Source organism: Coturnix japonica, chromosome 11, assembly GCF_001577835.2.
Source record: "Coturnix japonica isolate 7356 chromosome 11, Coturnix japonica 2.1, whole genome shotgun sequence".
Taxonomy (NCBI): domain Eukaryota; kingdom Metazoa; phylum Chordata; class Aves; order Galliformes; family Phasianidae; genus Coturnix; species Coturnix japonica.
In genome coordinates, this window is record NC_029526.1 from 15,044,293 (window position 1) to 15,188,471 (window position 144,179).

A 144,179-nucleotide genomic window follows, 5' to 3' on the forward strand; every position below is an offset into this window, starting at 1 on the left:
TTCTATTCTTGACCTCACAGTGTAGTTGTCATCTCTTTCATCAACCATTAGGACTTGATTTAGTAACAGTTCTGTTTTGTTTTTCTCTCTTTCATTGGTGAATTGCTGAAGTCATGTTTGCAAAATATTTGGGTTATGTGTTGCAAAGCGTGAAATGCATCTCAGGGTGAAGCTCAAACTGGCTGCAGTTTGTTGCTTTGGAGGCTTTGGGAATGTTGTCCTTTGAGTGACATCTACAAATAGAAAGAAAGTTATCTGAGGTCACATCACCAGAGGTGACCCTGAGCATTACCTTATGCTAAGAGGTAGCTTCTTCCTTTTGTTTGTCTTTCGAGGTTCACCTTGGGACTAATTCTGGTAGCATTGCAATTAGACCGTCTCCAAGTAGAGATGCTTTGCAGGGCCAAACAGCAGAGCAGTCTTCAGTGCTGGTGATGCTGGTGTGTGACTGTGACAGGCAGGAAACTTTCCAGAGGCTTGCTTGAAAGTGTTTGGCATCCAGCCTAGGCAAGCAGGCACAAAGCATCATTCTCTTGAATGTTGCTGCTTGTCCATCTACCAGAGGCTGTTAGAAATAAGACCATTGTTGTGAATGTATCTCCTATCTTAGAATCATAGAATTATTAACGCTGGGACAATAATAACCAAATCATTTCACTTATATTACATTCCTCTAACAGTGCAACCAACATCCTGTTTGCCTTCTGTGCTTCAGCTGCGTGTGGAGCTGAAAGCTTTAGGAATATTTTCTGCAGTCTCCCAGATCTCTGCTATAACTTGCTTGCTACAACGTCAGTTTTTACAGCAGCTCCCATCTGGGTATGGGGGATAGGTTGCTTCAGGGAATGTTGCCCAGCACGGTTATATGTCATGTAATCAATCCTTGGTTATTTGCATCCTCTTTAAGTAAGAGGAGCTGTTGGCGTGCTGGGAGTTCAGTATGTCCCCTGAGGTTTGCCTGGCATCACAGAAGCACAGGTGTTGCAAGAGTTTTGCTCCTGCAAAGAACAAGGCACAGCAGGGGGCAAAATCAGCACTTTTTTGGGGGGTGAAATTTGCAGCGGAGCAGAGGAAGTTTTGCAGGCTGAGACTTCAGGGGAATGTAGACTATTCCCTTGGTGGCATAGTTTGCTGCTGTTCAGTTAATAAGGGTGCAAATGTGACCCTGATGCCACCATGCTTCTCAAGTGCAATAGCAGGACACTGCATAAAGACCCACTGCTCTTCAGGTAGGGAACTTGCCTCTTCCAGCCATTCCCACTGTATGCTGTAATGCTGGCTCTTAGTGTTTGCTGCAGCACAGCTACTAGTGTGTTTAGTTTTGCTTTATTTTTATTAATTATATATAACTCTTTCCAGATTGGATTGCACAATGACAGCTGAAACAGCTGAAAGCCTCGAAACGTCTGTGTGTGTTAGCAAGACACCCAAGAGCAGGTTTTTACTTCTGGCATTTCAGCTCCAAGTTCTGAGTGAGTAGCGACGTCTCCTCCTTTTTATAATCTACATTTAATTTTCTTTTAAGAAAGAATCTCTAAGTCCTACAGAGGATCAAAACCACTTTTTAATTGCAATCTGACCACAGAGTATCTCTCAGGCGTCATACTACTTGATGTGCTCAGTTTACACGTTCCCACAACGCACAATCCAGCCTTCTTGCAATGGCAGAAACCTCAAAATGTAACTCGTAGCTCATTCAGGTCAATTGCTACTGCTCCCATGAGACGGGTATCCGAATTATTATGGGCTCACAACAAAAACGTCACTGAAAGCAAACAGTGTCCTCATGAGAAAACAGACTGCGCTCTACTTGTGGTTGGTTTGCCTTTGTATCTGTGCCAAGATTAAATTCTTGTAGCCTTTCTCCAGGGCGGATGACTGAATGTGTTAATATCTATATTTACTGCTTCATTCAGGGTGTTTGATGTAAAGGAAGGAAATAATCCTAACAGTGCTTCAGTTGCATACACTCTTTAAGCCTGACAATGTGCTCGGCGCTATCAACTGGAGAAACTCCAGAAAAGGAATCCAGAAATGCCATTTGCTCCTGGATCCTTGCCCAGGTCTGTGACATCTTCTCCCCATCAGGTACAGCTGGGTTGTGTTGGGCAGATATCTGGTATCTGTTCTGCCTTAAAGAAAGTGTGTGCTGGAGCACTGCCTGACCTCACCCATCCTTGGGGTTAGCTATATTTCCTCATATTCAACCTCAGTTTTATTCATTGAAAAGGCAGTTTCTTTGTGTGCCCCTCACGGGGATGTGGAGAGCTCCTGATTCCTGTTTTCTTGATAACAGCATTTGTGTTCTTACCTGCAAATACACATTTCCTATCTCCTGATGCAGCTTTTCTAGCTGTGGAATTCTCCTCTCTTGATAAAACAGAGGTTTTACCCCAAACCTTTTCCTTGCAGTGTTGACTCTGTACTTCTCAATGTGTCCTTTGTTAGAGCAATAGCACTGGTTTTACTTTATTCAAGCCAGGGCTATTGTCTACTCCATGCTTCACATAGCAAATGAACCTCTTTGCTTTTATTACAGGAGAGACATATGAAAATCCTTTGCAGAACAGGAAGCAATGACAAGATGTGAGTTTGTTGGGTTATTAGCCCAGGGGCACGAAGTTTTCATTGTATGATATTATTAAGGTGGTAGCATCCAAAGGTCACTGAAAGTGTCAGACCAGAGATGCACGTTAGACTGATGTCTTGCAGTTCAAGTGCTGGATCATTCCATTCATTGAAATTCGTTTGTTAGATTATTAGCCTGATTTATGTTGGCCTGGGCTACAGGCATTTGGTGGTGAGTGTGTTCTTGTTATGTAAGATTTATTGTGCAATTTGCTTTGGTAATTTGAGATCCCACTGCATGTCTGGGAACTGTGATGCAAAGAGATATGTTGCAGAGGTGGAAATGTAGGGGCTTCAGCTTATTTTTTCTGGGTCAGAAGAACTCTCCTTAGTTCTTAGCAAGAACTGCTGAAATGTGAGCTCTCATCAAGGTATTGTGCAATTGACACAGGATCAGGGCTCACAGCAAACTGTGGTTCAGCCACAGCAGTCCAGCCATGTGAAGATGTTTGTTGATCATTTCACAGGTCAAGCTCTAAGGGAAGTGGATTAATTGTCTGGTCCTCAGAGGCAGTATTTGATTTATCTTCTATAATGCATCCTAGTTGGTTTTCTATTTCCTCCTAACAGGGGAATATACTCCCAGAAACACCTGACATGAGTGAAATCTACTCAGTTTGGAACTAGGAATTTCTTGAATAAACCACAAAACCAATGGACTCTCCATTTCTATTTCCATTTCCTAATTGCATTTTATTATATAAATGTGATTAAGTTTGATAACAATGGAACCCAATGTACCGAACATTCAGGGAAAAGAAACAAGATTGGAGAGAAAACAACCTTCAACCTTTAAGAGAATGTGGACTTTTTTCTCTTTTAAATAAAACCATCTGTATTTATATTTTGGAAATTTGTCTGGGCCAAATGTTGACAAACTGTACTATTTCCTAATCTGTATCCTGGATGGTGACCCCTCCATGTAGCCAAGCATGTCCGTACCCTTCATATGCAAAATATGGCCCAAAAAGCCAAAGAAAGAAGTTCTCAGGAGTATTTTTAAAAAGAAAAAGAAATTAAAAAATGAAGGGATGTATGCAGCCCTGGAAGAAATCTGTTCCATATCCTTCTTGAAACCTGGGAGTCCCAGCTACCAGATTAGCCTCAGTGCACTGTAGAGTAATAAACAATTCTCATCCATTTGAAAAATTTCTGCCTTTTTTTCCCTTTATTTTAAGTCAAAACTGGAGACTGAAGCCTGGAATGTGCTTGGGTCCTAGGCTTGTCTCATTTCCACATCCTGATTCAGCTTTAACTGTATTTATGCACATTTGAATTCATATTAATTAATGTTAAGGAAAGTAAGGATGAAGAAAAAGTAGAAAAGATAACGTGGGCTCTAATTCTGTTTAGAGTTTTTAAGTTCAAGCCCAGCCTATAACCCAAATTATCTCTGGGCTGTTACAACTGAAGGAACTGGGGTGCCCACACAGAGGGTTTCAGTTAGCAGAGCAGCAATAGTTTGTCCCCAAATCAACTACCCGTCTGAGGAGTTTATTTCTGTGGGATATTGTGAAGGCTGAGCTATCTTTTGAAGCATAGACCCATTAAACATGTTGGTTGGGACCTTTGACTTCAGACATTTCTAAAGATGTGGGTTTCTTAAGGCTGAAAATAGCATGGGAATTAATCACTACCTCCCATGCACTTATGACTCCTGAACATCACCAGTCCTTTGATCTGACCCAATCCATATGTTCCTGTGTTCTTGTTGTCTTCTCACCTCTATTTTAACCTGAGTTAGCTCATTGGGGTTGACCAAACTGAAGTAAAAACATTTTTTCTTTTCAAAATAGCTGTAACGTCAGGCACCTTCGTTCAAACAAAATTCTGTTCAAGTGACTCCAGCAAAACTTTGAAAGGACGTAAGATCCGGTTTTATTTTTAAGTTATTGCCTCTACGATGATTCAGATTGACTTGGTTAAAAAAAAGTCCTTTCCTCCTCATGCAATAAATCAGTGTTCTGGCTTTTGTCCCAATGAAGAGACTTTTTTTTCTGTTGCCAGTGTTATCTCCAGTTCTTCGTCATCGTTATAGGAAATGATTGTCTTCAGGGCAGCCTTTGCCTAATCAATCCTTCTGACAGCTTTCAAAGGGCTGAGAAACAAGACCTTTGGGCTGCAATCCATCTCCTCTCCTTCTCTTCTCTGACTAAATCCCATATATTGGCACAGACTGACAGGGAAGTGATGGAGTCACCATCACTGGAGTTGTTCAAGAACCGCAGAGATGTGGCACTGAGAGATGTGGTTTGTGGGCATGGTGGGATGGGTTGGGGTTGGGCTTGGTGACTTTTTCCAACCTAAATGATTCTGTGTTATAGGATTACAGGCTCCTCTTCTTCCTCCTCCTCCCACCCCCCTCCCCGTTAAATGTTGTTTATCTGAAGGCTTTAGAAGGAATCCAGAGGAATTTCAGTTTCAGAGGTCAGCGCAATAAATTAAGTAAAGAAAGCGAGTGGCTTTGGTAGGTTGACAGCACGAGTATACGGACATGACATAACATTGTGGAACCAGCTCCTCAGAGACTGTAAATTATCGTGGCTCCTTCAGAATCAATATGGCCAAGCCGATAGATATAAGAGCTGGGGAACTCATACAGAAAAATGTTAGAGCCACTAGAGTCCAATGTTCGTGGTAATTGTGGTGATGGTTCAATTGAATTGCAGACTTTATGTATTACTATCAAGACAACAATCCTGACTCTTCAATAAACTTGGAAGGAGAAACTCCTGAAATACTATGAACAGAGAAAACATTTTTTGTTTGAGTTTTCTTTGAAATCTGAATGCTTTGAGTCCAATATTAAATGCTTCACTCGAAGTTTTTTGTCTCATTCTGCTTCTCTAGGAAGAGCAGCCAATGAAAAGTCAATGGGAACGAAACCAGCAGGATCTGGTTGTACCATGTCCTTAAGAAACAGCAACAAGAGATGGCAGCTCAGTGAGTATGGTCTCAAAGAGGCTGTGAAATCCCCATCTTTGGAGATTTTCAAAACTTGGCCAGATGAGGCCTCAGCAACCTGTTAGAGTTTAGAAGTTAGCACTCTTTTTCTGTGGGGATTTGGTCTGACCAGAACCCTTTCCTAACTGAAATAGCTGTATTTCTTGTATCTGGTGCTTGGAGGTGTTTGCTGGCAACTCTGCTTCATAGCTCCACAGTCCAAGTTCCACACCAATGCAGAAAGTCTGTTTTCTCATGGGGCTCCATTGCTTTTTGAAGCATTCCACATGCATTTATCTCCCTGCTCTCCCTGCAGGAAGGCAGGCTGGCTGGAAGCATGCTGTGGGGATTGAGGGGCTGAAGAAGTGGAATGTAAACTCCAGAATATTGTCTGAGCTGATTCAATGTGCCATCAGGTGTGAGGATTGGATAGAGATTTGTGGAGCTTGATGCTGAGCCCAGACAGAGCTTGAGTTCACTTAAAAGTATGTCCGGCTAGACACAGCCATTGTGTCGAATCCTGGAACATGAATATCCTGTGCACTTTCAATAAGAGTCATAAAAGTATTTGGTTTTACAGGTCACTTCATTTGTTTCTGGACCCTGCCTATGATAAATAGCTTTGCCTACTGCACTTGGCTCTTGCAAAGCTGTTTGCTCATGCATGTAGGTATTCACATCTACCTGAGATGGTTTTTGCCTCTTGACCCAAGTGGTCCAATCCCCAGACTGCAAAGACACGCTTTGTGAGCTTGGCACAAATGGTATTTATTTGAGTTTGCCCTCCAGGCTGCCTCTTGCTCATTAGATGAGGCCTGTGGTGGAGAGCATATATCTTAGCAATGGTATCAAGAGGATTATTTATTTGGAGACAAGTTGAGACTTAGAGTGTCACTTCTGACTGTTATAAATGGAGCTGTTTTCACTTCCCACCATTATTTACGCTGTGATAATATTGCATCAGTAAAATATACCACCCTGGCAGTGTCAGCTCATGATCCCACCTGTCTAGGGCTGTGGCCAAAGCTCCTCCATCATGCATGCTCTGTGACCTGACCTGTCACTGCTCTGTTATGACACTTCTTTACTCTTGACATTGCAGCAAAGTAGCCACTGCCTTCAACCAACACCATGAGCTTCAAAACTCCCAGTAGTAGGATTAAACTTGAGATACCATCTGAGTTTATGAAACCTGTGTTATAATCTGCTAAATGGTCACCCCTGAACTGGAGTTTATTTTTTTGGGAGCCAATAGCACAGAGGATGTTTCTGTTAGTCTCCATTATTCATGCAGCAATGACGACTTTTGGGCAACAACCTAAAATGGAGCTAGTGAGCAGACAGCCTGGGGTCACTCCAAGAGCAGTGATTGCAAAAATACACATATTGCTATAGCTGTGCCAATGCAGACTGGTCCATCAATGCCAACCTGCCTTCTCTAGAGATCAGTGCCATCAACTCAGCAGCTGAGACACAGCACATATCCCCTTCTTGGCAATCTGGCTGAAGGGGTCTTGTGGTCTCCTGACCACCGCAGATCTTCTCCCATCAGGAAAGCAGATAGGCAGCAAAATACAGCAGTTTTAAAGGCATGGTGAATCCAGAATAATCCTACCTCAGGCTTGGCAAGACATAGCATTGCAGCACATTCCTTCATCATTGTAACAGGGCTGGGGCTTTATGGCCAGACGATGCTGGCAAGGCAACAGAAAGTTAGCTTGTGTTTTTTGGTGAGGGAATAAAGATTAATGCTACTGACTGTAAACTCAAGGTGAGGAATTTTAGGAGCGCAAAAATGTCCTGACTCTGGATTATTGTGCCAGAAATTAAGATCTTCTGCACAGATTACAGTGTTGTCTTTCCAGTATAGTCAGGGCCTAAAAAGTACCTCTCATCTGAAAAGAATAATGTCTATGAGGTAGCATATCCGATCAGACTTGGATGGTTTTGCTTTAGGTACAGGTGTCTTGACTCTGTTACTGCATCTGCAGGGTGGAAGGATTCCAAGGCTGAACGGCTCATCATTCCCCAGTAACTCATACCAGATGCTAAAGAAATGAAAAGAAATGAAAGTCCGTGTTCCCTGGGACAATGGTATCAAGGTATTTCCTAGGCTTTTGTTTCATTGCTTGAAAGCTTACACGTGTCTCGGGCTTTTAATGAGTTTTTACTTTGGTCTGAGGGGGGACAGGTGGACGTTTTGCACTGTAGCTGGCTGTTATTAATTAAAATGAGGACTGACAACATTAAAACCAGAAGGGGTGAGTCCAGTGAGAAGGATGAGGGTTTGAAAAGAGGTTGTTAATGTCGAGTTCTCTGTTGGCAGCATGTCAACAGCAGCCTGTCAGTCATGGTTATGCTTGTGCAGGCTGTGGTTGTCATCTACAATAAGACAGAGCTCTTGGTTCTGCATTGCAGCTCCTTTACACCAGCCCCAGCAGGGCTTCACATCAGCTCTTCAAACCAGCCAAAACCATCTGGGAGAATCTTGGGTTGAATTTGCCACAGACTGAGACAATATGACTACCCATAGACATAATTATTGTGTTTCTGAACCAATATATTCCTGAATGCACTATCATACCTAGAATATGTGGAAAGAATGTATTGATGGTGAGTTAAGAACCTAAAAATGTGCTATTGAATTCTCTATTGAGATTCAGTTACCATAAACAGTAATTAAATAGTTATTGGTCTATCCACTGGCATGAAGAACATTGCATACTGTTATGTTTTCCACAGGCAAAGAGCCAGGCTCAGGCCAGAGTCAGTCTTGGTGCCTTTTATTTCATGCAAAGGGAATCACAAACATGAAGCTTTCCTTCAAATCCCTGCAATGAGAAATCCCATGGCATCTCCCATCCGAAACAAGGATGCCTTCTGCCTTTTGGTGTCCTTCAGCAAGGAACAGTATAGGCTACACAGTAGGGACAGCCAAGCGACAGCTCCTCTGGCCCTTGGGATATGCCATTACAAGGAGTTCTTGTTCCCGAGAATGGCCCCATCTTCTGGCACATGTCCCAGCTCATTGAAATGGTGGGTGGATGCCCAACTCTGCTTCAAGGAAACAACAGAGCCCACGGCCACATCCCAGCAAAGCAGTAACTTCTGTTTACTTAAACTTTTCTCTCCCTGCTTTTCCCCTGCAAGCATCCTCCCATCCCATCCAACTCAGGCTTGAAGTGACCTCAAGCACTTTGGGGTGAGAAAGGAGGAAAAAGGTAATCTGGCTATGCAACCCCTTTCTGAGATACTGAATTCATTAGTCTCTATTATGAATGTTCTGAGACAGTCATTTCCAGCTTCAAGGTTAACAACAGCTGTGCCAGCACTGAGATTCTTATCGGATGGTGTCTCTCCCTTGGGGAAGTATCATCTTCCCCTTTTCCATGTTTTTCTTTTTTAAGCAAAGATCCTTTGCAAAAGAAAAAAAAAAAAAGATAATAATCAAAGCAGCAAGAATCAGGGTTTCCAGAAACAGGGTCTACACTAACAGGCTGGAGGTTCTTCAGAGCCTAGAGCTGAGTGTGTTCAGGGACCTGGGGGGGGAGACTGAGGCATTGGGAGGAATGTGCAGGGTTGACAGCAGAGCAAAAGGCATGAGCCCAAATTCACTGCTTTAGCTGTTGGTTCCTGCAGCTCCTCTAGTGCTTCTGGTGAATATGTTGACAAGGTTTACATGTAAAGGTGCTACAGAGAGAGGATTTGTATAAATAGATAGAGAGGTTTGCTTAAAATCAGCTGTCAGGCTCTGGAGGCTAATAGTTTCCATCCCAAACAACTGTCAGAGCGTTCAGCTCTTATAAATCTCAGCTCTGTGTTCACCGCTTCAGTAGAGATCTATGAAGAAAAAAAAACCAGCAGAGAATAAGCAGAAGACGCAGCCAAGACATCAGTGATAAAGTGGAGCAGAAAAGGCAGCTGAAGTCTTGGACTGCAGCACAGGACATTGTGTGCTGGAGTCAGGAGTGGCTCAGAGAGATCAATATTTCTTGTCCTGCCACATGCCGAAGCACTGTGTCACCAGTGGGGAGAAAATCCATCACGTAGATATGTGGTGAGTGATACTGTGTGATATGTGGATAACAGTGGATAATGTCGTGAGTCTATGAAGGAAGATATATAGACCATATACTATTGCTTAAAATAATAAGCTATTTGGTGGATGGTTTTTCCCACCCCTGAATCTGCATTTTTTTGTGTGCTCCTGTGCTTTGCCTGCCAGTTCCCCTCTGTGTTTCACTCTCACTTTCTTCTAATATATCCTGAGCTGTAAAGAAGAACAAAACTTGCTATTCTCCTGACTGATAGTGACAGTTTCTTGATAGTTTATAGATAGGCTTGGCTGGGAGTAACATTTTGTACCAAGCAAGGGATTTGTCTCACATCTACCCAGACTTTTCCAGTGCCATGGATAGAAGAAGCACAGGCAAACTGCCTTGTGTATAGATGAAGACCAGAAAGTCTTTGCCTCTGTATTCAGATGGAGGTGCCTGAAGAAGGGATGGAAGGATGAAGGCATCTGGTCCCCTTCTTCTTGTCCAGGAGAGACCATGGGTACCAGCTGTGAGTTTTGGGGTAACACAGCCACATATTACAACTTAGAACCACAGAATTATTAAGGTTAGAAAGGACCTTTAAGATCATGATCCAACCATTCACCTCCCAATATTGCCCACTAATCACGTCCCTGCAGTGTCACATCTCGAACGCCTCCAGGAACAGTAACATCACCACCTCCCTGGCCAGCCTGTGCCAGTACCCAGCCACTCTTTTGGATAAGTTTTTCCTAATATCCAATCTGAACCTCCCCTTACTCAGGAGCTGAAGAGAACTTACTGCCTAGCTATAAATTCTGAATTTTTCCTCTATTTATTGGACTACTCACTGGTCTTCTGCTCTGCCCCGTGGCAACACTGTCCGGTTTATTCTGGAGCTACTTCAGCAGAATTAATTTCCTATGTCACATGTTCATAACAGGTCAGGCTTTGGCAGCTTTTTGGTTGTCTTACTCAAATATGGATATTTACTTTTGGCCACAGAATTAGCTTGCTCAGAGTTTTTATGATGTCTGTTGGAGGCTTCTGTATTGCACTTCTGCTTGCAAATCTGCTTTTGACACGATGATTTGATGACAAAAAGGGTTTCTGTTTGCTTGGAAGATGCGATCATACAATGGTAATGGGACCGTAAAATGATTGCTGGGATAACATTGGGCCACAAACTACAAATTAGCTGGCAAAATGTACAGAAGTACTCATACTCAAGCAAAATCAAACTTTGCTTGCAGTCTTTTGGGAGAAGGAGCAAACAGAGAGTAACCCCAAAGCAAAGAAATACATGGTGAGACAGTCCCAGGCAGTAAGAGTGAAGCAAGGTGTCCAAGCTTTGGGACCTTGAACACATCAGCTGTCTCTAATACTGGACACTGAGCCTTAGCAAAACCCTGGAATTGTTTTTAAGACTGTGTTTAGTGTCCAGCCAAGGAACTCCATGCTGATTTTTTTTTCCACTATAGCTGGCAGAAATGCAACAGATTATAACTGCGTATGAAAGGTTGCACAACTGTCTCCCTGAGCGCCAAGCAACAGTGAAAAGCAAAGAGCATCCCAGATACATTACAACTAAGGTTTAGATGAAACTGTTCCATACCTATGTATACCTGCCATGAGTGTCTCCATGTACTGGATGCAAGGACAGAGATTCATTTTTACACATTTACAAAAATGACTGTGAACATTTCAGGAAGACTAGCTGATATCAGCAGAAAAAATAAGTTTTTGATTATTTTAGATATCAGTCATAGGTAATGTTCCGTCTATGGGTAAGTGAATCATTACTGTAAAGCTTGCTGTAACCTTTTCTTGAGTAATCATTGCAGACTAACAGAGCTGTACATGAGTGATGGGCAATTTGTTGACTGCTTTATGGTGCAGAGAAATTTGGATGAGATAGAGCTCTGATCTCATGTAATTTGAAATTGCTAAGGTTGGGAAAGACCTCTAAGATTATCTAGTCCAACCATCAACCCGCCACCTCCATGGCCAGTAGACCACATCCCTTCTCAGTGTCCTTTCCCTGTTCTCACCATCTCATTTGTTCACAGAAATACCGTGACTGTCTTTAAGGAGAGGAAAAAAAGAGAAGCTAACACCAACAGGATAATTACAGTGGAAGTACAGAGGTCAGATAAATCTTATAAGGTAATAAGTAAAACTGAGAGATATGTGTAAGTACATATAAGTATATATATATATAAGTAAAACGGAGTGAATTAAATCTTAGCAGTAGAGAAAGAATTCTCTTTAAAATTAATGAGTTTTTAGATCAGTGATGTGTTGTCCTGTATCTCAGTTTCTATGGCAGGTTTCTGTTGTCTTTCAGATTACTTATTTTTCACTGCTGTTCCCATAAACACTAAATTTATAGAAAATATGTTCTTTTTTTTTTAATGTTAGACTCATCTCAAGTGAAGGGAAAGAGGAGAAAGGATTTTTCTTCAAATGCTTGCAGAAATATACAGCTGAACAGCATTTGGTTTGAAGTTCACATATGCAACACTCTCTAAGTTACCTATCATAAATCTGAAGCTGATGTTATAGTTTTGATTGCACATTTCTACAATGCATTTTATGACTCATTTCCAGGCAGATTTATAGCCCTTACAGAATACTAGATGAGTTAGTCCACATACTTCATGTCAGCAAGTTCTGTTTTCTTCTCTGAAATTTCTGCTGGTTAAAATTAAGCCATATTGCATTCAAAGTACATTTACCCTTATAATGTTTGAACTGTTCTTGGTCATCTTTGAGAATTTGATGAAAATGGTTGAAGGTTATGACCCTGCAGATGATAAGCAGTAAATGAAAGCTGATATCTCCATGACTTTCAACACCAAAAACAGGTCTTTCTTTTGTATACACATTAAATTGACCACCCGAGTTTTGAAATGATTTAAGGGCAAGGTGAAGCCTATGTAGCCTACAAGTGTCCTTTCCAAAACAATCCCAGAAAGAGAAACAGAGAGAGGAGAGAACAATGCGGCTCTTTGCGGGCTAACAGATGTGAAACCATCTACACATGACAGAGTAGCCAACAATAACCTAGCACAAATCATGAGCAGTTGGAAAGAAAAATATCTTTACAGTAGGCTTTGAATAAATGCTGTGGCTTGGAAACAAGTACAGTTTTTGCCCAGATATTCTGGCTGATGCTTTGCCTTTGCTGGGTCCTGTAGGAAGGTCCCATCACCATCATTGCATCATGTCTTACCACCCAAATGTCTGACATGTATCAAAGCCAGGCAGAGTAAGAAAAACACCTTGTTATTTGTATTTACTTGTGAATAAACATAAACGTGTTTATACTCATGTCCAAAACCCTTAAAATCTTCTGAGGACTGACTAAATCTTTTATAACCCAGTTACCCTTTGGATTATTCATGAACACGGGACATGCAGGCACAGGAGGCAGCTGCCCAGGATATCACATCACTGCTTGCTGCAACTACAAAGCCAGCATGTGTTTTACATGCACTGTTGTACCTGACTCACACAGGATGTGGCTTTTTGGAAGGCTTTCCTTGAACTCATAGTGTGGAAATCCAGTCTACTAATCCCTACAGAGGAATAAGCATTTCCCATGTGGTGTTGTAAGGATGGTAGCTGCATCCACAGCATGGTGAAATGAGTGGCTGAACCAGAGTAAGGAAATGATGATGCCTTGGTCTTCTGAGCAGGCCATCCACTGGGGGTGTGTTGCTGCCTAGTGGTGGAATAATCCATTTCCCATTCTCCATGCAAGGGGAGAGACAGGCATAGTGCTGAGACCTGCTGGGATAACATACCTGGAAGATTCATCAGACATTAAGAAAATGGTGTGGAGAAGTTTATGTTAGTTTATCCTGGAGTTGTCCTTGCTTACTAAACCTGAAGCGTGCTTGGAGGTAGCAGCAGCAGAAGGACATTGCAGATGGGTTGGCAAGTGCATCAAATGCCAGCAGCAGCTGTGGTCCCACAAATCTATTCACTAATCCACCTTGCTGCAGAGCCCAGGAGAAGCTGGTTTTCAGAGAGCTGCTTCAGAAGCAGAGATTTACGTTGTGTTTGACAAGAAGAAAGTCCATTTCAGCAGCTCCTGTTTGCATCTGGCTCTTTGCACAGAGGCTGTGCGTTTGCTTGCTTTCCAGTCCCACATGCTTTGCTTTGGCTATGGGGATCATTTGCCCAGGGACATAGGGAATAGCCCCCGTTCAAGGACAGAACATCTTGTTAAAATTCCTTCTATAAAAACGACAGTGACTTTTTTAAAGGCTGTTGCCTGCCAGTTCACGAAGCAGAGCTAAGAACAAATTCCTCATGTGCAGCATATTTCTTTTTACGACCTGAAAGGCAGCACACAGTGCAGTGTACAGATTTTCTTTTGGCAGCACGGATTTATTTCACTCCCAGCCCCTATCTCTAGAAACAGACGATCTTATGTTGTCCTTTTTTTTTTGTTTGTTTATTTTTTCTTAAATCTTGGTCTTTGCAAAGTGTTTATTTTAGAGCAGCCAAGGTGCTTTGGTGAAGTGTTGTCAGAGACTTTTAGGCCTTTATGCCTCCATGCTGCAAGGAACGAAGCATTGATCATCCCATTTCTGCTTGTTCTCTTGTGACACGTTGTGTTTTTGCATCATACACATCATTGACCTCATAGCTAACTTTTCCTGGTGTTTTCCCTCCATTTTCCATCGCTGTTGTTTCCTATCAATGTCTTTACACCTCCATTCTCTTTTGCAGCATCCTGCCCCTTCTCTTTTTTTGTAAGGCTGAGTATGGGATTTGTCAAAAACTTTCCCTTGAAAGGTCGTCAAAACCATTGAAAGTGCTTTTGACACAGCTTGAAAACAAAAGGTTCTTTGTTTTCTGTTCTGTGTTTTTCAACAAAGATCCAATCTTTTCCCCAGCAGTAAGTGGTGTTTTCAGTTCACTTCCCTAAATACTTGCAGGCTCTCTTTTTCCTACGAATCTCTCTAAGTAACATATCTAGTAATCCTATTTCTCATGTTCGCACCTGGAAGTGTTGCATATCTTATCTGTCTTGCCCACTTTCTTGTATTTTTTATATATATATATATTTACCTAATCTAGCTTAAGCTGTAAATTCTTCAGGGTGAAGAAGAGGGCTACATTTTGGCAGCCTTTGTTTGATAATATTGACTTAACATGCCTTAGATTGCCAAGAATGAAAGCAGCAGGTGGTACTTTCTGCTCAGTGCAAGTTCACATTGAGAGAAACTGTGGCTTTCTGCATTTTAAAGGAGATAATGGCTTCAAGACAGAAGAACGTGGTGTTCTCCAAGCCCCTGTTCTGCAGCTATCCATCCTGGTCGAATCCTTCCCTTCCATTCCTATGTAATAAATAATGGTCATCTCCCCACTCAGGTGCCTGAACCTACTTGAGACTCTCATAGTTTGAGCCTGATATAAGAAGTCATTCCAGAGCATCTAAGTGAGCTGAAAATGCAAATACAGTGTTGGGTTGGTAGCATCCTGTGCTGGTTTAGTTTTTCTCAATGACTGACCAGGTAGACAAGGATATCTTCATAAGAGATTTGTCTGTTTTTCAGTCAGTTTCAGTGAGGCTATCACCAATTGCTATCTGTGACAGGAGAAGTGCAAGAATAGGAGTTATGTTTGCAGCCTCTGAGATATGTGGAAGAAAACAAGCCTGGAACAACAGAAATGGGCTGGTATTTATAAGTTCATGCCATGGCTACGTCCTTGCAGAGATGGAATCTGTTGTGTTGATATGAATTCTATGAGTTTCTATCAAAATCCTGGGCTAACATGATCCAAGATGCCATGAGTTTGTGAAGTGTTTAGTTCTTATTCTTGAATCTATTCCAGTCACTGCGCTTGCAGAATAATCGTTTCTCAAGTTAACAGGCATGGGTTGATAGTTGGACTAGATGATCTTGGTAACCTTTCCAACCTTAATGATTCTATGATTCTAAATTTGAATGCAACTCCTTTCAGTGGTATTCTAGGAACAGTGGCAAAAAAACACACCTAAAAAATGAGATCTAAAGATGATCATGCCTATTATTATGTGATGAAAGTCCTATTTCTGTCTTAAAACGTCACTAATTTTTCAAGACTGATTTTCCACTCAAAGTGAGAAATATTTGATTATTTCCAACTGGAGAAATATATAAAATAACAAAGAATTGTTGAACTTGATAGAGCCTCATGGCCGGTGGTCTGGCAGCTGCTCAGACAATACAGTCGAACACTCAGACAAAAGCATCTTGGAGGGTTTTAAAAGCCTTTCTTAGAAATGGATATATGTGTGATTCGGTTCACCTCTTTTCCCCAGCCATGACAAATAAATGTTAGCAGTGTCAGGAGGAAGAGTCCTGGTGAAGGATGGGAAAGAAAATACCAACAGCCCTGCCCTTGGAAGAGTGGGAATGTTTTGAGAGAGGCATTAAAAGAAAACCCCATGTGTTTCCTGCCCCTTGGCCAATTTTTTTTTTCCCATCATTGAGGAAGATGAACCTTTTTCCTCTTGGGGAAACAGTATGACCCTATAAAGGAGCAGTTCCAGACCAGATTCTGTAGTTTTTTCTCTGTATATGGGAATTTTGTCCAGGGTCAGGGTGATTAATGACAGATATAATTAATTTAATGTTATTCAAATCAGTTGATGAAAACTGAAAGTAATGACTGTATGAGTAACTGCGGAAGGAAAGATGTGCACTGTGGTGTCTGTTGTAAAGTCTAATTTTCTGGAAACAATGAATAATATGACTTTTTCAAGGGAAGATTTGATGAACATCCAGGCTGAAGAAAGTGGTTTCCTACACTAATCTGTGCTTAGAATCAACAGACTGCAGCTCTCCATTATGGACTCTGGATTGGAAGGACTCAATTTGTTACCACTTATACCATTTGTAGAACTGTGGTTGCTGCAAAAGAATCTAGGTAAGATGACACCAAAGGTTCCTTGCTGCCAGCTCGCATTTCTAAATGCAACTAAAGGTGCATTTGTATTTAATAGATCTAACCTTGCTTCAACAGGTTATCTAGCTGGGAGTGCTGAAGTTTTATACAGGAAGACAAAATACCAAGAGAAAAGTGGGTCAGATCTGTCCTGCTAACATCAGATGTCCATGGGGGAAGCAGAGGGGACCGAAGTGATGGGCTATGGGATGATGCACGTGAATGACTGGAGCTGCTTTAGAAAGTGCAAGTACTAGCAAAGCCAGAGCTTTTTGCCATTACTGAAGTCAATTCAAGCTTCTTCATGTTTTCCTCAGTCCTATTTTTCAGTGTGGTCTATCAAGGACTGCGGCTTAATTTTCCAGTGATTTGTCAGGATAAAAAGATGCCATTTCCACACAGCCTGTTGTTCCCAGTGTAAATATGTTTTTAGGCACGGAGAAAAATAATTTTACAGAGCAGAGAAGCTGCAAACCCTTCTGGCAGTATCTATGGCAGCAGAAGTGCTCTGTTTCCATCACTTCTATTTATGGAAAACCAAAGACGATTTATCTCCTTGATTCCCATAAGACTTGCTATAGCTTAGTCAGGAACCATGAATTATTGCTTAGTAGGAGTTATATCAGGGAAACTGCAGAGGCTGGGGAGAGGCTGTGCCTCAGCACACAGCTATACTGTCTATCCTGGTTCTCCATAGGGACCCTGGAGATACCTTCTCCTCTTCCTTCTGAGATGTTAGATCAACTAATAGTGGAAATGAGAATTTCCTCTAGAACTCAGGTTCAGATTGGATATTAGGAAAACTTTCTTCTAAGATAAAGTGGTGATATGGTGGCACAGGCTGCCCAGCAAGGTGGAGGAGTCACAGTTCCTCGAGGTGTCAGAGGAAGAGACTTGGCACTGAGCAATGTGGTCAGTAGGCATGGTAGGATGGGTTGTGCTGGGTTCAGCAGTCCCAAAGGTCTTCTCCAACATTAATGTTTCTACAGTCCTATGAACTCCTTTTAATACAACTGATCTTAGGTTTTGTATTGCTGATGGTTGGCTCCTATAGAGTGGCATCTCCATATAGGAGAGCGGAGAACAAGCAGAAACTTACACAGCTGCTTGGGTCTCCTTTGGTCCTGGCAGGGGCAGATGTGACTTTTTTCCCATAGACATTCTGTCACTGCAGAGGTTTTTTTTCTTTTTTTTTTTTTTTTTTTCTTGAGAAATTCCAGACCAAAAATATATTAAAAAGGGGAACATCTGAATTCTCCTGGCTGGACCAAGAGAAATTCCTTGTGGTTTCAATGGTTAGACTTCAGCTATGTGCTGGAACAAGGCCCAGTTTGAGGAGAGATGGAGGGATGCACAAATGGCACCGAGACCTTCGGGAGCCTCTCATAAAGGCTGTCTGGGTCTCCTTCAAAATATGCATGCCTCAGCTCAAGGATATACCACGCACAGCCATGCTGGCCCTTGTGCTATGCATCCTCTGACGGATGCTGCTTGCTATCATGAGATTTACCCATTGATGATGACACTTTGGCAACCACTGAGTTTCTGTTTTATTTTTGTTTACTGTGTAATAAATGCACATCTATTTATTTCTGCTGTTAGAACCTTGCATTGGTTTACAGCAAGTTTCTGAGGTTCTTTGGAAAAATAGAGGGCAAAGTGCAATTAATTCTGGCTTTGTTTAAAAGAATAACCCACAACCCAAAAGACAGATTATTTATTTATTTCCTTGTGTTCTTAGAAGATGCTAACGGACACGTGGTCTTCTCTGCAGTATCATCCCAGGAAGAGCACAGGAACTCAAGAAACAGGGAATGAGGTATATGAAATTCTTGCTTTAAAGAAGCAAAACAAAACAATATTTTAAAGATTTAGGGAAAAAGGTGAATGTAGAATAAATTCTCCGGCTTTTCAAGAAAGACATCGTGTTTTAAAAGTTAAGTATTAGAGGAAAGTGGCTTTTCTTGCAGAGTTCTAGAAGTGGGGAATAGAAAGAAGCTCCTGATCTATTTCTTATGGAAGATTTCACCCTACTCAGTGTCTCAACAGATGTTTGAAATTATATTACTTTGAAAATCTGGTATTTTACTAGTTCCGAGGTTTTCTGTCAAGAGGGATCGTCCCATCACTCTGGAGTTTCCCTATGTAAGCACCGAGTTTGCAAGGAAGAGTGTCTGGGACTTTTCCTGTTGCTATGAATACCAGTCCCAAGTGTAAGCTTCGTTGATGTCTTAAATAAATCATACTGACCACAATGTCAGATTAATCTTGTTTTATCTGATTTCTAAACCCAGTAGTTTGGAGAATTAATACAGCTTTGGGAAAATCAAAAATCTCTGTGATAATTCTTTTGTTATACATAAACTCACTCAACAAAGAGTGAAGTCATTTGGATCGATTCATTCTTTTCCAGGCACTTTTGGATCCAGAGGAAACCCACCAAGAAGAAAGGTGTGTCCATAGCAGGCTAGCTGGTATTTGACTGGTTGGGTATTGAGTCATGTGTAATTGCTTATGTAAATGCACAGATGTTGACTATTAGCTAGGCAAATTATATGGGCAAATAAAGTATCTACTGCATCCCTCAGGATCTTGCCATTTTAGAGGTGTTTGTAACTACGAGTAGAAAAAGTAGACTCTATCTTTGGCATCTGTCACAACGACAGGTAGAAATTATCTCCTTAATAAACCTAATGATGTAACGATGGTAGCTACTTATGCCATTATAATGTCAGAGCTGCTTAATTTTTCTCAAGGGTCAGGGACACTGTCTGCTAGCTCTCCCTGACCTGGTATTACTCAGATTTATCAGATTACACACGTGTGTTACAGGAGAATAATTTAGGTGCTGAGGTTTGACATTATGTCTCTTGCAGTTGGTTTCTGCACTCATCTTGGTGACTCTCATAATTACTGTATGTCAGCGCTGGCCTTGTGCCCTTATAAAGTGAGGAGCAATCAGTGCCAGATTAATCAACTCTTACTGTAATGAAAACCAAAGACTGTTGGTTGTTGGTTTGGTAGGGAAAATACTGGAAGAGAATTGTTTCTGCCAGCGTTGCTTCCAGAAAGAAAAAGCAGACAGAGAGATATGTGTGTTTGGGTTTGAAATCCCTGCGTTGAGGCAGAAAACCAAGACTTGCATGCTGTGATAAAATCTCATGCAAATCAAAAATGTGCACAAATCCATCTTAGCAGGAAACTCAGCCAGTTTTGGTCTAAGTAGCTGCATAGAGGTTTTTGCTGTTTCTCTGAGCAGTGGTAGCAGTCTGCTTTGGTGCCTGAACCCCAGAGACACAAGGAATACTGGCAATAAAAATGCTTCCTCCAATAACACCTTCAGGCCTGGCATTGCTTAATGGGCTGTGAGATCACATGAAGGCAGCTGTTTCTGACCATTACAGAGGACACATTACTCCTTTTAGTCAGTTTTAGTACACGGAAACCACAAAATAAGAAAAAAAGTAAATCGGAGCTAAAATACAACATTTCCACCTCCACATGCAGGAAACAATAACAGTTTAGTAGTACTGGCATGAAAGGGACTCATGATCTCAGCTTTATCGTATTGGGAATGTAATAAACACTCATATTAGAAGAGCTGTAGATCATTTCATTCTTCCTGCACACCCACTGTGGTCCTCCCATTCCCCTTCTCTTGCCATTCCATAGAGGAGATTGAATAACACAGAGGATGGACTGTGTTGCATGGCCAGAAGATTGCTGAGACCTCAGACTCATTTTATCCACACTACAGTAAGAAGAAGCAGTCTTTGTTCCAAAAATCTCCTAAGCCCAAAGAAAAATACCTTCTAAGTGGTTGTTCCTGGAAGATGCCTCCAACAGTAACTCCAGCCCTGCTCACACAGTAGACACCCCAGGCAGAGGACAGCATGCAAGGCATGAAACTGCTGTGCTCAGCATCAACCAGAGAAGAACAGCCCTTAGAAAAGTGGTCGGGCACTCACACAGGCTGCCCAGGGAGGTGGTAAAATCACCATCCCTGGAGGTGTTCAGGAACAGTGGAGATGTGGCACCAAGGGACATGGTTTAGTGGGCAGTATTAGAGGTAGGTGGATGATTGGACCAGATGATTTTTGGAGGTCTTTTCCAACCTTAATGATTCTATTATTCTATAGAGCTCAGATATGAGCCTTGAATTTCATTAGTAAAAGTAAATCTTCAGTCTAAGCTACTTTACTAGGATAATACACTGGACCTTTCAGAAGGGACCTCATCTACTGGGAATGCTCTCTCCTTTCCAATCTCCTACTTCTTTTTTCAGAGTCCTGGAAGGAACTCCTGAATAAGCCTGCTCTCATGTTTTCATTCCTGAAATACAGAAGGCTTTGAGACATGTCGTCTTCTTCCTTCACTCCTCAAAGGACTGCGGTAGAGAACATGAATTATGGTGTAACCCGTGGCTGGCAACAGCATGTCAGAAGTGGGCACCTCCCTGGGGACAGGAGAGAAATCACAGCCTCACTTCTTCCTGCCCACTGCAGCCAAAGGTACTGTGTGTGGTAAGTCGTTGTTGGGTTGTGGTTCAGCTAGGAGGGCCTGGTAGCTGAAATCCAGAATTCAGGATAAGCAAAGCAAGAAATTCCTTCTCCTTATTGTTGTTATTTAATTTTTTTTAAGGATGGAAGTACATGATTGAGTGTCTTGTTTAGCTTTATTGGTAACTTGTTTCCTAGGTGTGCTATGGTGGATGTTCTAGAATAGGTAGAATTGAGTTTTTGCTTCTCGTAAACAAGAGGGACAAAGATTTTGTTCTTCCATTGATATATCCCCTGTGGTTCTGCCATTCTCTGCTGGTTGAATCTAAGTGCTACTTTCTTCTGTATGCTTCTGATTGACAGTAATTCTTACTGGTAGTCACAGTGGATCCCCTCCACAGCATCTCCCTGCCTATCCCAGCTCTAGTCTTGTTAGGAAACCCAGATGCTGTGTAGCAGTCTGATGACAGGCTTTACAACAGGGTACTTATATCAAGTAGAAACTCGTCAGGAATATTGCTTGAAGGATATCTTGACAAATATCACTGAGTGGCAAGGTGCAGATGCTAATAATTTTCAGATGAACCTGGTGAACCAGGAATGGGTTTTGGCTTGATGACTTATCCACCCTTCTACCACTTCCTACATTTCTTTCTCTCCTGGACCGTATCTGATGGCAGACACATCAGAAAGGGATAAAACCAGCACGTCACTTATCTTTGATGTGGGATTATTTTATATCTATCCATCTGAAAATTATTGCAGCGAGGCACTACAAACATAACATTGCTTGGCTATTATTAAATATTTTTTTTTCTTGGATTATTGCCCATAATACAGCAACTAAAAGTAAAAATAGAACGCATTTAGCTTGCACTTTCTCTTCACGCTGACTCTCCCTTTTGTTCTATTTCAAGTTCAGAGGCTTCCTCTAGAGAGTGTGAATAAATGTATGTAATGAAAACTTGCACGGTGGTCTAGGTTTAAGACTAGGTCTGTACTTTAATCAGTTGCCACGTAATCATTGTGTTGAAACTACAGCTATAGTCCCAAATTTAAGGACAGTTGAGTGGGAGAAGTCATCTTCAAGGGCAGACAAGTCTGTAGTTTCCAGAGAGACTCTGATATTCTTGTTCATCATGTGGAGATTGTACATGAACAGGCTCAGTGAGGTCAGTGAGGGAGTTTATCTTTCTTTGCACCAAAGAAGGACCCAACTGAGTCCTTATGGGTCAGATACTTTGTATGAAGCATTTATTGGAACTCACATTTCTGAGTTTACAGCAGTGGGTGCTCTTATCATAATGGCACAAATATGTATGCCCTGGCTGGTGGGAGGAGCAGACAGCTTCAGTTAAAATGGTGCTGGACGTGGGCTTTCTGCCCTTATAGAGAGCACCCTGATTATTCAGGTACTGGGAAAATATGCATATAAGATTATAAAATATGCCAAGGTTAAGGATGTATGAGTGCCACAAATAGACTGCCAAGCTAAAGTCCACTCTTGTCCAAATCTCTTGCATTGGCACTGTATTTCAGCAGACCATTGCAGCAGGGGCAGCAGAAGAGAGAACAACAAATGGAAAGCAGGCAAGACATCCCCATTGATTGTGTGCATGAGTATTACAGCTAAAAGGAGTACGTCATCCATGTGTTCCTTTTCAGAGAAGAGCAGGACATCAGGAAGTCTCTTAATCCTTGCTAGGTTGCAAAATGATGGAAACTTGAAAGACTGCCAAGGAGAACTAGGATCCAAAGCATTAGCATTCTATTTTCTTGGGAAGAAAACTACCTATTCTGTGAAGAAGATAAAAAGCCCTGTAGCTGAGTGAAATATCTGTGTCGGAAAGATACTTGAGATGGGTTCTTAAAATACTCCATCACTTTATGGTGATGGTTTCTGAGTTCTTTCAAGTGGTTTTTTTGGAGCTCCATTAGATAGTATGAGACAATTCACGCAGCTCTTAGAAACCATCAAGGGCCGTCACAGACAGAAGCAGGAGGGCACAACGTGGGAGGAGTTTTTCTACCCACTCTGCAGATCTTAATTTGTAAAAAAAAAAAAAAAAGAAGAAAAAAAATATTAAAAAAATACATTCATAATCAATCTGGCAAATTATAGGAAGAGATCACAACAACTTGTACTTACAAGAACGTACTTCGAAGAACAAGTTGTACTTTTATGCCGAGTTGTTTTACTTTCACTGCAAAATATTTTGAAATTGAGCTTTCCTGCAGGGTTATTTATCCAGCCCGTGTGGTTTAGGAGCACTGCAGAGGGTTTCAGGTGCTACCTCTCTGCCTCATCAGGGCTTGGGACAATGAATCCCATAAACAGACAATTTAGGCACCTGGGACTGAAGCCATGAAAGGAAGTAGTTGCCTGGTAGTAGCTTAGCTCAGCATGTGATGGTTCAAAGTACAGATCCTTAATGCTCCTTTGTTTGGCTGTTACTGATTCAGAAAGCCCCTAATAATCCATTGACATCTTCATTTCCTTAGCGATGTCCCCTTCTGGAACTTGGCATGACAAGTTTGGCATGACTACACTGCCCAGCCCAAGTGGAGAAAAGAGCTGTCACTTACAATCCGGCCCACAGCATAAGATATTGACATAATTATTGGCACAGGGGTGAGAGACATGTCTCATGCCTCTTGTGCCCCCTCACAACACAGCTCAGTGAATGCACAGTGAGGGCTGGCTCTTGCGATTCAGGTGAGGAGTCTCCATTAGACCTTTTATACAGACATGGAGATTGCTATGGGAAGAATGGGAGGCAGCAGCTGGAGCACCTAATTCCCCCCTGAGGGCATTGGCTTGAAGGCATACTTTTTCTGTCGGCATTCTTCTGTAGGCATTTTCCCTTGGCCAGCATCCCTCTGCCTCCCATGCCAGCTGTTCAGGATCCCAGTCCACAGGTGTCTTGCTGTCTCCACAGACTGGAAAATGAGCCTTGGCAACAGCAACCTGCTTCACACCGTAGGATGTTCTGGCTACTTGGCTCATCAGGGGATTTAGTGCTGTTTGATTTGCCTGAAGTTATGTATGAAAGGAGTGAATTCACTCACAGGGAGTGAATTAGACTTATCTCTCTGCTCTGCCAGAGCCACTGCATCTCCCCAGCTGAGTGTCTCTGGTCTTTAGCAGAGAAGCTCAGCTCACCATTAACTATCAGTGAGTCTTCTAGCCATTTCAGAAATACCCAAATAGGTAAATCACTGTTCTTCTCTGCCCTTCTTTATCCTAATGGCTTTTAAGTGTTGTAATTACCTTTCTCTTGCTGATAAACTGAGAAGGAACAGCCTTCCTATAGCACAACAGGCTTCACAAGGCAAAATCTGCCACATCAAGGAGAAGGGTTTGCATCATCTGAGAACAGCAGTCCCCAGTGACTCCGTGACTAATTTGCCCCGTGCTGTTAATTATCTCTTATCTCAACAGGGCAATTGGGATTCACAGTTCTCCAATGTGTTTTCCTAACAGCTCATGCTAAGGAAGAAAAGGTTCAGAACAGAAGTATGCAGAGCAAAGAACACGGTGGGAACAGAAGAGTCACAGGTAGATTCATTTCTATGTTAACTTCACTGGGCTGGATGCCCATGACCTCTTTTTTCTTGAGTGTCCACATTTATTTCCAAGCTCAGTTCAATCAATTTACTGCTCCTTGTGTTGAGCACTTTATCCCCTTGATGTCAGCGCCTTGCTGTTAACTCTACAACATGTGCTTTGAAAGTGGGTTCAAGCGATCTGTATTGGTGAAATGAGACACTTGTATTGCCATTTTTGTTTCACTGGTTTGTGATTTATTGACTTCACTACTGACGGATAAGTTATGGGAATTCTCTAAACCACTGACCAATGGCTTGTAGGAGGCCGTATCAGGGGAAGGCTTTGCATATATATCCTTCTCTACATATACACATTAATCAGGGCAGAAGGATGAGCAAACCTCTACTCTTATGTAGAAGGCAGTCCCATGAGCAGCAAACCAGCATCTGTCAGTCACTTCAAATGCAGCTCATCATACTTTAACTTTTCCCTTTGTTCTCTGCCTTTTATCCTTCTTATGGCTTAACAGGCCACACAAAACAGAGGCTCTTCCTGGCTTTTCAGAGCAGGCACTTAGCGGCATCTTGTGCAGTAGCTCAATCTTAGACGAAAGAAATGTTCCCCCAGCCTCTGGGGAAGAAAAAAAGCAGTAACAAATTGCAGAAGGTTTATTTAAACATGGCTGTTTATTTTTATTGGAGATTGAGTTACCTTCCCTTATAGGAGTAATGTTTTGGAATCCTCAGTTCGCCTACAATAAATCTCAGTTTCCAAAGAAAAGGAATGAAGCTCTTTGTCATTTTGCTTTGCTTTCCTCCTTTGGTGAGTGAAGGAAATTCACCATGAAGAATCATTTATAACAAAATTGCTTTTGAAATCATTGGCAAGTCCTTGGCATGTCGGCAATATGAATTACTGCCCTATCCCTGGGCAGCCAGAGGACAAAGACATGGCTCTCTTGTTTCTTGTTGTAGACTGGCAAAACCTCTACTATCAGGCAGCACAGAGAATAAAGAAAGCAAGAAGAAAGACTCACAGCTGGATCTCAGAGAGGGTGGTGGGGATGGAGGGAGGGACTCAAGGTCCTGTCATGACTTCAAGCCATGTTTTGTCCCAGCAATTGCCAACAACCACATGGACAATGTTTTGTTGCTGGTATTGTGGCTTCTTGCAAATCATGGGCTTCATTTCTCAGTGTGGGCAAAGAACAATGTGAAGTTGCACCCAAGGCTCCTTAATTCTCTGAGAAGGGATGGTATTTAGGCTAAAGCACAGTAAAGGGACCTCAGGGAAGAGCAAACTGATGGTGAACACCAAGACTTCAAAGATGTTCTCAAGTGGCTCTGATTCTTCTGGTCCTGAGTAGTTTTTCATTGAGATTTGCTGCTGTGGGCTAAATTGCTTGAAAGTGTTTGGCTGATAGGACAGCTGGAACTGGTCATCTCCAGCATCTCTGTTGTGATGAATTAATTTATCTATTTATTTATTTATTTTGCAATCACTTCTTGTTTTTGCCCATAAAGCTCTGAAAAGGTTTTTACAATGGAGAACTATTTTTGCATCATCACAAAAATATACAGCTAGAAAAACTGAGTTCATATAGGTTAAGTCAGGATCACGTAGCACACCAGCATGTTGACAAAGGAGTGTAAAATAATGGGGTAGATACTTGGCTGCAAAGTCCAGGGAACTTCTATCCTTTTTGGTCTAATTTCATAGGGAAATTAATCATATGATATCCATCTGCCTGTATCTGATCATTTCCTTAAGTTTAAAGAGGGAATAGTGCTGGGATACGCAATACAGCAACAAATAAAAACCAGCATGGTGGCAGAAGTTAAAATGTTGTTTTAGGAAAAATGAAACCCCAGCATTCAACAACATTAATGTAGAAATTCCAGACTGGGCTGACACTCTTTGATGGACTTGATCTAAAAAATTATGAGTGTAAAGCCATTGAGACATTGTACCTTGAGTGGTATTCATGCATGAGAATGTTGTGTATTCCTCCTTCTCTGCAGTATATACCTGAATCTGGAATGTAGCCATACTGCAGATCTGATTGAATAGTCTAGAAAGTCTGAAAGTGTGGTTATTTTAGACTTTGAAAGACAGGAAATGGGACATTTTCCCCCCTTTCAGTTTCCATCTCTGCTTAGTGTGGGGTTAGGATTTACAAGAATGTAGAGGATGTATGGTTCAGCAAAAATCATTTCCCCAGATTAGACGATGCTCATTCCTTGGTCTCCTTTAAAATTATTATAAGAAATGTAATACATAAAGATCATGAAACACAGAATGTCCAATTAGAGTTTTATCCAAATAATCCAAGTTTTGGGGATCTTGTCATGCTAAGTGGGTTCTCTGGCCCTGACTACTTTTATTATGGATGGAGCCACTGTGGAACCGCATTAGAAAAGGATATTGTTACAACACTTTCAATATCAACAATGCTGCTTGGAAAGGAGTAATGCATTCCAGATGGCAAGTAATAATATCTGTCCTTTTCAGAAGTGATTTTTGTTTAGATGATTTATTCTGATAAAATTTGGGATAATTTAGATTTCCATCAAATTGTTATTAAACATGGAGATAAGGTTATTTGCAGAGCACAAGATAAGTTTATTCTTAAAGGTTACTTTAATTTAATTTGTTTGGATATGCTTTCATCTTGGTCTTACTTCTTTCACCTCAGATATTGTGGCTAATATTGCTTTGTGAAAGCAGACATTGAAACTGCTTGGTTACATCCTGGGCTTTTGCACACCAATGGTGAGTAATGGGAACTGTTCGTGTCTGTAACTGGGCATAATAACTGATACTGATATTGCAGGTGAGATTATGAGTTTCCCCACTGAAATTTGCCTCAATTTGTTATATGTAGTGCAGCAACTTCTCTTACCGGAATGGTGTGTCCATTGGACACCAAGTCAGACATGAACTATTCAAATCAAAATGGTATTTCAAATCCACCATATGGCTGAAAACCTCTGAGGATCACTCTGAGGGAAGTCCAGATGCTGTTAGTTGAAGTTAAAATCATTGTAAACATACAGAGACATGATTTTCACAGGATCTGAATCACCATTCTCCTTTTCCCTGGTTCTCTTGTACCACTGAAGGTCTGTGTAACACTGATGAGGGCAAACCTTTAATCTCTTGATATTTCTCTGTTCCAAACAATTCTGAACGTGAAGAACAGCACGCAATAAATACAAAGCTAAGATCATCCCTGGATAGGGCAGGTAAAATACTGCCTGAGCAGTCTTGCACAGGGTATTTTTTTCAATTCAGCTCCATCTTTCTGGTTTGGCAGGGATTTTGATACTTAGTTTTTTGTCTATCACGTGCCATTGCCCCAAGGATGGCAAAGTGAATGAAGACTGTCATGATGCGCCTTGGTTTTTACGGTCTGTTCTTTAGACTTACTGTTTCTGGGCTCTTTTCCAGTTTCTCCTTTGGCCATTGCTTAGTCCCTTTCAATCAGGTATTCATGGGCCTCCAGAGACGCTGGAAAACACAAGGCACATGGACAGCAGTGGGATTTGGGCTGTCTGAGTCTGGCTGCCCTTTCTGCTGAGCCTTGTCCATGGTGAACTCCCTTGGTGGGACTCAGTGCACATGCCTGCTCTCTGCAACTCCCTCTCTGTTATACCCAGCATCATCCACCCACATCTCTAGCCACTGGCCTTTCTGTCTGAAGATTTGGTTTTGCTTTGTGTATTTCTACAGCAGGCATTAGTTAAGCTGCCCACTGAAAGCCTTTTGAAGACATTCCCCAGAGCTGGTGGCTGCTGAGCATCATGAAGAAAGAGCTTGAGGAGGTTTTGTTAGTCCTGGCTGACCAGAATCCTGTTTCATATTTGAAATAGATCTGCAGCCGGTTGGTTAACAAAATATTATGCTCAGGATAACTACCTGAGCCACCTCGCCAAGCCAAAGATTCATAGTAGGGTTCCAAAAAAGCCAATATTAAATCCAGAGATGTCAACATTAGTGAAGTAGGGCTAAATCATCTCCATCTGGCTTTTGCTCTTGCCTGAGGCAGAGAAATAAGTAGCTCCCTTAAAAAGAAGAAAAGATGAAGGCTGTATTAACAAGGACCATAACAAGGCTTGCAGCTCAGGTCACATTCTTTTTCCAGTCCTATCCAGTTCAATCAGTGATCATCTCTCAGATCCTGTTGCTTACCTACTGGCTTCTCAACTGAAACCCAATTTCCTTGACAATGAGAAGAGCCACTGCCACCATGCAGCACCAGATATGTGAGCCGACCTTGTTTCAAGGGGTGGCCTGGTGTAGGCAACATGCTGAGTTTCCTTGTGCTTTGTCTTGTTCTTGATTAAATTAGCTGTTTTTAACTCTTAGTCGCAAGTTAAGCACAAACAGAAGTTGCTACAAAGTGATTAGAATCATAGAATCATCTAGGTTGGAAAAGACCTTCAAGATCAACAAGTCCAACCATCAACATGACCTAATGAGTCTTATCATTAAGCCATGGCCCTTAGTGCCCTTCAGGGATGGGAATTTCTCCACTTCCCTTGGCAGTCTCCCAGTACTTAAAAGCCCTTTCTTTGAAGAATCATTTCCTAATGTCCAATACAAACCTTCCCTGGTGCAAATTCATACTCATTCCTATCCTCACTGATGAACATCACTGTGTATAATTCTTGAAATGGATGGGGAAAATGATAGATAAATACTGGCCATTGCTCTATGCTAAATGCATTTAAAAATAGCAAAATATGAAAAAAGTTAAAATCACCTTTAACCTGGATATTCAAAAACCTGCCTTGTGTCTTTCTGGTCAGTTCTTACGACAAACCTACTCTTCAAAGAAACAGGGGTTTCAGATATGTATTGTGCTGTATTTATGGCTGTGACATACCTTGATTTCACTGATAATTTGAATTACCCTCCATAGGTACTCTGGAAAACCCTACTTTCTTATTGAATCTATGTATATAAGTAAGTACATTACAAATATGTGCATTTTATTGATATTTCATTTATGATTAGAGTCTTTTATTTTATTTTATTTTACTTATTTAATGATTGGGCACTGAAAAAGGTCTTGGCGCATAGTATTGGGCAAAGTGGAGATGGGTTTAATGTGGCATGGAAAACATAAATTCAGTTGGCCAGGATCATGGAGAGGGGGAATTATCCCTATGGGAGGATAGCAGGTGGATTAGTTACTGGGCTGCATCTGCAATAAGCAATTAAAGGAAAACATCTGTTTCACATCATCTATTTCTTCTCTTCCAGGACACTCCTCTGGTTTGTCTCTGACATCGCAACCTGGAGACAAGTCATTTCTCTAACGAGGCCATGCAAACATCATGTGTTCCTCCGTGGAAAGAAGTGGAGAAGGCCAGGAGCAACAGTACAAAGTAAGTAACATCCGGAAACATCTCTCGACTCTCTTGTTTTATTTTCTATTAGATTCTCCCTTGTTCCAACTCAAGATAGATCTGTTTCCAGTGACTCGAGAGTAGAAGTGCAGAAAATAGATCCTGGAGCCAGCTCTGCTGAGTGACTCATAGTATCTCTGCTGCCATCTTGAGTAAGAGGAAAGTCTGAGCACCGGGTCAACATTTTCCCGTCAGAGCTGCTCAGAGTGGATTTGTTAAATTAGCCAGAGCAAAGTGGTATCTGATGTGCAATGCATTGTGAAGCCTCTGTTTGAGCCAGGAGAGGTTTCCATGTTCTGTAGTGCTTCAGGGTATCTGTGGCTGATGATGAGTAAAAGCAAAGAACAAATGAAACGTAAATGCTGCACTTTGCATCATATATCATTGCAAGCATGATTTCTTTGTGCTCTTGATGCATTTAACTGGACTGAGTTCTGTTCAATATTATAATACACTTGAAATAACCCTGCTTAAATGGATTGATTCTGTAGTGCTGGTGAAGATTTACATAAGCATTTGAAGTACAATGAAATTGTTGTCTGATAGGAAGCGTTCAAGCAACGTGAGAACTCTGTTTCCCCAGTCTCTCTTTTAGACAGATTAAAATGCAAATATTTCCAGTGCAATAAGAGTTCATTTAAATGGACTATTGCCTAGGGAAATATGCCTTTTGGTTGTGATTCAGTCAACTCTCCTAGAAAAGAATAGAATAGAATCTAATTAGTGTTGCTTATTATCCTGAGAAGAAAATCTGGCCAGCCTCACTAGTACTTGGACATAGTGCAACTAGGTGGTGTAAATTGCCTTCTTCTGTTGGAATGGTTTTTCACAGGAGCAAACTTGTGGTACAAAGGCCTAACCAGAAGCAAGCAGAGATGCTCGAGATTTCCTGGAGAAGGTCACCAAGGTTGGAAAAGATCTCAAAGGTACAACCCAGCCCAACCTCAACTCACCCCCACAATGTCCATTGACCCTCATTGCCACATCTCCACATTTCTTGAACACCTCCAAGGACAGTGACCCCACCACCTCCCTGGGCATCCTGTGCCAATGCCTGACCACCCCTTCTGAGAAGAAATTTTACCTAATACCCAACATGGAACAGAGTAGATATAGCAGGATGACATATTTTATAAAATCATGAAAACAGTAGTGATATATTCTTTTATCTTTACCTTTTATGTGCGTCAATGAATTTTTGGCCAAACTGGATGGATTTCAGTCCATGATGATGTTGTTTCACTCTGTCTCAACTTGTGGACAGCTTCTTGGCTGGTGACACAGTGCTAAATTTTTTTCCATGCTTGCCATGGTCTTTCTGCTTTTGCATAAACGAATCAGTGCTGCCGATCAACTCCCCAGTGCCTCTTTAAGTTAAAATGATTACATGCATGATTATACTTTCTCCCACGCTGTGAGATACGAATTCAGGAGTATGTCATAATGCAGTGGTGTGATTCGGTGGGGAACACACTATCTGCAGCTGAGCAGATCTGCCCTCTGCTTTCATCCTTGACAACTTGCTTCACTTTCACTTTTCCCTCCTACTTTCTTTCTGCTTTCTTTGCTGCAAGGAGGGACTGTTTCTTACCACATTTCTGAACAGCACCTGGTCTAGAAGAATCTAGCCCCTAAGTGCTGCTGGAATATCAATAAGAACCTTTTCTCTGTGCTAATATTCCATCTATATTTTTTATGCAGAATTTTGGCCTGGAGCAAAGTGTAATTGCTAGGGAGGCCACATTGACCTATTTCAGCAAGGGACAGAGAATAACAAACCCATATTGTGCACTAAACATAACTGAAATGAGGAATGAAACTTGGGTTTGAAGGCTCCTTTAGGATTTAAGATAGTTCCCCACCACCACTGCAGATACCTCAAAAATAAATGACAGGTCAGCTTCTTCCACATAGTAGAGGAAAAATAATTGTAGTATCAGGAATCTGAGCGCATTATTTGGCATTGCACTTTAGCTGTGTCCATTTAGATCATCCCATTAACACAAATCCTACCTCTTCTTCCCCTTACACATAGGCTCCTAAAAGGAATTATTATTGGAGCTGATGAAAAGCTTCCATTTACTATTACTTCTTTTTCCTCCATTATTTTTTCCTTCTCTCTTTCAAAAAATAATTTAAGGAAGCAGAATCAATGCATGTTAGGCAATAAATAAAAGGACAGATGTGGCCAACTCATTACTGGGTTTGTCTCACCAGCACCTGCAGGGGAGCTACAGGATTATCTCATTGCAGGGCAAGGGAGGACAGAGGGCTTCCTTTTACCTCCTGCTCTGAGCCATGACATAAGCTAGGAAGCAAAGCAGGGGTGGAAGAGTTGACTTTACATCCCACATGTGTACTTGCATACACTCACATACAGAATAATAGAACCATAGACTTGTAGGAGTTGGAATTGTAGAATCAAAGAATGGCTTGGCTTGGAAGGGACCTCAAAGATTATTTATTTCCAACTGCTGTTGTGGTCTGGGCTGCCAAGCACTGGAAGGGGAACTCCAGAGATCACTGAGTCCAACCCCACCACTTAATGCAGGTTTCCTACAGTAACCTGAGCACAAAAGCATCTATGTTATAAGTAGATGTATATATGCATGCTTACATACATATTTTTAATGTGCAAAAATATATGTCCCTATATATAATCTAGTGTCCTACTACTAGTATTGCAATATCCCAATACTTCAATGTTATATATGTGCTCTCTTTTCTCTTTCAAAAAATATTGTAAATGCCACTGCTGTTTTGTTGTTGTTTGTTTGTTTGATTTTAATTTGGAATGCATTTCTGCTTTATAGAGGAGAACCCAGTGGCACCGAATCCAGGAGTCTGATGGAAGTTTCACCCTGGGATTACTGATGCACAAACACAGTTACCAACAGCTAAAGGATAACTGCTCTGACTGTCAAGGTGAGCAAGCACTGGGCTTTCTAGGGACTGTTTGTTAGAGTGAACGAATGCACAAGCAAATCTAGCAGTGGGAAAGTAGAAAGCAGACAAATGGCTTTCTTTTTGTGTGTCCTGCTATTCACAGATTAGCAGCACAGATGCAGGATTGATAGAATCATTTTTTGAATCATTACTGGTGCTCAGAAATTGAAATTTGGTGTGAAACAGAATCATAATTTTTCCTTCCAGTCTTGCTCTTATGAGGAGGTAAATGGTCACGAAATAACTCAGTCTGAGAATAACTTCAGCATCTGGAAGCTTGCAGATGGCTGCTTTTGAGTCAGCAAACTGGCTGGAAGGTGCTGTGGGATGTTCTGTGTTTGGTTTGACCTAAATCATTGCGGTCACAGTCGTCATAACAAAAAGAAATCCCTTCCCCAGCACAACCATGAAGAATGGAGATGAGATTCCTACTTTGCAGGCTTCCAAAACTGGCTAGAGCCAGTTGGATTGTGGCTATAGCCACACCAGATCCAATTTATATTGATAGGAATGCTCACTTTAGCTCACTTTTTACTGCACTGTGAAATCATGGCCAACAAATTCTCTTTGGTGAGTGTGAGCTCAGATCTCCAAATTAGGAAGAATTTTGATTGTTAGAGGTAGAAGACAGAGAGACTCAGTTTGGGTTCATGAGGTCATTTTGATGAAGTGTAGGCTTCTATGCAACTTTCCTCGTGATAAGCATGTTCTTTTAGATTCGATTTAGGCTAGATTCAACAATTTCTGAATCCATGCAACATTTAGTTTGCTCTTGGATTCAGAGCATTTGTTAAAAACTTTGCTATGAGTGTATTTTGGCGCTGCATTTTAATGGTTAACTCCATTTTCTAAATAATTCATTTGATTTCACATATCCTTCATAACATGAAATTGGCCTAATTAAGGACACATGGCAAAATATAACCTATATGACGGATGTAAGGAGAACATAATTTTCTGTGTGAGTGGTAAAGCCCACAGCCACAAATACCTCTCCAGTTTGGTAGCCTCAAAAATGCATCCACAAATATTATTCATCTCAGTGGTCTGCAAAGATTTATCAGGGGTTATAGCTTCCTGAAAACATCTGCAAAACCAGGAGTCTTGTATATGAACGTATTTGTCACTCAGTAAACACTTCCTTTTACTATGCCCACCAGTCTAAGAGAGCAGCAATTATGAGTAAGGCAGTCCAGAAGAGAATGAAGTATTCAAAAATATTATATTATGGGGAAAATATAGCTTAATGTTTATAATAATTTCCCAAGCTTCAAGTCATAAAAAGCGTCTTTCCAACACGTCAATATGTTTACTTAACACTTTTTTTTTTTTCTTGTGGAAGAATCTTTTAGTAAGAAAATCTGTCTGAATTTGTCCCAAATACTTTTAAAATAGCTTCTCACTTTGGTTGAGGAAGGCAGAACATAAGAACCTATAGAGAAATGCTGTAATCCTGAAATGTCAAAAGTTGAGCAAGATGCATGAGTGCTAACTCCTTGCTTTTGAGGAGCTGTGGCTTCTTGATTTATGGCTGTTGTTGGATCAATACTTTATATCAGATTTCTTCACAGTCGCTCCAGTAATTTTTTAATGATATTCCTACTAGAATATCTTTCTTAGAATCTTGAGGATGGAGTATTTATGGACTTGGTTTGGATGGGAAATACGGTGTGTAGGTGTATGGTTGGACTAGGTGATCTTGGAGGTCGTTTCTAACCTTGATTATTCTAAATAGAAATTTGCTCAAACAGAAATAGAAATTTACTTCAAAGATTCTATTAGTTGGACTAGATGACCCTTAAATGTCCCTTCCAACTCAAATGATTCTGTAATTCTATGAAATAAGGAAAAGTCCTCATGGGTGGTAGGTTTGTTGGTTCAATAGAGTAGACTCCCGATATAGTAGCACTCCCATATTCCCCCTTACTCCCCGCAAAAACGTAATGTTGCTCTTAGATGGGTGAGGTAGTAAAAATGTAAAGGGAAGGGGGAAACAAGAATCACAAACAGTAAAAATGATGTTGCTGAGTGTTTTCTTATGAAAGAGCATGGAAAGGAGTAATTTGGAGGAATTCCATGTTTGTTCTGAACTATTAATTTGTCTGCAAAATGACAAAGCTAGAAAATCTAGAGGCCACGAACAGAAACCAAAACCACTCTGCTGAAATGCTGCATGATTTCTCAGGTAGGTGACTTTTAGCTCCTGTATTTACTGGAACACAGATGATGATTCACATGAACACAGCCACAGGTCAGCTCGTGTTCTTGACTCTTCTCTTGAACTCAGCAAAATTCTATTGATTATTGTCCGATGTAATGAAAATGCAATATGTAGATGGAATCAGCAACTTACAGCCACAAAAAGTGCATCTAGGGGGAGATTTGAATCCTTGTGGTGGTAGAGTTGGCTCTAGATTTAATCATATAAGTCTTAAGATACAGAAGAAAACCATCAAAATAGCTAAACACCTTCAAAAACAGAGGTAGATATCTATAAGATGCAGGAAAAATACCTAAGAACTTCAAGACTAATTCTTGGAAATATGAAAAGTTTAATTTTAATAACATTAATTTGTTGGATTACATTGAAAATTACTTTACATGACAGGAAAGGTCTCATAGAATAATAAAGGCATCCCCTAAAATAGAAAGAGCAACAGTAACATAAAACACTCATCGTGCTTTCAGTGTGAAGTGAGAATTTGCACTCCTAATCTCCCACATTGGGTCTGGGGCCTGAATAGCGTTTCTGTTTTCCCTTCAGCTGACCTAATGACAGATCTGAAGAAGTGTCAACACTGCAACTGAAAAAGCTCGAAGCAGCAGGAATGTCGTTCGCAGGGGAGATGGGAGTCATAGCAAATACACTTTTCAGGGCTGGTTACTCCTGACTAATGGCATGCCGTTTTCAGCAAGTAAAGCCAAAACCTTGTCCACAGGCAGCAGCACGCTCCAGATGAGTCCCATGCCTACTCTGAGCAGCAGCAGATTAGGTAATGTTGCTTCCCTATGGCTGGCTCCTCTCTCCTGCCGTCAACCCTGATTCAGGCTTGTGTATTTGCTTTAGGTAGAGGCCAACATCACCCACGGCCAAGAAATCTAGCCTAGTTCATGATGGCTATATGCACTGTATGGCTGTGGTGAGGTATTGGAACAGGCTGCCCAGGGAGGTGGTGGGATCACCATCCCTGCAGGTCTTTAAGGAAAAGACAGACATAGCACTGAATGACATGGATAGTGAGCAGGGTGACAATGGTTTGATGGTCGGACTAGATGGTCTTTGTGACCTTTTCCAGCCTTAATGATTCTGTGTTCTCTATTGTCAGGAGCGAATTCATCTTTTGTGACTTTATCTTCTGAAAGAAATAGCGGAAGAACAGAAATTCAATCTGCTGCATGGAGGTATCAAATGTTTTCTGTGATGTGTTCGCCAGAAAGAGACAGGTTTGCAAAGGTAGGTACAGTCCAAGATACTCTGTGTAGACTGTGAAATCTGATTTTACTCAAGTGTCCATAACAGGAGATATATTTCCAAGATACGAATGGCCTGTGGCTACGTGAAGACATCTGCAAATCCAGACTTTATTCCCAGTGGGAGTTTCTCAACAGATCTGAAGGTCAGATTGTTTCATTTAGATATCTAAATGAGTACTTAGCACTTCTGAAGTTCTGGAGTTGGCCAAAAGAACCATAGCCAAGAATGAAAGTGATATGAACTTGGAAAGAAAAAACTACCAAGTTAACCTTTGTTTGCTGAAAGAATATGAAACATCTCAGATTTATTTCCCAAATCCAGCTCAGGTTTCATCTGTGTTGGACAGTTAGTACGTCATAGAAGTAACTGGGAATTCCATGAATCCACTGACTTGTCTGGCAGCGGAGTGTTTGTGATGTATGCTGTCAAAAAAAAGATCCTAAAGGAATTGTTTTAGCGTAGTGATCAAAGTTTGCTTACCTTTCAGTTTTACCCCACAATTGATGCCTTCCATGTCACTGTTCCTTCTTCGCAGAAGGCATCCTCCTACACGATGTGTGATATTATCCTATGTCCATCACAGCATTGTTCATCACATCTAGGTCCATCATGGGGACTTTAATAGGGCTGGTTGGTGAATGCCATCCTTCCTGTAGATGCTATCAAGTAGTTTTGAAGAAAAGTATATGCCCTAACTCAGGCTTTGTTCACTACCACAGGATGTGACTCATTGGCTGACCATTGGCCCTACACTAGAAATGTGGTCTGTCTCTAAACAACCCCAAATTTATTGGGTTTGAACATCAAAGGATCTCTGTCATGTCCATGGGTTTCTGGCAGGGGATGAAATGAATGTTAATACAAAATGGCCACCAAGCCAAGCCCAAAATTTATTGAGGGTTCTGGCAAACTTTTTCTGGGTGAATGTGTAGGTTTCTTGGCTGATTACCATTAACTTCAAAGCAAACGGTATTAACTGGGGGCTACAGCATTCAGAGATTGTCTTAAGAACTGAGTGACCTGCCCATTGGGCTGTGTGGAGCCCATCATCCCCAAATGAGGATTGAAAATTTGCACTGTGAAGGAGGGAAACCTTGGGGAGACTCCTCTGCACATCCTCCTCCAAATGTGTTGAAAGAATAAGAAAACAGCAACTTCATCCCAATAACTGTCAACTTTAAACCTCGTGAGCATCCTCTATGGTCTGTTCATCCCTGCAACCTTCAGTTTAGGCTGTGGTGACACTGACAGTCCCAGGGTTTCTGCTGTCCAGATTTTTAAACACACAGTGATTAAGTTACCTTGATGATTTTTGGAAAAGCAGCCCCTCACTATACAGTCAAAAACTCAGTGCCATGAAACTGTTCATCATAATAAGAAATACTTATTATATAAGTGCAAGGATACAAGTCAAGAGAAATTCTACTATATCTTGTGTTAACTCTACCACAAGTAAGATGTGCTGTCATATACCATAAGAAAGGAGGGAACTGATCTAGCAGACATCTGGTCTGGATGAATTTGTCATGTGTGAACTTGTAATCATATGCTAATGATATGATTTCACACTGTTTACAATCCCAGCAGCATGCTGTTTCTAATTATACTTTAGTCAGAGAAAAGGCCTTACTGGCTTCAGTCTTTCAGTTGTTGTTTGTGCCCAGCCACCCTGTCTCCAGATATGTAACATTACACCTACCATCACTTCTGGTACTGAAGAACCACCCAAGTGTTGGTGAATTCATACTCACAAACCCTTGAAAGGGAAGGAGAGAATATAATTATTGACACTTTTCAAGTGGAGAAATTGGTGATAGGGGTTTTCAACGTGTTTCTAAGAACAAAGGCAGAAAACTCTCAAACTTTTAAGCCAAAAGCCTACACACATCTCCCAATGCTTACATTGCCAAAGAAATGCTGCTTCTGACAGAGTGTTCTTGTTAGTTTGTATTCTTACCTCATTAGCCAAGGATTTCTTATTATTATTTTCTGTACTTCATCTTGTAAGCTCTCCCAAAAGCATCTGATTTTATGCCTAGGAATAAGTGTGTTGTCTCGTGGCGACCATGTGTTTGCTAGAGCTTGCCCTCTGTCCTTGCTGCCGTGCATATCATACAATTAAACTCAGTCCTGGCCTTGTATTGATAGCAGCTGTACCTCAGAAAGTGAAGCAAGAAAATGAGGAGAGGAAAAAAGAAGAAACTGCTCACCCCTCAGCAAACTTTCAGTATTCTTCAGGGCTGGTGGTGTGGTTTGGAACAGGGTGCTGACATCTGTTCATAGTGGATAGAAAAGTGGCATTGAATCACTCCAACACCACCCTCCATAACAAAGTCAGTCCTGATTACCAGCATGGCTGTGACATTGAGAGTCTGGTTCCAAACTGTGAATTTTGATCTATAACCTTTTCTCTTTCCCAGTGCCCTTTTCTTGCTCCCAGAACAGAAAGTGCTTAAACACATCCTCAACTGCCAAGCTTTCTTTGGAAAAGAGCCGTAACTCTGTATCTTCGTACTAAGAAACTGAGAACATTGAGGCATTTCTAATCCTACCAACTGTTGATATCAAGGTAGGAACCCCAACATCATCTCTCTGCGTCTTGGATGCCCGAAAGCGTGGTGAATGCATATACAACTATTTCAGTGGTGAGTAACCCATTCAAAGCCCACCAGACCTGCAGGAATCTGAGTCTCCTTTCTTGGCTGTAACAGTAGCAGAGTGCTGAGAATCAGGCAGGACTGTGCCCATAGCTCAGTTCGAAAAGATGTGCCAAATTAGTAGGCATAATCAAGAATGACATGTGTATGTTTGGTGGCCCTGCTTGGCAGGGGGGTTGGAGCTGCATGATCCTTGAGGTCCCTTCCAACCCGGGTCATTCTGTGATTCTATGATTCTGTGATTGAATAAGAGGCAAGAACGACTAATCAGATGCTAACTTAGCTGATGCTGGCATTACTGAAAGCCTGGGGACATAGTCCAAGGATAAAAACATAACGTCTTATCTAACCAAGGAGTCATTTGTGCACCACTGGTTACAACATGTACTTAAAAAAGGAAAGAAGGAAAAAAAATATATCTATGGCACATGAAATTATTTTATGCCCCAGAAATGATAAGAAAGGAAAGGTAAGTGTTCCTGCACCCAATCTTTATAGGGGAAAAGCCCATCTAGAGTTAACCCATTGCAAAGTCTACTGTAGGTCCCCAGGATGTGGACAAACCTTGACTGCCCACATGTAAAATGAAGACTGTGTAGATAAAATCAAATTGTGTGTATCTAATACATTTTAAAACTCAGTTTTGGCATATTTCTTGCTATTTGGAGTTTGCTAGGATACACGGGGCCGCCCTGAGCTGTGGTTCAGTGAGAGTTCAGGCCGTCTGGCAACCTCGTTTTCTGGCAACGCACTTCCCTGTTTCTCAAGACTTCTTTTCTCTAAATTCAACAGGATGTTGAACTGTATCTCACAGAACAGCTCATGGAAGGGAAGGGCTCTCTGACACACAACAACGTCACCAGAGAGGGAACTGTAAGGTCCAGGAAGGCATCTGGAGGATGAAACCAGAAGTAAACCAACCACTTCAAGGTACAGTTCTGGGGGAAATTCATGGCCATGTTTTATTTTCAGTCCTTTGTGCTACATCTCACAGTGAAATAAACTTTTATGCATGATTTGTTAAGTTAAAAACCCAACAGCACAATCCCTGGGGAAAAGCTGGACTTGTACTTCCATAACGCGGGCCTTTCCCAAGGATAGGAAAACATAAGTCAACGTGAAATGAAGCACCACACATCTGTGAGGGAGTCTGCCTGGTTCTTTCCATCCTTTTCCATTTCCATCATTTGCCATCACATGAAATCTTCTGCCCCAGCAACTTGCAACTGCAGCTCAGTGGGAGTTCTGAGAAATTGGGCTGCCCGGAGCCAGGAGGATGGAGAAACAGGACTGGTGGGAGAAATTACCTCTCCTCTGTGGGGCAGGGTGAAAGCATTCATCTGGCTGTAATGATCCCTCATTTTCCCCTTCCAGTCGTACCTTGGGATGTGGTCCATGTTCTCTTGGCAATGCCTCAAGCTCTGAACACCGATCTATTTTAATGGTCATCAGCCAGTGGTGGCACTGACTCATGGATTCAGCAGCTTCAAGTGACATCACTTCATCTTTTCCCAAGGGCCGGTAGCCAAGCAAGGTGACATTGCAGTGGCACAGGAAAAGCAGTGCATATGTGAACGCCTCTCTGCAGCCCTTTTCAAAATGTTTGCTCAGGAACAGCCATAAACTGGGCTGTATTGACCCAAAGATGCAATCCAAGTCGTTTGAGTCTAGGCCTTATCTATGTCATATTATCAGGACTGAGAGCGCAGATGCACCCCGGGAAGGGAGGGGACTGTGAGCAAGAAGGAAAGGTTTCGTCCCTTCTCTGCTGGCATGGGGAGGGGACTGTGGGCAGAGCTGGGTAATGATTTGTCACGGCAAGGGCTGGGGTGTCTCTCTTTTGCAGAGAGAAAACTTGGCCGTGATTGACAGTGGGGCTGTTTTTGCCGCTTCCCTTGCAGTTGACAAGTAATAATGAAGCTGTGTCAGTCCATCATGGACATGGATATGCCAGATTACGTCGACTCCTTGGACTCCTCATATACCATGCTAGAATTTGAAAACCTTCGGGTTCTTCCAAACAACACGGGTGAGATTTCTGTTCGCTTCCTCTGTAATAACCGCTACCGCCTTTGTTAAAAAGCTGAAAGCCTAGGGCAGGCAGGTAGGAGGTGTGGGGCAAAGGGTGAAGAGGCAATATTTAAGCAGCTGACCTTCCAACTTCGGTTGCATCGGCATTTATATTTGGTCTGAAATGGGACGGCTTCACTTTCTAGTCCTTTTGGGGTTACTCCTGTCCTTGGTGTGTGAAGCATCATGTCCTGAAGAGCCCACAAGATATTGCAAATGCCAGTGGAGCTCTTGATGGCATACCGTGCATTTGTCTCCCTAGGTGACTAATACAAAAAGTTATTATAAATATTTCTTCCTTAAAATTTATGTTTCACTCATATATGGCTTGGGTTCATATTTAACTATTGGGAAAAAAAGATACCATCTGCATGGCTATTCACACAATACACTGTGTGTCTGATATAACTCGTTCATAGGTACATAGATGTAAAAGCAGTATTCAAAGGATCACTTGACTTGTTTTTTAGCTTGGTATCAAGATTGGCTAAAAGCTTTTAGGGCACATGAAGAATATGATTGGGATTCATGAAGTTTTATATAGAAGAACTTTCACTTTGTTCACAGAATTAGAGCATATTGTGTGATATTTGGGATTTGAACAGTCAAAGGCAGTCTAAATTAAAGAAAACACTATTCTATGACATTAATTCTTCACTGCCTGAAAAGCAGAGGACATTTAAGTCATGCAGCATAAAATCAAACATGTAACTGAGATTCTAATGTTAGCGATGCCTTTGGAGATTTTTGGCCATATTTCATTTAACTTGTTAAGAAGCTTAGTGAAATGGAGATGGGATTTTTATGGTCTCACATTTTCTTATTAGTTGACTCCTCATAAAAAAATAATTAACATTTCTAAAGGGCTATCATCTACAACATTAAATGTTTGGAATTATTATAGTGAGACATGGAATATGACAGGAGAAAAATGAAGTTAAAAGGCCTGAAGAATTTTGAATTGACAATTAACATCAGGAAGAGTTATTTCTGTCCCCAAATAGGATCATTCTTCTTAGCATTTTTTCTCTCTCCCCTTTATTTTTTGCCAGATAGAGATCTTATTTCTTTCTTTTGTGGAAAGGTTTTGAGACACTGCCCTACTTCAAAAATGACATTTAACGCAGATATTTCACTTTATCTGAACAGCAAGATACTTTTTACTTTTATGAGTGGTATAAATTTCCTCAAAATTTAATATATTTTTGCAAGTTAACTACCAAAACCTGCTAGGGGATCTTTATGTTTTTTCATTCAGTAGAACTGACAGGCTGAGTCTTTCTGAAGTTTATCTAGATCAGTGTTGGGTTATTTGTTTAGCTGTTAATGAGTAACTGGTTCTCTCAGGAACTAGCTGTTTTGAAATTAGCTTGTTTGTCTTGGGTAAGTGTCCTCTTCTACAGTTTGTGAAAATAACTTGAAAAAAGTCCATGCTTGGAAATATACTGCTAACCAACCAAGTCATCTCCAGTAGATAACTCAAAACTAAAGTTCGTAGAGATTCAGAAACATTTTAGAATTGTTAGAATCAAGAAATAATCTCCTTTTGTATAGTTTAAAAAATGTAATGGGTTTGTTTTAAACCAAATCTACCTCACTGAGTGAAATTATTCTGTATTTCATTTACTAAACTGAACTGCAATTTTATTGTGCATATAAACTTGAACAGGATAGGGTGCCACACGAACCTTAATGGTATCAGAACCACTGCTTACATTCTGAGTGATGTGAAAGTGAAAAATAGATTGTTTTCAAATAAGGCAATTTGTTCTTAAAAACAACTCTTTTCTTCTTTGGAATGTTATTTCATCAAAAATTGGTGTTGATTGATGATGTGGAGTGATTTGTCGGCTAAGCTTTCTGATTCAGGAAGTTACAGTTCTGAGATGTGCCTAGATACAGTTTGGTTTTTCCAGCCCTAGGCATGTCATAATTTGCCGAACAGTAGTTCAAAATGAAGTGTAGAATCCATGATGGGAATAGAGGGGAAGTTTAAAAAACTATCTGTTTTAAATAGAAAGAAAAGCAAAAGGAAGTCAATAAATATAAAATAGGTGTTGTAACTGCAGAAATTTTCCCATTTGGTACAAACTTGTTTCCTTTACCTTGGCTGTTACTGCAAGCCATATTATCACTTTTTTTTTATGTGCTGCTAATACCCATTTCCTTATGCTCTTGTCAGAGTTGTCATCTTGCATAAAACGTGAAGCAATATTAAAATATTGCACTAATTCTTTAGTCAAATGTTGGTGAACATTTTCTCCCACTGCAGTGCTCATTTTCCTTTCTCAGCACTCAAACACCACTCTGAACCTTGTTGGTAAAACCCTGTTCTGGACCCCACTTCTCCCTGACCCAGCTCAAAGCATAAAAAAACCAACTAAGAACATTTGCCCATTAGGAAATGCAAATGATGTGTATCAGAACCACGAACCAAGACTGGCTTGGATTTCTGGGTGCATAGAAGGGAAGCACAGCTTCCCACAACCCATAGCTCACAAAAGACATGCAGCTGAAACTTCAGAGACAATCTTAATGAGGAGTCTGGCCACAACCACAGTTCTTCAGCTCAGCTCAGGACACAACCAGTGGCAAGATGAGTTATGGCCTTTGCTTGGAGAACATCCTCATCCACACCTTGCCAGTAGAAATTTCAGAGGTACTGTGTTAGCATGGGCTAGGAGTCGTTCTGTTGTATCACAGCAATTAAAATCTATATATGATTCATGTCAGAGCATCTCTCCTCTGGGTGGTGAGGATAATCACGAGCTTGGTTCAGATGACCAGCTACATTTGTTCATCTCAGTGCTGAATGCCAGGCAGCAACACCTCTGGAGAGGTACAATATATTCCATGGTGTGTTGAGCAGCTCCTTGGCTTGTGTCAATTAGAGCTTAAGGATACAACCTACAGTTTTCAGCTGATTTCACAGGAAAGCAGCAGTGATAGCATGGCTCCTGGCTTTCCTCAACCTTTCTTAGTAGTGATTAGTTATGGAAAAAGCCAGACATTCCCCAAATACTGAGTAGGTTTGAAAACCCCAACAAAAGTTACCGGATGCAAGCAATATTGTTTGTGTCCTTTCTGGTTTTCTGAGCTACTTCTTGTTAGGAACTGATGATTAACTGGATTTTGTAATTAAAATTAGTCATTATAAATAACATGTGCATGCCAACTTGTGGCTTTCTTTTATCTTTTAAAATTTCTATTCTCATCCAACTCAGCTGGACAGGACATGTGGACACCTAATAGGGAATGAACTATTAGCTATGCATCTGCCTGAACATACAGACACCCAACAGAATTGTAGCCTATGGCCTTGTTTGTGGTTTCATAGGTATAAAGGAGGACAAAATTTGGCTCCATAGGCCCTCACCTATTCAGAGCTGCTGGCTATGCCCCCAGTAGTACCCAGTTTAAGGCCAGAATATGATTTTCTTACTTAACACAGTTCCTCATATGTCTTACTCCCATACAGGGTACAAAACAACACCCTTTTCTCGTGAGCAAATGCTTTTCCAGCATCATTTTGCAATCTGGATCTAACTGAAGAATAGTCTATTTGAGAACCAAATTGTATGACATTGGCTCGATTCCTCTGAAGCCAGTAGAGAAAGCATGGGTGGAGCGAGGAGAAAATTGGCTTTCTTATCTTTATTCCTGTTATGCAATTTTTTGTTATTGGAATCCAGCACATTCGGTGTCTTTGTTTTTGGTCATATATTCCTTCAAAACAATAACAGATGAAGCAACAGATGCACAAATGTTTAGCAGTACAGCTACCTTTGAAGTATTCCAGTACAGCTTACTTAAGACCAAGTTATCAAATCAATGTTAAATATAGAATCAATTTTAAAAAGTCAGAAACATTGATTTGAATTACCATTTGTAATTGGTGTTGTAATTGGTGTTGTCATTTTAAAGTCTTGTGCTGCTCCCATCTCACTCCAACCTACTCGCTTGCTCACCTGTGTGTTAGAAGGTGAAATAGAGATGAAAAGGTCTTTCTCAGGATGCAAAAAGAAATATGACTTTTGCATTTGTGAAGTCTTGGCTAAAAATGTCTCCATTTCAGCCTTAGCTAACAAAACTCCCATTAATAGTAATAATAATAATAATAATCAAGCCTTATTGGCTTTTCGAAGGGGCTTTTTATTACAATCCTCATTGCATAGTAAATATTTTTGCTATAAATTTTTGATGTGTATTTACATACAAAAATAGCATTCTCTTGCTGTGTATTTATATATAAGTTGCACGAGGATAACCCAAAGATGTTTTTATGCATTTTGCATTAGAAAACATTCTCTAGACTGCCCACATCAAGTACCAATTCCTGCCCTTCAAGTAATTTTCTCATTTTTCTCATTGTTCATTACAACATCAGCTGAGCTGTTCTCCTTTTTGCCCAGCTCTCTTGTCCCAGAGCCTTCCTTAGGTCACTGTAGCACAAGATTGGCTCCTCTGGAGCAAAGAATGCACTCCCAGAGGAGTGATAAATTCACAGAACCCTCCTGCAGTGAGTGCTTAGGTCAGGACAGACTCCATAAACATTCCTTCTCTCAGCGAGATGTAAACACTGTCATCTGCATCTTCTCAGGTCTCTTTTTCACCCAAGCTCTGCCTTGAATTAGGAGGATTCAGAGGGCAGTGAGTCTGGTGGTTAAGGCCAAGGGAGAAGTTTAAAGGGGAACTTTCAGCAGTGTATACACACAGCACCGGCAGAGCTATTCCTGCCCCAAATGAGTGGGTGCAAACAGTGGGCATTCATATGACATAATTTTAGGTGCCAGATTTAGAAGGTCAATCCTCCTGCGCTCCTCTGTAACCAGTGGAATGTAATGTTCCCCTTCAGTGGGCAAAGCAGAGGAAGAACCACATTTAGGGTAACCAAAGTGACTCTTGTCTGAGCTTCTGTTTCTCTCTCCCAGTTGCAGAGGTGACCCCAAAGTGTCTTTCTTTCACCTCTATTGTGTGCATGAAGTAGTTCAGCTTTCCTGTTTCTTCTGTCTCTTCTCTGCTTTCTATTTATTCAAGCTAACAATGTTTTTCTTCCATTGCTTTTTGTGGCGCAGGCTTTTGACCATGTTCTTCAGGTGTCTAATTGGGGAGATGGCTCTCCAATTATCATATATATGTTAGGATATATCTCAAATCCAGATAAGGTTTCTCTGCATCTGGTCTCCCCAGAGCCTTCTCTTCAACCTGGAGAAAGAAGGCTTCAGGAAGACCTGAGGGTGGCTTTTCAGTATCTTAAGGAGCTGTAAGAAAGGAGGAGACAAACTCTTTAGCAGGGTCTGTTGTGATCGGACGAGGGGAAATGTTTCAGACTAAAAGAGGGGAGTTTTAGATAGGATACAGGGAAAAAGTTTTCTACAGTACAAGTGGTGAAGCACTAGAGGAATTTGCCCAAAGATGTGGTGGGTGCCCCATCCCTGAGGACACCCAAGGTCAGGTTGAATGGAGCTCTGGGCACCTGATGGAGCTGTAGGTGTCCCTGTTCATTGCAAGGGAGTTGGACCAGATGGCCTTTAAAGATCTCTTCCAACTCAAATGATTCTATGATTTCCCAAGAAAAGTAGCAGTAATTGTTCAGTTCTCATGAGCACAATGTGTTATAAGCTTTAAAGTCTCTCTGCTCACTGAGGCTAAGAGAAATACCGGTATCCAGACACAAAGCCAACTGAGCTAATGCCAGATGGGGCTGAGAACAGCATGGCTTCCGTCTGGAGGTTTCATCATCAACACGTACAGTGTGTGCACTTGCAGGTATGGGGCAGGCTCAGTGCATGATTCATCTGTCAAAAACCAACCTGCTGTCTGTTGATTCTGGTTTCCATCACAGAGGAGGCTAATGGGCGCTGTTCAATGCCCGCAGAGACTATCACAGCTGAATCAGCCAACACCAACCTGCTCAACAACGGCATTGGCTCCCTTTGCTCCATCTGTGGAGACCGAGCAACTGGAAAACATTATGGAGCTTCCAGCTGTGATGGATGCAAAGGTTTCTTCAGGAGGAGCGTCCGCAAGAACCACGTGTATTCCTGCAGGTACCTGCCCACTCTATGAGATTTAAATGCAATTTATTGATACTGTAAGTAAGTGGGGTGGTGATCAAGTTGTACATTGAGCTCCCCCCACCCCCCCATGCCCTGTGTTGAATTACTGTGATGTGAATGCTGACAATAATGTTGCAGTTTAGCTTGTGGTCAGAAGATATGGAGCTAAGGAGTAAGCTATGATGTCCTATCTTATCTTGGATGCTGGCACCTTTTATGACACTGTGCAGTCTGTTTTCTGAGTTCATGCCATCATGGTGTGAATCAGGGGAGACTTAGAGTCGTGAGGCTTGTGTAAGCGTATGGCCTCTGGATGTGGGGTGACACCACAACCTCACCACAAAGCAGCAAGGTAAAGTCAAGGGGTAAAAAGCACCAAAGCTTCAGAGATTTCTTTTCAAAGTCTTGTTTTTCCTGGTAACAATAGAAAAGCAACAAGCATCCAAGAACCTGTCACTTTCAGACTCACCACAGCTTCTCCATCTTTGTTTTCAGACCCGCTAAACTCTGTATGCTGACATATCTCTGATAATTTTACAATTATTCTGAGAATGTAGCATGGACCAGTGATGATTCACCACCACTTTGGCACATAGGTATATATTGGAGAGATTTTTTTTCCAGGAGGATGCTATAAATTATAAAGCAGCTATCTAGGTTGGCCTTGGAAAAAAATGATGTTTATTTTAGCACAGGAGGAAGAGAAAATAATTCGAACCCACCCTCAACCTTTTAATCTGTAATTAAAACCTGGAAGTTTTCTTTCTGTTCCAGAGTTCTTTCTCCTTTAAAGGAGTTCCGTATTTTTTGTAATGCAAGTTGCTCTTGTTGTCAGAATGCTTTTGGGATACTTATCAGTCCAGGTCACAGCAGCCACAAAAGACACTCAATCTGATATCAGCCTCCACCTGCCCATCCCATGCACTGTGGGATCCTGTCAGGAGGACTGAATAGCTACTACTGATTTCTTTGAAATTTGGCTCTTTCTCTCCTGGGAGTATAATTGTTGTCCCTCCCCAGGAATCGATGAATCACTGTGACATTTGGCAGCCTGGGGAGTTGCAGTGTGTAAGCCAAGCAAATGGTAAATGCTCGCCTGTCTGTGAATCCTTATTTGGTGAGCCGTGCTGTATTTAGCCCAGCTCAAAGCTCTGTTGTTTATCACAAACTTGAATTCCTTGGAAAGTCTTCGGGCTTTTGTACCTTTGGCTTTTTACCAGCCTGGGAATGTGCCTCAGCTTTTACAACCTAATGATGGCCCCGGAACAACCCACAGTGCCTCCTCCCTGTGCAACAGATTCCTCTTCCATCCCTTCACCCATAGTGGCCTGGCCATCGCTGGGATGTTTCTCTATCATCTCCTGTTGAGGTAAAGAGGAACATGGAGGCCACTTACCTCAAAAGCAGACTATAGACACAAAAGGGTTTGTGGGCCATGGTGTATTTATTCTCTGCAAAGTAAAACAACGTTAACGAGCTGGTCCAAGCTGGACACCTGATAACCATCTGAAAATGGGAGATGGAGACCCACACTCAGCCAACCACCAGCCCAACTTGTGTCACCATCATACTTCAACAGCCAAAACTATCACAGTCCTTATGGGATAGGCAGTCTGAAATTGCTGCTTTCCAAGCTGGCAGTGGGAAGATGGGGAGTGGGACCAAGCCAGCGCTGGTTCCAGCCATTCCCTGCAAGGCCTTTGACTCCTCAGTGAGTCCTGGGATTGGGGCTGCTCAGGGTGAGCAGGGCACAAGCCACGTTGTTCCATCTTTCCCATCTCCTTCCAGGTTCAGCCGACAGTGTGTGATAGACAAAGACAAGAGGAACCAGTGCAGGTACTGCAGGCTGAAGAAATGCTTCAGAGCCGGCATGAAGAAGGAAGGTAGGTGTGAGGAGGCTGCTCCATCTGTGGGAGGTGGAGGAAGGAAGCAGCAGCTCTCATCTGAGCTGATGCTGTGTTCCTCAGTGAGAGGGTTCTTGTTGCATCTGAAAACCTCATTTTCCATCTCTTCAGATGGGAATTTCAGCTATAGTCTTGTGCCAATATCCACACATCCCGGGAGGCTTCTCTCTTTAGGTGATTCAATACTGGGAAAGGGATTGCCACCAAATTTGCCCCTTACCTAAAGGGTGAAATCACAATTCCACAGAAACCAATGGGAAATGTTTCACTCGTTTCTGGTAATTCATAAGGTTTCACCAGTGATGACAAGAACCTCTTTCTAAATCCCTGACCATCTGTTTTCCTGGAGAACGGGGTGTCTTGCAATTTGGGATAGGTCATGGATGTAGCTAAAATGCCTGCTGGTTTAGTTTAGGAGAAATGGAGTGAATACACAGCTGGGAAAAAAATGGAGTCCTCAAAGTAATATTAACTAACCAAAGCTGATCTCAGTTCTAGATGAGGACTGAGCCAATCACCAGTGCAGCAAACTCCATAGTTTGGGAAGGCTGAAATCTGGTTATCAGCTCTTTCATTTGAAGCTTGATTTTTATTGGTTTTATGGTAAAAGTTATAAAACCTTGGCTCATTCCTTCGTTATTGATTGCAGCTCGATGCGCGATGACTCATTCTAAGTTCCACATCGCCACATTCCTTGAAACTTATTTTATGAGTGCATGGTCAGTGCGTGCTTACAAACTGCTCGTGTGTTTGGTACAAAAGGTTTTAAAGCACCTTGAGCAACTGCTTAGTAGGAATTAGCCGAGCTGACCAGAGCTGTATCCAAAACACGTGTGCAGAACTCAGAAAGAAGTTTTCTTGCACAATTATGTGTACAAAAAGAACGCTGTTGTTTGCTTTAGGTTGGTTCTGGATTAATATTAAACAGTACCGTGAAGCATAAGGGAAGAAGAGAAGCCGTGTCTTGGGATAGAGCAGCATCGGGATGATAAAAGTGTTTATAGAATTGTTCCAGTGGTATGCACCAATTTGTGCCAGATCCACGACACTCACACTCAGTGTGTCAAGTTGTCCCAGCTCTGGCTCGCAGCACTTTGACACTTGTTCTCTGGCACATCATTTTTCAACCAGCTCACGTAACAGCAATCAGACTTTCCAGGGTGTGGTAACAGCACTATTTATTCACCATAGAGGGGGAAAAAAGATGGAAACGATCCTTTTCCCAGCCTGGGTGTGACAATACACCTGGGGTGTGGCAGTGGGGTTATGTCACTTTGCCTGCTCCTATGGCTGGTTCTATGCTGACCTGCTGCTCCATGGCGTGGTGTGTAGCACTGGAAAACTTGCTGTTCTCTACATGTCCTCAGCCTGGCAGAACTAATGGATAAGCTGGAACTTTGGATCCAGTGTGATTTTTTCTTCTTTTCTAATCTTTTTGTGCTGTAAGACATGATGTGACACTTTTGAATCTTTTTCTCCTTGTTTCCATGTTGGAACAACTCTATTGGATATGAGATTGGATATTAGTGGTGGAATGGCAATTTCTGCCCAAAGGAGAAGCTGTATGACGCTAAAGCTTGACCTCTCTATAGGGGCAGGTGCATGGCTGTCTGAGCACTCTGTATTTGAATCTGCTTCTTGAAAAGATGTCCCACACTTGAGCCTGATACCTCTAGTGAGAAATTTTGGCAAAGGAACACCCAAAATATCCAGCCACTGCTTGTGCCATGAGAAGGGATCCAGGTTTCGCCATCACCAGCGAGAGTAAAGAAGGGCCAACACATGAGTCTTGTGGAAAATAGCCTCCAGATTTCCTAGAAATTAGCTCACTTAGGAACACTCCTACCCCTATCACATTTTTTTTTCGTATCAATAACTCACTTTAAAAAGTAAACACTCATTGAAGTTGGGACAAACTGTGAGGGAAAGACTTGCTCGAATGCTCTCCAGATCTCAGATAGTTGTAGATCTACTCCCTTTCTCTTGCTGTGTGGTGAAGGTCAGGGCAGTGCCGTGGGGCAGTCAATGTGCGCTCTGACATCTCCATCCCTTTCATGTCTTTTCTGGCTGCTCTCTCTACTTCCTTCTCTTTGCACAGAAGAAGGTTCGATCTCTATTGTTTCACACAATACTACCAGACAGGTTTTTGGCCAGTAAACCATCTATGAACAAGGTGTGCACCTAATATTAAACACCCCCCAAAACTATTTTTAGCAGCTATTTGTCACCATGCTCAACCTTGAGCAAATTAGTAGGCTGTGATTTCTCAAATGAGCCCGGCCACCCCGCTCACGTGGAGCTGAGCTAATAACCTTGGTGCCTTTTGAAATGTCCAACACCGCACTGTCAGGATGCAGTTTGCTGGTGAAGAAAGAGGTTAATATTTAACCTCTTGTCCCCTTTAAAGAAATTTATGAATGTACATGAGCTCCTCTGGTTTTATGCAGAAGTAAAAAGAATGATTGCTACCCCTGTGCAGTGGGAGGATCTGAAGCTGTTATTTATTTATTCTTGTTAGATCAGACAGGTTTATAGGATGGTTTTGTTTGCACTTCATACCTTTTTGTGTTTGCATGTCTTTTCTACCAACCTGTAGAATTCTAGGACTGCAGCACATTGCAAAGGGAGATGGAAAAGGTAAAGGACCTCCCCAGCACTGTGATGGCCATAAACCACCCCTCAGCATGTGAAAGGATTAAATGTTCATGTACCATTGGCTTTTATGTGCAAATAAAATATACCACCCCTACAAAATCCAAGATAGTATGGGGAAAATAAATGTTTTGTGCATAGAAATTAATCTAGCAGAAAGGAGTGAATCTGTCAGCAGAGATGAACACACTCTGAGCTCCAATGGGGCACTCAGAGCTCCTCCTCCTGCTGTCCCCTTGTATGCTGCTCATTTATTAGCACAATGCCAACCCAATTGGCATTAAATAGAGATAGTTTAGCAGGGTGGTTATGGCATCTCCCATGTAGGCAGGTGGCAAAGGAGAGCTTTAATATCTGCAGTTCCTATGGAAAGTTACTGGTTTGCTGCTGTTCCCTTCATATCAGTGCCTGTGCCCATATGTATTGGATTCTCCAGAGGTTCCTTGTCACGTGCTCTGTACCGATGTGGCAAGGCAGCAAGGACAAAATGTTTGGGAAACGTGGGATTGTTGCAATCCCACAAACACACCACTGTTTGCCCAAGAGCCGCAGCGAGTGCTCCGCACGCCAGCATCCTCAGTGTGCTCATGGCAGAAAGGCCTGGGTTTGCTCTGAGTATGGAAACGTCAGATGGAGGAGATGTTTGTTTTCTCTTCTGCTTCCCACAGGCTGGAACATGTGGTGAATTCCTTGGAGGGAGATGCGGGCATCGTTCTGCCCTCCCTCCAAGTTCCCTGGGGAGAAGTGGAGGTCAGAGACACGCTATCCTCAGCCAACAGCATCACAGGGACATTTTCCCAGTGACGTCTCCTTGTGTGGGGTTGCAGGGGTTCTTCTCATCCCTGGCACCCATCTGCCTGTAGGGATCCTGAGCTATTTGGGGTCATGGAGCGGAGCCATGTACGTCTTGTGCATCGTGGTTGGATATTAGGAAAAAGTACTCTATGGATGAGAGATTAGGCACTGGCACAGGCTGCCCAGGGAGGTGGCAGAGTCACCATCCCTGGAGGTGTTCCAGAACCATGGTGGGGTTGGGTTGGGGATCTTGGTGGTCTTCTGCAACCTGAATGATTCTATAATTCTGTGAGCTATGTGTGGTCCCTCAGCCATCAGTTTGATTTAGGTCTTTCCATTCATTGGCTTTGGAAACCAGAGCAGTGAATTGAGGACAGCATGAGAGAAAAAGGATGGGGAGTGAGGCTTGCTGGGTAAATACTGGAAATAGTGGAGTTTTAGTCCTTTCTTACTGTCAGCAAAGCCAAGATCACATTCAAGCCAGATCACCTTCTGCACAGTGATGCCTCACCACCGTGACCTACCCCTTCCCTTTTACAAGCACAATAATTATGGCAATATAATTACCACATAGCAATAAATTATTTTTGTGGCAGGTAAAACATTAACTCCCTTTTGTATCTAATTCCACAGCATCTTGGGTACTTTCAGTGACAACGCCCAAATCACCTTGAGAAACTCAGCCAGAACATCCACTTACACTTGAGATTGAGCTTATCAGGGCATGAGGAAAGCACTGAAATATGTGCCATAAAAGGCACCAGAAGAATAACAAGCTGGAGGCTCTTAAAGGAGTCTGTCATAGGGGAGAAGGAGAGGTTTGTGGGACCAATGTCATTGTGTTGATCGATTAATAAGGAAGAATTGTCTTGTCTTGGGAGTGGGTAAAAAGATCCTATTCATTCCAAGGAGAGCACCTGCTATGGAGCCAGTTGTGAGAGATAGGAAAGGGTTGTCTTTGGGTTGGCTTCTTTCTGTTCGAAGCTGGATGCTGTCTGGTGTATTGAAAAAAAGCTGTGAAGGGTTAATCTGTTCTGAAGGTTAATTATGGCTTATAGATGTATTTCCAGTAACCACTCGTCTTTCTTTAAATCCCCTTTTAACTGCCTCAGACTGAAGAGGCTCCACTGCTACATGTGTGTGCAGAGTACCTCTTCCAAATGGACTCCACCAAAGGTGGCTTTGAGGTGTAAAACCCCCAAATGGCTCTGATGTCTCAGCCCTGGCAGCCCCGTGTCCAGCCCACCCTGTTCAACTACCAGCAAAGCTGAGTGCCAGATCCTGGAAAACAAACATCAGGCTTCGGCCCATCATGGGAAATATTGATTCTGCTGCTGCTGCTGCCTGTTTTCTGCCCTTTCACTTTGTTGGCCTCTCATCAGGGACCGGTTAGGAACACAGATAAGAGGTTTGAGCTGAGCTGACAAAAGAAGCCCATAAACCAGGCAGCTTCCCATCCCGTCCTATGTGGCAAATGGTGCGCACGGCTCCTTCACCTGAAGAAATGTGTCCTGAACAAAGAATCACATTAAGGCTGGAAAAGACCTCCAAGATCCCCCAGCCAACCCTAACCCACCCCAGCACACCCATAACTGTGTCCCTCAGTGTCACATCTCCATGATTCTGGGACATCTCCAGGGATGGAAATCCCTCAACCTCCCTGGGCAGCCTGTACAGGTCCATCACTGCTCTTTCAAGAGAAGAAATCTTTCCTAATATCCAACCTGAAGGGAACCTCAGATGGAAGCAATGGGGTGAGCAGGGCCGAGAGGAGGCTTTAATGGGGAGCAGTGGGTTGAATTGAAGAAGTTGCTTATCTTCTGAGCTTCTTTAATGAGGAGACTTCTCCTGTTCTCTGGCTCTCATTGCAGCGGTGCAGAATGAGCGCGACAGGATCAGCATCCGCAGGAGCAGCTATGAGGACAATGGCTCACTGTCCATCAGTGTGCTCACCCAGGCTGAAGCAATGGCACAGCAGGTAGGAGGCTCAGGGACAACCCCGCTACAAAACACAGCCTTTGGGATGTGAGATTCAGAGCTGCACGTCTGAGGGATGCCCCAGGTCCCCTCTGCCCCCACCTCAATTATTGCTGCACCCCAAAAGCTCCCTGAAGTTCAGGTAGAAGTTCAGCCCTCGTTGCTGCACAAAGTGTCGTCCTGGCCAGAATGAAATGTTCCCATTTTGGTCAGTTACATCTTTTATTTGTTACTCCTTTTGTTTTATTACCAGGGAGGAAAAAATGCTGTCTTAAGCAGGCACTGATTGCTTTCTGGTTTCACAATGGATTCCTCCCTGAGTGTCCTTTAAATTATTATGCAAATCGCCTCTCACCACAGAGGCATACGGTCCAGATGTTGCAGATTACATGCAACAATGCATCCATTTCCTTTGCAAAAATCATTCCATTTTAACTGTCTCCCCACCATGCAGCTCTTTAGAGATCAGACTGGGTGGATTTCGTCCCAGACACCCACCTCGGGGGGGTCATTTTGTGCATCTTGCTGGTTTGCTGTGAGCCTCAGTGCTGTAAGAACGGGGACACAAAACAGGCAGTGAAGGAGGCAGGGATGGGACGTGGTGCTGGGACCGAGCACCACCTCGTGGTGCTTTGCCTGGGGAACAAATGTGCAGCCATTGCAACGGGGGAAAGATAAAGGCAAGAGAGTGGGGATAACTACTTTGAGTGATATTGTGCTGATCTGAGTGTGCCTTGCTTCTCTTCTAGTATTTGCCACTGAGCCCCGTGCACAGCGCAGATATAGCAATGAAGAAAGTGGCGACCATCAACGATGTGTGTGAGTCCATGAAGCAGCAGCTGCTGGTGCTGGTGGAGTGGGCCAAGTACATCCCTGCATTCTGTGAGCTGCCGTTGGATGACCAGGTGATGGGCAAACACCTTTCCCTGCAGTGCTGCTGCTTTCTGTGCTCATTCTCGGCCATACTTTGCAATGGGGAAATCTGGCATCAATATATTAATATGCAGAGCAATAAACTGGCAAGAGATACAGAATAATAAAGGACAAAGACAACAAGTTCAGTAGCCTAAAAGCCCCCAAAATACAACTGATGACTCTGGTGTGATCACACAGGGTGCCAGTTTTCCCCTTTACTGAAACATGTTAGATGAGTATAAATGCCGTTTATTTCCTAAGAACTCAAACCATCCCTGTTTTTTGCTCTTTGAGTTGAAGTTCTATTAAGACCTCTCTCTTCTGTGCTGTCTGCAGGTCGCCTTGCTCAGAGCCCATGCAGGGGAACACCTTCTCCTTGGGGTAGCCAAGCGGTCCATACCCTACACCGACTTTCTATTATTAGGTAAAGTACTGAAGGCACTCCTGCTTTTATTATCTACACACACAGAACCTGGATAGGTCACTGCACATCTGACTCAGGATTAAGTGCTCAAGGAGGCCTCTGGAGAAGAGTAGAAAGGGAGAGGCAAATACACTGTGACCTTTTGTAGAGTCATTAATGTTGGAAAAGACCACTATGATCATCTTCTACACCTGTGCTCTTATGCTTTGAAACTGTGGTTTGGAAAACCTCAGTATTAAGTGGGATCTCAAACACTTGTGTCTTGGTTTTGTAACAGGTTGCCAGTGAGGTATTTGGGCATTGGTGCTGAAAACTGTAAACCAGGGCAGAATATGGAACGAAACTGAGTATGGTATTAATGCACTGATATGTGCAAAACTAAGGACCAAAGAGTCAGATCCACACCTTGCTTCTCCATTGTGAATCTGGGTGTGAATATCTGTGCTGCAACTCTGCTCTGCATGGCAGCAGGACTATCTGGCAGCCCAGGTCTGGATAACTGATGGGTGAGACCATTTCTGCAGTGCATTCAACGTTGAATTTCTCCCTTGTCCCCAGGGAATGACTTCATCATCCCAATGCACTGTCCAGAGCTAGAAATCGCTCGTGTGGCCACCAGGATCTTAGATGAGCTGGTGAAGCCTTTGAGGGACATCCAGATAGATGACAATGAGTACGCATGCCTTAAAGCCATCATCTTCTTTGATCCAGGTATGTGACTTTCCTGCTTACAGGGGCAAGCACAGAGCTCGAGGAGATGTTGTGTTATAAGAGGATATGGGAAATGGGCAGTGGGTGTGGAAACACAGCTCTTCCTTCTGCCTTTGCATTCCTAAGAGCAACTCTGATAGCCAGGCTGAAAACCCCTTGGCAACAGCTCTGCATTTCACCCTATTCCTGAACACTTTGCTATTTAGCATGTGGTAACTCCAGCCAGATGTGCAAGTCTCAGCAGAATTCAGAGGAGTTTTGCTCCTTCTGTAGGTGGCGTCAGGAAAGCCCATTAATCTGAAATGAAAGAGATGCCTATCGAGGACATATATGCTCATATTGAATTATGCATTAGCTGAATTAGTCGGCTGAGCATCAGTTTGAAGCGCCCGTCAGAGTTCTGAGATGAGAATTAAAAACCACAGAGAGCTGTGGACTGTTCAGGGCACTGAGTACTCAGAAACATCAAGGATGTCTGTTAATGGATCTTGCTGGCAGCCAGCACCAGTGAGGGCAGACCAGGGAGGAGAGCAGGGAAACGTGAAGCAAAGAAAAACCTGCTTTGCATCATCCCTATATTATCATTCTACAACCATCCCACTCACGTTCCCCCCAAACAAATGCCTACAGCAAGCACACTGTCCCCTCAGTAGAACATTCAGCTTTAGGTGTATTGCCCTGTAGCTTGGAGGAGAGGAGGAGGAACAATTCCAAACAGAGAGCGACGCCCATTTGTGTTTGGCATCCATTAGCATGGAAAATTAGATTACCATCTTCCATCAATCATTTCTTGCTATGGTCTCTGATTTGAAATCAAGATACAGGAGTTCTACAAACATCATGAACTTTGGCTTGCCAAAGTGCCTGATGCAAACCTTGATGTATAGGGACGGTGTTATCGTGTTGTTAGACAAATTACCTCCTTAGCTGATTGGTATCTCAATTGAGCTTTAGATCATTGCAATAATGAGGAACTGTGATTTCATCTGAAAGAAAAAAGTGCCAAGTTCTATGGAAGCAAAATTCAAAGTAGGCTTATCCATGGAGTTTCATATTGACAAACAATAACTTGCTAACCACTTTATTTAATCTCTTGGCATGATGATCCCTAGGATGTAGTGCTTGGCCACTCTTTGTAGACTGAAGGAACTGGTCCAGTAGCCAGAAATTTCTACTTTAGGTTGCAAGGAAAATCAAGAACGGAAAACTGTGCATTGTGCACCTCAACATACCTTGAACATTTACTTGATTAAGCAAAACTAGACCAGCAGTCCATGGAAAACAGAGTGGCTGTGGGACAGAGACAGGAAATCAAGAGAAGAACCTGGTGCTAGAGCTCGTGTATTTAAACAGATAAGCTCTAAACCCACACAGATTTAGTGACAAGAGTTGAAACTCAAAATGCATGGGTGAAAGTCTCAGCAGTTTGCAGGACAAATACAAATCAGTTTCTAAATCCTCCCTGTTCATTTATACACCCAGATACATCCATCTGAATTAAGCTCTTCCTATTTGCACTGAAATAGCCTTTTCCATCTGATATATGAAGCAGTGACAGTGAACAACTGTCAGATAAACCTGCACACAGAGATAATTGTCAGAGAGTAAATTCTGTGTCAGCCTTTTCCCTCCCTGGAGCGTAGTTGCCAGAGTAACACTTCTTGGCTACAAGGGTCATCAATTAACTTCATTTCTTCTACTCCTCCCTAGATTGCAAAGGTCTGAGTGAGCCTGGGAAGGTGAAGAACATGCGTTTCCAGGTCCAGGTCAACTTGGAAGACTACATCAATGACCGTCAATATGATTCCCGGGGCAGGTTCAGCGACATCCTCCTGCTGCTGCCCCCTTTGCAGAGCATCACCTGGCAGATGATCGAGCAGGTCCAGTTCATCAAGCTCTTTGGTGTGGCAAGGATCGACAGCTTGCTGCAGGAGATGCTGCTGGGAGGTAGGAGAGTGAAATACGCACACAGATGAACAGTGTGGTTGGTTATTAGCTGAAACCCCAACCATTTGGGAGCAAAAGGGCTAAAAGCAGAGAGCAAGGGCAGGAAGGAAGCAAAGAGGAGCCAAGACATTAACTCCCACCCACAGAGGTCTCCTATATTCCCTGAAGAAAGAGCCTTGTGCCTTGTACCATCTGGCTTCTCAGTAATGATGTGAAGAATAATGTCTTTCTTTTCCCGATTACATCGCAGGAAACACCATTGATGTCCAGTACCAGTCAGGACCTCCCAGTCTCAACCTGGACCCGCTGCCAGGACACGTCCTCCCAGGCAACATGAGCTCTGTGATTCACGCTGTCCCAGACCGTATGTGCCCATTTTTGTTTGCTATTAGTGTCAGCGTAATGAAGGGAGTGGGAGGGAGAAAGGATTAAGAAGGCAGAATTAGGTTTATTGATCTATTTAAGCATCACACTGAATCTGAGTCCACACCACCTCTTGTCAACTTCTTTTACTATGAAGTCTGGAGATAGCACATTTTGCTGTTTCTCAGCCATATAATTATACGCCATGTTTTCTAGCTTTTTTCTTTTTTAAGGTCATCTTGCACATGGGAAATTAGAGAGATGCTGATAGAGAAACATTATGTTCTGTAAAAGAAGTCCAGCTGCCAGCAGGTTGAGCTATCTTCTAAGAGTAGAAGGATTAAAAAGCAATTAGGGGCAAGCATTTACTAAGGGCAGAATAGTGGAAAGAGGTGATATGTGCCTGTCAGTCCCTCTGTGCCTCATTGCAACCCAGGAAAAAAGGATGTGCCTGAACTTGGGATTGCTCCCCTATGCCCCACTACGTGCCCCCCCCCCCCCAGGCTTCTGCTCTTTGGTTCATAGGATGGTCTGCTGATTTTATTTGGGCACTGCTTCACTGAACTACATCCAAGTCCATTTTAATTCTGTCTCTTTTCTCTCCCACAGCATCTCCTGAACCATCCCTTCCATCTCCTTCTACAAGCACAGGCAGCGAAGACTATAAACTAGGCTCTAGTGCAGGGCCCAGCACCGTAGCACAGCTCTTACCTCAGACAATGATACCCAAGCAAGAGATTTTATAGGGAGAGGTAGAAGGAGAAGCTGGGAGCAATGTGGGAGCCATGCAGAATGTGAACCGGGTCCTTTCTTTTTGCAGAGGCAAAGCACAGCAATCCCCTGCCTGCCACCGGACCTGGGGGTCACGCTCTTCCCTGTCAGTGAGTAAAGCAGAGGGCACCAAGCTGCAGCAGGAGCCTCAGCACGGGTCATCCCACAGCTCATCCCACTGATCTCACCCTCATTTCACACGTGATTGGGGTTAATGCTCGTCTCGGTAGGACCAAGACTGTAAGCTCTTCAGAGCAGGCCTTGATTGCATTTGGTATCACATAGCTCCCTGTGATCACAACTCTTCTGAAGGCTCTGGTCGCTGTCATCATAAAAACAAACACCTGATGCAGCTCCTGTTAATTGGCAATGAGTACAGCCTGCATCGAATTATCAGTATGGAAAGGTCTATCCCCATTAAAAATGTAATTACACTCCTAATTCTTCTGCCGCAAATTAAGCTTTAGGAAGAATGGAGTCCATCCACAAGTCATTTTCATCCTCTACCTTACTGGAATATCCATCTAAAACCACTCAAGAGACAGCAGCGAGGAGCTCTGCATCTGACTATTGGTCTGGCAAAACAAGGAGCAGTAAGCTCAAGAAACCACATCTAACCATGGCACTACTTAAAACAATACCAGTAGATGACTGTACAGCCTCAAACGTTCCTGAAGCACAGTCACTGGTACCGTGTGTGTTTGTTTAAATTGAACATTGCTAGAAAGTAGGCTCCTTGATTTCTATAGAGTTCCTTTCTGTAAAGCCCAAGGACATCCATCAGCCAGCTCTCGAAGCATTAAGAGGGACTCATACTGAAATGCTGTGTGCAGTGGGGAATCCTGTTCTTGCACAGCACATTGAGCTGTCAGCCCACAAGCACGGACCCCTGCCCATCACAATGCTGAGATGACGGTGCCCAGCAAAGGCTTTGTGAGGCTCATGAAGCACTCTGAGATCCTCGGATGGAGTACACTGCAGAAATGCAACCTCATTGAAAAAGGAAGAGCAGACAAACCTGCCCCAAGGGAATGTTACTTTGTACTCCGGTTATTTCTCACTGCTTGGGAAGCCATTTCAGAGCTACCACTCTGCAGTACAACAGAGGTCTGAAAACCACTGAAGACTGGGTTGATTCCACCCAGCACCTCGATGTTTTCCTTTTCTAATGCCTACAATGAATCTGACCTGATATTACATGCTGATAACTTTGATTTGACACAGCTACAGCTGGAAAACAAATTCCACTGCAAGCATTCCTGCTGCATCCGTTCTTGTGTAACATTGCTTCCAGTTCCTCCATCACGTAAACTGCATTGCTTTTCTACAAATTAAACATACATTTGTACTCATTAATGGTAAGAAAATAAATCTAGTGGAAATAAACTCCATGTGGTTCACGGTTCTTTAAATGACATCTTGCCTTTCTAGTTTAATTCCAAGTCTTCAACGTTCTCTGTTGATTTCTGTGATGCAAATGCCTTAGGGATTATGCACCCATAACATAAGCAAAAGAATCATCTATGCCTGCAAAACACAGCATCCTCTTGAGATCAATACAATTAGCAACTTTAAGATACTAATTAATAGAAGAAAATAAAGCTGACCTGGCACAAATAGGTAACAGATTCAGGTTTCAGTACTGGTTAGTCTGGTAAAGGCTTCAGAGTAACAATAATGTGTTGTCTTACGACAGGCCTGTATTTAGGGCCTGATCAGAGTCACAGCAAAAGTCTTTCTGGCATCTCTATGTCAAAAGCCACCCCTAAATTAATCCCAGGTTGCTGGAAGGAGCATGTTTAATTTGGAGCAGCGTCAGCCACTGCTTAGTATAGACACAGCTTACAAACCAAAGGATGCAGCACCATTACCCTGAAAAGAAGTGCTATGTATGGGACAGAAGTTAATCAGCTTTAAGACTTCAATTAATTACTTTATTTCTTTCTTGACATTAAAAAAATTACAACGTAACAAGGGTTTGAAAAGCCAAGTAAACCTGATTTCACACACGCACACACTTGCTAAGTCACAGAGTTCATCCGTTTGAAGAGATATTCTCTGATTTTCATCAGGGTATTTTTATTAAACATTATACACATTGAGAGCCTCATGACAAAGCCAGACACATTGTTTCTCCCAGCATTGAAGATGTGCAACTGAATATGCAAAGATTCTTGTGGAACTTCTGCTTCCCCCCCCTTCAGCTGTGTGAGATGTAGCTTTGTTCAACTGGCTACAATTTCAATAGCAGAAACTATCCAGCCTTACACACCATCTCCCCCAGCAAAGTGAACTTACTACACAGTATTGCACAGCTCCATCCGCAGGGTCATTGGTAACAAAGGGACCCTTTGGTAAGTTCAACTCACACAGTGGTATAAAACCTGATGAATTCTGATGCTGCAGACAGCTACAAAGAAATGGAGAAGCAGGTCACTGAAGAAAGGAAGTATAACTTCTGTGGTAAGTAAACTTAACTAACATAAGATTCTTGAGCACACTGAACTGCTTGAGGTGGGACAGATCATCAGTGCAACTTGCAAAGCAAAAGCAGGACGATTTTAAGGCAAGTCCCAGAACAGGGAGCTAATTACTTCCTAGGCACCATTTCAAGCTCTGCATCTGTTTTATCCTTTATATTGTCAGTAATTTCCAGAAGAAAAAAATAATAGTTTAAATTTTTCAAGAATCCACTTGTAGCTGAATTCCATTACTGGCAATTTGCATTTCATTACCTGCAGACCTACCTCAGTCTCTGAGCACTACCGTTGTTTGTCAGGCCCACATAAAGCAGTTCTAGATCTATGCAGTTCTATTCTCTTGAAAGCAATTTCACAGAATCATAGAATCATAGAATTACCCAGGTTGGAAAAGACCTTGAAGATCATCCAACTGCAGCCTAACCATAGTACCCTTACTCTAAAGGCCCTCCGCTAAATCATATCCCTGAGCACCACATCCAAACGGCTCTTAAACACACCCAGGGATGGTGATTCAACCACCTCCCTGGGGAGCCTATTCCAGTACTTAACTATCCTTTCTGTAAAGAAGTTCTTTCTAATATCCAACCTAAACTTGCCCTGGTGCAACTTGAGGCCATGACCTGGGTTGGAAGGGACCTCAAGGATCATGAAGTTCCAACCCCCCTGCCTTGAACACCTCCCAGGGATGGGGCATCCACAACCTCCCTGGGCAGCCTGTTCCAGGACCTCCCTCACCACTCTCCTAGTAAAAAAGGTAAACTTTTTTGCGGTCAGGACAACCTGTGCTTGGGCTGGGCTGCTGCGTGGGTCACTGCATCCCCTGACACCCTGCCCTTGTCAGCCTGCAGGTTGCCAGCTGTCCCAAGAGCTGCTGAAGCAACTGAAGAAAGAGCTGCAGCAAGTGAAAAGGGAGCTTGGTAGGTGAGGCTGGCTGCTCTGGGGGTGAGGTCCGAGGGTGAGGTGTTCAGGCTGAACACAGTTACTTGTCTCCTGCCCCTTGCTGATAAGACGGCCCAGTGCGAAGCCTATTGTCAGACAACCACCTCCTTGCAGTCTCTGCTCAGAGCAGCAGGTACGTCCCCTTGCTGGGGTGAACCCTCGCCTCTATGCAAGTTGCAGGGATGCTCCTGGGCAACCTGATCTAGTAATTGTGGAAGTTTGGTGGCCCTGCCAAGCAGGGGGGTTGGAACTTCATGATCCTTGAGGTCCCCATCACCCAAGTCATTCTGATTCTATGCTCCAGTGATTCGTTGCTGGGGTCACCAAGGGCTGCTGTGTGGGAGGGATGAATCACAGAATTGTAGGGGTTGGAAGGGACCTCTAGAGATCATCCCCACAATGAAGCTGGGAATGCTGCTCTTGTTCCTCAGGAAACTGTCCAGAAACTGCTGCAGAGGATAAGAACAGCATCTGGGAGACAGACAGAATCACAGAATTATCAAGGTTGGAAAAGACCTACAAGATCATCCAGTCCAACCATTACCAATACTTCCCAGTTAAATTATATCCCTCAACACAACATCCAAACGATTCTTGAACACTTGGAGACTGACAGCTTCATTTCAGATGGAAGGAGATGAAACTAAAATTAATTCCCTTTATTGCAGATTTTTCTACTTTGAAGACATGTTGTACTTGAGAAAGAGGCAAGCTGTGTCAGCACTAAAGGAACTTCCCTTGTTTTTCTGAGTTCTCTGCTCATGGGACCATTTTGTTCACGGGACCATTGAGTTAACAGTATTCCTTCCAGGAAAAGTCTGTACAATAAAAAAGAGCAGAACAAGACCTTACAAAGACAAGTGTTCCGAGTAGATTGATGCCAATCTGCAGTGTTTTTCAGTATAACAGTCACTGGCCCCAGTTATCCCCACTCAGAGGACAAGATACAAACTTCAGAACATCTTCATACTTAAGTTCCTCTAGAATCAATGCACGAGAACTGAAGATGCATATCAGAGGGCAGAATTCTGCCCTCAGCTGTTAGAAGTGTCATTTACTGAAGACTGAGAACTTACCTAAACGCCACATGAGATTAATACTGCCAAACACAAGACATGCTTCTGTGAGCCTGGGAAGACATTTGGCAGGGGTGTAACAGTGCCTCTGACATGTTACGCTGTCATGTGCACAAGTCCCTTGAATCACTTGCATATAAGGAATGTGTGTCTGAGGTGGGACACAAAAGTATAGCTCTGTTTATTAGGACAAGCTGAAATACAAATCAAAACTGAACGAACCCCTATTCCCTGAAAACTGGATTTAGAAAGCTGGGTCTCACATGAGATCACCTTTCACCAGAATGCTTCTCCTTATGATTGACAACTGCACTTAAGTATATAGTTTTCTTAGAAAAAAAACACACTGGTAATTCCCCAAACATTTATCAAATAAAAAGGGTTTAACAAAAAGAAAATGCATAATTAATCTCAAAAAATAAATTACAGTAGCATGACAACATTTGGCTTCTTTAGTGTGACCACGTGCTTTTTTCTATGTTATCTTGCTGTTAAGACCGTTACAGATCCAGTTTGTGTCTCTGAAAGTTAATGAGATGTCTGTGACAATAAACGTATAAAACTCTGCTTGCTACAAGCAAATGTCTGGTATCAGTCTCACCTGGTCACAGATTATACGTAGACAGCCTTCTCTGGCCCCAAATAAATATTATATAGTATTCTTGCAAGTTCCAGCATAAGTAGACTCAAACAGAAAATTCAGGTCCTCCTTTCTTTGATCTCAGTAGGATTTGTCTGATTCTAAATCCTGCGAAAGGATTGATCCACAGGAGTGAAGGCTGACCCCCAAAAACAGATTTCATTCCTTCCCACCGCAGTCTCCGCTCCCACGTTGGCTTTTCACTCTTCAGTCTTTCAATCTCCTGTATGCAAACAGATGTGCAGTGAAACACCGTCCCAAGTCTACAAGGAATTACCAAAACTAATGATTTCACATTCTTTAATTTATAGAGAGCTCACTGGTGTCTTATTGATATTTATTTAGCACAAATGAAATGAGAAAAGCTGATTCAGCCCCATAGGTAGACAGAGGAAGACTTAGAACATACAGCGTATACAAGACAGGCTGGCCTATTTCTACCTTTTCTCCCAGCCCTCCAAACTGAAAGACAAAATGAGCAGAAAAACCTGATGCTAAAGCTAGAAGACCTGTACACAATACACCTACACCAAATGCTCTTTACTCCATTAATTGCATCAAGTAATAACGCTCCCAAGAAGATGCTTGTATAGTAATTATTGAAGCCAGGCTTACTCTCCCAAATGCATTTTATTTTCTTAATTTCCCATTATTGAAGGCCAGATATTTACTGATTTGTTTTTCATTTTGTAACGTACAAAGGTCATTAATACAGGAGTATAAACAGCCCCAGATGAGAAAATTCTAAATAGCCAGGATGCTCAAATTCCTTATATTTCAAATCAATTATCTGGCACCAAATATCCTCTCAAGGCCTGAAACTGCAGATCTCAGGGCAAGGGAATCAAACGTTCAAACTATGGTTCTATCTGAACAAAATATATCAAAATAGAGTAGAAATGTGAAGAATTAAAACAGCTGTAGAAAGCGGTCATTTCTCCTGACATTTCAGGAGTTTCTGGTGGTTGAAAAGTCCAAACTGAAGTCAGCAGTTGTGCAACATGCATAGTTGAAAACCTAGCTATAAAATTTATGTCAGAAAATAAAACAATGCAAGAACAACTGCTAGAAAACTTAAATCAAAGTAGGCTCTCAATTTTATGAGTAAGACTAAAAATTGTGGTTCATTACAGATATCAAGTTTTCCCTCGTGTAAATCAAACTATGTCTAATCCCATCTTTCTAGAAGAACTGTTGATGTATATAAAAGTAGCAGACCTTACCGTTTCATCATTGCATATGGAGTGGATTTGGGTGCCAAACATGACTGCAGTGAAAGTGAGAAACAGAAAACCCTCAAGGCACAAGAAGATCATCAGGATCACAGTTACAGGTGGGGAGAAGTCACTGCATTCTGTGAAAACAACATATTTAGTCATGCAAAAGAAAAAATCTACAGAGCATGTTCATAGTAAGTTATCCCCTCTTCAATAAAGAGCAATAAAAACTGTTTGATACTTGAAATATGCCACAATTATAAGAAACTTAACAGGCATGAGGACATTTTAAGACCTTACAGAAAAAGGCTAAAGGCTCATAATATGTCACGCATAGGACTGAAGTAAGTGGAAGTAATGACTTTTCCTTAGTAACTTCATGGAAGTTAAGTGTTTGCTTACCAGTCCACTGCCCTCGGACACAGGAGAAAAACTGAAACCCACACAGTATGAGAGCATGAGCTGAAATTAGGGCTATATACATCTGGAAATGAGAGAGAGAGAGAGTGATTACTTTTGACTGAAGCCACATAGTAAACCAGACACTGTATTCAGCCAGCTACAGCAAATATACATTCCAATTTTAGTTCAATGCAATGATGTACAAACAAATTCTAATTAAGTCTAAATCTAAAAACATGGGCAACAATTAATGTTTAAAAAGATTAGCTCCATAACTCACACTACAATTTCAACTACTACATAAAACAGTAAAATTCAGATGATTTTAAAAAACAGGTTAAAATGAATACGGACAGAAATACCTGGAGAGTAACTTGGATAGGTGAAAAAAAGAACAACAAAAAAATCACAAAGGAATTTTGCCCATAAGCCATTACTCTCTACAAATGCCATCAAAACAGATACAACAAAGGTAGATTGGTGCTGAAATCATGCTGCTGTTGATTTTCCCTTACCGTAAACAAAACAAAAAACCTCTGATTTTTCTCCCCCACGCAGTTATTCACCCAAGGGCAGTGGTGATCCATCTTTCGAATGCATCGTTTGCAAATGCTAGAGGAAAGAAAACAAGACTTTAGTTGAGAAACCAGAGCTTGCACTTTAGAATAGAGATAAATGTATTCAGTGGCTGGAAGATGATGTGCTGAAATGAAATTTCTTGATAAACTGGAAAATGAAAAATCAAATGTTTCAAAAGTTCACTTTATATCTGGCCATACAGCACCAAAGGGCTCAATTCTGTTATACTCAGGCCCATCTGCAGACAAATATCAACCATTATATGGGAGAAACAGAACAGCCAAAAATGAACTGAGCTTCTTCCTTATATCAATAGCTTAAGACAGGCAGAGACTCAGAGCATTTCATATTTTCCTGCAAAACATTCAAAATGTTACGCATTTTCGTTTCAGCAAATACAGAGCTCAATAGGCCTCATAAATTCAGGCACTGTTATTCAAAGCGTGCTTATTTATGCGTAACATCTACGAATGCTGCAGCAACAAGCCATGAAATAAAGCCAGATTCCTATTAGAGTGGAGAAAGTTGGAAAAAAAGCAGTGTTCCCATGCACAAAGGAATTTTTAAATCACTGTATATGGATTACTTCAAAGTAGTTGAGGAAGAAGAACACACACCTATGCTGGCAACAGGAAGGGATCCCAAATCTCACACAGCCCCCCTGATGTTCCCTTTGCTCTGGGCTACGACAACCCACCCCTACATTCCCACTGCTTCTTCTTTTATCCATGAAAACTCCTTTGATGAAAATCGCTGTCCAAATAGTGTTTTCACACAAGAACATTACCATAAAGAAACACAGCTCAGAAGAAAACAGGTATGTGTTATAATACAAGAAGAATTTTACAGAGCAGCAGCAGCCATGGATCGAGATAGGGACTTCACAGAGCAGCAGCTGCAGAGCAGGATAAACAGCATGAGAACCAAGGACACCTCTAGGAAAAGAATGAATGGCTTGTGGCTTTGTAAAATCCTTGTACTACAACAATAAGAGCCTAGACCTAGAGGTGTCCTTGGTTCTCATGCTGTTTATCCTGCTCTGCAGCTGCTGCTCTGTGAAGTCCCTATCTCGATCCATGGCTGCTGCTGCTCTGTAAAATTCTTCTTGTATTACAACAGGTATGATTCATGACAAGATGTTCAGAAGGCTCTCCAAAAGATTCTCCTTCCAGAGCATGAGCCTTTAAGTTCATCCTCCTGTTGATTCTTGAGCTGTATGGGAAAGATGAGCTAATGCTAGTCACCATGACCATGCAGGTCTTCTCATGGAACACAGAAAATACACTGCAACTCTAAGAAGACTATTAAGGTGAAGAACTGAGAAAAATCATGCCCAGATTCAAATCAAGTCAATCATTTCAAAGGATGGGAAGTGGGCAGGAATCACTTTTGCTCATTCAGTATTTCTCACAAGCCTACTCAGCTCTCCCAAGACATCAGATGCCTGGAACCCTGCCTTCATTTCTAATTTAACTCCACCATTCAACGAATGCTCCCAGCTATCAAACTAGCAGTGATGCTGAAAGCAGTGGCATAGCTTTCCTCCCACCATAGCCATTTGTATGCTGTTTCCTCCCTGGTTCCAGCACTGACATTCATGCAGCAAGAGTTCAGGGAAATCACTCCATTCGCTGCAATCTGGGTCATTTCACTGCACAGCTGCATGAGCCCTGATGCCTGCATGAGAGGAAGGAACAGCACGGCAATAAGAGCAAGAAGCTGCAGACAAAGGAAGGTCTTCTCCAGTTTGCTGAATGCACCCAGGCAGTTGCAGATGCAATTACAGCTTTGAATGCCAAGGATGACATTCAGAAAGACACAGCTACAGGCTTGACAGAAATTGGCCTGGATAACAGAAACTCACAGAAAAACTGAAGCAACCATCTCAGTGACTTGACTCTGAATATTAGTTTCCCACACAGAAACACAGGCATTCAGAATAGGGTGGGAATAACAGTTGTGCCTCTGCAGAAATGACACAGCATTCACTCTGCATAATCTCCTCCTTATGCTGAAAGTGTTAACTGCCCAGTAAAATCTTGGTTTCAAGTGTTTTATAGGGCCTAGATACCCAAGTTGTAAACAAAGGTTTCTTGTTTGTTTTCCCATCACGAATGGTATTATGAAATTATTTTCCTTCCTCAACAGAACTTCTGCAACATTGCACAACAATTTTCATAACTACATCATAAGAGTCTCTTCTGTTAATAATTTACTACTCCAAATCTGCACTGTGGCTTTGAGTGCAACTGTTTCTCAATAGGGAACGACTTTAATTCGCATTTTCAACTCTCTTTTATCAGCAAAGTGCCACTTTGATTACTTGGAACTATACCATCTCCTCAATATACTCAGAATGGGTTTGTAAGCCAATAAGAAGCTTGCAGAATAATCAAACTAGCTTTTTTTCCCCCCATTTGGAACACTTTTGAAGTGCTAAGTCTATGGCAAATAAGCAGATTCTAGTACATGTTTTCCAGCCTGTTTACCTGTCCACACGACACATAATCAACATTCAGGAAACTGCAGAATAAAACCAACCTTTGTTTTTTACTTATGAAAAGTTAATAAGCTACTAGTAGCATGATATGCCTAATATAAAGAAAGACGGTTAAACTGGATACCCAACTGCTGAGAAAAGCATGACAGCAGGCTCGTAAAAACCCTTTCAGGTCCAACTTTTCCCTTTCAGAATGCAGAACATTTCACAAAGTATCTTAACAAAGCATAGAAAAGTAAAAATATAATAATCACAAGGCCACAAAATCAGAATAATTTGGGTTGGAAGGGATCCTGAAGGCCATCTAGTTCCAGCTCTTGCCATCTTCTACTACGCCCATGAAGAATACTAATTATTCCATCAGCACTGCCTTATCTGGGATCCCAGGCTACTGGAACACCCAACATTGCTGTGTCTGCAGCAGGAGGCCCAGATGTAAACCAGCAGCTCTATAGTTTCATCTGAAACCCCCACAGTTGTTACATCCAGGATTACCATTCAAGCAGTGCCTATGCAGAGTCACACAGCTGCATGGGCTCTGAGCTCTTCATTCTCCAGCTTCTTTGCTCATATGTAGAGTTCAACATAAAATGTCTTCATTTTGCAAATCAGAAAATCCTGTAGGGATTGAAGATGTGGGAAACACTTCACAGAGATACCTGTAAAGTCTGTAGGAGCCAGCCTAAATCGGCCATGAGCAAATTAACAAGATCCAACCTACACTCAGTAGTGCCTCTGGGTATCCCTTTGCTGCATCCCACGAACACAACACAATCTGAACAGATGGCACAAAGCTGTTCTGGCTCCCCATAGGATAACAGTTTATATTCTAGCACAAGAAAGCAGCTGCACTGCTTCCACCCCCAAGCCTGCCCAGCTAACAGCACAGCTGTGTTCATGTAATGCTCTGCTGGAGCTAATACTGCCAGCCAGAATCAAACTCATTGCACATGAAGCCATGCCTGGTGTCTGCATCCATGCCACAGCTAATCTGAAATACAGAGAAATCAACCGAAAGATAATTCTATACACGGCTACTTATATACGACACTTTTCTCCTCATATTCCAGATACAAAAACCCACTCACATCTGAGATGAGAGCAAGATTTCAGCGCCAAAGCAGAGTATTTATAATGGAAACAGCTTTTCAGCCATAACTTTCACACAGATATGTGATACAGTGAGACATTTAATTTAGAAACCACACATTTACGGAGCATGTAAAGTGTCCTGAGAAGACTTCTGTTCTTTTGAAGGTTACTAGCTCAGAAACTTAATATGCAACTTAATTCAATACAATATACTCTTCACACCTAGAAAGAGATGCAAGAAACATTTACATATTTATGTGAGCCCTAATGATGCAGGTATATCTATTTTTACCTCACACAATAAATATCAGAAATGCACATTCATACTGTCTGAAAATTCAGAAGATTGAGAATGATCAAAACCATGTGTATTTTACTATACCATGCGTATATATCCTATATGCGTAGCCCACTAAGTTCAAATTACCATCGCTTTGATCGTAATTAAAATGAATCTTCAACAAACAGAAATACATTGAATTGATTTTTCATAAAACTCTGAGAAAACAAGGAACCAATACAGATATAATTTCAAGTGAAGCACTATGAATTATCTATAGTGAATCACTATGAATTATACTATCAGTATTTTCTTGATTTAAAATCGAAGGAGCCACTTCATCAGTTTCTATCTTGAGATTCTTGCCTTCTCCCCCCATTACTAAAGCGTGGCATAATAATTAGAATGATTCAAAGGTAAACAGATTTTAAAATTTACAGCATCTCTTGCTTCCTTCCCCTCATCCACATTCATGCTATAGCATAAGACATTCTGCAACGTATACATATCTGAAAACTTTATTGGATATCAAAAGATATCTGCAGGGAAAAATTGACATATAAATCAGGAAGACACATTATGCATAACTGCTTTAAAAAAAAAAGCAAACCAGGGCATACCTGCAATGGTGCGCACGTTCAGGTTTGATACTACAGCACTTCGGACATTTGTAGATCACTTCTCCTGGTTTTAGTTGCAAATTATCCATGTACTCCTTAGTGGCATTTCCTTTGGGTACAGCCCCCTGAAATCATTTCAATTAAAAGAGAAAATGCTGCTTAAATGGTATGAAAGTGTTGAATAATACATTTTTATAGACTCCATACCAGTAATCTCAGGATAATTACTGAAACAAGTTCATTTACATGATGTTAATCTGCCAGAAGCCAGAACCACTTCAAATGAGCAAGCTACCAATACGTGACCTCCAGTTCAATTTCATTTCAGCAAGAGACATCTACGGCCAAGTATTAGCATACTTCTGCCAGAATCTGTCATTGCTTAAATAGAATGATGAGGAAGACACACTATTACATGCAGATACAGGCACTACAGGTATAATATTTGCTTAAAGTTACTCCAAGTTCAGCACAACTAGATTTGCCTTCACATAAATGTGACATTTTACTGTTAGGCCATTCCATCCACAAAAGTTAACTCAGCAACAACTACTTGAAAGATTTTATTTCAGCTCTCCAATTCCAAGCTACTCAAAAACAAGTTTTTCAGAACCACATATTCTTTTTTTCCCTTTACCCCCAAGCTTTTAGCTTGCAAACCAACAGTATAACCACCACCAGCTTTGCCATTTTGCACCCAGCATTTCCTTTTGCTACTGTGAAATAACTTTGTGGCAGACAGCTGAAAGAACCAAGTCAGAGGAAAAACAAACCTGCCTGAGAGACGGTTCAAGTCCTGCCCCAGATGAAATCTGCACCACAACAAATTCTGAAGTAACCTACCCTTAAACTTTCTTAGGTGTCAGCCTATAGAAGTCATAACATTTTAATCAACTATTCCATAAACTCTTTCAAAATCCTAGAGAAAACAGTGTTACCCCCCTCATCATTCTTCCAACAGATTTACTTCCTGGAAGTAATAGATTCATTTAACAAATGAACTGTACTTCTCTTGAGCCCACCTCTGCCTTATAATGTGTTTTATGTTGCCTGCTTCTCAATTCAAAGCTAATTTATGGTTTCATTCATATAAAAATAGGCGAAGTGTAGGTATAGTCCCTCCAACTTGAGGAGTTCTTGTCTAACACTATTTTCCCTAGTAAGAGGGAACAAATACCAAATTCCTCTGCTGCTGACGAGTGATATGAAAGAATACTCCAACACCAAGGAGCAGTTGCATACTTACTGGATCGGTTAGCATGGTTCTCAGATGTGATGACAAAGCTAGCACTGCCAAGCAGTTAAAGAGAACACCGTTGATCACAGAGTACCAAAAGTCTTTGGAAGGCAGCAGCATGACAAAAGTCACTACGAAGTCTGCATAGACAACCAGAAGCCATGTCATTATAGCACAGACCATACCACAGCCATCTCGGATGAACCAAACCCTTTCTGCCATGTCGGCCTCTGAGGATGAGGAATCATAGCTGTCATTTTCAGCAAGAAGTGGGTGGTGCTCAACATCACGGAATCTGTGCCCCGATGACTGCATGGTTCTCTGGACTTGCCCTGCATGAAGCAAAGATACCATTATTACACACGAGGAAAGCAGAAATACGGGTGTACTCCTTTCCCATTTCTGCAAAATAAAATATATTCAGCTTCAAAATAATGGAAAGGATTGTAGGATCAAAACTTAACAGTTCTATGACTGCATGAGGATGAAATATTTCTCTAAGACACTAATATACAAAGTTTCAGCAACAATTTTGTTCCATAACTTCATTTGTATCATGTTAACTTGATGCTTGATTTCAAAATAATCTTAAGTCCACCTTGCTATGCCTGTAAACGACTCATCTCTTTTTGTTAAAAATGTAATCTCCTTTTTTAGCCCTAATTATTCCAAATGGCAAATTCTTCATCCGATTACAGATGATGTCTCTCAGAAAACTGCAAACTACAAGATTAGCCTGTAGAGTTTTTGTACTGCTTCATAACTCCAGCAAAAAGTAGAATAGAAATACCAGCGCTCCAAAACACTGTTAAGAAAAAGTAGAGCAAGTTAGAAAGTGTGGGAATACAAGAAAAGCTGTTCAGAGCAGCACCTGTGGAGCAAGATAAACAGCATGAGAACCAAGGACACCTCTGGAAGAAGAAGGGACTCACAGCTCTGATTGGAAATGTGCCTGCGTGGACAGTTGAAAAGTGTTTGTAGAATGCTTTGTTGACATGTAAAGGCGGTTGGGAAAGTTGTAAGGGCAGATGGGAAAGTTAGAAAACAAAATCTTGTGAAGGGATGTGAGAACTTGTAATAAATGATTTGGATCGTTCACATCTGAGTCCGTGCCTCAAACACTGCAAAAAAACATCTCAGATCAGACCAGACCTAAGGGAAACAAATGGCAGTGGTTAAATTAGCACAGCAACGGATTGCATTAACCAGATTTTCAAAGAACACATTAATTAATTTCATCAAAATGCTTTTAAGGCTTTGCTGTTGTTCCAATCTGAAACAAAAACAAGATTCAAAACCGTATCAGTCTTCATGAAAACAGTTATTTTTCAAATATCTCTAGCCAGAAAAGATACACACTGAAGTATTGTCAACAACCAGAGACAAATTAAAGCCTAAACATTAAGACTGGGCTCTTACCTTGAAGTATACTGTGTTCCAAAACTTATATTGATTCATGCTATTAAAGGCCATATCAAAGAGAGATGTGAAAGCATTATATTGATTGGTGATAGCTATGAAGAAGTTTCGGGTTTTTCCTCTGTAATAATGGTAGTCTATATGAGACTTTGGTGGGTTACATCCCAAGACTCTGAATATAGCCTAAAAGGGTCAAAGCAACCAGCACCAAGTGAAAGGCCTCTCAGTGGAGACGGTTTTCAAATGAAGTTCTATGTTTTCAGAACCTTCCAAACCCTCTCAGTGCTATCTACCATCTCAGCAGTAGAAATGTCATCAAGGCAAGTTTTCAGCTGCTCAGACCCAACAAGTTATCATCATAAATCAGGGCGTCGAGATTCTGAAAAGATATAAATCAGTATCTCCACATCCCCTGACAAATATGAGTTTTAGATTAATTCTGCAAACAGCTACTCCAGTATGCAAACAGAATAGCATGAGATAGCTGTATTCACTTTAATCGTTTAAAAGATACCCGAGACATTTTTAACATAGCATGAAAAATTGAAATAAAAAGAATACTATACCACACAATTGTTTCGTATGTTATTCTGACATCATGTCCTTCCTTTGGGCTGCACTAGGATATTCACATAGTCATATCTGATGGAATCTGTAAAGACATCAGAAAAAAAATGATTAGTAAAACACTTTTACTTTATCAGGAAAACGTTAAGTAGAAACAACGTGCTACAATAGGACTATGCTGCATGTTAATGTCAGGAAGCAAGCTTCTGACCAGAGGGGATAAAAGCCTTTTAGAGTTTTTAAGTTATCATAAAAATCACTCTAAAAAACTCTAAACAGTGTTTCAATTAACACAGTATCCATCTTGATCTTTAAGATCACAAACTAAAATAGCCAAAAAGTTTGGTTTTCCTGTTTGCTGTTCCTCTACGAATAGAAGATAAAGTATGCAAAACCAAACAAAAAACCAACTTGACTTGATGGACTTCATTCCTTAGAGCAAGGTTTTGGGTAGCAAACGTGCCTGCTATTATTTCTGTAATTCTAACATGATAAGCTAGGAGCGAATGCTTTAAAACTAATTATTAATCCAAATAGGGACAATTCAAAATAAAGAAGCCACTCTTTCCAGAATCTGTATATAAAAGAAAACGTTCCACAATTACGCCAATGGAAATAAGCACTTAGAAAGTTCTCCTTGCTGACATTTCAAATGCAGGCAACTAATTGTTATATTATTACAGGTACAAGTCAGTGTAAGAAGTGAAACTCCGGCATGAGCTGTTCTAACCACGTCTTATTTCACAATACAAATGTTTCACCAACTTTAATCACGCTCCTTCCTTTTCACTAGGATGAAAAGGACACTCAAGCTGAAGCCAGACTGTGTGAAGCAAGACCATTTCTTTTAAACAGCCTAGAAGTTTACCATTTTTATAATGAATAGGAACACGTTTTCTTTAGAAAATCAGGTATTTCAAAGCTTGAAAAGTGTCAGCAGTTCCATTCTGGAAATCAGCATCTACTATTTGAAGCAAGGGAAGTTACACCAAGACAGGCTTCCCCTGGAAACAAGAAGACTCATATCTTATTTAAACAAAATTGTATCATCTATAGAAGCCTAAAAGGTAATGAATGTTCTTAATGCACATATTACTGAGCAATGCTACCGAATTCTGTTTTGCTTTGTGAATAACCTTTTATACTCTTGTTAAACAAGCTTTCACAATGTTGTGATAGCTAGGATCATTAAGTTGTCACTGACGTGGCATTTTGAGGAAGTAGATAAAGCAAAGAAAGGCTGAGTACATCACGTTAATTTCCAGCGTCACCCACCTGTTCCCTGAGGTGAAGATGACAAGCAATAGAAGATGACATGTTAAACCTCTGCAGGTAAAATATTGAAGTCAGAGGAATCATTTGAAATTATTAACAGAGAACTCAATGACAAGACAGGGACATGATTCGTTTGGTCAGTTCCCTAATCCTCACTGTAGCTGCGTGTGATGTGTCAGTGCTTTTTGCAGCATCTCTCGTTCTTGCTTTACATGGAAGTGCCACCATAGTTCAGCTTTCACAAGAATAACAGATACAGACATTCTGATGTGACTCCTCCTTCCTTGGCCACTTCTGCTACCCCTCTCTAGCTGCCTACCCCATTACCCATCGGTCTCCTTTAAAGGGAGAGGGATCAACGTATGAAAAGCACTGACACTTTATTAAGCACCATGCACCCCCACCAAGAGACTCACAGCTATAAGTGCCTGATTTACTCACTGCACTGTTTGTCCCCATCAAAATTTACACTGTGTCTTTGTTAAACAGCTGAAGTACAAACATCCAGGACAAAGCATAATGCTTTGAACCTAATATCTACAAACAATGGTTTTTAATTTGGCCTTTTCCAAGTATCTGGCACTGGAAGATAACACTGAATCATTCAACATTTCATGCAGAACATAATCCCTTTACACAGGTGATTATATTAAATCTAATCTAATGCAGTTCCACTGTTAGGTGTTACTTGAATTTCTCAGGTTAAGTATGTCCTATCTGACCTACATCTCATTGTTAACTAAATGCAGGCACAAACAGCAGGCACTTTATTGGAATAACAAGGGTATTAAGAAGTGACAAGCAGGCTGCCTAGAAAGCATGGGAAAATATAAGGAAAAACTGAAGTTATATTAAAAACTCGAAACCAGTGGATAGACATATAAATTTCACAGACAGACAGATAAGAATTGATGTACAGGTCTAAAATCCATCAGCTGCCAAAAGCCAAATATCCTGGGGTCACTTTATAGCTACACAGTGCACAGCTCTTTAGATTCCTCCTATTTCAGTGACAATGCAGTAAAGAACTCTTTTCCTTCAGCTCTGCTGACTAAATACTGCTAAGTCAGAAGCTGTGGGGATGCTCTCAGGTATCACACACTTATATAAGCAGTGCTTACATACGATCGATTCAAATCCTGCATAGAAAACACAGTATTGGTGGAATATCAAAATTAAAGAATTGTAGTTTAAACATTAACTTCAAAAACTGCAAAGTTTAAAAGCACACCAAGTGGGCAAACTTACTACTGTGCCCATTATCATGGGCAACTTGGACCATTTGTTGCTGATAGATATCCACCAGATAACGCCTAAACATACCCATGCCTAATCTGAGTGTCTAACTTTTCATTGCAGGTGCATGCGATCCAAACTGAAAAGACATTTAATACATAAACTATGGTTTGTTTTGACTTCTCTCAGTGACTGAACCAGCAAACACCCTCAGAGCACACAAATAAAACTGCTCCAGGAACTCCATCAAGCTGTAACCGTATGGAAAACACTCTCTTCAGCCTGAGCAATTCCTTATCAACTCAATCAGCCCAACATCCACCAACTACAACCTCAATTCTATCCCACCCCCTCAGTGACAAAGCTCACTCCTTCTTTTACACACTTTATGCCACATTTGCCTCACGAATGTATTATTTATGCTTTGTTGCCCTTCTTTGAACTAAGCAATATCTCCTCTACTACATGCACACGCTGACATTTTACAGTGGAAACATAGAACAAATGTGCTGCTGTTTGCATGCACAGCTGGCAGCAAATTCAAGAGACAATCTTCATTAAGTGTGTATTTAACAGCGAAGTTTAAAGCCACTGTAACGATCCCCCTTATGCCAACCTTATACAGCAAGTAGGACACAAAAGAACAGTGAAAGTGTTAATTTTCAGCTCTGGAAAGGGAATGCATTTCACAAGACTTAAGTGCTCAACAAAGAAGTACAGTAACCAATTCACCATGAGTTCACAGGCCGACAAGAACAAGGACAAAACACTTTTGGACTCAAGAACAACCCCTGTCCTTTACCCAAGGACGGACACAAGCATATTTACATGAGTAACGGCCAGCCTTTATAGCATTCCTACTTTGGAACAGGGCCACAGACTCTCATTGAGATTAGACACTAGAAAGCTTAAACAACTACCAGCATTGTTGCGTGGAAGCTGGAAACTCTTTTGTCAATGACAAATGGATGTCAACGTTCTACTTGAGAGTACAGCTTTTTATTGCAACCTTTGCATTTAATACATCATGCAATATCCTTACATTCATTTAAAGACAGTTTCCATATGACCATCACTGACTGCTAGTAAGTACAGTTTTCCACTAGCTATTATACCATTTCTACCTGTGATTTCTCCTTCAAGGATCCAAGAAGTAACATCACAGATCAAAGCTGAACTCACAGTTCCTCAGTATGGATTAAGAGCGTTAAAGCCTTTGTTTTCACACCAGATAAGACCACCAAGAAACCGTTCTCTTTGCTCTTTGGCCTTTCAACCACTGCAGAACACAAAACACTTGCTTCCCAAACCATTTGCTTCCCTAGAGCTCTATGCCTTCATCAAAGGCGTAAATAGAAAATTCACGAGGAAAATATAGCACAAAATGTATTCATTTAGAGCAAAAGCATGACAATTTAGACTAAAAGCATGAGAAATCATTACCAGCTTTTTCAGTCATGAGGAGCTCACTGAATTCTAACCTAAAACCCCTCCATTTCCATTCCACCCCCTAATGAATCAGCACAGCTCCAGTGCTCCCAAGATCAAACCCAGATCTCCCAAGTCAAAGAGCATCAAGCATTGAAAGATCTAATTTAAGGCTGTTAATGTGAACAGTCACAGCGACTTCAACCCAATTACGTCTCTGCAATATAACTCAGCACCAGACCCCCCTGTCAGGGCCTGACCCCTCTAACCTTTCCATCTCATCTATCACCCAGGCCTTGACGGAACCTCCGCTCCATAACCTGAAACGAACTGGCTCCCCGAGGAGAGAGCTGAAGGGGGAGAGCACAGAATCACAGAATGACCCGGGTTGGAAGAGACCTCAAGGATCATGTAGTTCCAACCCCCCTGCCTAGCAGGGCCACCAAACATACACCTTTACTAGATCAGGTTGCCCAGGAGACCCCATAGATCCCCATAGAGACCCCATAGATCCCCATAGAAACCCCAAAGACCCCCATGGAATCCCCAAAGACCCCATGGAAATCCCCAAAGATTCCCATGGAATCCCCAAAGACCCCATGGAATCCCCATAGAGACCCCATAGACCCCACATCGACCCCCATAGATCCCCATATAGACCCCACAGACCCCCGTAGATCCCCATAGAGACCCCATAGACTCCACAGATCCCCATAGAGACCCCATAGATCAGGTTGCCCATGGCTCCGTCCAACCTGGTCTTATTTTGTACTGAGGGCTCCACACCTGGACACAGTACTCCAGATGTGGCCTCACAAGAGCAGAGCAGAGCATCACTTACCTCAGGGGGGCGGCCCCGCTGCTCTCAGTACCGTATCTGGCTCCGTCCTTGCGGGTCGTTGGGCCGAACCGGGGCCGAGCCCCCCCCGCCGGGCTGTGGCGGCCGCCACCTTGCCGCGGAGCTCAGCACAACCGGAAGTGGGCAGGGTAGCGCCGCAGGAGGCGGAAGTAGGCCTGCCCTCACTGCGCAGGCGCAGCAGTGAGTAGGGCTGTCTGCTGGCACTATGCGCATGCGCACAAAAAGAAGGGGGGGGGGGGGGGGGGGAGATGAGGTACAAACCATCTCACCCAACACTGTGTGAGACCTGGGAGTATTTAAAACACATTAAGAAAAAGCCCCCAGTAAAGGGTTTTTCTGCCCCCATTATGACAGCTCAGACACACTTTGCTCTCTTATTGTAGCGTGAACACCATCTAGTGGGGCACGGGCAGCAAGTGTTGATACATGCAATAAAATATGCAATAAAATATGCAATAAAATACAGCTGTCTGCATGTCTGTGCATGTTTCTATGCTTCTTCCCTTCCATTTCCTTCTCCTTCTGCACCCAAATGTTGGGGGCTTCAGAAGAATTGGATATATCATCTTCTATTTCCCAACACATGAATTTCATACCTTGAAATGTGGGACTAGGTGGAACTATCACCAAACTGCACCATTCAAATGGCAGCACACAACCATCTATGCACAGAAACCAGCCTCTAACACTCTGTTCTCCCTCCGTGCCATTCTGATGCAGTGGAAATGCCACAACCCATTTCAGTGCAAGTGATGTCTTGTCATTTGACAGTGTAATGTAACTGCTTTTGTCCATCGGATGGTGCATCACTTGTTTCTACAGCTGGAGGGCATCTTAAAACGTGTTGGAGTCATACTGACCTTGGTAAGCAGTGTGCATCTCTCCACACAGGAAAACAGAGGGAGAAATGGTATAGACAAAGCAGTTATTTAGCAACTAATACTACTAATAATAACAACATACAGTGTCATGTGGCATAAACACAGGCTGAAAACAGGAGATTCTCTCCCAAACCAGAGCCTTCTCAAAGTTCAGGCATATATTGGTCTTGCACTATGCATGTGGGTATTGCTGGTATTGGTGGATGTAGTTCTGATTCATTTGCAGCTCTCTGAGGGTTAGTTCCTCCTGAATTCAAAAACCAAACAAGCCAGTTGCACGTTTTACTTCCCACGTTTATTGCTAAGCATGTGGAGCAGGGCTTGGTCAGGCCTGTTTTAATATGCACGCTGTTGTTTTGTTTTGCCATGCTAAAAACGCTACCAGACATGTCAGGACTTCGGTTCTTCTGCAAGTCCTGCTGTTTTGGAATCACTTCCCCAGCAAACAGTACTGCCAAGATAAATTGTTTGTCAGAGATAACTTCAAGCCCTCCAACACATTACCTAAGAAATGCTGGAAAATAATGCTGCACAAAGCAAATTGTTTCCATGCTTCCTGACCTCGTAGGAAGGAATGGAGCTTATCTCTGTTACAGATTCCATAGAGACGACTGCAATACCTTAATCGATGCACTGTTTAAACTGGGAGAGTTTTGGAATACTTCAGATATCAGGGAAACACATGAAATATGCATGCCCTGTTTTTCCTGCCCTCAGAAATGCAAATACTGACATTCAGATGATATTGTATAAGGACTCCAATGGTTTGGCAAAGCGCCTTAAAGCTGCTCACAGATTGCTTTAGACAAAAACAATTCAGCAGAATATGTCATTTCCCATAGGCAAATCTCAAGACAACAAGCACTGTTTAGGGTTTAATTATGCATGTTTGTAAAGTGCCAAAGATGTGTCATTTGTGTGGATTCTTGCTCGCTTTGTGTCAATGTTTGCTTTAAATTTGAGCTAAAAATAAAAGCTGTTCTTCATAATACATTCCATTGCAGCCTATCTTTGTACTGAACCATTATCTGCTCTGCTGCAGGTGTGGTGATAACATTGTGACATAAATCTATCTTGTGGCTGTTTTTAGCCATTCTATGGCATGATCTGAAATAAGAAAATCACCTTTTTGTGTCTCTGTCTACCATAGGCAGTTAACTTTAACACTTGTTCCTTGAGTATTAATTCAAGCAATGATGATTTACAGAAATAACTTTTTCAAACCACATTGGTGTCTTCTACTTTTTAGTTCCTTCCTGTCTACTTCTGTTGTCCACTGACAGCAATAAAGCAATACAGTACAACCGTCTCCAGCCTCAGAAAAGGGAAACTGTACAAATAAGGAAGATTTTAAAGAAGATAAAAAGAACATCTGTCTTGAAAGACAGACAGACAGATCATCATTGAGGCAGAGTAAATGCACACAACAGTACCATAGAAGTCTATATACACCCACTGAGAAGTCTGTAGAGCTAACAGGGAGTCCAAACTAAGTGTAAAAAGCATGGAATCTTGCTTTCTTCAAAGCAAGATCAGCTACACCTCAACCAATCAGCTGTAGCTCAACCCTAACCCTAACCATGATGAATTGGATGTAAAGAAATGGGACAAAATGCTGGCTAACTGTAAGAGGAATAAAAAGATCTATTGTGTGGTGAGCCAACAGGTGTCAATAGTAAGGATTCCAGAAATGGCACCTACAAAGGTGGCTGAAAGGATGCCTACTGACATTCTGTTTCATGGCTTGGGTGAAGAGTGCATCTGAGTTGTTTCCCTGCCCATTGGCTGCAGCTGGCAGTGGGATGATGCGAAGGACCCACTGAAACTGAAAGGTGAATGAAACAGGGCCAGAAATCGAAACAGGAACTGCGATCCCAACCAAGGAGCTGGGAGCATCCTCGGGTTTAAGGCTCAGAGCCACATGTTGCCCTGGGATGGAGGAAACCACAGAAGCCACATCCCCTACACCACACCAGTAAACCAGGAGGATTTCCTAGAACTCAGCTGGCCCAATCCAGGGCAAGTGCCTGAACATCTCTTTGGTTCCATCCAGCTGTGCAAAATAGGAGCTGAGCTCATGTTACTCAGGAAAACAACGAGAATGACAAGGATAGTGACAGCAATTGCAACTTACGATAACAACAGTAAACTGTAATACTAACAGTAACCAATTCATAAATACATCAAGAAATAAATGCAACTTCTATGCGTGACCTCAGAGCTCCGGACGAGCCCGTAAGCAGCTTCGAGGCGGAGTTTGGCGACTACCGGAGCGGATCCGCTGCGAAGCGCTTTTGGTTGCGGCTGCAGCTCCGCTCCGAGCCCCGCTCTGCGCTCCGATGTCGGCGCTGCTGGCGCTGCTGGCGGCCGCGCTGCTGGCGCTGCTCGGGGCACGGCGAGCGGCTGCTCCCGGTGCCTGGGTCCCGCTGAAGCGCTGTGCCCTGGGTGGGTTATTGCTTCTCCTTGGAGCCTGGAGGCAGCGGGCTGCCTGCGGAGGGGCCGCAGAGCCCCGGAGGCCCCGTCTGTTCCGTCCCGACCCCCACGTGAGTGGCCTGATGTGCCCCAGCACGAATCGCTTCCCTGGCACCTTGTCTATCTTTCTGGCGCCCCGTTTTCTTGGCACCTATTTCCTTTGCCTGGCACCTATTTCCCTGGCACTCCCTTCCCTAGCATCCTCACCTCCTTGGCATCTCATCTCTATGGCACTCTTTTGAGTGGAACCCCATCTCTATGCCATTCTTGACTGGAACCCCATGTCCCCAGCACTCTCCCCAAATGCATGCCATCCCCAGGACGCTCACCCCCTGGGAGTCCCACTGCATCCCAATGCAATACCCCCCCGACCAGAATCCCCATCCCCTGGGATGCCCACTGCATCCCAGTGCAATGCTATCCCCTTGGATCCCCATTGTGTCCCAATGCACTCCATCTCTAGGACCTCCATCCCCTGTGTTGCTCGTTCCCCTAGCACAGCCATTCCTCCTGTATGCACACTCCCCAGGACTTTTGTGTGTGGGACTCACATCCCTCACATGTACACACCCCTCTTCATCCCCTTCATCCTAACACCTTGCATCGCCCTGTGTCAGGAGCCTCCTTTCCCTGCATCCGGATGCTGGGCTTCACTCACTACCCAACCTTGGGACCTGCACCTTTTTTATCTCCTAAGCAAATCACTGGGATGGCAAAATGGGCATGTCACCTTGGGTGTCCCTTTAAGGAAGAAATGGAGTTGTGGATTTCTATGCCTAGTAGTTCTTGAGACTTGAGATGTTAACACTGCCATTACTTGGTAATCATAACAGTGAAGTGCTGGGTTTCCTAAGGCAAGGAGTTCCCCTTACATGGCTATCATAAAGTAATTATGGTCCCTTGTTAATGCTGGTCCATCTCTTCTTTCTCATAAGGAAATGGGCAAAGAAGAAAGGAATAATGCTTTTTAGTTAATGATAAATGTGGCTATTAGATACAGAAAGTGAAAGTAAAATCCATCTCCGGATAAAAAAACAACACAGAAAACAAAGCATAGCTCTCTTTCTCCCCCTCCAGCCTGAGCTGAGATCTGTTTCCTTTTCCCTAGGCACTTGATTCAGTTTACTTCACAGGCTTTGCAGAGACCAACAAGAGCTTTGTGATTGCTCGTCTTGCCAAGCGTCCCAATGGTATCTGTGAGATGTGGCTCTTCCTGAGGGTGGATGGAGTGGGAGAGTTTGAAGTAAGTGATGGACATTCAGCGCTTAATTCCTATTGCTATGTTAGGAAAGCAAGTGAAAATTAATCACAGTATCATTAAGATTGGAAAAGATCATAAAGATCATCTAGTTCAATTGTCAACTCATAGCACCATGCATGTATCTTCAATCAGATGTTACTCATGCAGAGGGCCGTCACAGTGAGAATTCACCTGTGTTGCACCTCCAGAACTTGATTAAATAAATGTTTTCCTGAAATGTCTCTTTAGCACCCACAGCACCCAAACATGATGGTGAGTGATGAATCTGAAGAGATTTGGAGTGGAGGAGGGCTCACTATTGAATACTTAGAGCTCCAAGAACGCTGGAAAATAAGCTTCGATGGATTCCTCAGGTATTACAGCATTGTGGTTTCATACACATGAGACCAAGGCATCTTGAACACTACCTGGAAAACTAACTAACCAATACTATGCATTGCTTTTTCTGCAATGAAAATACAGCAGGTAATATCTGCATCCGGTTCTATTCTCTGCTTCTTCACTGCAGTGGAGCATTACTGTCCTTCCTTAGCACACAATGACACCATTCTTCTGCAGTGTCTTCTGTTGATTCCGTTTTCAAATGCATAAAAAAAATGTCACCTGTTTAGGAGTTATACAAAATTATGATGTTTTCTCTTCTAGAAAAGGACCCTACCGACAGCAGTGGAGTGAAGAAGAGGGAGAACTTGTACCAGTTAAATTCTCTTTTCAGTAAGAGCATTTCAGTTTGCTTTGGTTTATATTGGCTGGGGTTTAAAGATTTGGTTCTTCATTATATTCTTGAGGAAATGAAACCAAACTGACTGCATAGTGAGAACTTCAGTATTTGTTATTTATGGGGTTGTCACACCAAAGACTCCTATGTCTGGGAATGGGCCCCATCCCTGGAAGCATTCAAGGACAGGCTGGATGTGGCCCTGGGCAGCCTGGTCTGCTGGTTGGTGATTCTGCACACAGCAGGGGGCTGAAATTAGATGAGCACTGTGGGCCTTTTCAACCTAGGCCATTCTGTGATTCTATAATATGATACAATTCTTGCATTTTTCCCCCGTTAGTGGTAGAAATAAAACCCAAACAACAGTTATAGAACGATTCTAGCGTGTATTTGGATAAAAGCTCTGCTCATATTAAAAATGGAAAAAAATCAGAAATTTTCAAACACCATAACATGCAAAGATCATCACTGGAGTAGCAAGTGCACAACTTGATGTAATGTGACCTGCAAGCCGATAACAGCTGTTGTTTTTTCCCTTCTTTTCCTAGTTGGGAGAACTCTACAGAAGTGTTCAGCTTCAGTGTTGACAGTCATCCCAGCACATTTGTCCGTGCTTTTGCCCAGGAACCATGGACCATCGAGTTCTTCCAAAGGGTCAAAAAGTGAGAAGCAAGAGTAATGTCTTCTGGGGTAGCTATAATTACTCTACAGGTTGATGCAGGGTATGCCTGTGTGTTCTAAAACACATTCAGTAATAGATGGGATATCTGAAAGTGTAGGATCTGGCACAGCTGTGATCTAGGTGCTCTGAAACTTTCATTTTTGGGGTACACATCCATCAGATTGGCACTGTGGTCTTCGTAATAGGAGCCATGTTGATTTTGCCAGTGTTGATTCAATCTTTTCTTTCTTCCAGACAAAGAGAACAACATTTCCGACATGAGCAGTGGGGTCAGTCTGTTGGAGAAATTGAAATAGAAAATCATGAGAAAACCAAACTTTCCCTCAAAGGTGTTCGGAGCCACTCTTATGGTAACAAGAGCAGATTTTATCCCATTGTTTATTCCCAGTAGACCCCAGTAGGGATTAAGTCACTCTGAACCACTAATCCCATCTCCTCACCTCCTTGAAGCCTGGTGCTCCTCTGGGCAGCAGTATTCCTCTTTAAGGGAGGGAGGGGATGTAATTTCACTCTAGAGACTTGTGATGGAGAGGATGCGATCCATTCAGCCTCCTGGGCTGACACAGTTGGAACTGTTAATTTAATTTATCTTTTGAGACATTTTCCTGTCTTTGGACAAAATAAACCTTTTCTCAGTCAGACTTGACACGTTACTCTGCTTCCCTTTCAATTATGATGGCCTTGACCCTGCACATACCGAAGAGGTTGAAGCTAGATGATCATTGTATTCCTTTTCAACCCAGGCCATTTGATGATTCTTTGATACTCCACGGCTGTTTTGGAGACTAGCACATACTCAGCTGATATCAGTTACTGCAGTACTACTGTATCTAAAGTCAATGTCAAGACAGAAATTGTTACTTCATGTTTTCCAGCCATGTTGTACTTTACATTGGATGATTTTATTCTGTTTTACAGGTGTCCGGAACTGGTCTGAGATCTACCGTTATGTCATGATTTTGGCACGTTTTGAGGTAGACATTAGCTTGCCACTATGCTTCTTAACCACGACACTACTGATGTTTCTGAATTGATCAGTTATATTTAAATACCCAGACATAATACATTGGGAGCATCCACAGTGTGAAATCAGCAGTGATAAATGCTGCCATAATTACCACATGTCAGTGCTGGGTGCAGATCTAAAAGATGAGCCATGTGTTTAAAAACTGATTTATTTATTTATTTTTCCCTACACTGGCTTAACTAAAAAGTTTGGTAACTTGAAACTGTTTGCTTTGGCTTTTTAAGAAAGAACTAGGAAGATTTTTTTCCTACTGCAGATACCCAGAGCTCAGAGGAGGTGATGCAATGCTGATTCACAGCCTGAGATATTTGAATGCATCTTAAGCCTTCATGACAGCAGTCAGCAAATATTTCTGCCTGTGCTCAGCTCTAATTCCCTGCTTTGCCATGGTGGTTGTGCTGGAGGAGTGGCTGCTGAGAGCACAGCCTGGGGAAATTCTGAACCCTGGCATTCCAGGCTGGCATGCAACCTGAGCAGATGCTTCTGAAATGGCATTTCTTTTGCCAGCACAGGCGTAAAGATGTCTGTTATATTCAACATTACATGAGTTGAGACTGAAGGCAGAGTAAAAATTCTTGCCCAGACACGTGTTGGCCAGCAGAAAAACACACCTTGGAAAATCCCATATACGTGCAGATCCAGTTGCTGCTGTGATCTAACTCATGCCTGTGTACCTTTTAATAAGATTGTGGTTTTGCACTGTGATGTGCATAATCAGTTGGTAACCTCTCCCTTTTCTTCATAGTTATTCAGGACTCAAAAGAACTGCTGCTTTTCCCCTCCTAATTAAAAGCTATCTAACTGTTTATTAAGAAACAATTAAAGTTAATCACTGATTGAAACTCGGAGTCCTCACATCTTGGTGTCTGTACATTTAAAACACTGCAACATAGGCTCCAAGCAGCCCAAGTGGAGCATGAGGAGATTCAGACTCAAGAATGGAATAGAAATGAATAAAAACATGAGAATTCACTTCCTCCTTATTTAACATTTCTCCTGTATACTGCTTTCTAGCATGGAATAATATAAGTTAGAACAGATGTCTTGTCCAAGATGTCTTGCAGTTCTAAACACAGCTAGCTGAGGTTTCTGCAGTTATTGTTTCTCTCCTTCTCTTATATCTGCTTTCTGTGGACTTTCAGTTGTCCTTAATGTCCTTAATTTGTCCCCAGTGCACCTAGATTATGTTCCTGGACTTTCATTTGCAGACACTCTTTCACAGAAAAGTTAGTGGGAAGATTTAAAAGTATAAAGTAATAGTATGCTGCATAATCTGAGTTGAATCCAGTGTCTTCTTGGTCAAGTCAGAATATGACCCATACCAATCAGACTGCTTTTCCTTTATCCTTGTCTTTCAGGATGGGACTGCAGCACATTTAACAGTTATAAACATGCCTGCTACCACAACGAAGTAAGTAACCCAGGAAGTTTGCCCTGATGAAAACACACATCTCTAAGGTGACAGAAGTTGCTCAGCAAGACAGCTGTATGCACATTCTTGCTTTGAACCCACCTAGCCAGATTTCCATCCACACCCTCTTTCTCATGCTCTCCACTCCCTCTGCCCAATTTTCCATCTGCAATTAGTTATAAGGACAGCTTTTACCTCCAATTACTTCCTTTCCTTTCAATTACTATTTGGCTGATGCCAAATAGTGGCATCTTGGCTGTCTTTCTCACTGACTAGATGACTTAGAGGTAGAAATCGAGCACTTGCATCTATTTTTGAGCCTAATGTTATGCTCCTGAGTGGTGGGGAGCTTAAGTCCCTGCACTCCCAACCCTTCAGCTCTGTGACCAAGTCTGACCAAATTATCTGCCTCTCCTTCCTGCACTCCTCATCTTCTTTCCTTCTTGGCCTCCCCTGTCCAACATTTCCAAGATCCCACAATATAACCATTTTTATGCTGCTGGCCAGGAATGGAGGCCATACTCAATGCTGAGCTCCCTGGAAGGACAGCATGTTGATTCATTTGAGCTTTAGCTGAACTTTTGTTCTGCTCCATTTCTTTCCCCTTCAGCCTCACTGTAGGTTATGTCTTTTTCCCTGATGGAAAGAAAGCTGGGATTGAGTGGTCCAATGCATCCTTGGCTGAGATGGCTGATGATGGGGTAATCAAGGACGAATACAGAGTCAGTTTTAGTGCTGGTAAGCTACACATATATTTGAAAATACACCTTGATCAAAGTTCTTTCTCAATTCACAAAGCAAAGAGGAAGACTACATCTCTTTGGAAAAGCATAAGAAAAAAATCTATATGCAAAAATAGTAGATCTTGTGAATTTTTGAGAGTAAACACAACTGAAGTCTGGAAACATTCTTCCCTTTTTGCATTTATGAAAGGTGGCAAGTACTTTGATGTTTCTGCAAGGCTGGACAAGCAAGCTTGCCCTGTGGTGTACAACGGCCTGACTGGAAGAGGCGTTTTCCATGAGTGCATTGCAGATTTCCAACTGAATGGGTTAACACAAGGCTGGGGCTTGGCTGAATTTTATTACAGGTAAAATAATTACAGATTTCTATTTTATTTTGCAAGCAGGAAGAGGTAAAGAATTTCACTTTTCCCATATTGACCCATGTAGCCACAGATAATGGTTGTGTATATACTATACACATGTATATACACACGTTTTTTGTTTGGCATAAGGAAATGTTCTTTGTTTAATGCTTGATGTGTTTATTAATTTTACAGTTATGTGTTATTTGAAAAAGAACAACTGTACAAGCATGCAAACAAACCATAGACAGTTGTTCAGTTGCTTGCTTTATAGCTTTACATAGGTTTTTATATAGGTCTCCATATAAGTTTATAGGTCCCTGGTTGCATTACGAAGAGCATCTTTAGGCAATCAGGCACATCATAAATAGAATGAAACCTCTACCCCAAAGAGCAGGCTGACCATTTACAAGGCAAAATTTGTTGACACAAAAATCTGTTGGAATAGAGCACAGAGCAGATAAATGTTCAGAAAATCAATATAGCAATGCTTTTTATAGGGGAAAAGATTATATCAACAAAATCTGTGTTTCTCAGTGAATTGCTGTTGCTACTGCCGAATGATTACCACAGTCTTTTACTGCAGCCTTTTCCCTTTTGAATCTTTTCTCTCATAAAAGACAAGTTTGCTTGTTTTCACTTAGATTGCTTTTTAAAATAAACACCGATTCTTGGCTGTCAGAGGAGATGCCATAGATGACTTTCAGAAAATTGAATGTTCAGATTCTCCTAATAACCAGACATTTCTAACGCACATAAAATAGAGCACTACACCCCCAAAAGGCACACTGCTTGAACTTGTAAGCTGTCAGGTAGCTGCTCCACTCCATCCATGAACCATCTGGGAGATTTTTAGGTAGTCTACATATGGCAACGCTGACAAAATCCACATAGACACCTCTTTCATATCCTCTTCCAAGTGAAAGCCATGTCAGAAATTAAAAAGAAGCAATCTGGTTCTTCCCCCTCACCACTCTGCATCCTTACTTTTCTTACAGGGATGAAGCCGCCCAGAGGGTTCCCAATTTGCAGCTTGGTCCCAACACTGAAGGCCCAGACCTTTCCTCCCTGCACCTCGTGAGCAATGGCTCTCTTCTGTGAGCACCTGCAGGCTTGTCCCAGTGGTGTTAGCAGGCAGCAGCTTTCCAGAAATGTTATTTCCAGCAAAATTCTGCGGGTGAGACACGTTGTCACAAGATGTTCTGGAGGTCAGTGGTATAAAAGGATTTGCAGAGAAATGAGGAACATTTTTAGTGTTGCTAACCTTGGTGCCTGGAGGCAATTGAGAGGAAATCTCTGCACGGCTGATTGAAAAGCTCAGGCTTTTGGTATTTTTTCCTGACCTGTCATTTGCTCTCCAATTTGTACAGCAGGGCACAGGTCTATGTGGATCTCTGACACACTAGCAGTTCCTCTGCCCTTTCAGCTTTGTTTTTGAAATAAAAGCTCTATCTGCCTGAACTTTGGTTGGTGTAGTCATTAAAGTGTGGGCATATGCTACTACGGGAAACTACATTGTTTGATAGTCTTTAACCAGATCAGAAGTCAAACTGGAAGGAATAGGAAGAAACACATCTGAATGAGGTGTCCTCTAGGAACAGCAGAGGGTAATTATTTGACACAAACATATTTTTTCAATTGTGTGTAGGGAATCCAGAGTCTGGTAGTTCAGTTTTAGTGATAATGTGAATATCTCTTGGCTCTTCTATTATAAATACATCTCTAGTTACAGCGGTATTAGGAAACACATTCTCGAGAGTCTTGCACAAACTTAAAGGTGTCTTAAATCTGCCTGTGCTCTGAAAGTCTCAATGCACTGAAACAGGGAGCTTCTAAGTTATTCAAGACAATGGTGCTTTGACAGAAGCAAAGGCTTTATGCCTCTTTTTACAAATAAGAAATCAGTAATTTTATGAAGGTTAAAAAAAACATCAGTGTTATATATCACAATCTGTTCCTACCATGTGGATTGTTTTTGCTATTATCTCAGGAACATCTGCTATTTCTTACTGTGGAGTTTTTGTACCCTCTCTCTTTCCTTTCCTTTTTTTTCAAGATTTAAATATTAAAATTTAGAAGAAGAAATACAGGTATGTAATCAAGCAAAGACCTCTGAGGCACACACTCGAGCCAGAGAATGTAGGCAATTAGAAACACTGTTAATTGTTACTCCAGATTGATAATTGAAGACATTTCCATAAAAAAACCTCCCTGCCCAAATTGAGAGCTAAAAATCCATCCCATAACTGGGCTACATCTATACCTATGAATGCTGTGGGGCAAATGGCAGCTATGTCCCCCAAAACATCATATTTGAAGTTCTGTGTTCCTACAGTGAGGAGATGGAGAAGGTTGATGTAGCCTTCCTTCCTTTCCTTCCACATGTTTTACTTGTTTCTTTTGGTTCCAGTGGATGGAGAATTAGAGTACTCCTGAGTTCAGTTTAGAAAAGTTCAAGTAGGGTACAGAAAATGATTAATAAAGTTTGGAGTTGGCAGGTTTATTTGCCAGGTGATGAACTACTGGTAAGGTATTTCAGCTTGAAGGACTGAAAAAATGACTCTTGGGGGTTTTCTCCATGGATTTTAAATTAGTTTATAGTAAGCTTGTGTCCAGGACACATGGAAGAGCTTATTTAATTTAAAATAAATCTACCAAGCCCCGAGATTTGACCATATGAAGTGGTCCTTCTCTTGCGGCTCCTTTCTCAGTGGAAAAATCCACCTTGGGAAACGCTTCTGCAGCCCAAAAGCATTAATTTTGAGTAAAAAAAGCAGTAAATGGAAGAAAATCCTGGCCAGAAGTGAAATGTAGCATACAATCTGCTCTCGTCCGGCACAAACTGGGGCAGCTGGAGCCTGGGCATGATGAGTTGCTCTCCAGCATCCCTGCTTTGCACATCTGGGAGGAACCAAGCACCTGTAATTCCTGCTGCTGTCAATGGGCCAGTGCCTGACACGGCAAAATGCTTGTACAGAATGCTTGCGAGTCCCAGTGGAGCTCACGTGCATGTTAAATTTCAAGATTCAGGCATTGGTAACGAGGTCATTTAGAGGCTGTCAGCCCCTAAAATAAGTATTTCCCATCAATCTGGCCTTGGCTACTGATGTCTACAACAGTAAATATTTTAGTAGGCTTATTTATTCCCCTTCCTTTTTTCAGTCTTTCATGTATGCGTATATATAAAGGCCATTTGCTGTGACACTGTATTTCAATGACAAAAAGAAAGAAAAAAAAAAAGGAAAAAAAAAAAAAGCCTTTTTTTCTGTTTGGATTTACGGCTTAGCTTTACAGTTATTGAAGCAAAGTGACTGATTAACTAAAGCCCAGAGAGTTCCACAATCTATCCAAAAAAATGCACGCTATGGCTGCATTATCTCCGCAAAGCAACCAATTATTTCAAAAGTAGACTTTTCCCTCCATGAAAATGAGCCAAGTGACTCAAAGACATTCCAGACGAAGTGGCTGATAACCACCCACTCCCTTCTCCTATTTACTGGAACCCAACTGCCTCCTGCTCCCTCTAGTTTACCATAAAAAGCCACATTAGTTTTATTCCATCCAAAATTGCTCTTCCCTAAACTGTGGACTTTTATATTGCCGTTGCTCTCCTAACATTCTTATACTAAGAGCTCAGGTGTCTGAAGCAGGGCCTCTGAGAGGTCCCTCCTTGGGGGCTTTTGGGGTCTCCACCAGCATTTGGAGCTGTTTTCCTTTCCTGGTTGAGGTTGTAATTAGTTGCAGCATTGATTTTTGCTTTTATTCAGCACAAAAACCTCACCAAAAACACAGTGCAAGTGAAGTTCATTCTAATCTGGTCATAAAATTTTACGAGGGATGTAAATCAAAGAGAGGAGTGGCAGCTAATACTCTGGAACAGTTCAGCCCTGTTCAAGCCTCCTCAATAGAGTTAAATCCCTCCAGGAGCAATTAGCCTAACAAGCTGTTTGGTCCACTTATAAATAACGTCACCAATGGAAACGTCTGGAGGTGTCTGCTCTGTGTACCAGACTTTCCAAATATGCTGAGCAGTGAATGGCCTTTTTTTTTTTCCCTTAATCTGCAGCGAGGGGTGGAGATGCTTATCTGACATGTCCCAGCAGCTTCCCTCACATATTTATAATGTTTTCCAGGAAAGATATAGAGTGGAAAGTGGGAGTGCCACTCTCATCTGGAATGTCCTCTTGTATTGCCTGTATTTGGGGTCATCAGTGCTGACCCCAACAAGGTGCAGACTTCTTCTGCATGTGACCGAGTGACCGACTTAGTTTTCTGCATTATGGGGCATATCTGGCATTTCCACGTTCCATCACCTTGGCTAACTCTATGTCCTCATTTTCCCTCTGCTTGGGATCTGACCTCAGTTTTTCCCTTCAGCCCTTTGGCCTGAAAACTTCATTTTCTTTTTCTTTTTTTTCCCTTTTTTCCTTTATTGTCATCTGTTTGTCTTTTCTTTTTCTAAATAAGTTGTAAATTTATAGCCTTCGTGGTTTCATGACTATGGAGGAACTCTATGTAGCACGTAGGGATCTCTATCCATAAAACTGGCTTTTAAATGTGAATTGGAAGTTTTCAATTGCAAGTAAATTTCTGCCCATATCCCTGTAGAGCTGTCTCCTCAAAACATGCCTGAAAAAGGATCTTAGGCAGCCTCTGTCAAAGCACTGGTGAAATACCACCCACATGAGGAGAAAACATTGACGTTGTATATTTCAATTCATTTTGAGGTGGTGCCACTCAACTTTAAAGTTGGAGTCTTTCAAATTCAAAGTCTTCACACTGTCTCTTATGAAAAGGCTGATGTAAACTCAGCCATCCAAGCCATAATCTAAGAAATGTTAGTAAATTAACAAAATTATAATGTTTAATTATGCACGAAGGATGGAAGCCTTTGATCTCTTCCTGCTTGCGCTTTGAAGACACAACACATCCAGATAGGACTCTACTAATGCTGAAGCAAGGAGATAATGTATTTTTATTTTCTGCACTCAGTGTAAATTAACATACTTAGGGTTTGGCCTTGTTGGTTTTGTTTGCTTAACACGGATGTCGTGAAGTGCATTGACAGTTCTTTTCATTTAAGATCTTCTGCATTCAAAGAATTGGACATTAGGCCTTTGCTGCTAGTTCTGTGAAACGTTTTCCTTGGGAAACATAACTTTTCCTTCTGCAAAATGGCCCCAATTACAAACACTTGACATGCTTTGATTAATTTTCTAAACCTTCCTTTGGGATGAAGCATGAGAAATTCCTCCAAGTGGATAATATGTCGATAAGGAATTAAAATAAAAACTAATTAGGGGCCCTGAAATTGTAGGAATGTTTAATCCTGTTTTGCAGAGATGAGGGGTAGGAAAAGCCCTGAGGTTATGTGATGTACTGTGCTGCTGGTTGTCTTTACCAAAGCATCCAGATCTCAACGTTTCCTTTCCCAGTCTTGTTTCTGCTGTTATTCTAAGGCATGTAGGCTTCTACCACATGTTTATAAGCTGATAAAACCATAATGCCAGGAATGTTTTCCTTCCTCTGTTAGATTAACAAAAGGAGTGACTTTTCAGATACAGCCCTGTTTACCATGCTCTCCACACCAAAACAACAGCTGTGAATAGACGGCGTTAACGCAGGGAGAGGTAAGGAAATCAGAGTTGCTTGGCACAAAGGCAGATGTGAGATACATGTGTGCATCCCAGTCCTGATGAGAAATGTTCAGCTCTCCTGATGGTGTGCTCCTTAGGGGGAAACTGCCTAATAACTACAGACAAAATCCATTTGCATGACAAATTACTCCAGCATTCATGCAGAGGTGGGCTAATTGTATGTGTCAGGCAGCCTTGTGACTACATGGGGTTTGGCTCGCATGAAGACAAAACAGCCACACAAAGCCTGTTTCATAATGAAGATGGAATATTTTAAATGATCTGTAATGAGACTTTCCCAAAGCCATAAATACACTCCTCTTGATCTGGAGTGCACTTAGAGCAGCCATGTGTTGTGTGAGGCTTTCAGAGCAAATACCAACACAAAGGAGTTTGGGGGATGAGGAAGAGCCTTGAGCCATCACAACCAATTACGCTAACTCCCAAAATACATAAAGCATTTCATCAAGGGAGATCAAAGTGCCTTTCATGGGAAGGAAGAGCTATGGTCTGTGTTTTACCCATGGGAAAACTCTAGAGAAGGAGCCGTCTAGCCAATTCTATAGCGGCATTCTTTACAAGTTAACCCTGGAGTTTACTTCCCGTTTGTCTCAGCTTCCCTGTGGGCACTCACAGACCTACAGCAGCCTTCACACATTTCAGGGTGGAACATGTGTCATGATCCAATATTTTGGCAGAGGTTGTGTTGCATGTTGTGGGTGGGAAGCTGTCCCCTTGCTCTGTGGAGAGCCCAATGGCTATGAAGAGTCCTCTGTTCTGAATGTACGTTTTGAATACACCATGGGGGTATTACCAAGGTTTTTCTTTCAAAACACTGCTGTCTTTGGGTTTTGTGGTGGTGGTTGGATCAGTTCAAGTTGCAGTTAGCATTATCTGGATATCTAGTGCAGCATTTTGTTCCTGGAAAATCTGGTATTCTGGAAAGAATAAGGAAGCAATAAAACAAGTGATGATTAGATCAATTATCTCTCATCTTAATGAACTGTGGATAAGATGTTCCTTATACATTGTTTCCATGTCGTTTCATTTGTCTCAGAGTGAAAATATTCATCTCATACCCCAATAGGATAATGAATGCTGTATGCTACTCTACAAAGGTGGTGTACAAAGTAGTACCAACAATTATTAAAGTATTTTTCAAGGGACTACAACTTGACAGTAACACCATTATGACATTTATTCATTGTCACTAACAGGACATAGGGGCAAAGGGTAAAGAAGAGGTCCAGCTCTACAAGAGGGCTTGTGGTGATGTTCAGAGGCAGACCTTAGATCTGCATTCAGATTTATCATCTCTTCTTTCAAACGTTATAGAATACAGCCCTGACATAACCAGAGCAGCAAGTGTTTCTGCTGTGACAGGGCAAGTGGATGCTAATTAGCGTCAAAGACTTCATCAGATTGAAACATCGGGTTCTTCATTGTTCTGAGTGTCCTTCGCAAGGACCAGGCAGGGTTGAATTCTTGTAACACTCATTTTGCTCTCATAAATACACAAGACTTAGCAATATAAACTTAGCACATCCCAGATCTCATACCAACTGAAGAGCAAAAGTCTTTGACAATTTTTGTGCATGGATGGATGAATTTGTGCAGGAGCAGGAGAGCACCCAGATGTGCTCACTGCCTTTCATGTTGCCACAACACAGACACTGACTGGTGGGAAGCTCTGCTCCCATCAACGATTCAGTCCCACAGAAAAGCATCACCTCAGGTTGCTGCCTTCTTCTTTCATGAGCTCGGGATGGTTTTGCTGTCTGCTGGGACCTGCACTTCCAATTTGTCTTTTTGAACCACTCCGGAGGGTGTTTCCGCTGGGGTCTTTTCTCTTGAATTTGTTTCCCGTCTGATTCACAGAGCCTGGTCTTGTTTGATCTCCCAGGGCTGGCGTTTTCAGCAGCTCCCTGGGGCTCCATGAAAGGGTGGAAAGAAAGAAGAGTTCACATATGCTATGCAGAAATCTCCATATTTTAAAGGGTATCCTGTATCCCTGCTGGATCGTTTTTAATGGTCCACAAATCAGGAAAAAAAAAAAAAAAGGGAAAAGAAAAGTTGAAAACCACACTTAAGGCATTCATTGTTCAAAGCCCAGATCTTCTGGGGGCCTCTGCCTTTGTGAAGGCTGTACAGGGTCATGATGGGAGGAAGCTGGTGCTGAGCGGGTGTGCTGAACCCCTGTTCTCAGTGCACAATGTTTGTCTTGCAGGGATTTGCTTCCATTTTTGGTAAAGGAAGCAAGAGAAAAGAGTTCCAAGGAAGAATATGTAAAGGTATTAGCTATGGAGATTTATGCCCTACTTATGACAGCCAACAGGGATTTGGTGGAATACGTGTTGGAGGAGGTAAAGGTTTATTTTGTTCTTCTTTAGAAGTTGTAGTGCTGAATTCTACTGTCCGCACGACATTGTCTGATGAATCTTAACAATTAAAAAGGGCATAAGTGATTGCTGGAACTTTCAGAGTGCTTTGTCTTGGTCTATGGCCTGTGGTGAGAGAAAGCTGAGCCCCTTTCCACGCTTTGCAGGCAGTTCATGTTTCACACCATAGCTCCAACTCACAGTGGTTATCATTATCCATACTCTTCCTATGCTTACGTGGCTTTTAAGAAAGCATCTGTGCTTGGTGTAAGCACTGCTAATTCAGCCCATTAGAGCTTCTGTGCTCCTCCACAAGCTCTGTGAATTCCAATCATAGTGACTAGCTGAGAGAAAATTGAATGCAGAAAAACGATCTTCTGCTGTCTTTCAAATGAGCTGTTTACTTCATTTCTTCTGTTTTCCTCTTTGTCCTCAGAATGTTAGAAAGGTTGGTAGAAAGAATGATGTTCTGCAGCATGGAGTTGTAAATTGTGGGGTATCACCACCTTTGGAGGGGGAAGAGCAAGAGGTCAGTAACTGATTAGAGCAGATATGATTGTCAATTATACAAACAAAGCTTAATTTGATTTCTGGATGTTCTGAATCATCATGTATTTTGTGTGACTATCCTGCAAGGTGCATGAAGGACAAATGTTTGTAGGGAAGCCAATATGAATGCTCCAATGATAAAATTGTGCAAACAATTCAAAATGTTGGCAAGCTTGAAAGGTCAACAGCTTTTAGGGAGCTCCCACTATTTCAGCAGACAAATTGCCATTCATCTGCTAAGACAGCATCTTTGGCAAATATCCCATGAGCTAATGAGGGGAGATGAGCATCCAGAGCACCCTGGAAAAGCAGTGGGCAGAGGTCCTCATCTTACTGCTCTCTCTGCATCAGACTGTGGGGATCTGAACATGATGGTTTCGGCACATTCCTGTCTCAGTGCTACACTGTGGACACATAAACAGAGAAGTATTCATTCATGGTTAACCCATCACCACGTGTGGGGAACTGTGGAGTTCTCTAATGCTTCTTGCTCTTCCCCCTCCAAAGGTGCATTGGTGGGCAGAGCTGCACCCATCTCCAACACCCCTCTCATTTCAACTCTGAAGAGGAATTCATGGGAGTACCCTGTGATTACACAGGGCTCTGGAGACCTCTCGTGGACAAACACACTTTTTTCCTCCTTGCTGAGTGTTTGCATCAATGAGAGGATGCACTAATTTCCAAGACTTTCAACCACTTTTCTGTTGTTGGTGATCCATGAAGGCTGGTCCTTGTTCTGCTGACCAATCAAATGACAACTTCCACAGGTTTTTGTGTTACCATGTTTTGCAATATTTCTGTTTCTGCGTAATTATCTTCATATTCTGAAGCTGGTGAGCAATGAAATCATTCAGGTTTATGTAGCCGTCTTATTGCATTTGACCAAAATGAGTTTAAGAGTTTCTGTGTACTTTTCCCTTTATATTTTTTATTGTTTTTAGACAGTATGGATGCTATAGGAGGATAGAGAAAAACAGCAGGACTAGGTTGTATTCCCACTCCATTCATTATTGCGCAGAAACTATTTGGAATGTGCTATTCTCATCCTAAAAACCTATCAATATCGACTGATTCTGTTGAGTCTTTTCCTTCATTTTTCAGTGAGACTGTCTTTTCATTGTCACAGAGCAGAAAATTTCCATCTGGTTAATGGAAACCTGGGGCCTGATGGACACTTGTCAGTCTGACAGGAGGAGGTGTTCAATGCTTGAAAAACAACGGTCAAAAAATAGACAAATCAGTGATTTCCCACCCCTAAAATGTGTTAACCTGATCAGATCTGGGCCCTGGAAGGGACAACTCTTGTCCCCAGATCTTTATGTCTTCATCCATCTGATGATGCAGGAATAAGCTGTATTTTTTTTTCCAAATCTTTTTCATATTTTCCACAAACCACCTCATTTATCTGTTGGTCCCATGCTTCCCTCATTGATGTGAATTGTTGGTGATGCTCAAAGTTCTCCTTGAGCAAAATAAAGAGGAAAAATGGCTCTTTTCATCCCTGCCTTGACTTTGCATGGAAGTGCCATAAAACCAAAGGCAGGCAATAAGTTTTATATCAAGGAGATACAATTAAGGAGTTCACTCAGATCTCAGTGCTTATCTCCAGGCTCCGTGAACAGCTCACTGTGTGGAAGTCAAAGGCAAGGTAATTTTTCTTTTTAATATTGCAATAACTCTAAGCACTTTTAAGAGAAAATCTGCTGACAATTATGGGCGGAAAGCTGCATTTCCAAATAAATTAAAATCTTGGCACAGAGTGCCTGATTTCTCAGGAAAAAAAATTGCTATGTAAAACCAAAATAGAAGATATATTTCAGATGAATATATTTTGATACACACCAGGGGAAAAACACAGATTTGATGCATTCCTTTTCATCCTTTTCTGCTAGTTTTCTGCAGGAAAATGGACTCATCAGCATTTTTCATCAGCCATTGGTGACTGGTGGCTTTGGTTGTTGGTTCAAAATGGTAGTGGGGGAGTTTGGAAGAAGAGGATAGAGTTGTTGAGGTTCAGAGATAGTTCTTTTCAGAGGGCATGGTAGGAATGCTTTAAATACTGAATTTTAAGCCTGAAACAAAACACATTTACAACCGCACTGGTTTGAGCAGGAGCAGTGGTTGAGGATGGGAAGTCCTCCTGCTTGGATGAGGTCAAAGCAGTTGCCCATCTTTTACCAGCTTTACCACTGCCTGTTGTCTTTGATACAGCAGCATCACAGGGACTCTGATCCACAAAGATTCTCACTTTCATCCCATTTCTGGATACCAACCACAGCCAGGCCAGACTTGGATCTGTGATCCCAGATTCTTTTCCCATTTTGCCCTCTATCTTTGCCCAAAGCTTTCTCATTTCACTTTGACAAACCACCAAGATGTTTGAGTCTGGAGATTATTTTTTTGTGGTACATCTTATCGGCCAATTAGTGTTTTAATTTAAACGTACAAGTGCCTATCTCTCCGTTCACAGTTATTCTGCCAGATATAAAACAATCATTTGGTCACAGACTTCATGAATCAATGTTATCGCCGCTCATGAAGTATCTTATTTGCTTTGTGATATGAGTGTTTAACATATTTTCAAATTCTATTTTCTTAATTTTTACTTTTTTATGTGCCATGAAAACCAGAGTGATCTCAGCAGGCTATTTTCCTGTTGTTAAGCCCTGAACCCTAATCTGAAGGAAACAAACCCAGCTCCTCTTATTTTCAAACAGATAAGATTTGTGAGGTTATTAATCACAGGTTCAAATGGCTACGCTGGGAATTGAAAATGATATACAGTTTTATATAAAACTTGTCAACATTTATTACAGAGACGGACCATCCGTCCAGTGGGAGCCTTAGAAAGTCATTATGTGTCTGGTGTATGATAAAGAGCGATTTAACTGCACAAACAGCCATGACATCATGCTGAACTTACATGTTCTTTCATCTGCCCCTGAATGATACCATTGCTTTTTGGCTATTGCTCCAAGCTTTGATATTGGGTAGGGGAGTTCTTTCTCCTTCTGGGCATCATTTAATTTATCTATTTATAGTATTTTTTATTTTTATTTTTTTCCCAATGAATTGCTGCTGTTTAGTTTTATTTTACTCAAAGATTCAAAGGATTAGCTGCTGAACTGGTGTAAATCAACAATATCCCATAGAATTTGGCTTCCTTCAGATGAGGATTTAGCTCATGGTGTTTAATCTTGGTGAATCTGTACACAGGAAAACAAGGGATTACATCCTCCTGTGCACAAACAGATGGTGGTGGGAGCTGTAGGCAGTGGTGGAAAATAATTTTCAGAGTGCTTTGTTACCTTTCTCAGCCTCACTCTTCAGAGATTGAACCTATCTCACAGGTGACCAGCACCTGAAGGCTAGCCCAGTCACTGACTCTGCTGACAATGAATGATGAATAACTTATAAGGAGATGAATTTCTTCTTGCTCCTTATGCCATGGCAGGAAAGGCTTTCAGCATGCAGTGCCACATCACCATTACTGTGACAAAGTGGCTTAAAGTCCTGATAAATAGCCCATCCAAATCTTCCACTGAACATTCAGTGCTAAAATGAAACGGCACCATCTCTTGAAAAGCAATACATTACAATGGCAGAATGCTTGTACAGGATTACTTATAATCTGGCAGAAAAATTTCCCAAGTAATTAAAACAATCAAGACAACAATAAAACCAGTGTGAGGAGAAAAAAGTTGCTGTAGGGAATGGGATTTCCATGAGGCATTTTTCAGCCTTCCAAGAGGTGGAAGCTCAAAGTCCTCTTGAGTAGCCGAAGTCCCTTGGATATGACCATATTGTAGTAACTGTGTCAGTTTTGAACCAGTTGCTATCTAAACACCAGAATATGTACCCCGCATTTCAGAAGAGTATTATAAAACACTGACAGCAAAATATCTTTTCCATGCAGGATGGATATCCAGTGTAGATAATCCTCCATGCAGCCATCAATTGTGCTTTTCCTGTTGCATCTGCTGTTAAAGTATTATATTTGCTGTTGTTTGGATGAAGACATTTTCATGAGCTGGCTTCTCTCGAGGTCTGTGGTGGTCATAGGTAGCTGAGATGGCTGTATCTGGGGATAACATTTGGGGGGGAATAGGAGCAATCAGCACGAGTAAATCATCTATAAATGGCTCTTATCACAATACACACACTGTGTTTAATGGGAAAAGCATGTATGTGGGAGGAGACTTTTTGCTGAGCCCTTTAGTCTTACCAGAGCTATTTCCCCCTGAAACATGCATGTAATTTTGAATTTAAAGACTTCTAATGCAAAAGTCAACCTGATTTCTGGCTAAGGCCAACGCTGTAAAACGCTCTTCTCTTCAGTAGAAAAATGTTCGCTGTTTATGCAATCCTGAATTCTTCCTTTTAAAATGAAATTTACAGCCTCCTGAAATGGCTTGCGCAGACCTCCCAGACTTTGATTTCTAGCAGAGTTTTTGAAATGCATATTAACCCTGAGACTGGTAACAGACTGAAATAATTACACTCAATGGTAGGTGTTAATGCCTTTGACATTGCCTGCCAGTTGTCTTCATGCTTGTGAGAAATTTATGTACCAACTACCCAGCATTTTACTGCCAAACTGTATTCTTTCCATTCCCCTTGAGGATTGCCCTCCACGCCATGAATCTGCTCGTTCATTTATCGGAGCAATTTCTCAAGTCAGATTTATTACCAAGAACAAAAGTAAGGTGTGGGCTGTGGAGCTGCTCACTTGCAATGCAGAATGGGTTTCCAGTGAGGGTTATCACACCTCATGTAGGCAAGGCAATGCTTTGTGGGGTTACTGTGGTATCACAGAGTAGAGGAAAAGCTGGTAGAAATGACTGGGCTGTGCTGGCATTGTGCTTAAGGGAAGCCTCCAGACCTCTGTATCTAGGAGAGTATCTAATGACATCAGTTTGGTGTACCTCCACTCTTCAATCTTCATCTTGATTGGCAAAAATGATGGCTCAGCTTTCTGATAGCCTGGATTAAGCATCAGCTCCCACACCACAAAACCACATTGGAGATGAGAAAAGTCAGTGCTTTCCTGGAACGAACTGGGAAAGCTCAGCAGTGGCAGAGCTTAGTCCATCTCTAGATGGAGTCTGCATGCCTGGAGCTCACCTCTCCTCGATGAGCTTTGCTTCCAAAATGCAAATATGCATCTGCACTGGAACCATATCTGTTTCAATCACTCAAAAAAGGGCAGGGAAGTGATGTGCTCCTTTCCAATAAATGACCTTAGAAAGAAGATTGCTCATGCAGGTAATTGGCTGGTAAAAAAAAAAGTAAAAAAGGAAAAGGTAATTTCCAGGTGGTTAGGGAAGAGGTTGATCTTGCAAGCTGTGGTGATGAAGGCTGCAATTTACCTATCAGGTTCTGATTTGTTAAACTCTTCTGGGTGATACTGAGGAGACTACGAGGTGATTGGAACACCTTAACAACTACAGTTATCTGCAGCCAGCATGCTGGTGTGTAGATACTGATGCTTAAATGGGAAGTGATGAGTGAAAACAGAGCGACAAGCAGCAAGAAAAAATAGAGACACAGAGAAGGAGGAGCAACATCTCCATGCTTTCTGTACTTACCAGGGAGGATCTGTTGGGTGTGTTCAATTGTCCCATAAACCGGCATCTGCAGTCCACATTTATGGCTTGTTTGAGGGAGGGAGCCTGCCTGGCCTAATGAGAGCTGTGAGCAGTTCACACAGCCTAAATGCAGGCTAGGAAATAAATACAACATAATGGAGAGTTTATCTCCTTTGTCAAGTGTTTTATTTGTCCCTCTGCTCTTTGGGGACATCTTGTTCTGATCCATTGATGCTTTTTGTGGAATAATTCTAGAACTTTTCAAAGTCCAAATAAACTGATAACATTCATTTCACAGCTCATATTAAAATTCATTAAAAGTGAGAAATGGGAATGAACAGGGACATCCTGATGGAGCTGTAGGCGTCCCTGTTGCAGTGGGGTTGGACTAGAGGAGCTTTAAAGATCCCTTCCAACTCAAACAACTTTGATTCTAACATTGGTGGTAAGCAGTTCTACTCTTAGAGCAGGGAACTTTGAAGAGCTTTGCTGAAACAGCAGGTACATTAATAACATTTTCAGCAGTGCTCCATCACGTAGCATGGCTGACCAGGGGAACAGGCAGACCTTTGAACTATTTCTGCAGGTCCTCATCACTCATTTCTGTGCAGAACCCCAGCCATGATCCTGGATAGAAAGGCAGGAGACATTTAATATACGAGCAGCGCTTCCTGCCAGCTGATCTCAAAGCAAAGCGTAAATGATCCTACATCTAGGCAGAACCATGGGTCACATCACAATCCTTTTATTTTCATTAATACCTTAATAAGGGGGGTAAACCCTGAGGAGATCCTTTGGCTTAGACACAATACAGATGAAACCTCCCTATAGGTTGACAGAGATCCTGGCAACCAAAAGCAATGGGATTTAAGTAAAAAAAATGAGAACAATCCTCAGACTCATTTATCTCCCCTTCAGTGAAAGTGCCACAAGGGTTGGGTTCCTTTGAAGTCTGAGCTAAGAGAAGCACAAGGAGGTAGAGATCGGGGGGAATGCACTGCTCCAGAGAGCTGTCTTTCCTGCAATAAGAACACAAAACCAATGGGGTGAGCTGGTGAGCAGTTCTTTTTGGACAAAGGGCCCATAGGGTGGTCATAAAGGGGAGAGTTTTCTCCAGACCTCCCACCTTACTGTGATGGAAGCCAGCATGGCAAACCACAGCATCTCAGCATCCACCTTTCTCTTCCAACTCAGTCTCAAGCTACTTGTAAGGCTTCCTGGATGAAAAGCGCTGAGTCATTTCAAAATTAGCCAGAGACTGAGTTTCTAGACTGATGTATAGGAGATTTGAAGCACCTTTTTGGCACACGGTAGCTGGGAGGACACATAGAGTCGGGTGTTATGGATCCAGTCATTGACCAGGGACAGGAGACAGCATCTGTGTGCCATGAGATAACCAACTCCCATGGGATACAGGCTTGCAGGGCTGAGCCCAGGGCAGCAGTCACACCGCAGTGCCTTGTTTCCTCTCACAGATTAAAAGCCCTTTCTATAACCTCAGCAACACCCTCTGCCAGGAGCATTGTTTCAGAGAGTTTTAGACACTGCCCATTAAACAGCAATTAGTCTGAGCTGGATGCACAGCCTGCTCTCTCTCCCCCTCACAGCTAGTTATTAAGATATTTATGGTTAATATGAATTTCCCCTGCCATAAATCACTGGCCTTTATACCTGCAGGGATGTCACAGCAATCAGTGACCCTGCTCCGACGGCCCAGCCAATGAGTGCTGTCTTATAAAATAAAGAGTGTAACAACTCATCGTCATCATAAAAACAACAGGAGAGGGAAAAATCCCAGTGCTGGTATCTGATAACAGGCCGTAATCACACGCTTGCATATCCTCTTTGAGGAGGCTGGTAAATGGAAAGTTACACAGATACATTTGTCACGTCAGGACTTCTGGCCAAGGAGCCAAATCGTGCTGCACTGTGATGGGTGGGAGGATGGAGGAGGGATTGGAGAGCTGAGCAGATTGCAGGAGCCAGCCTGGGAGGGCTGCATGTACCTCACACCCATATAGGAGTTACAGCAAAGGATTCTTTGGGGGATAAATCTGCTGGGAAATGGGAAAATGCCTTCTGGGAAGTAACACAATAGATGGTGCAAGCCATTCCAAAATTGAGGCTGTCCTGAGATGAATGCACAGCTTCCATACAGTTTATATACTTTAAAAACTCAAGTTATGCATGTATTTAAAAACAACCTCCCCCCTCGCCCCCTCTGGTATTGGGTGAGCACATGCAAAATTGGGTTGCTCTTGTGGTTGGCTTTTGGGTGATGGCAGTTATGAGCAAGGTGACAGCGTGGTAGATTTTTACCTTTGGGGCTAAGCTCATTCTTACCTTGTGATTTCGGTGTCATCATCAAACCAACATTCAGCTTTTGAGGTTTACTGAGTGCCCGGAGCTTGTTGGAGCCTTTTGGAGAGAGCTCTGAAATGGAGCGTCAGTAGATGGTGCTATTTTACGCTTAATGTGGACATAGAACGGGTAGGGAGGCAGCAAAGCTGGGGAGGGGATGCGAACATCGTTTCTCCTCTTTCTCAACGCAGAAATGTTCCTGCAATCCCGGTGCAGACAAGGTGAGAGGTTTTGCTCCATGTACTCTCCCCTCTGGCATTTACTGTTCTCAGGACAGGACAATAAACTCCCATTCCTATGAGATATACATGTTTATTATTCAATATCTCTAAACTCAGAAAATATCCATAAATCACAGAGGATTTGCCTCACGTGCCACGGGCAGCAGTGGGGATAAGGAGGAAAGAGGGAGGCAAGGTGTAAACTGGGGCAAAACAAATCCTTCCTTGTAAGGATTGTAAAGGAGAGGTGAAGCCAACAGAGGGACAGACTCTGCCATTTGTTGCCATTCCTTCAGAGTCAGCCCAGGTTCATTTCAGAGGCTTCAAAGGTCAGGGAGTTCGAAGTTCAAAAATGCCTGTCAGGCTTAACATATATTTTGCCTTTAAGTAATAATAATAATAAAAAAGGGGTGGGAGGTGGGGGGGAAATCTATCATTCACTGCTAAATCCCTTACACGAGGAATTCCTGTCATCCTATGAAGGTGACGTTTTTATTCCCTTTAGGAACTGATAATTTTTTTCCCCTCTCCCCAAGGCCTCCCTTGTTTTAATCCTTGCCATTTTTAACTTGTCTCTTGATTTGGCATCTCATGCGCTGCTCCATCCTATCCTCCCTATACATGACTCCTTCTCTGTACTGAAAACAAATAAGGGACGTGCCTAAAGAGCAACACAGCTCACTGTCTTTGCTAATACCGGTCAGCAAGAAAACTAAAACGTGCTCATTTACACAAGCTGCTTCCCTCTCCCCACCCTCCTTCTTGTTCCCTTTCAGCTGCTGATGCAACGCTAGATTTGCAAAGCCCCTGACTACTCCACTGTTTTTATCTTGGGGAACATCTAAATCACTTAGAAGTCTGTTGGCTGAACTTGATAAATAAATAGTCGGAGCTCGCTGGTAGCAGTGAGTTATGGCCGCTCTGTCACTGCCGTGCAGGGCCATTGGCATGTGTTCCCTTTAATCCAGCTCAGAAGAATTAAAGCAGTGTTCTCCTGGTTTGGGAGCATGGGGTTGATTAAATGATCCAGGTTTGGGTAACAGTCATTGGGATTTGTGCACCATCTCATCTGAGAGCTTGGTTGGAAATAAGTGCCCTGCAATCACCACCACTCTGGACTCACATAGAGCTGTACAGGCAACACTGAATGGGGAAAAAAGGAACTTTTTATGCTAAAATGCAGAGATAAGCCACTTTCCACATCTATTTACAAATACATGTGGTCATATTGATGAAAAATAAATCAGTGTAGACACTATTGGTGTGGCTGCAGCACAAAGAAAGCGTAATGCACATTCCTCACCATACAACCAGGTTGTATAAAAGTAGGTGTGACCTCCATCCTAGCACACACACTGCATGTGTCAGCTCTAATGTATTGTTATAAGCTGCAATGTGCACATCAGTGCACGGCAGAGTGTAATGTGCCTATTATGCGTTGTACTGGAAGCACTCAGCATCTATATTTGGAGGAAACTAACTCATAATATTACACACTGCTTACAAAAAAACAATCATTTTCACTCACCTCTTTCTTGAATAACCCATTTTGTGCTGCTGAAAAAATAACTTTTAGTTTCCACAATATTCTTCATTTGTTGCCATGTAAAAAGCCTACTATAATACAAAATATTACTATTATTTTTTAATCCAGGATAGAGGGATAGCAGCGTAACTCTATCCCGGACTTGACTTCTGACAAAGCTTTCAGCTTAACATTCATTAACAGCCTCTTGTCTTAGAACCCCATAGAACTATTTACAATATTTCATTGTATTTAAAAGCTAAAGCACCGAGAGAAATGCTTTAAATAAAAACGCCCATAATTTTCCTGTTTCCTTGTCACTGGCTGAAAACCTTATCAGAGCTCCTCATTACTTTAATGGTATAGGATTAAGGATAACGAAGAAACATTTAGGGTTCTGCAAATCACTTTGATTTCATTGTATAATATAACAGCACTTCCCTTTGATTTACTACTCAGTTGTTTGAAATACCCCATGGTATTTATCAGCCTTGGAGGAAACTGTTTCCTTCAACAATTAACAACTCAGCCTTCAGTTGAACAGCTCTTTTTGCCTTGTTACTCTTTATCCTTTTTCTCTTCCTTCCCCTTTCCTTTTTCAAGGTCTGCAGATGAGAACTAATGAAAAATAATGAAAGCTTTCCAGTGGATCCTGCTTTGATGCTCAGTGAACACAATTCAAGTATTTTCCTCGCTCTTTGTATGTCACATTCAAACACCACAACAACACTTCTGACTATTACAGTGCTCATGAACTAAAACTAAAAGTCCAAAGAACCCCTAAAAACCACTCATTTTTTTAAGCAGCTGTTGCAAGTGTTGCAATTTTCCTGACAACTCCAATCTTTCAGCTTTTATTCATCAGCTGTTAAAGAAAATGTCATTTCTCACTACAGCCATAACTCCTGTATAAACAATGCAGGAAGATGCCCTACCTCAAGGTGCTTATGGTGGCCTAGGGCCCAGAGGAGGCAACTTCTTGCCTCATATTCCCATCAGCTCAAACCCTGGTTTCAAAGCTGTCCTCTCTGCAGAGCAATTTCTGCCTTGTGGGATTCCAGTTCCAGCACTCAGCACAGCCGTGTTCCCTGGGTTCATGGGCAGCTCAGGGCAGGCAGCAGCACGCGTGCTGGAATCGTGTCGCTCCTTAAAGTGGTTTAATAATTACAGATTAAAATACTTCATCTGTGGTTTTGTTTTTACTAGAAGGAGGCGAACGTGCGGCTGAGTGAGTTCTTTAATTCCCTTTGATGAATTTGTGTTTGGAATGCCTTTAGGTAAGCACTGACTCAGAATGATCAGGAATTGGCCATGACATCACTGCAGTTGCATAAAATAGAACACCATCACAGAACCGTTGAGGTTGGAAAAGACTGCTGAGATCAGCTAGTCCAACCAACCATCAAAGCTAGAAATGAATGCTATGTGATGTTCCCATCCATGAACATCTCTGGAGCTGAAGAGGACTAAGTGGAACAAGAGGTGGGACAGTGCACCAAGAAGAACTCTAAACTGGGTAAAGTGAATACTGTTAATATGACAGAGTATCCTCACAGACATAAAAGATTCAGTACTAAAGTTAGATAGAAGAAATCACTGCTGGCACTGATCTCCTTTGAGCAAGGCTGGAAGGGTGTTGGACATGGCCCTTCCCAGCCCACTTGCTTCAGGAACATGCTCGTGTTATTCAAAGCTTTCCAAGAAGCAATCAGCAGAAGGAACCACAGACATCTCATGACAAGTTTTTGCCTTCAAAACTAAATACAGAACATATTTCTATACCTGAGACCAGCGTTAGAAGCACATGGACAATGTAAGTGCCTACAACCTGCACTGAGACAAGTTTTGAAGGACTTTGAGAAGTTCAACCTCGTGTCTGTTGCTTGGGAGTCTATTCTCTGGGTTCGCAGCTTTCAGATTAGTTCCTATTAGTTTCTATCAGTTTGCTTTTCATATTTTCAAGGCTTTCTATTTAATATTCCATGTCCTGCAAGCAGAGAAGTAGCATACAAACCATAATACATAATCCATAATCTGTAACACATATCATCTATAACGTAGTAGTACATCCCATATGGAAACTGGGAGGCAGCAATATACATCAAGACTCAGAGAATTACAGAACAACTCTGCAGTGTAATCAGTGCTACTAGAACTGCTCTTCCAGCATTTATTTGTGTGTGTGTATGGGGAGGGGGGGAAGAAGAGAGAGGGTATGAGAGATTTGGAGCTAATTCTTTCCATCTGGAACAAGGAGAGATTAATGAAGAGGAGTGAGCAAGCATTAATTTGCCATCTGCAGATGCAAACAGGAAGCCCAACGCGTTGAGCCTTAATACATGCTTATTGGTTTAGTGAAGAAAGATGAGGTCTTATGCCATGGGTCTTATGCTGAAAATATTTTAGCAAATTCTAATAAGATATTATAAACAAACGCCCATCTAAAGCTCTTCCAAAAATGGGAAAATAACGTTGTCCTTGGATGCAGGAGCGGCTGATAGGAGGCAAAAAAAGTCCTTTGAATGAATTTGGTAACAATATCTTACTCGAGATTATTTTTCTTGAAGTTTGACTTTTTTGAGGGGCAGAAATTCTCTTCAAATTGAGCATTTAAATGAACCTACACATTCAGCTTTTGATCTTCTCCTTTTATAATACAACAACTGGCCTCAAGGTCTGACAACGCTTTTAAAGTACAAGTTCATGAATAATCCTCTTGTGCTGTGATGCCTGAGTGAGAGAGGGATGCTTTTCTCCCCTGGCCTTTTTCTTTGCATTTCCAATGCATTCATTTAAACTGGTCCAGACCACCTACATGCAGGAAAAGCCAGAGGTCTCCTGTTTGCTCTCAGGTGATGGGAACCCATTGCTCTCCACAGTTTCTCTTCTTGCAATATATATCCAGTTTTTCCTGATCATGTTTCCCTGGAGAGGTGGAGCAGAGATGACACCAGTTCTGCTTTCTCATTGTCAGCACACATGATAAAAACCCTGCATCAGGCTGGGTTAGCTCCCAGGTCGCCAAAAATGTGTCTTTCTGCCTTCTAGCCTTGTGTTGATCACTGTCTCCTCATCACGGCACATTCATAAATATTCCCATGTAGAAACACTCATCTCTCTACAAACAACCAAGTCTTTCAGGCCACAACTGTTTATTTGCTGTCCCTGATTCAAGACAGTGATCAGGTCTGCAGACAACAAATGCTGAGCCCTGGCATTCACAGTTTTATACAAAGATCGGTTGAGAAATGAAGGCAGGTTGCATGAGTTTGACTGATCTCTCCTTGTTTTAGCCCCTGTGTCCAGCTCTCAAAGCCTGGGGACATGGGGGCTCCCACCCAAGAGTGGGATGTTCCTTGCATTCCAGTAACACACTCTTCCTTCACTCCAAGATATCTCACATTGCTCCTTGCAATGACTCTAGAACAGCCTCCTTTTCTTTCCATATCCCATATTTATCCCCTGTATTCATATTTTTTTTCAAGTACATTTGTGCATGTACTCATGTAATAACACTAATTGCGGGGTTTTATAAATTTCTATTCCTAATGACTCTTTACAGGCAATATAATTGCCCGCTCTTCTTATTGCTATTATAATGATTCAAACATGCATGCCACATTTTCTTTTTTTAATTGAGCTAAAAATAATGGCTGCTGTAAAATTCTATATATATAATTTCCTCCACATAGCTTTAAATTAATCCATTTTACAATGGTGCTTGGCAAAAAAAATTAATCGGAAATCGAATCCAAACAAATTAGGATTTATTGCACCTCTAAAACTACGAAGAGCGACTTGATGGATTTAAAACAATTTTGCAATTAAAAAAAGAAAAGAAGCAAACAAATTATCCTGCCTTAAAAGCTGGAGAACCACTCCTCTTTCTAATGCTCTGCAATTCGAACCAGCTGAGATGATAAACTTTAACTCTCAAGTCTTTCAGCAAGGAAGACTGATGAGCCTTGACTAGATGGCACATGGGAAACACGGCTCTCTGCAGTTGTAAGGTGTCCCCATGTCCCTCAAATGTCATCTTAGAGGGAATTTCTGGGTTGCAATTCTTGAGAGAGGTTGGTAATCAAATAGGCAGCAACATATTGAAGCTTAGCAATACGTATGCGAACAGTCAATGGTGTTAAACTACTCCTTCCCAGTTTCTTTAAGTAGGACATAGTTTCATGTGTGCCCCTTTGGTTTCCATTGGGTGCTAAAAGCAAACCCAGTTAAAGCAAGGAGATGTCCTGCAGGATCTTGTGCCTGCCCATGCTCCTGCAGGTAACACAGTTGTGCAGGGCTCCTAGCACTGCTTGTGATCACAGCAGGCTGGGCAAGCGTTAATTAATCCTCTACTCCTCTGGAGGAATGTTTTCTAAGACTCATTTTACAAGCTTTAAATCAAAGCACAAAGAGTTTCCTTTGTATGCTTTGATAAATGCTTTCTTATTATTTATATTACCATGGTGTTCAGAGGCCTCAGAAGAGATTGCAATTCTGTTGCAATAGATGCTGTGCAAACTTCACTGAGGAGCTGAGAATTTAACCAGAAAAAGGCAAAAAACAGAAATATGAAAATACAGGGAAGTGATTTTTCTAAAATATAAAGGTGTGAACAGATCTGCAGCCCTATAGCATTGGTTATCCCATGATCTAGGTAAAATAAGACCCACAAGCCAGCAGTGTGCACATCTGTGGTCAGAGATTCTCCAGTAGTATCATTCTTCTCACTTTTGTTGGCTTTAGTGCTGCACTGGTATCCCCTCCAGGGAAATCCAGGTCCTGCAGTGCTCTTCAATGTGAGCTGAAATCCAGGGGGTGCAGGGACAGAGCATATTGGTGCACTCAGGAAGGACGTACAGCAAACTAAGAACCACCCTGCTCACTTTAACATCCCATTTCAGCATATCTTAAGGCTGTAGTAGCTGTCATCCAATTCATTTAGGCTGATTTAGTGGATTTTTTCACTTTAGGAGAACTAGGAAGCATTTTCTGCACAGCCTAAGCAGTCCTTCACCCAGTATATGTTGAAAAACTCCTTAGAATCATAAAGGTTGGAAAAGACCACTAAGATCATCCAGTCCTACCATCAACCCTTCTTACCCAAGGGCAGTTGATTGTCCCTTGCCCTGCAGCATCACGGCTTGCTCTAACCACTTTTGCACTGATGAGCAAATCAGGTCACTCAGACCTCACTGAGGATCTGGTCTTCATAAAAGAGCATAAGGCTGTTTATAATAACTGGAAGGGGCTGACCCATATGCGTTATGTGAAACCCCAGTGTTCACATACATCTGGCTGTCCTGCTTCTTAAATGATGTATTTTCTGCCTTTCCCTGCCACGTTGTCCATTATTCTGATCGGTGTGGACAAGACAAATAACACCACACGCTGATGTGTCTATGTCAGAGGACAGAAGCGGTAACGAATGTTGCAAATGCTTCTCAGAAGTCACTGTTGACCTTACTACTAACGCAGACGTTTCTGATTCAAGAGGCAACTCCCTCTGTGCTCCTATGAGTTCCCAATTCCTGTATTTGCTTGGTTATTTTTCTTTATCTCCCTGCTTTTTTTCTGTTAACTTCTTCCACCAGCAATGGCCATCACTCACTGGGTCACCCCAAGCTGTCCTGAATAGGAGCATTGGCAGCATTTCACTTATTAGTCAGCCAACTCATGGGATCCTGGCAACCTTTTTCTCTCTATAAGGATAGGGTCCAAGCTGTTCTTTGATGTTGTCAAACCATGACTTCCATTGGTTTCCCTGCTGATTTCCTTGCTCTTTCTCCCTGGGAGTATAAAGCCACAGGGAAGCATTTAGTGTTGTATCAGGCACTATGCCAATATGGTTTCAGTCTTTGTTACTGCATGGAGCAGACAGCCTGTCCGGTCCTGGATCTATAAGAGGAACGCTTTCATCTAATAAGAATGTTCTGTATGTCTGTCGTTCAGGTTATTTCACCTATAGAGCCCATCCTGGCAACCTCTGTAACAGTCAGCCCTCTGGATATCCAAAGGAATAACAAAAAAAAACCCAAAAACCTAAGTCAAACACAGAGTTCAAAGTTTGTCCGGAATTTATGTTTTATGGATTCAGAAACATAGAGGATAAGGTGAAATCTGCATTTCTGATGGGATATTGATTTATTTCTATTCCATTTGCCTCCTAAGGCTTGCAATATGTGGACTAAAAGGAGTCATTCTGTATATCTGAGGCAACACAAGTGAAAGTCTGGCCCCCACCAAAGACAATGGCAAAACTCCCATTGACTATGGTGGGGCCAGCATTTCACCCCATGATTTCTCATCTTGCTTTATTTTATTGACCTTTCTCTTGAATGCTAGCGAAATGCAAATATTTTTTTCCAGCACAAGTCTTTGTACTCTATGAACTCTGCTGGATCCAAAGTACTTCATATGTATATAACAAAAACAGTTGAAAATGAACGAGAGAACAGATAACTGTGCAAATAATGATCTCTACAATCTATAAAAAATGGCCATGTTCAAAAACAGATAGTGGTTTAAACAGTCAGAATAAATAAAACAGGCTTTAAGGCTAACATTTGCAGCATGAAGAGCATTCTTAAGCCTGCGTGGTATGGACCACACATCTCAGGAACACAGAGCACCTCCAAGGCCACCTCAGCTTGACTCTGTGGTGGCCATGAAGTCACAGACACTTTAATATCATTAGAATGTACAAAGGCTAAGGAATCCAACGCTTCTATGTGAGAAGATGGGGGATGATCCCACTCTTTTGGCATTATTCTGGTGAACTGTTCACACTGGAAAAAATGGGTATTTCTCTTTCTGTCGGTTAAATCTCCCCATGGAGTGAATAAAAACAACTGATTTCAGAGACAAAGAATTACCCTCTTTGCTTTTTCCCCCCTCAAATTCTTGTCTCATCCTAAAAACAATTCAGAATAATCCCCTCTATCTTGCCACTATGAATCCAAATAGACCCCACAACCCATGATATTGTTATTCTGTCCTTTGTAGAAAAGCTCCCTGATGGTACAGAATTATCAATGCTCTTTTACACAGTAATCCTACTTTCCATAGTAGACATTATGCACCAAATTCAGACTTCCATTTCAAACTTCACAGCCAATACCCTTCATAATACCTAAGGACTGTGATGCAGCGGCTGTTTAGGCAGTATGATTGGAAGAGGCCTCCTAGCAGTACAGCAATAGTAGGCATTTGCCAACAACTTACACATCTTAGACAGCCTTCAAAACAGAAGAACAATGAGAACCTCATGTTAACGTTCCTGGTTTTAGAATGGCATAGACACAAGAAGCCACATAAGTGACAAAGATGTCAAAGCAACTGTGGTGGGAAGAAAGCACAGCTCTTGGATCCCAAAGATGTAGTATTATTCCCAGCATCTCAGTAAGACACAAACCAGAACTGACACTAGCCCAACCAACTGAATATTTTGACATTGCTCCCGGTGCAGAACCTGAGTAGAAGGCTTCTCTCAACCTAGCTTTCATTTCCATCCTCTCCTACAGTGCTTTTCAGCATCTTTCAACCCACACTCACAGTCAATCCGACCTTTGCATAACATACAATCCAAGGACCACTTCGTGTTGTACTGATAAAAATCAGTGTAAAATTTAAGTACTTTGTGCTTGCTTTTTCTCACTTACATTTTCCAAATGTGCTTGAAAAAAAGGCAACAACAACAGAAAAACACAACAAGGAAATTGCTACCATATCACAGCTCGTGTTCTGATGCCTCACAGACATTTGCAGTGGTTTGCATGTTGAGTACCCATACGTGAGAGCATGTTGCACATTAAGTCCTGTGATCTGACATCTTCTGCCAAAAGAACTCTGTTCACACCGACATATTCGTCTGTGCTTTGTCAGACCCAATTCTGAACAATTTGAGTTATGAAGCTTCTACTGTGTCTTTAGGGAAACTTATTTCAGGGTCTACCACATCCCTCAAGCCAGAATGTGGACTCATGAAGCCTGAAGTGTGTATTTAACAGAAGAGTGCTTTGAAATTAATAAGGCTGAGGAAAATGAGTCCAAAATTCTGTCCTCAGCCTCACCGGTGTGGAGCTTGTTAGAGAACAGAGGAGCCAGTTGAGTGACAAGAGATGGAGAGTGGGGGGGCTTCTATGGGGACTGATGCATCACTGAATGCTGTGACCTTTGGGAAATCCTTTGACCTTAAACACCCCAGCTGGGAAGCTGAATAAACCATCAGAAGGTAGCTAAAAAGCTAACTCTTGCACTTAAATCGGTGTGAGCACTTACACAAATAACAAACAGACCATAAGATTTGGTCTCTATTTCCTGGCTGGAAGGATCGTGAAGACTGATCACTCACATAAAACAAATTTTATACCAGTTTTGCTTTATAACAAGTGCTGTATCGGACCTGTGAACACGGGTTAACAATATTGTTCTTTCTGAACATATTAGTGCTCACTGAAATGTTTCAGACAAACATCCTATGAAGACTTCATGGCCTCAGCTTGTTTGACTTGGAATCAGAGCTGATTTCTAATTACCCAATCCTCAACAGTCTGTCAGAAAACACAACGAGCTGCCAATTTTCACACCTTAGCCCCAAAAAGGATCCCAATAAAAAAATCTTAAGAAAAATGGTCTATCTCTCCTACTGCTGGGAAATTCCCAGTCTGTTCAAGGCTATTCTTCATTCTCACACACATACACATGTGCAAACACACATGCATTGTATATATGTTCCTACACACTTGTAGCAATTGAGCAGATCGATACAGCAGAAAAGGCCTTGCAACAAAGGTGTGATGACAAAAGGCTCAAAGGAGTTGAAACTGCTTCAACCATTTTACTCCACTAGAAATGAATACAGTCTTATCTCAGGTCCAGTTTATAGGGAATTGTTGAGTGTGCTGAGTATATCACAGACCCAGAAATGCCTGCATATTATTTTTGCTTCTGTTTCAGGTTTCCAGGTATGGTTTTGTTTTCTTTTCTTCATCTAATAGTGCTCAGATACAAGAGGAAATATTGTTCACTGTCAGCTACATTGGTTCTGTGTCTTCACAATCCCATGTACTACACACGTCCATAAATTCTCTGGCAGAGGCCTCTTGACACTTAATCAGGACTTCTGATGAAATGAATGAAAAGAATGGACAGTGGGTTTTGGTCCTGAAGACACTTTTCAGCCATCACAGAACCCCTACCTCGAGCAAATTCCAACCGACTTCAAGAAAAAATGTGGCCAAATAAAGTCTAGGTGAGAACTCCCAGATTTGGCCAATACTAATACAATTAGAGAAATGTGACTTGCTTTCTCAGCTAATAGTTTCCTTAGAGGCAGTACCACATGCAGCCACCTTCCTCTAGTATCTTTTGGCAGATCAAACCCAGCTCTTGTTGCAATGCCTGCTCTCATAGATGTCAATGGCTGTCGTGTCTGCTAAGGATTATTTGCACTCCTTAAGCAAGCATTCAGCCCATAAATTATGACAAGAAAGGCTCTTCTTTGAGCCCTCGTTTTTAAATTCCTCTTTAGGAAGGTTTTCACTCCTATCACGTCCCATTAACTAAGCCATATGTAGGATCCTCCATCCAGAACCATTCCACTCCCAGAAACACAACTGCCAGGGAGACACGAATATTTGGATCCATTCCTGTTTTCCTTTCTGGCTGTTTATTTTACACCGGAAAGATTATTGAAGATGTTATCTCAGAGAGAGTTCACTGGGGTATTTTTCTGTGACTGTATTATTGCAAGCGCTGTCGGCTGGCTCTTATCTCCAGCTCATGAAGGTGCATTAAGCAGGCAAAACTGATCAAATGTGCACTGAGCTTAATTCTGCCTGAGCTTTCTCTGCAAAATAAATATTCTATTCTTTGCATCTTCTGTTCAGCTTGAAGTGTTTCAGCTTTGATTTCCCTACTGATAAACTAGAGAGGCTTCATTTGGGAAAGGGCTATTTGGGTGTCTAAATCAAAATACTCCACAGCCAGTAACATATATGGAAGATGGCTTAATCCAAAAAGAACAACTTGTCCCCTATGCAAATCTCTGCAGAAACCCCGAGCAACTGAAAAATCCTAGCTAGGAGAAAAGCAAAGTGTTTATAACCAATGGAAATGCTCAGATAGGACCCAACCACGATTTGCAATCCAGGCTCCAGCAGAAAACAGCTTTTCTTCACCTCCAGTCTGCCCAGAGACCACTTGAGATGAGGGAAAATGTATTTGCCACTGCAGAGCTGAACGTTTGTGGTCACTCCAATCTTGCTGCCAGGGATTTGGGTGCATTTTGGCTGCCCTTCTGAACTCCATCACTGTCTGATCCAGATGTCCTGATGCTTAGGCATGGGGTTAATTAAGGAAAAATGGGATTAGCTCTATTAATAAATAGCATTCAAAACAGTATCAATATCAGATTTTGGGTACCTGATGTAAAACTGTTCTTTATCTTTTATTTTTTCCCCCACATTTCCAGCATTTTAAGCAGACTGAGGCTGAATTTCATGGTCTGTTGCTAATTTTTATGCATTGTTACCACTCAATGGACGTATTCTTCCTGGTGACCCCACTTGAACTTGCTTCCCTCAACTCCATGGCAGGTCCATGAGGCAAAGGCTTGGTTTACAGCAACCAGCCCTCAATGGGACTACACCTTTGGACCACCCAGGAACAGCAGCAAGCTGAGCACAGCTCAGTGCCTCACAGCACTGCTTGTATCTGGATCCCACCTGCGCTCCTTGACCCGCACTGACTTCCCCTTCATTTCTGCTCTCATTCAGACTCGCTGTGCCCCGAATGGTTTTCCTCACAGGTACCTCAGAGACCTCTTCTCTTTGTCCCTTCCTCCATCTCCTTGCAAAACCAACTGCGGAGGTAGAGCAGGCTTTTTTCCTTATTCTTTTTCATTTTAAACTGGGAGAAACTGAATGCAGGTGGTGTAAATGTGGCAGGTTTTGCTGGAAGCCATGGGAACTCCCTTGCCAATTTACATCCTCCAAGAGCCTGGCCCAGGATGTTTTCTATTTTAGTTTTTATGTCTGCACCTACCCTTCCAGTTGGATGCATTTTAAAGTAAACAAAGTCGATAAATAAAGGCTTGTGCATTTCCCAGTCATCCCAGAGTGTTCCTGTTCCCCCCTCCTCTCCTCCACCCTCCTTTTACTGCTTGCTACAGATACAACAAATAAATATTCAGCCAGCTTTCTAGTTTCCCTTTGCTCAACCAATTCTCCCTGAAATCTGTTTTTTGAATGGCTTTCTTCAAAGAGAATTAAAGCCAGAGTGGAGAATTTAGGTTCTTGTGTGGAAAATTCATGATGCAGGACTTTTCACCCCCAATTAGTCATCGATCAGCAGCAGCCACATGCATTTAACTCTGACCTTAGGCTTTGCAGGAGCCAAAACGAAGAGAATTAACTGTCCAGATGGGAACATAGGCACCCAAATGAACAGAAGCCGGCAGGTAGCCCTGTGATTTCTTCTGGATCTGGATGGTGGAAACAACATGGGAGTGTGCCCACGTTCCAGGTGTAGGTGTGGGGCCAGGTCTGCCTCCTGTGTCAGCTCTTGTGATGCTCACCTTCCCAGCCCTTTTGCATCACCAGCTCCACGCTGTGTGTTTAGGCCCTTTTCCAAATCTGTGACTTCAAATGAATTTGCCTTAGTTTGAAGGCCCGGCCTTTGATCGTGGTAACCAACATTTGTATTTATTTAAGACGGTAATTAACTGAAATTAGTAATGGAAAGTTTTTTTTTAACTTAATGGGCACTTACGTGTTTGAAGAAAACTTTTGGATTTTTTAAATATATATATATCTAAATCCCACCTTTTTCCCCACTTTGCAAACCTATTTTCTGTTCATCTTTCTTCTTATAGACATCAGAAGAAAATTCCAGGGCTTGTGACTTGGGAAGCAAATAGATTTTACCATCCACCCGCACAGACAGTCCCTGTTTGCTTATGACCCCAGCAATGGGACATTTTGGCTCTGCAGCCATCACAGTGTAGGTCCCAGACTTACAGCTTTTCAGCCTCTCTGCATGTCCCAGCTGTATCCAGACCTTAGCAGGTCAAATTCTTCCCTGACAGCCACCTTCCTCCATTTAAAACAAGCCTGGGGATCGTCAGCTGTTGGTTCATTTCCAGAGTCTATTAATTGAACCTGCAGGGTTTGGTTCTAACACACAAGAAGCCTGACTCCAGGAGCTTCACGCAGCTGCTCTGACCATTGCAAATGTACACATGCCACCCTTACATCTCCATATGGGAAATAAGGGACTAGTTCCAGTCCTGGGGGACTAAAATAGGTAGAACAATAAAATATATGTGTGTGTGTGTGTATATATATATATAATTTAAAGACAGTCTCATAGAGTGCACATTTCCTGGATGTGAAGGAATTCTTCCTACACAGAAACTGTGTTTGCATCCAAGCAGAACAGTGGAAAGGATGGGGTGAGAAAGAAGCTTGCCTCAGAGGCCAGCTGAATGAAGGCACTTTCTCACAGCCTAACATCTGCTGCCTAGTCTGTCCACCTCCAGCCACAGCCAGAGAGCACATGATGATGGGTGCACCTCGGGGGACAGGAACTCATTGCCTGAAATGGCCCTTTTGGAGGAACGTGCTGCAGCTTGGACATGAGATGTCCCAAAGTCAGCAGGGAACCTCCTGTGACTTGGAGCTGCTTTGCCCACTTCAGAGCTTGTTGGAACTGTGCTCATTTTATTTTATTATTATTATTTTTTATTTTTGGACACATGGGATAAATAAAAGGAAGAATGCAGGTTTTGCACCATTAATTCTACAAAGGAAGGTGCTTATCCTAAGGCAATGCAGAAGAGCTGGATGTTTGTGCTGAACATTGAGTGAAGCAGTCTCCTACCAGAGATCTTCACCCCACCAAAGTATTTCCCAGTTTTGTGATTTCCTGGTTTGAACAGTGGGCACATCTCTTTTATCTTTCTTGGCTGAGCATTTTCTGAGCCTCCATGCTCCCAGCCTTCATCCAGCAGATGAAGAAGGGCTCCAGCTAGCAACTCACAAGCAGGCGCTTAATGTTGTTTGAGATGTCTGCAGAGGTCCCTGGCTCCAACAGTTACTCACAAAGGATACGAACTTCCACAGGCTCTGTATCAAATCTGTCAGGTGTCTCAGATATGAATGTCCCAGAGCAGTAAATTAAAGCTCTGGTTTCCTACAGATGGGTCAAGCTCAATCCCTCTCTGCCTTGCATGGACGTTGCTCTGTGTCCATTACCCCTTTCAATGCTTGCTTCACCTCCCAGGCAATCCACTCAACCCCCAAACACCAGAGGTTTTCATCATGAGCATTATTTCACTGAAAGAAATGAGGTGAGGAGCACAACCCCAGCCCACAGCTGGTGGAAGGATGCAGGCTGTCCCCACCAGCTCCTGTCCAGGTAGAACCAGATCCTCCAGATGACAGGAAGGCAGGAGCAGAAGGGAGTGAGTGCACAGAAAGCCATTTGTTTGAAAACTGGGACACACGTTGCCTGAAAGTGTTTTGCAACTTTCACTCGGCCCTAATAGGAACTCACACATTCCTTGAAATGGGCTATTCATTATACAGCAGCTAGTAAAAAAGAAGGGATTTTTTTTCCCCCCCCAGCCCTTAAATGTACTATTCTGAGCTCCAATGTGGACTTTACAAAGTTCACATGGAGCAATTTCACCAACTGCAGTGCTCACTGCATTCAGCTGCATGCCAGCCAGGGGCACTTGCTTTATGCACAGCAGCAGGACCGGTGCAAACCCGTGTTCATGGGCCCCTTGTGCCCAGGAAGCCATGCCAAAGCCATGAGCTTTTATTAGCACTAACTTTCCATTTAGTCGGGAGGGACTGTTCCATCTGCTTCCCCTACAGTACAACACTGGCTCCACCTCAACATTTGCACCTTATAAAGTGTTGTCGTGACCCGACTAGAGCAGTTTATACAAGGCCCTTCAAGATCCCCAGTAATGAAGAGTAAATAACCGAGGAAAGCTTTCTCTCACTTTGCAGCTTTCTTTCAGTCTCAAAAGAAATAAAACAACTTACTTAACAGCATTCTTTAATCTTTTGCACCAGTGGCCTCCTTTATAGAGTGTTATACAGAGCCAGTGTAAATCCAACCTCTGTAATGGGGTCAGTGTTTCTCAACAGGTGTTGGGTGGATACAGCGTAAGATCTATTTTTTCAATAAATGTTAAGCCAGAAAGCTTGCTGTTCATGCACAGGGCTGCTTTAACATGTGGTTCTCTCACACTCACCTCTCTCTCCAGCACCCCCTTCCCAAGCTTTTTTCCAGGAGCCCACCAAGGTCTCCAGTTTAATAAAGGAAAGCAGTGAATGCCCATTGCCCAGCAGTAGGAGCAAGAACTGCCAAGCTTCAGGCACAAACTGTAAAGGATTAGAGGAATACTTCATTTTCTGGAAAGAAATCCTTCCTCCTGTTCTCTACCCACCAAGGAGCTACAAATCAAAATGATGGGGTTTAGGATGTATGACAGATTCATCCAAAAGGACTTGCTGTGTGCACAAGAAACAGCCCTGGGTCTTATCCTAAGATTCCTAAGTGTTACTTTACTAAGGTTCATAGGCACCAACAGAAAGCTCACTAGCATATCAGGCTGGATATCAGGAAAAACAACTCCTCCAAAACAGTGGTTGGATATTGGCACAGGCTGGAAGCGGTCAAGAAACATCTTGATATGTTACTCAGAGTCATGGTCTAGTGAACATGGTGGCAATGGGTTGTTGGTTGGACGATGTTAGTGGTCTTTTCTAATCTTAATGATTCTAGGTTGGCCTATGGCCATCAAGTTGCATCCTGAATAGAGTTTGTGATGTGAGTTTTTGGACTGTGCTAATTTTCATTTACTACTGATTGCTGCATAATTAGCTTACTTGGGCCTACGACTGCTCCTTATTGCCAGAACATGGACTTCCTATCACCCATGCAGTATATACAAATGCAAAGCATGGATCCAGAGCATGAAACCTTGGCAGAATTTACTTGTGGCTTTGGGAGTCTGTGCTACCTCCCTCCTTGCTTGTCCAAATACCGTGTGGGAAATTAATGCAAAATATTTCCCTGAGTATTCATTTGAATTTAAGGAAAATATAAAAAAAAAATAAAAATCCCACTTTGTAATCATTTGGCCTTATTCAAAGTATTTACTTATGTACTTAACTTTATGCGTGTTCTTACCTCCCTCTCTTTTTCATCAAAACACTTTTGCATCTAAATAAATCTGTAGGCACTTTGCTTAATAAGGGACTATAAGAATTGAAATATGCTAGGAAAACATTTGTGGAAAGCAATTGGCAAGTTATTATAGGAGCCAAACCTTAAATTTACATGTTCAAATAACCTTCATATACTTTTTCAGTGAAAAAATACTATGCGGTCTGTCCAAAGTGAGCTATAAAGCTCTAATTTCCATATTTCTAAACACATTCAGGGTCCATTGGAATAAAATACCCACATGGATTGCTATGGAACAAAATAGGAGAACAGATTCAAGGGACTTGAAAACAGATATTCCACAAGCCAACACAAGAGCACATTTCAAGAAGTCTCAGGTATTTAATGTTAATTTTTATCTGGTGGTGGGCATACAATTACCAGTGATATCTAGCAAATCTTTGTTTACATCAGATTTGATTATAATGGTATTTTGTGGCTTCCAATTCAGCTTTATCTGGCTAGGTTTAAGAAAAGAGGAGTTTTTCCCTTCTCTGTTTTTATTTGGTAAACCAGAAACCAACGTACTCATTACACATTCTGAAAGCAGTTGTACTAATCTCTGTTAAAGAACTGCAAACATTTATATATCTTCTAGGAGTGAGTATGAAAGTGGGTTATGTACAGTAAGATATAGAATCTTGGGGATTGGCTGAAAACAGCTGTTTTTGTTTATTTCTTTTTTTAACTAATCCAGATTAAAGAGTCAAACCACCAGATTGATACCTACCAGTGTTTGGGTAATATCAAAATCAGGAAGGTCTGCTGTCTAAACAGATCCATACTTGAGTATGGATGAGTGTGAATTAATTCTAATGTAGATACAGAAGGACATACTCTCAAGTCAGACTGGATTATTAAGATTCTTAGTGTGCTGTGGTGAATTTTTTTCCCCTGATAAAACTATGTTTGGCTGAAGAAGTCAAACATTTCTTGGTCTGAAGACCAGAGAGCTTCAGAAGACATGAGAAAACACAGATAACTCTGAAGATGCAGCAGGATACCATTCTTTTTAGTTACAAATTAAACATGGATCGTTTGGAATAACAATAGAAGACAAGACATACTCAGGAATTAAGAAGATAAAAATTCACATACCAGAGATGTGGTGCCTATATGCTGCAAGTGAATCTTCACATCTTTGTAAGGACCCCAGTGTAATAATCAGTGGCACACCTATGGGAAGAATTCATTTAGTTTTAACATAAGGTAAATAGAGATATCTACATGATAGGAATGTGTTCTGCAGATATTTGGTCTTGCATTCATGTTGCAGTTCAGGCAGCTGGACAGTAGGTGCTAAGGGTGATTATTGTACAAGGATACAACCCAGGAAATGGGTGTCTCAAACTATCTGAGAATCATGTGAGTATTTTAATCTGATTTTTGAGGGAAATCAATATCCTGGCTCTATTATCAGCAAAGAATTGCTCATTAAGAGGAATAACTCATTAATGGAGAAAATAAAAGGTTGAAAACAAGGCCAAAAACAAAATGATCATCCTTACAGCTCCCAACAGTTTAGGAACAAACCAAGCCAAACAAACATTGCATCCAAACTCTCGTGTTCAGTAGCTACCATGGAACTCACCATTAATTTGTCTAATCCCTTCCCAAATGCATTCTTTTGGACCCCACGATACTGTGGCAGAGATGCTAAATAAATACAGTCTCTTGGATATTCATTCAGATGTTGCAAGCGTAAAATAACCCAAGAGTAAGTCATGATTGTGCAAGTTCAGCTCCCATGTATCTCAATGGGAGATACAGCTATTCAGCTTCCTCTGCAATTTGGCACTTCTGTGGGACAGGGGCTGTGTGGTCCTCAAAGACTCATGAAACACTGAGCTACCTTCACCAGGAAGGAAAAGTGAAGCTCTTTTCAGTACTGAGTATGGGCATTGGTACATTGTTATCCCAAGGACATGTTTATTAAAAGAATGAAAAGTAAAGGAAAAAGTTTGTTTTCCTGAAAATTACTCATGCATTCACAAGTTTTTTAACCACAAAAAAAACCAAAATCCTACTGTAAACACAAAAACTGAAAAAGAAATTAGTAAGAAAACCCACATAGCTCAGTTTTCATTGGAAATAAATGCTGAAAGTTAGCAAGGTTTTAATTAAAAAATGAAGGCAACCAAAACAGGCACATATTGGAGAATCTCACTGAATTAAAGCCTTAATTTAGGTTAAGTAACCATCTGGAGGAATATTTTCAGGCAATTCAAGCACAAATTGCTGGTGCACATAAGCAACTATATTATATGAAGAATCTTCCCAGGTTCAGTGCTGATATTGTTAGAATTTTCAGCTCTCAAGCCAGAAATATCTTATTTTATAATACCTTGGTCTGCTGAGTAAGGTCTGCCATGTTATCTATTGTGTGCCAAGCTCAGACCAGTGATATATCTGTCAGAAAAACCATTCACATTCCAGGATCTTAACAAAGATCCAAAACATTATTAGAAATATAACACCAAAAGAAATTGTTTGAGATGTTAGGAAACATATTCTCACTAGGAATTGTTTCAGCATGTGAGCCTATAACCGCCAGATACACAACGACAAACTACCAGTGAGGGCAAGACATGGAGGCTGTGGATATCATTGCCAGCAGATACCTTCACCAGATAACAGCAACAGTGAAATTCATTTTCACCTTTCTTGGCTCTTAGAGATGATCTTCCAGCAGAAGAGACTCCAAATAAAAGCTGCTCTGAGACAAGGGTGGAATAAATCACCAAGTCTGTAGTTACTGGATCTGCTTGCACACTTAATTCCAAGCATGATCTTTGAATGTTAAAAAAGGCTCTGATTAGGGCAATCAGCTCCAACAGAGATTCTGCTGACTTGTATTTGCAGAACATTTGGAAATCCTGTGCATCAGAAGCAGAAATCTGATGTGGAATTTGCATTGCAAGTAGTAGAAGAAAAACTTGAAAGGTCCTGAGCAGACTGAATCACTTCAGAGTGTTTGTCAGGGAAAAGAATAGAGAGCGAGAAAAAAAATATCAGCAAAGGAAGCTGCATTTCAGAGGTCAGCGAGCATAGGGGTAAAATGAGAATTGCCAAAAGTCAAGCTGAGTTAGACCTTGCAAAGGATATTTAAATAAACAAAGTTCTTTAACCAGAAGAACAAAGGAGAACAAGAAAAGACACGGGTTTGCTGTGCAGTAAGCATGGCACTGAGATTAAAAGAAACCAAGTATAACTCCCAAAATTAAATGAATACATTGTACGTGCTTTCAGTAAGGAAGAGCGTATAGAATATGGGGTAAAGGCTGCATGGCTCATAGGAACAACTGGAAATTACCACATCTGAGGTGGGAAGAAAACTCAGGGGACTCAATATGCTGAAATCAGTGTACAGAGGGAAAAATATCACCCAGAAGAGTGGAAAAGCTTGCATGATCCAGTAGCCAGCATAGAAATAAATGTATTCAACTGGCATGACCTGAGTAATTACAGATGCTTGTGGCTGTCCTCAGAAATCTGGAAAGCTTTAGGAAAATTTTGTGATTACAGACATCAAACTAAAGAGAAAAAGAAAAAAAAAAAGTGAGTTTACCTGAAGCAGCTCTAACATGGCATCTTTCCCTCATACTTTTTCCATTCTCTAACAGAGGAAGCCCTTTGTTAGCCAAAGAGATGGCACCAGTTGATTGCAGCTCAGTAAGAGATCTGCAAAATGTGAACTGATCACACTATCTGAAACAGTTGAATGATGGGAAGTTTCAGATAGTTCCCAAAAGACCAATCATAAAGACTAATTTTATGTGTTGTTCCAACAGCTGTAATATCAAAGTCCAAACAAAATTAGACACAAACAAGTTTAAGCCTGGACACCTCATCACTATAGAAGATATGCTGGTCCTCTCCTAAGGTTCAGCACACTTTCAAGTCATTGATCTGAATCTAAATGAATGTAATATGAAGGAATAATGAGAAGGGACTTCATCTTCTTCAGCTTGGCAAGACAGATGGAGCAAAGACAACTGTTCCCTGAGACTACATCCAGGGAAACAGTGGTAAGGAAGGAGAATATTCCTGGTAGGAAAAGTAATAACCAAAACCATTGACATACATGGCACTTGCTGACCAGGACAGCATTCATGGGTAGAGAATAAACAAAAACGATCAAAGAGCACCTAGTTCTTTGAATGCGGTGGTCTTTTGAGATCAAGTCACTTCCATTGGCAGTGAGAGGCTCTGGAACAAACTTCCTGCAGAAATAGTGGAGTAAAGTAATTTAAAAGAGGAAATGGACCCCAGAAATTCTTTGCAGTTCCTTATTTCTGGACCAGTATTTGGAGGCTTTGTCCAGAGCTTATTAAATTGTGCAGATTTTCTTCCATTGCTCTCAATCAAGGCCAGCATTTAATATTTGCCCATGTAACAGCCATCAGGGATCAGGAGGTACTAAATATAGCCATTAAGGAGTCTGTAACTCTGGCTTTCCATTTCGCTTCAATTCTGAAGTCTCCTCCTTCCCTCCCAGCCCTACTTTTTCAAACAGACATATTAACAAGGAACTGGGAATGAGCCATAAATTAATGTTCATGGTTTCTAAGCCAGTTGGCATAAATCATTGAGTCCAAGCTGCTGACCAGAAGAAGCGTGTATTTAACAGATAATCTTTGTAAAACACAGCAATAGTCAGTTTTAAAGAGCCACGTAATTTCAGCCTCTAACAAATATTGAGAGGAAAGCTTTACCCCATTTAACCCCAAGTCACTATCAAAAGTTTACTTTTAATGTGTTTTCAGTTTACTCCTTCCCAGTGTCTTCACTAACATCCAAAGAAGCTCGTAGAGCATTGGCATGTGGGATAATAGGAAGATCAGTTTTTAAATGGATGGAACCTCTTTCCATTCATATGAAATATTTTCAAATTTAATAAAATGATTTGCTCCTAAGTTTGCTCTTGGTTTTTCCAAGTTCCTGTTTTGTGAGCAGCCCATTTTAGTCCTTTAAAATTTGCTCTTCATGTACTTCTTAACTGAGATTAAAATATATATATATATAAAATAAGAATTGAGTGAACTCAGTTTCTCAGGAACATGGGTTTATTTGTAAGCTCCATTCAAATCAAGATACTGGATAATCACTTCCTGACTTGAAACGTTGTCCCAGCATAGAAAGACCAGCACTCAGATAAAATGAATGGCAGCCCAATATTAAGTCTGTGCAGTTTCCCAGTTTTCAGACAAACAGATCCAATCACAAGACCAATAAATAAAGAACCCAATGCAAATTTCTCAGGAACAAAAGCATCTAATAACAGCTTTAAGAGAGCAGAGTGGATACAAGCTGCCTCTTTGTGACTGAAATTTGTAGATCGTTCTCCCCTACTCTTACCAACACAATATGACGGACTCCATCACAGCCTAAAGGCATTAAAACAAAGACCAAATGGGACCATTGGACCACCTGGCAAAGAACCCAAGCTCTTGCATTTCCCTGTCCCTCCAATATTAAGCCCTAAATCAAGTGGCTTGTCAAATCCTATCTGCCTTCAAGGTATTCCATCCCTGATATAAGACCCCAGAGCTCCTTAATTCTGGAGATGAAGCCAGCCTGGTGCTGATAGCTTTTCATTTTGTGGAATCACAGTTTTAACATGTAAACCCACCATTGCCTGCTGAGGCACATGAATGTCAAAGCCTTACACCAAAGATTTCTTTATATGGCCAATGTTGCTGCAGAGTTACAGGTCAACCCCTGGCTGTGGGACCCCAAGAGCCTCCTGATCTTTATCTCTGCCTGGGAAGAAAATGGATTAAACAGCAAATGAAAACGTGCTCTTCATGCAAGAAGAAGAAGCTGCTCGTTGGATGACCACAATTTGAGGGACATGCCTTGCATTCTGCAAGGGCAAGGACATCATTAACCTTCATTTTTTAAAATCTGTAATTAAGAGTATCACTCAACTTTCTGTTTTAAAACAGTGTTCTCATGAGAGCTCCACAGGTTGTTTAAAATCTGGGCCTCTTCCCAGTATTTTTCAGCCAGTTTCCTGAGCTTGCTGACAGAGCTGTCTGGACGGCCACTGGCTCGCATTCCTCGCAGTCTCTGCTCCAAGCCAGCTTCTTTGGGCCCAATTTCAACAAATACAGACGGACCACCACAATCCAGAGCTCAACATGGGACTGGCACCACATGCCTTCAAGATATTAAACATAAATCAGCTGTGGCAAGCAGAGACAGATGTGGGCGTTAAGAGAACTGCCAGCTCCATACGCTAAATACGGAGCTTCATATGGGGAATGCCAAAGATCGCAGGTCTTTCTTTAATGCAAATTCAGCTGGAGGAGCAAGAATAGCAGCCAATTAAGCAGCTTTCAATAGAAAGCAGGCACTTGGTATTGAATTTGCAGCTGGGAGGCCTGTGTTCAAGTCAAGAGAGGGGACAATATCACAAAGGCAAGTTGCTTTGCTCGAGATTCAGGGAAAAACAGCTGTTTTGTGATAGCACATCCCGGGACAGCATCCCCAGGGTGGGGGACCCTGAGATGTCCCTATTTATACCCCATCCTTAGAAGAAGTTACAGCTCCAAGCAAGAGATGGAACAAAAGCAGAACCTGCCTGAGGGGAAATCACTTTGTCCACTGCAATGAGACAACAAAAACACAGGGCATGACATTAACTTGCTCATTTTTGGAGGTTTTGCAGGATTTGTAACTAACACAGAGTACCAGGAGAGGCCAGTGTGGGCATCCAGCTTCTCTGGCTGTTATAACCCATCCTCAGAACAAAGCCTACAATAATCAAGTGCAAAACATAGATTTGTGTTTCAGGTCAACCTGGCATTCCCAACATCCTTAGTTTCCTTTCCAAAACACTACTGAAATGCTGATCTTTGTTTTCCAGAATGCCTTCCTCATGTCTCACCTTTACAATCCTGCAAGCAAAAAAAGGACTTTTCATTAAATATAGCACTTATCACATTGCTAGCATGCTCGGGAAAGAATGAAACAGAAAGAAAATACACTTTTAAAGCTGCTGTATATCTATAAGACATGGGCTGAGATGCTGCCAGTGTTTGTAAGGCTGAAGTTCATTATGATTTCAGCATACTGGCTAGTCTCCATTTGATATCCCATCTACCAGCTTCATCCCTTTCTAAAGTGTTAGATGACAAAACGATTAGAAGATGCTTTTAGTTCCAGAGCCTTGGCTAAAGCAAGGCAAAATTACAATCAAAGTGAGGCACTGAGTGTTTTATCCAGGACTCAGGATGTTCCATCAGGTTTTGCATGGGAAGTTTACATTGATTACAGACCAGAAACATCTTGTTAAAACTCCTGAACCAAGAAGGGCTGGAGCAGCCAGCAGCTGGCAGATCAGAGGTGGACTCTCATGTAAGCATCTTATTACCATTACATCAGGTGGCTTATAAACACAGAAGTGCTGGCATGCTCCCCTGACTGCCATTACAAACTGAGAGAACACCAAAGTCAGACCTCATTTTCTGAACTTCTCCTAGGAAAGCATTGTCACTGCTAGAGAAACTGCAGTAAGGTGGAAGCTGACTCAGTTTTAAGAGCTTCATTTGCATTCACATAGCAGAGGTGGGTTTTGCTGCATAGCAAGTGCTTCTATTGACAAATTTATTGACAAAGTATTACCATTTGTAGCAGCTCAAGTATTTCTCAGTGCAAAAAACTGATGTTAGTACCAGTTGCTGGCAGAGATGGAAAGCTGAGACCTGAGGAGTCAATGGAGGTGGGGGATAAATATGGCTCCATTGCTCACAAGATAACTGTGTCACAGAGCAGGATCCTGGCATGGCACAGAGGATAGACCTACGCACCTCTGAATCACAGAGTCATTAAGATTGGGAAGACCACTAATGATCACCAAGCCCAACCACTGACACCATACCACTCAGTGCAACAATTATCCTTTTCATAACACCTCCAGCGATGTTGACTCCAACACCTCCATTGGCAGTTCCAGTGGCTGACCACTCTTAGGGAGAAAAACTTTGTCCTCAGTATCCTCAGTTACTACTATGGGTGATTTGGTTGGTATCAAGTGAGCCTCCAGACCTTAAGATGACATGCGGTGGTGGTCCTACAATTCCTCACTGAAAAAACATCCTTAACAACATTTCAACATTCTCCATCTCTACAGTATAGTATAGGATTTAATAAAAAAGGAGAGCTTACATGAAATACATTTATCTTCCATAGATAGAAACACTAGCATTCTTTGGGCACAAACATATTTTATTTCTAAGTAGGATTTTACCTTTCCTTCCACATCTTTGCTTACCTTACCTACAAAATACCTGATATGAAGAATGAGAAGTATTCTGCAGAGTCCTCAACAGGAGTCACATTTGGAAACCTCAATCCATCACTACTCAACCTGCATAGTTCTGCAGTCTGTATCACTGATTCCTCCCTCAGTTTTAAGTATTCTTGCATTCTCAGCAAATGAGCAAAAAGCAGAGACATGGCTTAACACCGTCTAGCAAAATATTTTTTCTCTTCAAGAGAGGACAGTAAGAAAGATATTTATCCACAGGAGAACAAGTTGTCGGTGTATAGGGTGCATTCTGCTGTCTGGTGGTGCATGCTATAGATTAGGTCATTTCTGAACCAGCCAGCAAAACAAATGCTACAGTCTTAATGCATGCCTTCTAAATATCAAGGCTATTTAAGATTTAAGCATAGAGGGTTTTTACTTGTAAAATTAAGACAGAGGGGGTAAAATAGAAAAAGCCTTTCTTATATTGCTGTAAGCGTCCTACGCTTCCATTTGATACAAGCCAAATTTTGTAGCCAAGTAGTAAAAAATGTTAACAAAAAAATAAGAGAACAGGATGTTGCTCCAGGGTTCACCACAAAAGGTGAGCCCATCAGCAGTATTTCCAAGGAAGTTCGTGTTTTCACTAGTTTTATTTTCTGAGAGGCAGCACTTTGCACTCTCGGTGAATTAGGAAGCAAGATAGCAAAATTCATTTTAAATGGGAAGGAAGAAAGCATGGAACTAGAATACTTTCTTTCCTCTGCACAGAAACTTGCTTGAGGTGATCCCTGCTGCACCCTTGGGTTTGCTCCTAACAGAGAATGTCCAGTTTGATCTCAGAATACTTTTCCTTTAACTTCTAGTTAAAGGAGAACCAAAATTTTCCTCCAATAGCACACGTTTAAGACTCAGAATGTGATAGGGATTGCAATAGAACTGTCTTGTTTCTTTCTGTCCTGTGAAGATAAAGAGATGAATTAGTTCCTCTCTGAAACAGAACACATATCTTTTTAAACAAGGCATTTGTTTGTTAGGATGTCACAGCAGCTTCCTTAAAGTTAGCAGTACCAAAAAGAAGATCCCCATAAAAAGAAAGCCTGAAAAAAAAATTGAATTCATAGCACTTCAGTTTTATCCATTAGGCTTGTAAAAAGTGAAGCTATTTGCTCAGAAACCAGCAATAGAATAGGTGATTTTTTTTCTATTGGAATGAAGGGGGAAAAAAAAAGATAAGGCATACTACCTGATTCCTGAAAGCTGGTTCACAACAAAGCCTGGAGAGCATACCTAACACCAACCTTGGAGCAACACCAACTAAAATGACCGCAACCCCTCCACTTCCCCTTTAACACAGCTATCTGCAAGGAGCAATTATTTGCAAACCTACCCCACCTGCTCTATCAGTAATACATACTGATGCCAAGCTCTTGCTCTTACGGGAAATAAATTGGTATCTGTGGTTTGTGTGGGTGTGCCATTGGAGCTGCTGTGTGGTCTTACAGGTGGGGTGTGCTGGGGTGATGGACAGTCCTCCCCTTCCCTTCTTCCCACCTAATGCATTGCCAGGAACGAATGGGCCCTTGCATAAATAAAAGGCTATGTCCATGCATCCGGTTAAAAACAAAGTTGTGTTTGAGAGTTGTTGGTGTGTACTTGTCTTCCAATGGCAGTCAGTGGGGGGGAAAAAAATAGGAGAATGGTTGAATAAACCTGTGAAACAGTTGTGAAATGAGGAGGACTAATGAGCAGATCCAGTGCTCCAACGCTTTAGTGTTTGGTATAAGCATCAAGATGTTAGAGTAGATTTTACTAAGCTGAGACCTTGCTATTGTTGGATTCCTGCTCATAGCATGTGAACTTCACATTTTATGATCGTTCTGAGGTGCAGAATAGGGTGGTTCACTTGAAAGGGGCCTACAAAGAAGAATCAAGACTCACTGCCAACTAAAATTTCAGATGAGTTTAGACATATGATGGGTCTTACAAGGTAGGTGAGTACCTGATGTAATTAATTCCATATTTTGGTAAAACCTCTCCAACAATGGAGGTGTTTGCAAGCTCGGGAATCTGGAAGATAGCACCTTTACTTTCATCCTGTAAAAGCTGAAACATGGCCCGCTTTGCTCTCTGTTTCAGAGCATTCTGGTTTTGCTGGTTTCTCACCGCTACAGAATCCATCTCTATTATTTGCAAAGCGAAATAGAAGAGCAGAAGAGTTTTGTCTTCTCAAGTTTTGGATTCTTTCTCTGCTTTGTGCCATTACAACACCTCTGGGTAGTTGGAGCAACTGTGTTGTTTCAGATCAAGTCATAAAACACATCATATGAAAAAGGCTAAGCAGTGATTTATATGAGCGGCATTTAGAAGCGTTAGGGCATGCCAAGAGAACATGATATGCCAAAAAAAGTTATAAATGTTCAGTACAAAAACAAAATCTACGATGATGCTGTTGAAAGTCAGGTTAAATATAGAAACAAGGAAGAGAAACGTTCGACCAGAAAAATGAATGCAATCAGTTGTCTGGTTCATATGGAGACACAGGTGCTAGAAGGAAAACTGGCATGCTACATCATAGTAGAAGCCAGTTTATGGAGGTTAACAAGGCCTCAAAGATTGAAACCACCATCTATTGCAAAACTGTTGTGTTTTGCAAAAATAAACAACAAAAAAATGGAGAAAAAAAGCAAAACCTGCTATATTTTGGTTCAATACAGAGGCAGTGTGCTTGAAATACTAACAACTGTTAATGGAAAACTCTCTCTCTCTCTCTTTAGTGGAAATGGTAGCAAATGAATTGCCTCCTGTAAAAATCAACCAAAAAAAAAGCCTCTTCCTCCTCCACTTCTTGGTGGATCTCAACTGATAAATCATTGCTCCTTGAGCTCTTGGTTTTACCCATTCAGTATTTCAGCCCTATTTTTTTGATAGAGAACATGCTTCTTAAAAGGGATTCCTCTGTTTCTTGGGTTTAAGTTTCCCTCTCCAGTGTTTTCAGCTGCTGTTGGTTTTGCTAGTGGATATAATGGATGCTAAATTTACCATGAGCATGATATTTCCAGTTTGAGCCGCCTTTGATTAACTGGCACACAGGTAATTCAAGACGCTCGTGGCTGTTGCACCTAGCAGATCTTTGGCAGCTCATGTTGGCTGCCCATTTTTCTTGGGAGCATTCATAGGGAAAGGAATTTTATGTTCTCTAAAGCCCCTGATGGTGAAAAATAAAGCACAGCATGACACAACCCCCCTAGAAAGGTCAGGAGGGCAGTGAAAAAGCCCCGACTCTATCGTCCTTTGGAAAGATCTCTGTGCATGTGGTAAACAAGCATTCTGTTTCTCTGTATCTTAGACTGAACCTCACAATTCACAGACTGCTCGGAAATTGGGTAAGTGTTTTTTTACCCAAACTTGAGTAACCGCTTTTAAATGTATGGTTGGAAAATCTGGCTTGCGCAGCAGACCTCACAGTCATTCTCCCAGTGAAATTCAATCCTCTTGGTTTATTTTGTTTTACCTAGGACACCACTGAAGGAAAAAATGGTTTTGGAGGAGATAAATCTCTTTCCATCCATGTCTATGGCTTTTTTACAGAAAATCTTGTTCTTTCTTTCTCTCCCTCTTTTTTTTTTTTTTTTGGCCTTTGGCTTTAATGTTGGGTAGTCTGTTTTCTGCCCTCTGCTTCCCACAGAATATAAGGCAAAGGAGAAGACCATCAGACGTGTGATTTCCTACGGCCGTGGCTGGGTGTCTTTGCTCTCTGTATTCGATAAGTGGTCCGGACAGTGAGAAATGATTTACTGTGAGTCAGCCTTTGCCCTTGCACTAGGGTTACAATCTGGGAGGTTTTTCAACAGGCATTCTCAGCCCCCATTTTTAATCAGTCTTTCACCCAGATAGGCCAAGAAAAAGTTGTAAAGTCAGAAGAAATGCTGGCATCTGTTCTGTGGCTCAGAACAGAGCAGAGGTTGTCTCCCTTCCATTTTCTGCAAGCTCCAATTTTTTTGTTGACCACACACAAATGGTTCTAATCAGCTTCCAAAAGGCTCTTGCTAGCATTTTAAGATGTTTGCTCTTTGCATTCTTCTCAACATCCCCCTTTCCTTTCTCATCTGAAAGCAAAGAGGATGTTGAAAAAGGGGACAATTTTTTCCTTTTTTTTTTCCTTTTTTCCTTTTTTTTGTCTGTGCTGAGCGATTTTGGGTTTCCATTAGCTGAACACTTCTATTGAAGGGTGTTGTGCAATGAAAATGCAACGGATATGGAAACCTCTTTATTATGCTTGGAATGTTTATTCGGACATTTGTTTTAGTTGGACCGTATAGAACATGGTCATGGCAAGAACAAACCAGCAGTTCGCTTCTTTAATGACCCTTCCTCCGCTAATGGGCCTTAGGCTGTCAAGCAGTAATGAATGTTCCTCAATCACAGGTGAATTCAGGTGCTTGTCCATCTGGGGCCAGCTGGGAGATGACAATACCGATGTCAATCATCTCCCCAAGAGGCATGATTGGCAATGCCACTTCGAATGGAGCATCCTTCAATCATGTTACTACAGCAGAGGAAGCAATTAAAGACCTTTTTCACCTCTGATGGCAACGAGATGTTGAAGACATTGAGAAAAGTTGAAAGCACCTTGGGAAGGAGAAAAAGAAAGGCGGTTGTTGACATGAGAGCTGTTGTGGCTTCCTGTGGTGGGAGAGCACAGAAGTTACTGAGGAATAGAAAGCAAGAAAATGGAGAGGATATAAAGTCCAGCAACTGAAAGCATTTGTCTCTTCCAAAAGATTTTCTCCTCTGCTATAATATTGACTGTAAAACATATTCCTTTATACAAACAAAAATAACCCCCAAAAAATGAGCCCTTGGCATAGGCCAGTAAAATCACACATTTTGAACAGAGCCAGGCCAAGATGGAAAAATACTCAGCCTACTTTTCCTAAAAATCTACCATAATTCTTCTCTCCTTTTATTTTTTCTTTATTCTTTTTTTTTTTTTTTTTTTTTTTTTTTTTCTTTTTCTTTTCCTGCCATGTGTATGAGTGCAAGTTACCCCAGTTTTGCAGGTAACTTTCAGATGCTCACAGACTCCATGCCTTCTGTGGTGAAGCCACAGCATCCTGAATTCTGTGGAGCAGTGTCCAACAGTTCCTGCTTTGGCCTGAGGAACACAGGACATTAAGTGATGAGCACCTCCAGAGAAAGGATCCACCACCTCTTGGAGAAGCCTATGGACAATATGATGTTTGATCCTTGGTTATAGCAGGGTTTGATCTGACCTTACACATGAACTTCTACCAAACAAGAATTTCAGCCAGTGATTCACAGAATCGATCAGAAGCCCACAGTGTGGTGGAACTCTGGTTTTGGCCTATGAAAAGATGCAACAGTGTGGTGTGACAAACAGGTTGAGAAGCTGGTGGAGCTGATGTCTCTAATCAGTATAATTCATAGCCTTGAAGAAGGAAAGAGAGGTTTAAAAGAAGGTTTTTTTCTGTGTCAAAGGGTTGCTTGCACTTTTGGAATTCATAAGAGACACAAACAACATATAACATAATCTAAAACCTTAATGAGCAGGGAAATAAGCGAGAAGACACAATTCTATTGGCTAATACATCCCAAACTATTGGGGGATTCAATATCCGATTTGCAACAAGTGTGAATTATTTGAAGAAAAGCAGTCATCAAAATTAACAGCAGTGTTCTCCTATCACAAAGAGCATTCCTAGTTGGTGTCACCACCAACACCAGCCACAAAGTATGATTTTGCAGCCCTCAGCCTTCTTCATAGTGTTAAAGTATATAGACAGTGTACTGTGGATGAGTGCAGGGTGAACACTGGAGCCTGTGATGTTGCAATCACTCCCAAAGCCATGGATTTCAAATTTTCCTCTGTCAACACCCTCTACGGAGACAAGTGGAAAGTTAACTTGCTCAAAGAGAGAACTAGTTCACAATTGCTTTCGTGTCTTCCTGTGGGCTGGATAAATTTGGTTTATTTTGTGTGAGTCATCCCTGCATCGATTTATCCTTGGGGCACAGAGGATGGTTTATGAAGGTAACCACATCAACCAGGCAGAAGATGTCCAGTATTAATCAAAATTAGCAAACTTGACCTTCAGATATTTCCTTTTTGCACAGTTTTTCCATCTTAGATGGGGTTTGGATGAGTCAAAAATGAGTTGACATAATGGTGGTGGGGCCAACTGGCAACATCTCCAACTGGCACTCACCACCCAGACCCCCACCCAGTCTGTAGGAGGGAACAGTATCTTCATTTCTACTGCGCTTCTCCTTCTTGCTTTATCCTTTAAATACCCAAGGGAATTTAGCTTGGTCTGTGAGCCAATGCAATGCAAGTGGCGACATAATTAAGACCGACAAAGAATGGTTGATTTTTATTCTGATGAGACAAGCTAGATATCTGAAACCACCAAAGTGCACAAAATAATGGAAAACCGAAGCTTTGCCCAAAAAAGTCATTAATATGTACATTCCATTGCCAGTGTCCGACAGCTTCCTTTTTATTTATTTTTTTCTATCTTCCTCAATGCCAACGTTTCAGCAACAGCAAGGTAGGTAGCGCGAAAATAAAATGTTCTGTTTTCATTATTTTGAACTAATTTTCTTTTGCTATTTTTAACTACTGTAAATGCTATTGCCACAGGGAATAGTTAGAATTATTTTGCCATTTTAGCAGTCTGGAAAGAAATTGAACGAATTTTAGTGAATAGTGGGATGTTACTCTTGCCAACACTTAAGTGAAATAAGTTTGCTTGTGTTATTATAGGACCATAATAATGTAATTACATAGTCCTTGCAGGATGTTTTACATCTCTGCAGTAGCATGACATTAATCTGTGCAATAGCTAAATATTATCTCCACTTCCCAGATTAGTAAAGTAAGGAAGAGAGCAGATCTCTGGGATTTTAAATAGTCTTGAAAGAATATTAGCCCTGACTAATTCTCCTCTAATAGACATTCCATCTTTGGGACCACTCTCTTCACTCCCCAAAGACAGCAGTCTTTCTCCAAAAGCCTTTTGTGTTATCCCTAATCAGACTCATGGACGTTGGATAAACTCCCTAATGAACATTTTCATGTCCAAACTGCATTTTCCCCTTCTTTCCTGGACACTGACCAATGGGAGAATTTACCAAATTAACTGACAGCAGCATAGTCTGTCAGTCCTGGTAGAAGGGCACAGGTAGGAATTTCTTTCAGCATCACTCAAGGGTGAAACTGCTTCTTCAGATCTGTAACCATTTGCCATTTCCTCATTCCTGGAAGCTTGCCTTTCTCCACTGTCCACGTATGGGACCACTTCTATTAATAGCTCCCAGGCTTTGCATTTCCTGTGTCCATAGTGCTAATGAAAACTCCTTCCTGGTACTTCTCCAGAGGAAAGGCAGTTTCCTCCATTTCCCTGTCCCTATCTGTACATCTGCTCATCTGACCTGTTGGACAATTATGTCCTATGGCAGATTTACACAAAACATCTGCCACTTTTTGGTGAGGTATTTTGCAGTCAAAAGCCACAGACTGCCTCAGGACAAAAACTGTTTCTCTCTGCCCAGATGACTCTTCCCATTCTCCAGAAGGGAAATAGCAATCAGACCTTTTGCCCTGATTGACTTATCATACTGCTTCTTCTGCCTGAGTCTGGCTTCCTCTAGGTTCTGTTAAGTGAAATCCTTCATCCTGAGTAATTATATCTTCATCCTGATGCTGAGGGCTGCTTTAACAAGTCAAAGAATAGGAGCTGAGGATTTTGGTCTCTGCAGTTGGGCTCAGTTGTCAAGGACAGACTTTGAAATAGGTCCTTCAGAGAATGGCAGAGCAGTTCTCCATGATGGCCTTGATCTATTTCTTTGTCAGAGAAGTTTTCTTAATGTAGAAGACTGGAAATGATCAAACCCTTCTCCATGCAATGCACACCACTGCTGCAAACAACTTGGGCCAGAATATGCAGACTTCTGACCATACTGTTACACCCATCCCATTGATGGCTGCACCCCCAGCTCTGCTCAAGCTAAACATTAAAACTCTGAATGCAAATGAGATTTGATCTTCTGCTCACACCAGAAGAGCTGGGCTAGTTCAGGTGGTGCAAGAGTTAACTTCCCATCCTCTCTGCCCCCTGTCCTCTCCCCATGCAGAGCCTCTCAGTGCTATCAGACTTCCTGGAGCGATTATCATCTCTCTGGGAACAGTATGATGGGAATCACACAACTCAGAATGAATCCTCGGTGCTCCTCAGCAGGGATGCTGAGCTGCTGTTTGTGTGCTTGGCAAGCCAAGGGCTATCAGGGACTGAGATGCTTACTGCATTCATAATAGCTGCCCCAAACTGGGCATGAGGCTGTACCAAGGGGAGACAACAAATCCTGGAGAAGGGGCAATTTGGAAATAATTTTGGATTTTCACTCATTTAGGAAGTGAGGAGGGAAGGGGAGGGGATGTGTTTTCGGAGTCTGATGAAGTCTGGCACTTTTGAAGTAAACGAAGTTGCCATTTTGGGGGGTACATTTCCTCATTTTTGCTAAGCTTGCATTTTCTGCAGTGAATATGATACCTAAAATATTGCTGTTGCATTTGGTTTCCTTTCCCCCCTGAAGAGACTTTTTTTTTTTTTCCCAGACTAATAAATCTGAATCTGAATTTGCAAGTTGGTAAAAACCCGATGACCTGCTTATGCCTCTCGTGTTTCAGTTTTCCTGTTTGAGGAACAAACTTTCTGCTGGAAGTGGCAGATTTTGAATCATTCTGGGGTGCCAAATCAACATCCACTGAAGTAGATTAAAAAAGGCACATGGAAGGAACCATTTCAAATATAGAAAGAAGTATTTTTATGAAGGATCTGTCACCAAGGTTGTTTAGATGGTTTCACCTCAGCAAAGTGTTGGCTGTTGAATATTTTCTCCTGAAAAGAAATAACTCGACAGCAGCTAGTTAAATATTGTGATTTCATATGGCGCCTTTATTTACAATGCGGCATTATCTTTAACAGCATCTATTTATAATGATCTCTATGAGATAATAAACAGTGCTATCCTATTAACAGGAACCTCGGGGTTCAGCCAACAGCAAGGGGAGCCTGCCAAAAGAGCTAGGTGGCCTTCTATGCAGCACACTGTAGCACAGCGGATGGTATTTTTTATGTCCCTATGTTGCTGTGCTCCTATTCAAATAAATACACATTAAGGTGTGAAGGGAAGTTTATTAAAGTGTTTGAAAACCCATGATAATTTGGAGTGCTCTGTAAGGAGAACGGTACAACTGAACCTTTTCTACCAGGCATCTCAGTAAGAGGTAAACCAGGAACAAAATTTGGATGTTTAATCAGAAAAAGATCATATTATTTTCCAGAGAAAGCTCTCCCATCTCTACACTAAATCCATTTCATATTACAGATCTGAAGAAAAAAAAAAAAACACAAACTATTCTCTATTAAGACATAGCCCGTGTGGGAGGTGAAAGATGCTCAACACCCTGAATCACTTTTCAAGGTGAGACAGAGGCAGAACCTCTGAGCGGTGACTACTTCTGGTGTGTTTTCCATCCCTTTGGGACTAGAGATGCTCTGTCCATTCCCTGTCCCAGCTGCTTCCATTGCCTCCCACTGGGCCTTGGGTCCACCCCAGCAGAAGGGGAATTTTGGAGTCGTATTGGGGAGCAGCTATGACAGATGGAAGCATGGGTTGGAAAACTGTCTGCGGCTGAGAGCAGTGCCTGTGTCAGCCCAAGAGGGCTCCTTCAGCATCCCGCACAAACAATTTCCCTTTCATGCTAATGCCTGCCTGGAAAGCCTGGTGCCCCCCACCAGGGAAAAGCCCATCTTGTTCCAGCACCTGGCAGATGGCACATCTCACCAGAAATCTTTCCACTCCTTTCAACGTGTTATTTATTGCTTTGTTCCATTTGTGGAGGAAGAGATGGTTTTACCCAACATCTTCAATTTTCAAAGCCAAACAAACTGCTATAAAGGCCTCCTGTCACCGTTAGGGTTTATGCGTGTTATATGTTTGACATCATGAGCCATGGCTAAACACGGCTGGGCTACAAGCTCTAATTATGGAAATGTATGGCATAGGAGGTTTTATTGTTTTAATTACAGGCCTAATCCTTCCTTGGACCTTGGAGTTGCTGCTATCCGGAAAGTCCAAAACTTTTATCACACTGCAGCTTTCATATAGCACCTTCCTTAAATTCTGAGGTCATCTGGGATGTAGGACACATAGGTCCCATTGAAAGGCATCTCCTGCTGTAATGGCTAGGAATTTGTATCCATTGACATGCAAACAGATTGTTTATCCTGAAGCATGTCTGGCAACAGAATGGATAGCCATGGGACAAAACAGCCTGGGGAGGATATTGTGGATATAGAGCACAGGAAGGGTTATGTACTGCCTTTCTTCTCCAAGATAAAATGGGAATATTATCTGCACTGTAAAATAAATGATACCTTGGAGAAATATGGACGAGCTCCTGTGTGGGCTCCCAGGACTGCCTGCTGGGATTTATGACCATGTGTTTCTGTGCTGGCCAACAAGTCCCCCTCTCTGCTGGCTCTCGACTGCCATTGACAAGCTCCAAATGGTATCTTCTCTGAACAGCCCCAGCCATCAGAAATATCCACTTAAGCAGGCTGGGAACCCTCACCACAGGGAGTGTGATGGGGTATGTGAAGCTTGAAAGTGTCTGAAATCGGCCTATTGAGTGTAGCGTTGAGAAAGCAGCGTATATGAATTAATGCATTAATGCCACTTTCCAAGCTGCTTTTCAAGGTGAATTCGACCCTCTTCAGCTTTACAGTAGAAACACGTAAAAAATAAAAAAATACAGCACTAAAAAACCTCAGTTCTCCACTGCAAAACACTGATGAAAGCAAGCTGGGAAAGGTGGCCACCTCATGCATGTCATCTGTAAGGTGAAACGTGCTCCTCATCCAGGGGGTTTGGGCTGTACCTTGGAAACCCATGAAGCATGAGATGTTAAGACAAGGGCTTATAAGATGGGGTTGAGGGGGATTTATGACCCTGGAGACTTCACTGAAGCTTTCCATAGGTTTCCCCGCAGCTCTCATAACAACGGAGTCCTAATTCACAGCCCAGCACTAAAAACTTGGACTTCCCTAAAAGAAAATGGAGGAGAGAAAAAAAAGATATCAAAGAGATCAAAACTGTGTTTGCTGTAACATCAGAAATCAGATGGTGGCAAGGTTCTCTGAAGAAAAAAAGGCTTTGGTCTTCTCCTACCAGTGGTCAACCTGTAGAAATTAATATGTCAACATCTCTAGGAATAAATTATCTCAGTGACCTTCCCATTCCTTCCCTCAAATGTAGGCTGCTGCTCATCACAATAATGATTTCTCTGTGTTATTTCGCCCAATTACATTAATACAGTGTTAAATGCTTTCTTGTGAAAAATAATCTGTAAAATATTTTTATTCAGGGGCTAAAAAGACCTAAATTCCCCCTCCAAACACTCTCCTGTGCCACACGCAGCCCTGAAATCCTGCTGCTATAGACATACTGATTCGTTTTAGGGTGGGGAGGCACTTTTCATCTCCCAGCTAGTGGTATCTATTTATTTATTTTATTTCTTTAACTGAGAATCCAGCTGAAGACTAACACTGGGCTTTAACAACTGCTGAGGAGAACTGATTAGCGGGGTGATGTATCGGATCTCTTTACTTCGCAGATGGGCTCTCCTTAGTTCAAAAGAAAATGAGAGCTCAAATATCCCATTCTTATAAAAAAAAATAAAATAAGAAAAATAAGAAAAAATTTAAAAATTGACTTCAGAACAATGGTATGTGCCCTTAGGGCTGCTTTCCAGACCAGCCTGGGGGAGTTAGATGGAGGCAGAAGATATGCCCTGAAATCCATGAGTGAGCTTGGGAGCTCCTGTGCACGGCCCTTCTGCAAATTCCACTGTGCAGTTTTGGCAGAACACTGGAAAACAGCTCACACAGCACCAAAGCTGGGGTATTTTTTCACCTTGTACGCTTTATTCTTGCTTAGTGTTGGTACCTGACACCTATATTCCCTGTCCCTATATATTCCCTGCTGCTCTTTACACATTGCGAGTGTTGGTAGTGAGCAAATGAGATATTCAGCATTTCTGCAATGGTGTAATAACACTTTCTATTAATGTTGCACTTTCAAGTAGTTAATAAAGGCTATGTTTATTTATTTGTACCAAATAACCATCTTAATAAATAGCAAATCATTTTTATACAGAACAGATTTTTGCCTATAACCCAGGTTATCCAGTGTAAAAGGGTTAGAGAACACTTCAGGTCTAAACTACACTTGGTTTTGCAATAATAGTCTTAGTATGGATGTGCCAATTTTTAGCAATACTGCTATAAAATTATGGGGTAAAAGGAATGACTTCAGTTCCATTTATCAGCACCAGTGGAGTAACTTAGGTGTCCAGTTCATACCACTTTGTCTCCTCTTCCCATTCTCTATGAGCCCAGAGCTGCACTTGTGGCTGGTTGTATCTGAGCTATTTCACATGTACCTGACACTAAAGCAGCTTATTCCTGTCCATTTTCATGGACAATCTGCACAGATATAGCTGCCTATATGGAATGCTTTTTCTATTTTAACTGCTTCAATATATATCTGAAGCCAGCCTTTTCCATCTGGCAGCTAGTGCTCTGGATACAGCCAGTAGGATGCTTCCATCTGGCACTCAAACAATTTTCCACCATCATATAGCATTTTAAGATATCTAATATCCAGCCCCAGAGAAATCTGTTATAATAGGCTCCCCAAGCTCTGGCTTTTTACTTCTTTCTCCTTTTCCTGTCTGCTGAGATGGATCATAGAGGGAGTATCCCCCTTTGTATCCCCACAACATTGGAGGGACTCTAAATCTCCCCTCTTTTATTTTGAAGCCATTCCCCCGTCCTATCACAATAGACCCTGTTACAGAGTCTGTCCCCTTCTTTCTTATGGATATTAGTAGGGCTATTAGATACCAGTAGTAGATTTTAGTAGCGATTATCTTGTGTTATTTCCCTCCTGGGAATAGCACAAGAGATCCTCTTGTTCCCATTCTGTACCATTGCAGGCAGTTAAATTTGTCTCTCTCCAAACAAACACATTCCTCATTTCAATTCTTCAACAAAATTTGATTCATTCTGGCTGCCTGGTAGAATTCTCTGTTTTCAATGATCCTAACTATGAGAGTGAAAGAAATAACAAGTTCATGTTCTGATAACAGCACAACATGTTCTTTTGATATCACGCTGTGTATCTCAAATCTATGCAGGTTGAGTTTTTGCTGGGATGCCAGTCATTCAGATGGGCACAGCTATTGCAGGGTTTGGGGGCTGGC

General features: G+C 41.8%; 3 protein-coding genes and 2 long non-coding RNA genes across 11 annotated transcripts; 4 read left to right on the forward strand and 1 right to left on the reverse strand.

Annotated features, from left to right (window-relative positions):
• Positions 1 to 7,568: 7,568 nt before the first annotated feature.
• On the forward strand, positions 7,569 to 17,770 carry LOC107319396. Its single transcript, XR_001557802.2, has 3 exons — positions 7,569 to 9,628; positions 11,678 to 16,538; positions 16,635 to 17,770. It is a non-coding gene; the product is annotated as an uncharacterized LOC107319396 (long non-coding RNA).
• LOC116653964 lies at positions 17,771 to 27,535 on the forward strand. Its single transcript, XR_004308648.1, has 5 exons — positions 17,771 to 18,375; positions 18,970 to 19,007; positions 20,842 to 21,067; positions 24,498 to 24,614; positions 27,301 to 27,535. It is a non-coding gene; the product is annotated as an uncharacterized LOC116653964 (long non-coding RNA).
• Positions 27,536 to 36,291: 8,756 nt separating this feature from the next.
• On the forward strand, positions 36,292 to 61,094 carry LOC107319395 (hepatocyte nuclear factor 4-beta-like). Of its 6 annotated transcripts, none has more exons than XM_032447041.1 (14): positions 36,292 to 36,419; positions 38,861 to 39,085; positions 39,890 to 40,027; positions 40,472 to 40,631; positions 40,999 to 41,126; positions 47,013 to 47,217; positions 49,015 to 49,109; positions 54,449 to 54,555; positions 55,304 to 55,459; positions 55,806 to 55,893; positions 56,452 to 56,604; positions 58,315 to 58,551; positions 58,802 to 58,915; positions 59,524 to 61,094. In XM_032447041.1, the coding sequence occupies exons 5-14, from the start codon at positions 41,012 to 41,014 to the stop codon at positions 59,658 to 59,660; spliced, it is 1,407 nt and encodes a 468-aa protein (XP_032302932.1). In that variant the 5' UTR covers positions 36,292 to 36,419; positions 38,861 to 39,085; positions 39,890 to 40,027; positions 40,472 to 40,631; positions 40,999 to 41,011; the 3' UTR covers positions 59,661 to 61,094. The 6 variants fall into 6 exon arrangements, with proteins under 6 accessions (XP_032302932.1, XP_032302934.1, XP_032302933.1 ...); XM_032447043.1 differs by having other exon boundaries at positions 38,861 to 39,009; XM_032447042.1 differs by lacking the exon at positions 40,472 to 40,631.
• Positions 61,095 to 63,751: 2,657 nt separating this feature from the next.
• On the reverse strand, positions 63,752 to 79,667 carry ZDHHC7 (zinc finger DHHC-type palmitoyltransferase 7). Of its 2 annotated transcripts, XM_015874150.1 has the most exons (9): positions 79,517 to 79,667; positions 76,012 to 76,062; positions 74,736 to 74,821; positions 72,760 to 73,082; positions 71,514 to 71,638; positions 66,958 to 67,054; positions 66,443 to 66,524; positions 66,047 to 66,177; positions 63,752 to 65,046 (listed from the first exon to the last, which is right to left on the reverse strand). In XM_015874150.1, exons 4-9 carry the CDS (start codon positions 73,063 to 73,065, stop codon positions 64,870 to 64,872), a joined length of 918 nt encoding a protein of 305 aa, XP_015729636.1. In that variant the 5' UTR covers positions 73,066 to 73,082; positions 74,736 to 74,821; positions 76,012 to 76,062; positions 79,517 to 79,667; the 3' UTR covers positions 63,752 to 64,869. The 2 variants fall into 2 exon arrangements, with proteins under 2 accessions (XP_015729636.1, XP_015729635.1); XM_015874149.1 differs by lacking the exon at positions 76,012 to 76,062.
• A 3,013-nt stretch (positions 79,668 to 82,680) lies between these two features.
• On the forward strand, positions 82,681 to 90,534 carry LOC107319410. The gene is made up of 11 exons (XM_015874168.1): positions 82,681 to 82,958; positions 83,996 to 84,130; positions 84,377 to 84,501; positions 84,794 to 84,862; positions 85,415 to 85,528; positions 85,783 to 85,898; positions 86,467 to 86,522; positions 87,934 to 87,986; positions 88,597 to 88,724; positions 88,920 to 89,076; positions 90,072 to 90,534. Exons 1-11 carry the CDS (start codon positions 82,755 to 82,757, stop codon positions 90,172 to 90,174), a joined length of 1,260 nt encoding a protein of 419 aa, XP_015729654.1. The 5' UTR covers positions 82,681 to 82,754; the 3' UTR covers positions 90,175 to 90,534.
• The last annotated feature ends 53,645 nt before the right edge of the window (positions 90,535 to 144,179 follow it).

Coding starts and splice junctions, on each gene's coding strand:
- ZDHHC7 (XM_015874149.1), bottom strand. CDS start 73,065: ATGCAGTCATCGGGGCACAGATTCCGTGATGTTGAGCACCACCCACTT. Junction 71,639..72,759: donor GAACCATGCTAACCGATCCA/GTAAGTATGCAA, acceptor AAATGATTTCAG/GGGGCTGTACCCAAAGGAAA. Junction 65,047..66,046: donor CCATATGCAATGATGAAACG/GTAAGGTCTGCT, acceptor GTTTGCATACAG/GAGATTGAAAGACTGAAGAG.
- LOC107319410 (XM_015874168.1), top strand. CDS start 82,755: ATGTCGGCGCTGCTGGCGCTGCTGGCGGCCGCGCTGCTGGCGCTGCTC. Junction 84,131..84,376: donor ATGGAGTGGGAGAGTTTGAA/GTAAGTGATGGA, acceptor ATGTCTCTTTAG/CACCCACAGCACCCAAACAT. Junction 85,899..86,466: donor TGTTCGGAGCCACTCTTATG/GTAACAAGAGCA, acceptor TCTGTTTTACAG/GTGTCCGGAACTGGTCTGAG.
- LOC107319395 (XM_032447041.1), top strand. CDS start 41,012: ATGAAGCTGTGTCAGTCCATCATGGACATGGATATGCCAGATTACGTC. Junction 56,605..58,314: donor CATCATCTTCTTTGATCCAG/GTATGTGACTTT, acceptor ACTCCTCCCTAG/ATTGCAAAGGTCTGAGTGAG. Junction 58,552..58,801: donor GCAGGAGATGCTGCTGGGAG/GTAGGAGAGTGA, acceptor ATTACATCGCAG/GAAACACCATTGATGTCCAG.